This window comes from Vanessa tameamea, chromosome 30, assembly GCF_037043105.1.
Source record: "Vanessa tameamea isolate UH-Manoa-2023 chromosome 30, ilVanTame1 primary haplotype, whole genome shotgun sequence".
In the NCBI taxonomy this organism is placed as follows: Eukaryota; Metazoa; Arthropoda; class Insecta; order Lepidoptera; family Nymphalidae; genus Vanessa; species Vanessa tameamea.
Genome location: NC_087338.1, coordinates 5,177,661 through 5,292,965, shown reverse-complemented (window position 1 = coordinate 5,292,965; position 115,305 = coordinate 5,177,661). Strand labels below are relative to the sequence as shown.

General features: G+C 34.0%; 3 protein-coding genes across 6 annotated transcripts; 1 reads left to right on the top strand and 2 right to left on the bottom strand.

The window, feature by feature from the left end:
• The first annotated feature begins 972 nt into the window (after positions 1 to 972).
• On the top strand, positions 973 to 16,848 carry Patr-1 (Protein associated with topo II related - 1). Its single transcript, XM_026627699.2, has 17 exons — positions 973 to 1,107; positions 2,584 to 2,665; positions 5,852 to 5,950; positions 6,755 to 6,858; positions 7,101 to 7,199; positions 7,648 to 8,433; positions 9,270 to 9,691; positions 10,116 to 10,257; positions 10,528 to 10,618; positions 11,061 to 11,191; positions 11,357 to 11,470; positions 11,949 to 12,071; positions 12,608 to 12,763; positions 12,923 to 13,066; positions 13,326 to 13,468; positions 14,198 to 14,300; positions 14,587 to 16,848. The coding sequence occupies exons 1-17, from the start codon at positions 1,069 to 1,071 to the stop codon at positions 14,884 to 14,886; spliced, it is 3,078 nt and encodes a 1,025-aa protein (XP_026483484.1). The 5' UTR covers positions 973 to 1,068; the 3' UTR covers positions 14,887 to 16,848.
• A 9,971-nt stretch (positions 16,849 to 26,819) lies between these two features.
• Positions 26,820 to 79,191, bottom strand: LOC113391664 (P protein-like). 4 transcript variants are annotated; one of them, XM_026627703.2, is made up of 17 exons: positions 79,031 to 79,191; positions 63,890 to 64,188; positions 50,952 to 51,129; positions 49,648 to 49,681; positions 49,296 to 49,431; positions 41,391 to 41,563; positions 40,140 to 40,391; positions 34,072 to 34,275; positions 32,927 to 33,042; positions 32,104 to 32,242; positions 31,838 to 31,973; positions 30,857 to 31,059; positions 30,465 to 30,558; positions 29,862 to 30,004; positions 29,035 to 29,145; positions 28,129 to 28,276; positions 26,820 to 27,324 (listed from the first exon to the last, which is right to left on the bottom strand). In XM_026627703.2, the coding sequence occupies exons 2-17, from the start codon at positions 64,092 to 64,094 to the stop codon at positions 27,146 to 27,148; spliced, it is 2,451 nt and encodes an 816-aa protein (XP_026483488.2). In that variant the 5' UTR covers positions 64,095 to 64,188; positions 79,031 to 79,191; the 3' UTR covers positions 26,820 to 27,145. The 4 variants fall into 4 exon arrangements, with proteins under 4 accessions (XP_026483488.2, XP_064076036.1, XP_064076037.1 ...); XM_064219966.1 differs by having other exon boundaries at positions 63,890 to 64,179; XM_064219967.1 differs by having other exon boundaries at positions 79,085 to 79,185.
• Positions 79,192 to 92,544: 13,353 nt separating this feature from the next.
• On the bottom strand, positions 92,545 to 100,736 carry LOC113391674 (ets DNA-binding protein pokkuri). The gene is made up of 4 exons (XM_026627721.2): positions 100,569 to 100,736; positions 94,392 to 94,513; positions 93,604 to 93,758; positions 92,545 to 92,976 (listed from the first exon to the last, which is right to left on the bottom strand). Exons 2-4 carry the CDS (start codon positions 94,486 to 94,488, stop codon positions 92,908 to 92,910), a joined length of 321 nt encoding a protein of 106 aa, XP_026483506.1. The 5' UTR covers positions 94,489 to 94,513; positions 100,569 to 100,736; the 3' UTR covers positions 92,545 to 92,907.
• Between the last annotated feature and the right edge of the window lie 14,569 nt (positions 100,737 to 115,305).

Below are 115,305 nucleotides of genomic sequence, written 5' to 3'. Positions count from 1 at the left end.
CACTTCTGATCTGTTGACATCTGTCGAGCCTTTTTTATAGCAACTTGTCCTTTTGAGTTAATAGCACAACCGTATTATAAGATCGGAACTTGATTAAAAGTATTATCTCCCACATATATATAATTTGAATATACTCAGAAATTAATGGAATTTCTTTATGACTCATGTCCAAACTTTTTTTTACTTTTTGGCTTCATAATTCCACTTCGAACCAGTGGCGGGCCAAGACTAAAATTTTATGTGCGCGAGGTCTTTCATAGCTATTCCGTGGTCCTCTTTATTTACAACAATGCACTTAAAATACGAAATAAACATCTTTGATATTATTTTCGTACTCATTAAAACATTGTATTAAAATGTATTTGTCCAATTTGAGGTTAACATATTCGATACAGGTTCTTTTACTCTTGATTTTGGCAATGGTCCATGTGGGACGTGGGTACTTCAAAATTCCATCTTATAATTTATATTTATTTTAATTTTAATTAACAAAACTAATCAAAACCCAAGCAAGAAACAGTTAATTGTTATCGTTGAATGTGGAATTACCCACTAATATGTACCATACCATTCAATTATTTATATACATTTGTGGGAAGTTCAATTCAAAGACAAAAGAATAAATTGATTTATATTTTCATTTGAAGTAGAAATAACTGTAATTTTATTCCTTATATATATTTATCTTAGTCTTAAATAAATTGTATATAATAACATATTAAAAATTTATGACGGTAATACGCAATATCCATTGCTTTCATTATTTTGACTGTGATAATAATAAATGTATATAAAATTTAAGTAATACTATACAGTTTTATATTATAAAGTTATTTCATGTTATTTAATGCAATGCACTAAAAATATATGCAATAATATTAAGTGTAAATATAAAACAAGTTTTTTAGTATATATTTTTAACGTAAGTCTTATTAATTTGTTTTAACTTTAAAACATCCGTGTAACATGCGTGTAACCAAACTGCCAACCGACATGGCGCCAGCGCCGTTGCGACACAGTAGCGTGACAAGTCATGTCATTTCTGCCCATGATATATGAAAAAATCCAATGGCAGATTCTTTTTTCGGGTTCGATACTTCGGTATCGGTAAGTAACTAAAAGTTTCTATACATTACAACAAGTTAAACGGTATTTATTGAGTAGCTATTCGCTACTAAAAGTAGAGCGCCAGCGTGCCAATACAGTTCATCATTGTAGTCATTTCTGCTAGTTTTCTCATGTTTTAACTCAACAAATACTCAATATACACATATATTCAATCTAAAACTACATATTGATGTGTTTTTTTTAATTTAAATTTTCTTTTAAAGTGTAAATTAACGTAAAATTCAACCCTTTGCGATTCCAATATTTTAGGTTTTGCGTATACAATGTTGTCAATAGTGTACGAAGATTGTGTTTCTATATATGTCGTTTTTCACTGAATTACTCATTGTTGGTCTGATATCATCGTTTCCACGTAATTTCTTTCTGAATAATATCGAACTTATGTATCTTGTCAATGAATATGATTATTTAATGGCCACATTTTATTATTTCGTTAGTAAAAACACAAATAATTAAGAAATATGTACAGTGTAACAAATAATTTTTCAGGTCTAAATATAAATATGTTTTCAAAAAATATTACAATTTTTTCTCCAACAATATCAGAATAAAATGAAATTCTAAAAATATTATTAAAATTAATTAATTCAATCAAATTTTCTATGTACAGTGTTAAAGTGTGTTTAAACATGAATTAGAAACGATAAATACAATCGCAGTGACATTAAAATAACCTCACTTTTGGAATTAAATTATTTAGTTCATAACATGTCTACATAACCAACCCAATGAGTATGACAATTATTAATCAAGCTCGGCTTTGGCAAAATAATTGACACAGAAACGAAATACAAATAAGAACAGTAAACAAGATACATTCCTTTCTTGTATATTGACCTGTGTTTATGTTTACTTTCGCTTATTAAAATATATGTTTATATATACTCATGTATTAAAATCACCCCCTAATTAACATTTATAGATGAATCATTTCATTTATAAATGTTAATTAGGGGGTGATTTTAATAATGCTGTCTTCTTCTTTCAAATGTTAAATTAATGTTGTTGGAAAGAGAGAAATTCTTATTAACTTAACACCAACTGAAAGATGTTCATAAGACATAAATGCATCGCTAATATTGAAGATTTTTTATGACAGTAATTGTTAGTATGTTTGGTTAAACTTTATCACATACTGGTTTCCTCATTAATATAACCGCTGAGCACAATATATATTAAGACACTCAGTGTTACCTAGGATTGACATGTTTTTACCTTTGGGCATTAAATCATCATGTAGACGAAATCTAGCAATTGTATTTTAACCTACTTACTAAAGAGATTGAGCTGAAAGTACTCTGTGCAAGGGCACACATTGTTCGTGCTAGTGATATAATTATTTGTTTTGTATATGGAATATATTCAACTAAAAATTATTTATATGTGTGTTGCTATTGGATCAGAATAAACGTTGAAGTCAAATGTGACAGTGAGAGTGATACAAATATTTTTCAGAACTTAAATGACGACGAAGGTGGTGGAGAGCCATCAGAGGAAGAGTACGATGCTCTCAACAATGAGACCTTTGGTCAAGACTGTAAGTACTATTTTGATCTCTCAGATATAACCATGAAGAGAAAAGATAAATACATTTGTTAAGTTGAAATGAGGTGATATCATTTTGTGGATGAAATCAAATGACTTTACTTTTGTGCAAGCCCGTCTGGGTAGGTACCAACCACTCATTAGATATTCCACCGCCAAACAACAGTACTCAGTATTGTTGCATTTCGGTTTGAAGGGTGAGTGAGCCAGTGTAAGTACAGGCACAAGGGACATAACATCATAGTTCCCAAGGTTGTTGGAGCATTGGTAAGATAAGGAATGTTTAAATACTTCTTACAGCGTCTTTGTCTATGGGCTGTGGTGACCACTTACCATCAGGTGGCCTATATGCTCATCCGCCAACCTATGCCATTAAAAAAAAACCTTTATTCAGGTTCATAAAAGTACTTTTGTTACAATCGTCATGTTAGAGTATCGATTAAAATCGAAAGCTACCACTGGGTCAGAATGTAGATTCTACTGATAAGACCCGGGACGAATCAGAGTAATAACTCATTTCTACCATTTTAATCGCTTCTCGAACGTCGGCGAAGTTGTTATCGGACCTTTTGAAGTAAAATTAAAGTGGACATAAGTAGTTAAGTGGAATGGTATTGTGTTATAAATACAGATATATTAATGAAGAACTGTTTGTTGTGTAAGGTTTTACTATCTCTTCCCCTCTATTTATCTGAATAGGTTATATATATTTATCACATGTGAGATCCTATTAATACAATACTGTATTAATTTGAAAAATATAATTGCGTGCCTTGATTAAACATGTGCTAACTTCATTATCTAAATGAATGATTTATGTTGTGGCAATGTAATCTAATTTCATTGGTAACGTTGAGGTAACCTTCGTTCCCTGATTCTTCAGATGTAACAGTCCTAGTGGTTACAGGGAAGATAATATAACTTTAATTAATATATCAAATATAATTAATGCAAGAGTTTTTTATTCTGATAAGAATTGTTGTTATAGCTCGATATATTCCGTACAAAAGGAAACAATAAACTACGGTATTTTAAAGATATTTTTCATTTAGAATACCAAAAATTCATTTAAAATGAGAGATTACCATTGTAGACATTAATATAGTTTTAAGTGTTTCGGACTTAGTAAAATAATTAGTTAAAAACTTAGTGATTGCTGGTAATAGAGAGAAATATATATATATCTCATAAAAAAACAAACAATACAATAAGGTTACTTTGACTAAAACTTATTTTGTAGACATTTAATAAGACGTTTCTTCAATATAGAAATCTTCAACAATGTACGATTGAGTTGGCTTGGGTAAACTATAAATTATGTATGTGTGTAAATAACTTGTAGTTTTATAAAATAACAAGTTGAAGTCATATGTTTCTTAACATATGAATAGTTATATTTAATTGTCGACCACCGTGGTCGCGTAGTGTGCACACCGGTTTTCATGGATACGCCACTCCGAGGTCCCGGGTTCGATTAGTTTTCTATGTTGTCTTGGGTCTGGGTGTTTGTGGTACCGTTACTTCTGATTTTCCATAACACAATTGCTTTAGCTACTTACATTGGGATCAGAGTAATGTATGTGATGCTGCCTAATATTTATTTATTGAATTTAAGATTGCCGGAAGAGAGTAATTCTTGAGTTTCTTGCTACATCTTTTCGGTAATCTTTATTCCAAAGAAGTGCTTGCTTTAAATTTAATTTTAAATCTTTTAAAATGACGCTTCAAGTGTTCACATGGGCTTACTTACAAAAAGTACTTTTTATTTGGTTGATCAAATGCATGTCAGTTCTGATCGTATGTTAATATTTTTATAAATAGCAATAGGTCTTCATTTATTTAAAAAATAAGGTTATTTGTTTATTTTTAATTCGATTGGCTTCAAGTAAAATATTTTTATCAGCAGAGAGACAATAATAAAATATTATGTACGTTCTTTATGTAAACAGCTATTACTGGAGGGGGCAAAGTTCTATAGAGATACTGGCATTGTCATTTTAATATTGTCTGTTCACTGAATTTAAATATTATCTGTGTAAGCTAAGTTTGTATAAAGACATAAATAAAACATTGTATACATAAGCTGTTCATTTCCCACTAGGCTAGGCTAAGGCCATTTTTTGTTAGTACGTTGGGTACTTTTGCCAGGCTGTTCCAATGTGTTTTATTGGATATGAAAGTTTCCTTGCAATGTTTTCCTTCACTGAGCATGAGATGAATTATAAACACAAATTAAGCACATGAAAATTCATTGATGCTTGCTTGTGTTTTGTTACCTCAATCGTTTTGTTAAGATTCAGGTGTTTTAGCCACTGAGGCATCATTTATGTTATCACTGGACTCTTAATTTATTATAAAATATAAAAATCTAATACAAAGGATGGGTTCATGATATCTGATAGATTTCGACCAATCTCATCAAGTTAAAAAAAAGACAGGGACCAATAATGCTCCCTTGCGGCACACCATCAGTAATTGTGGCTTCAGCACCGACAATACCTGTTATAAAGTTTTTTAAGATATTATGTTTAATTTTATAATTAGTTGTATTGGAACGATTAATAAAACGTTGGGATTTCTTTTACTTTCCTTCCTTAATAAAATTTGTAACTCATTATCAAATGCTTTGGATTAATCTTCAAAATTTCTCAAGGCGCTAACGATTCTTCAAAAAGTCAGTTTAGAACGGAAAACGACAAAGGGAAATAATATCAAATCTTCAACACTTCTTAGTGTATAAGATTTTCGAGACAAGGCATTCGTTTCTAAAATAAAACTCTGCAGATAGAAGTATGGAAAAGATTGCTATTACTGGTTGATTTTCAGATAGGATATATTAATTGTATTTTACTGGCATAACTTTGTATTTCAAATGTTGGAACTAGTGAGTTTCTTGGAAGGAAGGAACCGGTCCTTTCGATAGAGTCTACATTCCGACCTGATGGTGCAGAGTACTCTTGGGTGGTGGGTTGTGTAACCACAGACACAAGGGACATAACATCTTAGATTCCAAGGCTGTTGGCGAATTGGCGATGTAAGGAATGGTTAATTTTTCTTACATCGCCAATGTCTATGGGCAGTGATGACCACTTAGCATCAGATATAGCCCATCTGCCCGCCTACAAATATCATAAAAAAGATCTTTTGATAATCTAATTTAATAATAATAATGTGACAGCGGAAGAATTCGATTGGGAAGTTGAACACGAACATCTGGCTGAGCAACTTGAAAGTAGTCGCCGGAACGCAGCACTCGACGAGGCCGATTCGCGACTCGGTAAGTATCATGAGTAATATATTTGTAAATTCGACGCTTGAGTCTCAAAAAACTCACCTATACTGAGCGATACTCTAAACCCAGTACTACAATAGTATTGATTTTATATGCCCTTTAATTTTGGGTATATATGAAATGACTAAATATACAAACTAACTGATATATTTGGAGAAAGTAGGTCAGACGTTATAAAGTAAAATGCGGGTATGTTTCACTTATAAATAGATCATCAAAGACTATCTAGAACCGCTCTATGACATAAACAATAAAAATGTAATTCATTTAATATATTAATACAACCAAACAGACTGGTGTTAGTAGGATTCATTTATGCTTTTTGAAGATAATTATATAGTATATTGTAGGATGCTTAGTGACGTCAGTGTATTTTTTTAAAGAAAATCTCCAATTTATAAAATATATGGTACCACATCATACATGGTGGTTGGAACTTACCCGAGCCCGTCTTGGTAGGTCTAGGTACCATGTCACTCTGCCACGAAATAAATGTACTTAGTACTCTCTCATAAAAACCTTGAAACCGGACCAAAAAAACCGGTTTTAGGGGTGAGAGAGTCACAGTCTTAGATCTTGAGATTAGTGGCGCTACAAGTTACAACGCAAAAGTTTAGATGGTGGTGACTAGCACAAGGGGCTCTATTCACCAGTCTGCTTACCTATGACAAACAATAAAAAAACATACGACGACAGCGCCCTTTATATTTTTCATATAACAATGCTGTGTGACAGATGAATTGATTTGTTTTTATCATTAAAGAAGGTGCCTGTATATCGATATTACAGAAGCATCGCTGTCTCAGCTAGTGTTGGACGAAACGGATGCGCCACAGACTAGAAGCCTCGGCTCGAGCGTGTGGCGTCACGATCTTTCTTTCCCTGCGCCAACGGTAAGTACTTTTAAGTCAATTTGAGTTCATAAAAAGTTATTAGTTATTTCGTTGAGATATTGTCAGTAATAACCGAACCTTAAAAAAGCTCATATAGCGTTTGGTCTTGATTCATCTTCTATTATTTTGGGTACATTTGTAAAGTGTCCTTTCCTATATTTTACAAAATTTCCAAATCTCGGATGTTACTGATGACTCGATGCCTAAATTAAAACTACTTATAATTATTAAAAAATCCACAGCCGGTACCTACACTTAAAAATGTCTGCACGGTGGAAGAGTTGGAGCGACAGCTGCGCCAAAATCAAGCGCCGCAAAACTACTCACAGAACTATTTTCAGGTTTGTTTGAACTTTTGACGACTAATCAGGGGTTAGACAGTACATTCGTCGTTGACAAAATGATTTTGAATTTAGCTTTCGTCTAAATTATCCAATAGAATATGCCCATTGTTAATCACGTGATGGATTGAATATAAATGCATGTTAATTACAAATATATTTAAGTAATTTTGGCCTTTTCTAAAAATGAATCGACAATCGCTATGTGATTTCATCTAGGCCTGCAGATCGTTTCTACAGTATGCATTAACAAACTCGGCTTATAACAAATATTTTGCTGTGTCCGTGTGAATAGGTATTTTATCATTACTTTACTTCTTTAAAGAAACTGTCTAAATTCGATCAATTTATTTCAATCAAATACTCTATGTATTTTTTGACTTAATGAGTGAATGAAGTTATCTTAAATCAGTATCTACTTATTTAAACTGTTATTTTATCTTTGTAGCCAAGATTTCCACCGGTTATCCTTCAAAGGCCGCCAGGACTTCAAGCACCAGTACCACTACCATTTGCCCCACAGCAATCAATGGCTCATAATATGAACCAAATGAACCAACCATTGAATAAGATAATCGGGCAAAATTCTCAAATGAATCAAAACCAAATGATGAATCACATGACTCCAAACATGAATCAAATGGGACAAAATATGAACCAAATGGGACACAATGTGAACCAGCTTGGTCAAAACATGAATCCTCTTGGACAAAATATGAATCAAATGGGACAAAATATGAACCAAATGGGGCATAGTGTGAACCAGTTCATGCAAAATTCAAATCAAATGAATCAGTTTCAAAATAATCAAATGGGCCAAGGTATGATGAATCAGATGCAAAACATGAATGTCCATCACCAAAACAATCAAATGATGCCGAACCAGATGGGCCCAGGCATGAACCAGATAGGTCAAAATATGAACCAGATGGTGCAAAATGTAAACCAGATGCCTCCCAATATGAATCAGATGGGGCAAAATATGAGTCAAATGGGTCAAAATATGAATCCAATGGGGCAAAATATGAATAAAATGGGACAGAACATGAATCAAATGGGACAAAATATGAGTCAGATGGGACAAAATCAGATGATACCAAACGGTAATCAGTTTGGTATGAATCAGTTTCCACATATGATGGGGCAACCTAGGATGATGGCGCCCCCGCCTGGTATCGGCATGCCAAGACAGAATTTTAGCCCTAGTATGAATCAATTCAATCCGAATTTTCGTGTAAGTAAGACATTTCGAATAAAACATTATATATCTCCAAATAGAGTAGTGTTATTCATGATTTAAAATTATCAATACTAGTATTTTTTGTTATTTTTACTTACAGGGTAGCGAATTTATAGAATATTATGATTATATTAAGAAAAAATCTGTTTTATTTTTGGCTCAGAATTATCGTAATTATTCTTTATTGATATAAGATACATAAGAATAGTCTGAGTGTTGGTTAAAAATGAAATAATGCTTACGTCTTTTTGTGTTAGGGTTCAACGGCCTTTATATAATAGGCTATTTGACAATGCGAAAAATAAAGTGTCAATTATTGTAATCAGTATATATTATGTGTTTAAAAATGGTTATTTATCAACGAAAGTTGAAAATAATAATTAATTTATTCAAAAATCCATAAATAAAAATGCATTTTTTTTAAACGTTTGTCACGTGACACAAAACGCTTCTGATTGGTCGGGCTTATGATGACGTCACTTGATTATGAACCTCGTTTGATTACTGTATGTGGATTTTATGTGCCACAGATTAAAATACAGGCAAGTGACGTTACCGACCCCATTGCAGCGCCATATTGTGAAAGTAGCGTTTTCGCGCGCTATTTAAATATGGAATTTTTATTTTGATATTTTTCAGCAAATATGTACTAGAATTAAATAAACCTTTTACTGGGTTCATTAACCTCTACTAAATAATATAAAATGAATTTTAAAAACCAGTCAAATAGCCTATTAAATATTTTTATATATTAGCATTTTTGGATGCGTCATTAATACAATAAAAATCATTAATATTTTTTTTTAATCTATTAAATAAACATGTTACAGGGACCATCAATTCCAAAAAACGACCAGACAATATCACAATCCAACATGGTTATGAACCAAATGAATAAACCGCAACAATTGAACCAACCGATCAAACCGCCAAATCAAATAACACAATCGCCGCAGAACAAAATACAGAAGCCGGTCCAAAATGTTCAGAACATGGGCCAGAATGTGGTTCAAAATGTTCAAAATCAACCAAAGTTGAAGAGTCGTGTGTACAACAACTCAAAGAACCTGACCTCACAGAATATGGTGCAAATAATACAGAATACTCATCCGATGCTACAATTTAACAATAGTTACCATAACGCGAGCCATCATCCGATGTTGAACAACCGGAATCTGTTCAACAACCAGGTTATGAATAATCATAATATGATGTTCAATCGACAAAATGGGACGTTTAGTAATGCTAATAGGTCAGTATCTTTTTCATATATATAATTCCTATGTGTGTATGTCATTCTTTGTGGGAGTGCGTTTGAGTGAGGTAGTGAGTCGGTTGCACGCAGTCGGTTGAGCAGTGTTTGTGGTTCTGGACTCTTTTCCATACATGAAATGTTATTTCATCCGTACGAAGGCTGGTCATGCAGCTAAAAAATGAATACTTATACTGATTGATTATCAATGTAAACCGAAAACAACTGACTCATTGAACTAAAATTTGGGAAATAAGTTTATTTTATTATGTTTGTTTCAAATCGGTAATCACCTGTAAGTTTTACAAATCACGACTTGTTGATAAACAAGTCCGATTTGCAAGTCACGTTAAATAACACATTTATTGAGAAAGGTATCCATCATGTACGAAGTAGCTAGGTAACGTGTATTTGTCTCTTTCAGACATTCAAATAGTGACGATAGTGCAAGCGACACGGATGACTACGCCGGCCTCATGACGCAGAGAGAGAAACAGTGGCTCATTAATATACAAATGTTGCAATTGAACACAGGAACACCCTATATACACGATTTTTATTATACGGTAAGTTTTTTTAAAGCATTGTGTTTGAATTCTATTTTGTGTTGAGCATGTTTTATATACCGGTCTTGCAACTTGGAATTCCAATATACTATTAAATTCAATTCAATTGTTGAAAGAAAATCCAAATGATCTTGCAATCGAGGGCTATTGAAAATTAAATAATATCAAATTGGCAAATTGGATGAATACTTGAACAGGTATCATAGATGTTGACAACCCAACGAGGAGTCCTAAGTTTCTATAATAACAAACATTTTTTTAATTTTTCAGGTCTTTTTAGAAAGGCAGGCTAACAAAGAAAAGGAAGGCGTCAAGGAAGCACACAAGGCCAATCAGCAGAACCATCCATTCTATAGTGGAGGTAAGCTTTTCTTTGTATTCCTTTTCATTTCCGTTTTAAGTCAACTCGTAATTTAATTCATATAGATTTTTTGTCATAAACTATCGAACTGTCAAAGGTCAACTTAGATTACCGTTTTACCAGTGGTAGGAGAATTAAAGATGAACAAATCTTAGATTTACATATGTGATACTTGAGTAGACGTGAGTAATTGGCTTTGACCTTGAATTGACGTAACGTCATTGGCTGAAATCAAAATAATGGGTGTGATTAGCAAACGATGACATTTGAATGAATGAATGAATCTTTGGAAGTAAAATGACAGAGGATATAAGTAGTACAGTTTTGTATAATCCATAGAAAATATTAATCAATAATTGCTCGCATTGCGGAGTCTATATCAAATCTCATGGGCTGTGAAAATCAAAGGTTATCTTCATTTCGATTTTGTGCGTGTCCGCAGCGGTGAAGCAGGAGAGCGAGGCGCTGCGGCCGCGCGAGCGCCACAACTCGCACCGCCACAACTCCACGGGCGACGACGCGCCGCGCGCCTACGTGCCCACGCAGTTCGAGAACTCGCTCGGGAAGCTGCAGGTAGCCGCCGCGCCCAGCGGAGCCCGTCGCGAGACTGACGAACGCATTTCCTTTTCCATTTGAGATTACCATTGCGACTTTTGCGATTCGGAGCGGTGAATTTAAAATGTTCGTCCTGTGATTGACCGAATGGTATATTTGAATGGCAACAATTTTATGTTTCAGTGTGGTAGCGTGACGGCGCCTAGGAAGATAATCGACGTGGAGGTGGTCGCGGAACCGGCCTCCGGGAGACAGTCCCGGGCTCCGAGTGTAGCCAGCACCACGAATCCCGCTGAGGTATATTTTTGTCACTTGTTTCGTACTCGAATAAGTTATGGCATATTCCAGGTAAAAGGTCTCTGCGGTGGAAGGTACAGAGCCTATTTATAACTCGAATCTAATATTGTTTGGTGGAAAAATATGTGATAGTATTTTATCTAACTAGTAAAGCTTGTGTAAACTTTAGGTGGGTACTCCCCACTTATTATTAACCAGTTGTCACTCAAAGGTTTTAGGTTTAAAGACCTCTGCCTCTTTTCTTAGGTTTCACACTTGCTTAATACCACATTTCATCAAATTCGGTTCAGTATTCGCCCGTGAAAACGTAACAGAAAAACAGAAAGCGCGTTTATAATATTGCTAAAGATTATCGTGAAATTTTTTTTTTTAATAATATTTATAATGGTATTAGTAGATTTTACATATATTATGTTAAAATAAATAAAATTTTTGTAATATATAGAATTTCCAAATGTCATAGTTACATTGGTTTCAGGTGCCACGCGAAGTCCGTAGAACGAAACAACTCTTACTGGATATAGAAGCGTTATATCTCATACTGCTAAGACTTGAAGAACTCAACGACCCACTGGCTATATCCAACGCGCTTATATTGAAAGTAAGTTAAAGTAACGGCCTGTAAATGCCCCACTGCTGGGCTAAGGCCTCTTATCGCTGAACGCTGCTGAGATGTTGGTTGGTGGATACACATGCGGCAGGATTTTATTGTAATTAGACACATGATGGTTTTCTTCATCGCCAAGTACTATACCGTACGAGATGAATTAAAAAAATAAATTAAGCACATGAAAATTCAGTGGTTTTTGCTGGAACCGGCAATCGTCGGTTAAGACGCACACGTTTTAACCGCTGGACAGTCTTGGCTCGAAATAAGTTATAGTATTTCAACAAAACAGAGAGTAGCCAACTGAACTCAAAAAAGCTACCATCTGCGTAGGTACCACCCACTCATCAAAACATCATACATTGTACAAACCAAATATCACCGTTGTATCACGGATCTGTAATATAAACGAATATACAAACGATTGCTAACTCGACCAATGATATTACGTCTCCAGCCATTGCTTTAGGCTATATTTGCGAAAGTCATACTATTAAATGTTCAAATATTAACATATAGAGATATTTCAGGAAAGAGAAGAGAAACAGAAACAGCTTGAACTGGCCCAGAAGGAAGCGGAGATTGAACAGGAGGAAGATTCTAATCTTTTCCTCAAGAACATAGAATCTGTACAAAGGAGACCCAAACAAGAGAGTCCCAAAAACGAGTGTATTGACAAGAGACAGGTAAGTGTAATCTCTTATCAGTTCTAGTGGTTTAAAAATAGAATGAACTGTAATATGTACAATACACTATATACTGTCAGGTTTAGGTAATAAAATAGGCCTATGTCCTTCCTCGGGTTTCCAGCTAAAGATGTTTATATAATAAATATATCGTTATAGGTAGTTAACCTGGCGCTATGTCAGAAACCAGCTCCGATCAAGAATCTCCTAGACGAGGACAAGGATGAACTGCTAAACAAGATGTTCTCCGGGCTTCTGCACAGCGATCGACTACCGCAGATGTTGACTGTCAGGAAAGGCCGGGTAAGTTTGAGGCTGAGATTTTCATCGGGGTTTTACTCCGAAGGGATCACAGCCAGCTGATGCTCCGCACTAGTGATGTGAGGCCGCATAACGTAACGCATTTGTAACCAACTATCCAATAGAATATCGTATATAGTACTATCGACTGAACACTTTCCCGGAAGTGTTAATGTACAGAGTCGCAGCACACCCAACGCCTAAGGAATAGTCGGCAATGAACCTTAGTCCAGTCCGAGTAGTGCAGCCGGTGTGTCCGCAGGCGCTGCTGGTGCGCTTCCTGCGGCGCGCGCCGGTGCCGCACGCGCGGCTGCGCCAGCTGTGGGCGCGCGTGCTGCGCGCGCTCGCGCCCGCCGCGCGCCGCGACGACGGCGGCCTGGCCGCGCTCGCGCACCACTACCGCCGGTACGCACGCACGCTCTACTCTGCCTCAATCTAACCATAGGAGGAAAAAGTTCACTGTGGATTTGCGAAAAAATGCCGTTTTGAGCGTCGACGAAACTGTTATCGGAATTTTGGTAGTAAAATTAAATGGGTTAAATGCATCAGTGTTGTATTATAAATGAAGACGTATTAATTATAAACTCTTTGTAGTGCACGACAAAGCTGAGTTATTAGCGAATCGCATGAAATACGTAAATCTAAAGTTTATTTATCTTTTTTCCTACTTCGATCGGAATAGGCTATAGATACCACCTCCTCATTTGATATTCTACTGCCAAACAGCAATACTTATATTTATTGTGTTCCTTTTTAAAGGTGAGTGACCCAGTGTAGACTACAAGCGAGCGAGCAAAATTTCTTGCGGCGGTTAATAATGGCTTTGGGCCCGTATCTATTCCATTAAAAAAATTATTAAGAGCCACGCTGATGGGTCTTACCGTAACGTCGACGCTATAACTACGAGCCTATTTTTTGTAGCTTTTCTAATTTTAATTTTATTTGATATAATTCGTCATTATTTACGTAAAATAAAGGATCCATAAAGAAATCATATTAAATAGACATCTGGTATGTTCGACAATCCAACAGTTGAAATAATATTTCTATAAATGTTTCGAATGATATTGACATAAAATATTGAGCGTTCGTTATTAATCTACCGTAAATTTAATATAAAATTATCCTTCACAGCTACATTCAAAGTACGTCAGGATGGTCTGCAGTTATAGAATCATGCAGCTTCCTCTCCGAAGCCTTGGACCCGGCGAGGACACCCCATGTGTTGACTACTTCTGTAAGTTTACCCTATAAATTAAACATTTCCTATATTATATTGTCAAGTTAAAAAGTATTATTCCGTCTTATTCTAATATCTTCGACAGTATTATGTTTAATTAATTTCCACCCACGACTCCATCACGATCATGTGTTAAATAAACCAATGCCTCTACAAATATTCCTAACGATGATGATATGTGTAGTTAAAACGTAAAAGCGTAACAAACAAACAAGTACACACATTAACTTCATCTTCACAAATTTAAATTATCTCGAATTAAATTTTAATTATTGACTTTCAGCTAACTCTAAGCTGCGTCTGCGCACTGGTGGAGCGCGCCATAGTCCTCGTGAACACGCCCGAAGCGACCGCCAACGAGAGACAGTGGTACAAATTCCTCAAGACCCTCGCGAGGGCGCTCAAAAACACGACCCTCATCGTGGCGAAACCGATTCAACCTCTCCCCGAAGCGAAGGTCTTGCACCACATCAAACAGCTGGAATCCAGGTCGACGATAGAGATCTTACAGCGAGGTAAGGCTGCCGACTTTGAATTGACGAAGACTGACGTGTCCGAGCAGTTGGTCAAACATTTGTGTTGATGTTTGCCAAAAATATGTTATGAATGTACGGGTCTGGTCGGTTTGGTCGAATGTCTGTTCAAGATTAGTTGAATTATCGATTAGCCTAGTGGAAATTAAATGCTTTCATTTTGTATTAAATTTTTTATAATTTATTTCTTATTCTATAGAAAATTACGTGTAGTTTTTAAGTATAGCGTTCTAAAGATGTTGACGATTTTACTAGTTCGACCCGTCCGACCGACCCGCTCGCGTCGACCGTCGTGTCGCGATCGTATTGCGGCCGTAAGGAAAATGAAGCGTTTCACGTTCGATTATAGTTATATATTTGTATAAATGAATTATTTTTGCGATGTTTTTCTTATGGTCTTGTAAAAATTGTAGATAGTAGGTATGTACTGATTTGTACTCTATGTGATTGATTTTAAAGTTTAATATCGGGTGACTATGATTATGGAATCAAAGATTATCTTTTTCTACGTTTGACTAGATTTCGCTTTTTGGTAAAGAAACGAGAAATTTCTACATAATTATTGAATATAAAAAAAAACGAAAAGTATAAATTTCTTGGAATGTAAAAAAAATTGTATTTGTTTTTTTTTTAAACCGATAAAGTAGGTAATTTCTATCAATTGTATATTGAATGTGTAATTACTAATTATATTAGGTGTATGTATGTTTTAGGAGTCGAAGTTAAGCAATTTTGTAAATGTAATGTATGTAATTAAACTTAATGTTTATATTTTGGTGAGATTGTTCAAAAATTGTAAATCTTTATATTAAAAGAAAAAAAAAAATTGCTTATTTTCCGCTCTGTTATTGATACGTCATTCTGATATTAGTTTAGCAAAGAATGGCAATACTGAAAAGCTTTTATTATTTTAAGATGGTAACACCGTCTATGTGTTGTCAGGTTTTGAATCTTCGACGGTGGATTTTTTGATAGGAAAAAAAATTAATGAAGATTTTTGTGTATTTATTGGGTTAAAAAATTTAAAAAAAAAATCCCAAATGCAAGTGATTTAGATTTATCTGATTATTAATAGGATATGTTGTATTCTTTTTCGATGAAACTTTGTGTAGTCTGTATGTCTGTACGTCGAGGATTATTCCAATTCGTCAAGTATTGATTCTGACGTAATAAAACCTGACATCACTGACCATGATGATACTATATGAATTTATATTTTAATCGTGCATCTGTAAATATTAAGAAATATAACACTAGAATTGAAGCTTTTTATTTAAAAAAAAAAGAGAGACAAATATTGCTTTTTTTTTAAATCGATAACGGGGTTGCTATACTAAAAAAAAAAAAAGAGATCCATTGAATTTTGTAATATGGAGAGAATATGTTTGTATTCCATAAAAATTCTTGGATAAAAATGATATAGGGCTGAATTTTTCGTTTCTTTTTTTTTTTCGTCTTAATTAATCTGTGATCGCCCATTGGTTAATTTTAAAATTCGTATTTCGTAGGAAAAAATCAGTCCTCAAAACAAAATCACATCTCAATATTTGTTTTATGTTATGTGAATTTGTATTTGTACATTAATAAAACTCATTGTCTCATTTAGGGTATATCGTTGTTTAATCTGTGGAACTTTAGGTGATTTTTTTTGAAAGGAATTCTGTATTTTCTATGTTTAAAATTAACCTGTTTTCTATCATAAATATAATATATTAATGTTCATCACAAATGTAACTAATTCCAACGTAATTTAAAATTTAATAACTGGATTGAACTGGATTAATCTCGCTTGGAAGATAGCGAACAGCTAAGGTGTTTGTATGTCTTTTACACATTTTTTATATTCCATAACATTATAAATCTTTTTTTTTTTTTAATTTAATTTCATTAAATATTTACAGCAGATCATAATTTATTTAATATCTTAACTAACCTAAATTAACTTTGTAATTTTTGAAGGACTTTTTTGCAATACAAGCACAAAATGTATCCTATGGTATTATAACTACGAAATGAACTGTTTCTGTTCGTATTTTATTAACTAATCCGGTTCCACTTATAATATTTATCGAAGATAATTTTTAGAAAGGCACCTGTCTCCTTTATGATCCAGGATTAGACTTTCAGCCGGCGATACTTTCGCGTTTAACATTGTCTTTCACGACACGACGTTGCAACGTTACACGATGTCGCAACGTGCCACGTCATGACGTCGAAACTTGTATGGTAGCCCTAAGTGAAACTGTACTGTACCGTCTAGTACATTACATACATACATTCGAAAGCGTGTGGCAATGATAGACAACATATTTGCTTGCTTTCTTGCATATAGATTACCTTTTCTATCAGAAGTGTTTGAAAAATAATCCAAATTAAACCGATTTTAACCGGTTACAATGATGGAAAGTTTTTTTATACCAAATCCGGTTTAAACCAGATTCGATATGTATAACGTGACGTCGCTAACAAATACAGCTGATCCTTCATATTGCACTGAATTTTTTTATGTGTTTTATTGATATGCCTCAATGGGATAATGATAATATATTGCTCGTCGTTATCTATCTCGGAACTCATTACTAACGTCGAATGGCAGAATTATTCGCTTAACGCACTTATTATTAATACGTAAGGCGGGAATTTCAAATGTATACATTTATTTTTTGTCGCCAGTCTTGTCGATGTTTATTTAAATCTATAATCTAAGAAAATATTCTCACAATTAATATAATTTATACTTCCATCTGAAGATGTCTCGGGAATTTTGACAAGGGTGTCAAATTTTAAAATAAGTGTCGATTTTTTTTTCGATTTCCACTTAAACCTAACCTTAAATATTATCTGTGATTGGGCGATCTCGCCCAACGAAACGTCGTAATAATATTAAAATTTGATTTAATTATCTTCTGTCCGAAGTATAAATTATATTAACAGTAAGAAAATAGTTTATACATACGCAAATTATTATATAATATTTTTTATATAATAATACCGAAATTCGTTTGCGTTTGTTTCGAATTCCCGTCTTAAAAAATCTTAAAATTTAATATATTATTGCAATTTATTGTCAAAAGATTTTTGCGCGCCAAAATGTATGTCAACATGACATTGCTAACTTAGTAAAAATTTCGAAGCGATTTGCGCGCGAAAATCTTAAATGTTGAAGTTTATAAAATCAACTGCCAATTCAGTTAGAGGCCAACAAACTTATCTGGATCGAATTTAGTGTTGCTATTAAAAAAATATATGCATAACATTTGAAATTGTTGCCAAAATTTACAAAAAATAATACTTAATATAATTTAATACAAATAATTTAAAATATAAACAAATGTCTGACGAAATGGCGTTTCAAGATGGCGTCTGAATTTCTATTTTCGCTACAGATAAGTTTTTGGTGTTGTAAATTGTTAGTTATACGATAATTTGTTATCACAACATTTATTTTTAAACCGTGTTTCGTTTAATCGCTGGTGGAGTTAATTTTTTTACTATCTATTGGTAGTTTTTAGTTTTTTTTTTATCAGTAAAATAATTAAAATGCAATTTGTTTATAGTAAAAATGTGTTTTATTGCGTTTGATATCCCGATCGAAGTGAATATTTTGAAAACCTATCAGATGAACATGATCATTTAGTTAGAACAAAGGGTATATTATGACTTATCAAAGCCTATAATTATATTTCTTTTGCGTATAATGTAATCGACACTTAGAAAACTTCGGTATAAGATGAGCTGGGTTTAATATTCTGACATCTTACCTGAGTAATCGAATTATATATAAATAAAATAATGTTAAATATCTGCGTTCGTTTGCAGACTAATTATTGCCATCCAAATGAAATATTAACAATTCGGGTCGACAATTCTCCGACTGTTATTTCTGGACAGTACTCTATTTAACTAACCGAAAATCTATTTCCAATATTTTTATACAAACTTTTTAAAATTCACGATATGCACAGATAATAAATTAATGCCAAGTAAAAATACAATGGCACATGAGTAAATGAAACGAGGAAACTATTAAATGGCCAATAGGGAAGCCGACTTTAAAGAAATGTAGGAATGTCAACTTGTAGCCGTGCTGTTCGGCGACTCCCGCGCAGACCACGTTTGCACTTGCGCCGATCAGGATACCGTTACCTATAAAAAAATGTATATTATATCTATAGTAATATAAATTTAAAAGTATCTCCGTCTGTCTGTTACACTTTCACAGCCAAACTAGTGAACCGAAATTGATGTTTTTTTTTACGCAGCAAGCTTCAACTTCAAGGAACGACAAAGGTTACTTTTGAATATCTAAAACCTGATCAACAACCCCTAAACGAAACTCAAAAATAGGTATGTGTACATACCAAAACTAACATAGGATTTGGACAGACTAAGTTACCCAAGCGTGTGAAGAGATGAGAAATCTTAGTAAAGATTCATACAGCTACAATTTGATATAAGATTAAAAGAAAATAAAAAACATTAAAATATTTTTTTTCGATTTCAAATGGCTTCTGATTATTTTTTAACTCTTTGATGCTATACTCACCCATAATACGAGCATAATGGCAACACCTAGCCTGGCACTTTCATCGACTTTCAATATAAACTGTTCCATTAAACCTCCGATGTATAATATTAGGCCAAGTTTCGACAAAGTCTAAAAATACATAATAACTTATACTTACATAACAATATGTTAAAAATTATTATAAAAGTCGTGTTAAAAAACAATAATTGATATTTGAAGTAAGAACATAATTTGTTAATTTTGTATCGAAAATGTATGAGTTGAAAAAATTGAAATAGTTTAATCAAAACTGTATATAAAAGGAAGAGAGAATGAGAGGGAAAGGTCGATGGAGGGAAATGGAGGGGGCGTAAAGATTTTTAGTCACGTGATATTTCTGCCAGCTCACTCTACTGTAAGCCGCGGAAATTGGTTCCAAAAAAAATCTATTAGCATTTTTAGCATTAGCAGCCTGTAAATTTCCCACTGCTGGGCTAAAGGCCTCCTCTCCCTTTGAGGAGAAGGTTTGGAGCATATTCCACCACGCTGCTCCAATGCGGGTTGGTGCAATGCACATGTGGCAGAATTTCGTTGAAATTAGACACATGCAGGTTTCCTCACGATGTTTTCCTCCACCGCCGAGCACGAGGTGAATTATAAACACATGAAAAAATTAAGCACATGAAAATTCAGTGGTGCGTGCCTGGGTTTGAACCCGAAACCAACCAATATAAATATATCTAAAATCTAATAAATCTAATAAATAAACCAAAATAATAATTCCGTGCAGGGGTACGGTAGTTAGTATATTTATATTTGTTTAGTTTTATTTATTTTACTATATAATATATAATGAAAGCAACTTCGTTCTAAACGGGTTTCTCTTTTTTTATTATTCCCCAGCGGTTTACAGACTATAGTACTGTTAAATTCGCCTCCACGAAGGTTGCATCCAAGGTATTCCAGCCAGCCTTTGGTTACGATGCTGAACAGTAGAGGTATTCTTTACAACAAGAACACGAGGGTTAAGTGTCAAAATGTGTTAAGCGACACTGATTATAATTGTTATTAGATAATAAGACACACGGATCAAAATGGCGTATCACCTAAACGGTTGTTAATACTTTCCGGGTGAGATACGATGTGAACTCGTACAATTTGCAGGATCAATAAGTCAATGTGTGTTTCTTGTCGTTTTAAACAAATGCCGAAATGAAATTATTGACATTTACATACAGAAATTTACAGACATTTGACAAAGAGGTAAAACTCTCAAAGATAAGATTTACTTATTTTATTGTTTTACGTTATTTTATTGTATTTCTTAATATACTTAGCTCATACGCGACATGACAACATTTCGTATCTATACAAGGATATTTGGTAACTTCACGAATCAAAATCAAAATATATTTTTTTCGAGTGGGCTCATAAAAGCACTTTTGAATCGTCATGTTAGTGTGGAATTAATGTAAAGCTACTTCCGGTTCAGAAAGTAGATAAGTTCTTTAACTTTATATCTTTATACAAATAATTCCTCTGTGCGTGTACGTCAGGTCCTAAACGATTAGACCGATTTATAGGTGGTTTATCTAGAACTACATATATATATATAATATACTTACTTTTAACTAACATGACTGTATTTTTAGATGTTTAAAAAGAGTAACTACTGAGTTTATTGCCGGTTTTTCTCGGTAGAATCTACATTCCGAACCGGTGGTAGCTTTACTTTAAATAGTTTGTTAAATGACGATTCAAAAGTGCTTGTAAAAGCCTACTTGAATAAAGTATATTTTGATTTGATTGATTGATTATTTTTACAGCGATCTCGAGTCACCCGATGTCGGAACGGGCAACTGGCTCTTAATATTAATACTCATTAATATTGAACCGCCAAGCAACAATACTTAGAATTGTTGTGTTCCGGTTCGAAGGTTGAATGAGACAGTGTAACTACTGGCGCAAGGTAACAAGTTCGTTCCTATGGTTACAAACATTTGGCATTTTTCCACGCTTTCTGATGCTCCAATGGCGAATGGTGCTACATATGGAGCAGAGCAGAGCATGTGAGTCTGTTCAGTCAGTTAAATTTCTATCTACATTATACTACGTCAGGGCCGGACCGTAAGTTTAGGGGGCCCTGGGCTAACACTACTTAGGGGCCCACCTAAGACATATCTGAACGTAGACTTGAAACCGTCCGACCTGTTTAATTTAATAAAGTTATGGATTCTTTCGCATTATCGTCTATTTTTGACTTTGACTCGACTTAGCTGGGGCCCCCTTGAATCCACGGGGCCCTGGGCTGAAGCCCAAAAAGCCATATGGTAGATCCGGCCCTGGACTACGTAACTTAAGAATTTTATACAATCTAGTATTGTCAACCGCGACTACGCATAAAAAGCTTATGTCCTTCAATGGAGGACAAGCTTGTATCATAAGAGCAATAAACAGACAGAGTTACTTTAACAACAAATACTAAAAAACAGGAGAAATGTATATTTATGAGGGCTCCCAAGATTTTTTTGCCGTTTTTATAGATAATGTCCGACTCTAACTTGGCCGGTTTTTTACAAGCTTTTACTTTACTTGCAATGTATATTTGGGTGAAATCTTGAAACTCAATTTTGATGCAGATATCTTTAACAGATTGAGCCGAAATTTTGTATATATATTTGGATGACAATACTGTGTGACGTAATTCTAAATCCTGAATGGTGGAACACCCAAGATGAAGTATAATTTTATTTAATTCATTCCTACAATATGGGTATCAAATGAGAAGACTTACAGAGAATTCGAATTTTTTAAAAAAAGATGCTGAATTCATTGCTCCAATCCGTCTGGAACTTTGGTATACTTTTGTTTACGTACCCAGCGATTACTAAAGAGTAAAAAAAGTGAAAAACCTTTTTATAAAAAAGTTTTTATTTAAATGCGCTTAAAAGAAAAAAATAACTTTTACACTTACATCTTTTACTGCTAACTTATAACGTCATTTCACACATTTGACACAATTTATATCATATAAAAGCTTGTCGCGAGATTTACTTCTAGATAAACAAGTAAAATAAATAATTGGATGTAAATAATTTTATCTACTAAAATTTTCAAACTAAGTAAATACGAGTACTTAATTCGATCGCCAGAAGATTGTTTGCACCTGAGAGCTTGTTATGCTTAACACGGGTACAGTAGATAAATTAAAAAAAAAACAATTTTGTTATGATACGATTTTATAAATTTTTTTATTAACTGTAACTCAAAATAAACCTAAGATACACTCAACGTCGTAGTTTTCTTTCTTTTTTAATTAATTTATTAATCAAGCTTAGTTTAACATTCATAAAATAATTATTATATCACTTATTTCTTATTAAATTAGCATCATTACATATTAATTAATAGTTGTTTAAATTTAAAACCGAACAAAGAACAGGAGCCGGACAAAAAAAAACATCTCAAAAATAGTATATTATAAATATATTTTATTTTGTTAATTATAGAATACTGCGTATAAAACTAATGTATATCATATTTTCATTGATATTATTTATTATTAAAAATTCATCTATCATTTTGTTCGATGCATTTATAAAAATTATATAATTATATTTATTTTATTTACAATAAAACTCACTTTTGTAAACAAAGTTCATTTAAAATTCATTTATAATGTGAAAATAAATGATTATATTTATGCAAATTTTGTATAATGGCATTAAATGTCAGCTGTTACTTGTAAGTACTGCCACCTTTCAAATATTACAACATCGTAATGAAATCAAGAAATTAACATTGTTCATATAATCGAAGTTGCCTCTAATTAGTATTTGTGTATAAAATTATACTTAATAATATTATTGGATATATTTAACCTTGTGTAAAAATAAATTTTAATAATAATCATTTTTTTTAATTTTTTGATTTCTTTATTCTGATGTTAATAGTCACACTGAGTAAAAATGTAAAACTTATTCGAATTAAAAGTTGGCGGTTAGAGTAAGCTGTCAAAAGTAAAGTTTAGTTTTGACGTTTATAAAAATATAGATAAAATCGATAAAATATATCAGATTTTTTATGAAAACAGGTTCTATATTTTTATATCATGTTAAATATGTAAAATATTATTGTTAAGCTTAATTATAAAATCGTCAATATTAAAATTTAATAAAAAAAATCATTACTAAAACTCTCTTAAAAGATTGCTAAAACAAATTCATTATTACATATATTATTCAAACCGCCGAGTTAAGAACATAATTATAGAAAAACTTACATTTTAAACATAACATATACTGCCTACACTAAATCAACGATTAATTAATTATAAATAACATACACTATTATGCTTATAATTATTACAAATAAAGCAATATATACATATTATGTAATTTTATATGTACATATTTTAAACAAGCATAAATTTCTTAATTTCACATTAAAATTAAAATTAATTATTTATATGTCTAAATTGAGTCTCGCACTACAAAATAACTAAAATAAACGGGCCAACTTTATCAGCTTAATGTACGTGACATTAATGTTTGACACTCACCAAATGTCACACTACTTTACTAGTGTGCGTTTACTTAGTGACGAATTGTTGGCAGCATTTTTTGTCGACATTCTCAATTTTGACAGTTTATCCAAACATATAAATATTTTAAGCGAGTCTAGTCCAACCACAAGAGGGGTAACCAATTAAGAAACATTTATATTATTAAAAAATTATACCATTATGTTAACTTAAAAAAAAATAAAAATTTAATTACATTTTTACAATTACAACTGACAGGTGACAAACATGAATGTCAACTGTCAACGGTCAGATTTAATTAGCACTAAACCCCGTGGATCGTAGCTGATTTTCTTTTTCTTTTTGATTGAAATCTCAATAGTAAAATGGGCTGAAACTTTATAAGTTAAGAGAAAAGTAAAAATCACAGATGTCATCTGTCATGACAAACAACATGGCGGATATCATCTGTCATAACGACCAATATGGTGGTTTTTACCGCCATTTTTTATTTAAACATAAAACGAAAAAATTATAAATACAGTTAAAACATATATATCACAATAATTTATAATTATTAATATATTTATACGGTTTATTTTATTTATGTTACAAATAAATTTAACCACCAATTTTAAAACATTTGTATGTATGTTTACTTATTTATATCGAATACATTCATCATTCGACAATCGCTATTTGACTTTTTCTAGCATCATGGATATTTTAAAATTAAAAAGGATGCTATCAAGGGAACTGCCACTTAGTAAAAGGGTTCAAATTTGCCTCCAAATATCGCTAAACAGCAAACTTTCGGCAACATTTTATACATATAATCTCGTAGTAAATGGGCATGGTTGGAGCACACTCTCGGAAGGGATATCAGGTATATAGCGAAACAAACAATGTATTTGAAAAGATAGTGTGCCATCCCAAGTAAGGCTGACGCGTAGTGTCGAGATAAAGACAATAGGGCTCTAACATGGTCTGAGATGAAATGCGTAGCCTTCTGATTTCGTATCTGAGCAATCGGATTCAGAGGGTTGATGTAAATGGAAAGAGATCTCCCGGGTCTCCAGTTACTATGGGGGTCCCTCAAGGATCAATTCTTGGACCATTTATCTTCCTTGTTTATATAAATGACCTGCCACATCTCCTAGGTGATAAACTCGAGATAGTATTGTTTGCTGATGATACTTCTTTAATTTTTAAAATAAAAAGACGTCTTTCAATATATGACGATGTGAACAACACTCTCTCTGAAATAGTAAATTGGTCTAGTGTTCATAATTTAATGTTAAATAGTAAAAAGACTAAATGTTTTAAATTCACTGCTCCCAATGTAAGATGTGTCAAAACGAGTGTACTTATAAACGGGGAAGCATTAGATGTTTCAGAATCAACAGAGTATCTTGGTATGACAATAGACTCTTAAGCTCCAATGGGGCCTCCATATAAATAAATTGGCGAATAGACTCAGCTCTGCAGCCTATGCGGTATGGCATCCTACTCTGGGGTAATCCAGCTGACATTAATACCATTTTTGTACTGCAGAAGAGGGCTATTCGTGCAATTTATAACCTGGGCCCAAAAGATTCGTTCAGAGGTAAATTTAAAGAAATTAAAATAATGACTGTCGCTTCTCAATTTGTTTTTGATAATGTTATGTATGTACGCAAAAACATAAATGATTTTCCCAGAAATTGTGACGTACATTCTATTAACACTAGGAACAAGAATAAACTTGTTACTCCGAGTACCCGATTACACAGGGTTAGTAACTCTTTTTTGGGGCAATGTATACGTTTTTACAACAGGATCCCAGAAAACGTTCAAAATTATTCAATTATAAAATTCAAAAGAATCGTTAAAGAGTGTTTGTGTGCTAAAGGATATTACAACACTAATGACTTTTTAGTTGACTGCACACCTTGGGAATGAAATGATCGCCTCCAGGCTGTTTCAAATAACTAAAATATAATTATTATTGAATCTTATTGAGTTTCTTTCGCCGGTTCTTCTCAGGTCCGAGGTGTTAAAATCCGAACCGGTGGTAGATTTTTAACTATCAATAAGCAAGTGTAAACACTTCTATATTGAATAAAGATTTTTGACTTTTGACAAAATCCCAATGACAACGCACTATAGACGCCTTCTGTTCCACGTAGAGGTCACAGAACATTAAGTGTGCTTGAAGGAATGAATGAAACCCCAATAACTTAAAATTGGCAAATCTAGACAGAGACAAAAAAATTGTTGCAACATCCCTCTCCTTTATGTCAAAAATGACAAGACAGACAAGTACTATCTATATCGAATTGTAAATACCTGAAATACGTCCTTAGCTATATTGGAAATCTCACCAAAGCCTAAGGCTTTCATATACGGTGTCGTTTTTGATGACTTTTGCATTTCAAATGCAATGAATCGTGATACCGCTAGAGGTAAAGTTGGGACCGTATCTAAACAGCCTAACACGCAACGTCCTCATTGGCAGGGACGAGGTTCTCATTAATTACGTGCAGATGCCAATGCGTTAGACGGTATAATTAATACCAAGGGTAGCGCTGTTAATGCTTGAAGTGTCAATTCTACAAATACACTCCGAACTCTGATTTAAATGACAGTTAGATAAGGTATGCTAAATACAATTTATTTGGGTATAGTTTCAACTGTACACCATATAAATTTATTTCAAACAGCAGTACTCAGTACTGTTGTGTTTCGGTTTGAAGGGTGAGTGAGCCAGTGTAACTGCAGGCACAAGGGACGTAACATCTTAGTTCCCAAGGTTGGTGGCGCATTGGTGATGTAAGGAATGGTTAATATTTCTTACAATGCCATTGTCTACGGGCGGTGGTGACCACTTACCATCAGGTGGTCCATTTGCTCGTCCGCCTACCAATATCATAAAAAAAAAGTTACGATCATAATTTCCAGATGTTAAGATCCAGCTGTTTGGTTGTGACGGTTTGGCAAACATTAAAACATACAAATGATGACGATGACAATTGTCTGTTGGGCTTGTACAATACTAATATTATAAATGCAAGAAATATCTGCATGTTCGTTAAACATAACATAAAAAATTAGTAACACCAAAAATTCTGAACGAATTCGTACGAAACTTGGTCTGTATTGAGTTTGTCCTGCATTAGGACGTATGGCAATTAATTTCTTAATATTTAACTATTAAATAAAAGGTACAACGCTTTTAATTTGGTCGGTTATACAATAATAATCAGTTTAATTATTTTTTTGTCTCAGTAGGTTAGAATTTTCAATGCCAAGCAAAGACGCAATGACAGAGAAGCAAATAACCGGACGCGACGATGAGATGTCCAATCATAACCGGGAAACCGATTTTGAAGAATTGCAAGAAGGTGAACCTGTAGCCGTGCTGTTCGGCGACTCCCGCGCAGACAACGTTCGCACTTGCGCCGATTAATGTGCCGTTACCTGGAAAAGGAACAATGAAAATAATCTTGGTGTTTTTTGGTTCGTAATTATAATAAAATCATGTCTTTGGAGTTTTTTTTATGAAGTAAAAACTAAAACAAGTGATCAATATCGGCAAATATTAATCATGAATTCCAAGGGTAGTAAGATGTTATGTCTATGCTGCCTGTAGTTACACTGTCTCACTCACCCTTCAAACTGGAACACAACAATACCGTGTAGGACACATAATGAGTGGGTGGTGCCGACTCAGACGACCTAGCAAAAGTCCTACCACCAAGAAAAGTCGATGTAGCAAAATGTCTCTGTTAATGTTGCTAACTTTTAGCTTAGTGTGTTCACACGGACACGGTCGCGTCATCATTCACATCATTTCCTGAAATAATGTTTAACATTATTTCAGGAAATGATTCTAACATACTTATCTTCTATATTCTGAATTGTGTGATATCAATTTGTCCCAAATTAAATCTACAAGATTATTCTCGCATCTTTAGGACGACCTCCGTGGTCGAGTAGTGTGTACACCGGTTTTCATGGGTACGTCACTCCGAGTCGATGTAGAAAAAGTTCATTAGTTTTCTATGTTGTCTCGGGTCTGGGTGTGTGTGGTACCGTCGTTACTTCTGATTTTCCATAACACAAGTGCTTTAGCTACTTATATTGGGATCAGAGTAATGTATGTGATGTTGTCCAATATTTATTTATTTATTTATTTATTATTTATCACGTTTATTGATAAATGTAACACTAATATATATAATATAATAAAAGTCCCAAGTGTACACCCTGCGGAACTCTTACCTCCTAGACAGGCCCCAAACGATAGTGACCAAATGAGTGGCATGATGGGTAAATTTAACGTCGGGTTGGATCCCAGCGCGATGACCACACGCACCATCATAGTCGTCAGCGGTATGTTGTCTACGAACGCCGAGGTAATACCTGATACCTGAAATTAATATTTTCTTTATTATTATATCTGGTGAGATTATCGGAAGGAACTATTAGAGACAAACAAATATACTATTACTAATGACATAAATATACTCGAAACCGATATGATCTCATGATAGGACAAGTGGACCTTGACTGAAGGTTATGGTAAAACTGGGCAAGCACTGCTTAATCTTTACGTGTTTATTTGTGTGTAAACGCAAGGGCGGTAATGGATGAACTTCAGCAACATGTCTCAAATCTTCTCTTCAAGATCAAGGCCCTATGCCTTTGTTCAACAATAGGACTTTTTTATTAAATTCCACATTAAATGCAATGTACAAAAAAAAAACGACTTCAAATAATATAATCTGACAGAATACACTAAAAATAAAATTCGAGTCCATGAAAAAAATTATCCATTATTACCCAGAAATACACGTCATTTTATTCAAATTTAAATGGTACCAAACTATAATAGAATAGAAAATCCCGCTCATCAGATATTCTACCGGCAAATAGCGGTAGGTACTCAGTATTGTTGTGTTCCGGTTCGAAGGGTGGGTGAGCCAGTGTTACCAACAACTATAATCTTAGTTTTCAAGGTTGGTGGCGCATTGGCGATGTAATCAGACAAAGAAAGACAGACTCCTTTTTTCTAGTTCACCCCCGGAGTGGGTAAAATGGGGGGATTATAAGGTACAATATTTAACAAATTTCGCGTGGGTAAAAACTCTGGTCCAGATAGTTATTAATACTGCGACAACAACTTACCCACAAAAGGAGAAGAATGGCAACGGCCAGTCTACCATTTTCGTCGACTTTCAATATGAGCGATTCGGTCAGATCTCCGATGAATGTGATGAGACCAAGTTTCGATAGAGCCTAAAATCGAACAAATAAAAAAAAATATACTTTTTATTTACGTAAGTCATTAGGCTTAATATAATAGTAAAGGCTTGTCTTCTTCCTTGGAAAACTCCTGACGACTTAAAATCAATATTTGTATCCACTAGACAGTATTGGAGCAGCGTCGTGTAATGAGATTCAAACCTCTCAAAAGAGAAGAGAATCTCCAGAGAATGCCTTAGAGTATAAGATAGGCAATTACAATGGCGCACTTAAATTTTTGTAGAAACAATATACTTTACTCAATTAGGCTTTTACAAGCACTTATGAATCATCATTTAACAACACTGTATTAAATAAACCACCGCTTTGGTATGTACATTCCACCGAGAAAAACCGGCAAGAGTCCCAATAGTTACCTTTTTCTAACATTTGAAATACAGAGCAACGTCTGTTAAATATAATTATATTATGGAATATATCCTACTTGAATGTCAACAAATATTAGTTTCAAGTTTTTTTATCATCTAAATAATCTTGTGATGAATAATATGCTTTATTTATTAATGTTTTTTTTTTAAGAAACGTTAACGGCAAAGTTAAAAATATGCGAAATTTTATTATAGAAACGAATAACTTGTCCCAAGAAGGATTTATTGACTTTGCGGAGTCGGAACCTTGGTGCTTATCTCAGACCGATTAAAAAAAATACGTTTGAAAGCTTTAACTTAATTATGAATGTATTTACTTACCTCCATAAGTACAAACAGTGACGCGAAGAACAGTAACGTGGACCATTCAACTCGATGCAATATCGGCTCCAGGTCTTCACGGTCGGCGAGCGTCAGGAGCAAAATGGCACCCAAAAGAGCTGTCCAGCCGAGAGACATTCGATCTAGTAATAATAAAAAAAAAAGTATCTTTTAAATCCTTAATTTCCAGAAGATTCTGAATGATGCTGATAAGCTTGATTTGAGTTTTGACAGGATCTATTCCAACTAAGCAAAACATCTTCGACTAGGTATTTCCTAGAAAAGCGGATTTCTGCCAAACTCCCAAACATCTAAATAAGCTCAAGCGTTTGACAAAATGTAACAAAGTTTTTGAGCACAATTAAAATTATTAAGTTACTGCACGGCGATTTATTAATAAAGAAAATTATTGTCAATTACGATATTGTTTATTCCATTAGAAAGGTATGCCGTCACGGCTTCAACAATTTCCCGATTTTCGACCTGCCCTGGATCACTTAGTCCATGCGGAACCTCTAGGCAGTCGCTTGCAAAGCCTATTGGATAATCTCTGCTGTCAAGTGTCATGTGTCGATCGATTCATGTGTCATGTGTCATACTCACTCAATTCCGGTATCGAATGCAGGAAGAACACGACAACGACGAAACTAATGGCGACTGTTGACTTCAGAAGTAACATCTTGTCGCGGATTTTGTACTGAAAGTTAATGATACGATTAAGTCTTTATACATAAGGAACAAAATCTTAATAACTTTATCTTAAAAATCAAAGAATAAAGGTCACATATGACGTTATTGAAAGTATTTGCCTAAAACCTAAAAAAAATTTAGGTAATGGTACCAAACAATTTGAACACAGGTAGTTGATATACAAATCCGGACTTAAAGTTGAAAATTTCTTTTGACAATATACTGAAGGGACTATTTTGCCTTTAAAGGTACGGAACCCATAACCATCTGTTCATTTATTAGTAAAGATGTTGTAATAGACATACTTTCTCTTTTAATTGTCCGAGGGTAGTTTGAAAGGTCTCCTTCGGGCAAACTCTTTTCGAACTCTCTTTGACCATCGTATCCAGCTGGACCGTCAGCTTCTTCATCTTCCTCTCCAGCCTTTCTCTCACCACCTGCTGGTCTTTGCTCAAGTGTGGGAGTGACTCTATCGCTCGACGCCATATCGATATTTGATGACGAAGGTCTGAAATTAGTTTAAAGGACTTTATTAAGTAAACGTCTATACTGAATTTGTGGGCAGGAGAAGGGCAAATGGGCTTCTGATGGTAATTGGTCATCAACGCTCACAGACTTTGGCTCTGTAAGCAATAATAATCATTTCTGACATCGCCAATGCCCCACCAACCTTTGTGGTTAACATGTCATGTCCCTTGTGCTTGCAGCTAGAAAAACAACAAGTAGGCTCCAATAAAAAAAAATAGTATCCATTCGAATGAATAAACCTCATAATAAAAAAATACATATTAACGAAAAGTTGATCTTAAAATTTTAAACGAGTGCAATTTATTAGTAAAGAAAATGATATGATATACATATCATCTATAGCCCCCCCATTTACAAAATTGGATCGTTAGTTCTGGAGCTCCTTAACTCAAAAACAAACATATTTTACCTCTTTATTATATTGGTATAGATATATTATTATTTAATTTTTTTTGGGTAAGTTAAGTAAGTTAGTGGTTACCAGACATTTGTGCTGTAAGAAATATTAAACATTCCTTACATCGCCAATGCGGCACCTTGGGAACTAAGATGTTATGTACCTTGTGCCTGTAGTTACACTGGCTCACTCAACCTTCAAACCGAAACACAACAATACTTGGTACTGCTGTTCGGCGGTAGAATATCTGATGATTGGGTGGCACCCAGATGGGCTTGCAAAAAAGCCCTACGACTAAGTATACTATTATTAATTACATTAAAAACACCGAACATACAAAACTATGATGTAAAATTGTCACCTTGAATTTCTCTCGGTACATTGAGACGCAGCTTGTTGGTATCCCTGTATATATATCTGAGCTGGAAGTATGTCTGTACGCACACCAGCAGTATACCTAACGTCATATGCATTGTGAAATTCGTGAAGTTTATCCCCTGTGAAGAAATATACATACATTAGAATGGAATTAAATTCAAATAGTCTCTGTATTAAAATCCAAACCATTTTCTAAAACAGAGGGCTTTTTTGAAATAAACCCTTAAACCATAGACAAAAATTACACACCGCTAGTACAACAGCCTTATTCGAAGCAATGATGACGTTCGGGGGATCACCGACGGGGGTAGCAGTACCCCCTATGTTACTGAAGAGTACCATCGACATTAATATTGGCACGGGATCCATGTCCATCACTTCGCACAACCTGGAAAAGGGAGCAAATGATATGTTTGATTGTGTGAAAATGTGTTGAGTATATAAAAGGAAACCGAGAGGGCCCTGAAGAAAGAACAGGCAAATCTCTAACAAGTTCATAGCTTTCTCCTCATGGCCTCCTTTAGGAAATTCCTCTGGTAATTTTTCTAATTTACCTACTAATGCAAACAGTGGCACAGATTCGATTCATTTTGATAATCTATTAACAAAATTTCACCAAAATATTCCATGAATAAAAAGAATCCCTAGGGGAGCGAGAATATATTTAGCTAGATCTTTATCCATTGTAGTTCTAAAATGCCTTTCTAGCAGTGATTCAGCATGGCCGAATCTTTTTACCTTTTTTATAAATTCTTTAATGTCAATGAAACCAAAAATGGCTCCTGATCGACCAAATTAAAACAAAATAGTATATTAGAGACCTAAATTTCAATTCCAAAATACATACCAACATTTTAACAGTTCATAGTAGAATAAATTCAATGAATGCCTTTATTTGATTCAACAATGAATCACCATTTTATATAACTAATAATAAATTTCGTAACAGGATAGGATCAGATATTTTATGTAATCTATATCTTGTTCTGTATTTACCCTTTCTTGTTGCTAATTGTATAATTTATTAGAGTTCATTGACCTCCAACCTACTAATAAAAAACAATAAAACTACCTTATAGTCACTGGTGTCATCAACAGGACTGTTGTGACGTTGTCCAAAAACGTCGACAACAACGCTGTGATGGCACACAGCAGGGTTATCAATGGCCACAGTTTTCCTTTGGTCACCTGAAAACATAAAATAAATCAAAATCAATATATTCTTCATTCAAGTAGGCTATTAAAAGCACTCATCACGTTACACTGTTGAATTAAATTTAAAGCTATCACCGGTAAAGTAGATTCTCATTACTCTTCTCCACCATTTCAATTGCAGGATATGTCAGTAAAATACAATTAAAATTATATACATCCCGTCCAGAAATCAACAAATAGTAAATTCACGCATAAACAATAATATTAGAAAAATGTTGCGGCTCAGTGCCAACTGCCCGCAAACTTCAGCGAGGCATCCAAGGGGACGTTTCGTTTAACAAACGTGATATGACTTCATCGGTCCAAATAAAATTCTTATAGCAGGAATCTCATGCATTTTTCTATCCTCATGCTTTACTAAATCTGAGGATTAGTAGCTTAGTAATGTCCCGTGGCATTACTTAAGTTAATTATGTAAGTCACAGACAAGCACCACGGAATTTTCACGTTCTTAATTTGTGTTTAAAGTTCAACGTGGTCGCTGGTGCTCGAAAACATTTTGCTGACACTTGCAAGAGTCATCCACTAACAGCGAGGTGAACAAACTACAAATCTTCTTCTCATAAAAGTGGAGCAGGCCTCAGTCCTGTAGTGGGACGTGTACAGGCCGTTACTTTACTTTATAATAAAGTAAATTTTTCAGCAGCTCACATTGTTTTTCTTATAAAATGTACTTTTATAACGAGACAAGCCGAGGAAATATAAAAACGGACTTCATTGACCGGAAACCGGTCTATTAAGATCCATTACTTGGCGGAAGCGCTTTGTGAGAGTCCGTCAGGGTAGGCACCACCCACTCATCATATATTCGACCGCCATAAGGTTTGAAGGGTGATTGAGCCAGTATATCTTAGCTCCTCAGATTGGCGGTGCATTGGCGATGTAAGGAATGGTTCATATTTCTTATGCCAATGTCTTTGTGACAATGGTGACCACTTACCATAAAAATATCCACTTTTTCAAAAACACTTATCTACTTTTAATTGGTTTAATTAAACTTACCTCAAAAGTGAATACGGCAAGGAAATCAAACATCCCAGTTTCGGCCATAATGGAAACCAGGATCATCATGCTGAACAGCAGCAGCAGAGTTTCCATATCCAACCAGGAGACTAGTTCAGGGAGGGAGGGTCTCTCACCCACGAGAGAGAGGACGGCCAGCGATGCCGTTGATATGAGAACGGCCGCCATTGTGCGGTTGATGATCTGAAATGCAATTTACCTTTGTTAGGATCATGAGAAGAAGTTTTCTGTTAATTGGCTAAATAGTTATCTGCCTCAGTCCTGCCTTAATCCAGAAAAAAGGTACTGATTGTAGTATACAAAGATCTATAACAATAATATATTAATTAGTATTAGATTTATGTTTTGTATGATTATATATTATCTGTGTATTAATGCATCTGTCATCTCGAGTGACACACATGGCGAAAGCGCGGGAAAATAATATATATAAAAATTGGCGCGCATTGCAGACGATGTGTGTGCACAGCGAACTGATATTTAAATACAATATCTATTTAATCTAATTGGTAAATCGACCTTACACGTGACCATTACTGATTATAGTCAAGTCTTGCATTATCAGAAAAGCTCTCTTAAAAACTTTTTTGGGGGCAGAGTGATCACCACAACACTCCTTGCACTCGGTCGCTTGTTGTGCCTAAGACGGGGCTGATTCTATCAACAATAATTAGAAAATCATGCGCTCTATTCCATACATCGACAAACAGATATAACCTAGGAAATAATTCGCCATTATTCAAACTGGCACGCAACTACAACCTGACCTTGAAGCTTGGCCTTGAGATTACTTGCAACAGTTATTATATTTTTAAATCTAAAAGTAATTAAATATATAAAAATATTAAAGCGAAATTATTATATTAACTGGTTTAAAATTATTAATATGTAATAATCACAGATTATAAAACAAAAGGCAGATTTTCTTGATTCAAATTTACTTGGTAGTAAGGCTTTATGTGAGCATGTCTGGGTAGGTACCACCTGCTCAACGTATATTCAACCGTTAAGCCATAATATCTATCATTGTTGTGTTCCGGTTTGACGGGTGAGTGAGTAATTTTAACCAGGTACAAGGATAGTATCTCAGTTCCCAAGATTGTATATAGGCGGTGGTAACCACTTACTATCAGATGGCATATTTACCAGTCTCCTATTTTTATTTTAACTTTGCCGATTCATAAATTCAAGTCATTTGTAAAAAATACATTGGTAAAGAAGGCATATTATTGGATACAAGGTTATACAGATGATAAAAAAGCGTGGAGTTAATACTTGTTGACTTCCAGACAGGATATATAACATACAATATATACATAGTTGTAATTAACTAACATGACTGTATTTTTAAATGTTGAAAAAGAGTAACTACAGAGTTTCTTGCCGGTTCTTCTCGGTAGAATCTACATTCCGAACCGGTGGTAGCTTCACTTAATATAGTTTGTTAAATGACGATTCAAAGGTGCTTATAAAAGCCTACTTGAATAAAGTATATTTTGATTTAAAAATATCCATATAAAAAATGAAAACATATATTATATTATATCTTAATAAGTAATTGAATACTTGTTACTCTGTCTAATGTGAAAATTCACGAACATAGAAACGCCCCTTAAATATAAAATATATTATATGTGTGTTTAAAACTTGTGACGTATATATGAGTTTGACCTACGAAGCTCCATATTTACCTAATGATAGCGACTACCGGGATTAGTGCTATGACCCCTAAACAATTAAAACGAAAGTTATCATTGAATTTATAAATCGTAAATCAATACTGACGCACTGACCGATATCGACCACGGCGAATAATCCCAAGAGAGCCAACAACACAGGCCATATTATAGTGGACACTTATGCACATACATTTGCACTCCCTATTCCCTCACTCAAATTACCTAAATAAATATCTGACCCAATTAAAAACCTCCGTTTTTTGAAGTCGCTTAATAACAAAACAAAGAAAAAAACTGGCCAGTGAGATTTTTTCCATTTCTCACGTTTTTCCGTACCGGCGTTGGTAATTTCACTTTAACGATCGATAAGTAACTAATTGCGCTTCTATAAATGAATAGTCTGCAAAATGTCCCCCCGTTGGGCTAAGGTCACACTCCTTTTGATGAGATGAAGAGATTGAAACGTTTTCATTGCTACGAGGTCGATATTTAATAGAGAAACATTAATATGAATAATTCCACTGCATAGTATCAGTAATACTTTTGTGAAAGACACAGACAAAAGTAAAGATTTTTATTGGATAAAAGTATTTTTTTATGCTCAATAAAATAAAATAAAACATGAAAAACTTTTTTTGGTACTTTCCCGTATCCAAAACATTCTTTGAATTCATTTACTTGGGGGTGGGTCTCCGTGCAAGCCCGTCTGGGTTGATTAGTCATCAGATATTATTCCGCCAAAAATTGTATACTTATTATTGCTGTGTTCCGGTTACATAACATCTTAATGATCATTGGTTGGAGCGTTTCGTCTATTTCTATGGGCGGTTCTGACCACTTAGCATCAGGCCTATTTGCTTGCCGCAACCTATAAGAGCCGAGATGGCCCAATGGTTAGAAAGCGTGCATCTTAACCGATGATTTCGGGTTCACACCCAGGCAGACACCACTGAATTTTCTTGTGCTTAATATGTGTTTATAATTCACCTCATGCTCGGCGGTGAAAGAAAACATCGTGAGGAAACCTGCATGTGTCTAATTTCAACGAAATTCTGCCACATGTGTATTCCTCCAACCCGCATTGGAGCAGCGTGGTGGAATATGCTCCAAACCTTCTCCTCAAAGGGAGAGGAGGCCTTAGCCCAGAAGTGGGAAATTTACAGGCTGCTAATGATGAATGATGATGACCTAAAACAAAAGTTCGTAATCATATACTTTATACTGAACCAGTGTGTCGTAGCGTGATGTTTTGTTATAATCTGTAACCTTCCTCAATTACTGGGCTATCTAACGCAAATTTATCAAATCGCAGATTCCTAGATTAGCGTATTCAAACAATCAAATTATTCAGCATTGTATATTAATATAGATAAGAATTATGACAGTACGTACAAAGTTCAATTTATAAATAATTAAAGTTCCTTGACAATTATTGTCACAGCCGAGATAGGAGACACTCTTGGACTTGACAGAGTAACCTAGTTATTATTTAAGTTGAAGAAGACCAGATTAAAATGACCTATCACAATTAGAAATAAAAGCAAGAAAATAATTATAGTATAGTATGTTCCAGAAGCGTTAAATGTTCGAATTTTAAACTATGATGACAAGAAAGGATTTTCATAGTACTGTTCTGGAGCGTTTATGTTAACGAAATTTAAACTCGGTGACAAAAAATGACTTTCTTAGTATTGTTTTCGAACGTTTTATGTTCGAAATATAAATTAGTTGAGAAAAATTATTATTATCGTACTACTCTTCTGGAACGTTAAATGTTCGAAATTTAAACGACAAAAAAGATTTTCATAGGACTTCACTGGAGCGCTTTAGGTTCGAAATTTAAACAACCACAATAAAATATTTTCATAGTAGTGTTCTAAAACGTTTACCGTTCGATATTCAAACTAGACGACAAGAAAGGATTTTCATAGTTATTTTCTCGAACGTTTTATGTTCGAAATTTAAAATGGGCGCCAAAAATATTTCCATATATTATTAACAGTTTTAATTTTTGTACAATTTCAGCGCTGCAATCATGACATCCTACGAACTGGCCTGGTTTTGGCCACGGCGGCCAATCACAAAAGAGATCATCCAACTAGAGAGGAAATATTATAAGTGTCTAATCTCTCACCCCCATAATTGATTATATTTCTGTGAATTCTAACTGATGATTTTAAATTCCAGCTCCGGGCAAGCACCAGTGAATTCATGTGCTCAATTTGTATTTATAATTCAGAAGGAAAAAATCGAGAGGATATACTCACGAGGACATTAAGGAGTCGTGCGCCCAGCAGTGGGATAGCAGGCTGTTACTGTTCTACAAAACAAGATATACGTAACCAAAGCAAACAAACATACACGTGTTGATTGTGATCTATTCAAATAGCAGCGAGATTATAAAAATTAATTTCTCATTATCAATAGATTTTAAACTCTATCTCCAACGATTAAGGTGTTTTTCTCTATGACAATAGACTTTATATCTTATCTTGAACGTGGTACAATTTATTACGATGATTATTCGTAAGTCATATGTCAACGATGGGACGCGGGTCGCAGACTCATGACCAGGAAAAGTGTTTTCTTCCACCGGATCATAACGACTGTTAAAACTTTCGTAAAATTCGTATCTATGGTAATAAGAAATACTTCTGTATCTATACATATAATAAAATTGGAGTGTCTGTTTGTAACATTAAAATAACCGCGTTTTACTAAATGCATATGTATGTATACAGTATACACGGTACATATACCTAAATAACATTTTTTACAATTTTTGTCTGTCTGTCTGTTTGTTCCGGCTAATCTCTGGAACGGCTCGACCGATTTTGACGGGACTTTCACTGGCAGATAGCTGATATAATAAGGAGTAACTTAGGCTACTTTTATTTTAGAATTATATGTAAAATAATAATAAAGTCACGCTTTTTTAATAAATTCAAACGCGCACGAAGTCGCGGGCACAGCTAGTCTTTTATATATATTTTGTCGAATTTCGTCATAAATATTCGTTTTATGATTCACTGACATCAGTTTTACCACTTTTGAAATTTTCTAATTTTTTTTCTAATTTTTTTTTCTAATGAATTTTAGCAATTATGGACACTCTTGTGCGGCATCAAGCTCCCCACGGCCTTTATATATCTTATCTAGTGTGAGGCGCGTTTTATATGTTATTATAATAAAAACTTTATTAATAAAATGATTATTAATTATACTCTATATTAAATTAATAGAGCCGAGATGGCCCAGTGGTTAGAACGCGTGCATCTTAACCGATGATTTCGGGTTCAAACCCAGGCAGGCACCACTGAATTTTCATGTGCTTAATTTGTGTTTATAATTCATCTCGTGCTCGGCGGTGAAGGAAAACAACGTGAGGAAACCTGCATGTGTCTAATTTCAACGAAATTCTGCCACATGTATATTCCACCAACCCGCATTGGAGCAGCGTGATGGAATATGCTCTATACCTTCTCCTCAACGGGAGAGGAGGCCTTAGCCCAGCAGTGGGAAATTTACAGGCTGATTATGTTATGTTTATGTATATGTTATTAAATTAATTATAAATTACTAGTTATCGCCCGCGGCTTCGCTTGCCTCTTAGAGGTTGGTCGTTATAAAATAAACTGCGACCGTTAGGTTAGGACACGACGCCTTCTGCTGAAAAGTTTATCACGGAGGTTTTTATACTATACTGATTGCTGTAATAAATTCGCCACAATATGGCACTGCAGCTCACTAACATTTATGTCGTTCAATCGATAGATACTGCTTTTTATTTCGGTTTATCGTCAGAAGTTAGACATAAAAAAGTATCCTATCCTGTCCATCCTTGGGATTTAAGCTTGCGTCATAGCAAATTTCATCAAATTCCGCTCTGTTGTTTTGGCCGTGAACGCACAACAAACATATAGTATATATTTTAATAACAAACAATTTCGATGCGCCACTTCACACGTGCCTGCTAAATTTTTGGAACGAAGTTCTTTTAACTGCCTTACAGTAGAGTGAACTGGCAGAAACCATCACGTAAGTATAAAGCGTTATATCGAGGTGATATTTGCCTCTCTTTCTCTTTCTCACCGTCTCTTTCTATTATATGTATGTAAATGGTTATATATTATTTACACATGTTTTCTGTAAATGTTTTAATTTACACGGTATTTTTAAGATTCTTTTTGTTAAAGTCATTTAATTTTATTATCAAACTTTGTTAATTTATTTAAATTCATCTGTTATTCAATACATAATATATAGGGCAAGTAACTTCGTTCCGACCTGTTATCCCACGACGTTATTTTCAATTTAAATAAAACAAAACACAATCGAATCAAATAAAGTATTCATAGTATTCCTTACCTCAAATATAATCAACACGTACAATCCAAAAAGCAGGATGCAAGAGTACAAGACTCCCGTGCTGGCATCTAGTGGATTTGTCTTGTAATTTATCGTGAACGGCACGCTCTCATTGGCTGACGTGCGCATGCGTAATGCGTAAACGCTGTGATTCGTCCGATTCGTTTCTATATTCAAGATTGTCGAACGGGACTCTCCCTGTTTGAAGTCTAAGTCGTTTTCCTGTAGCATTACTGTCCAGAGTTGTGACATCTGAAAGAGATACGATCAGTTTTTAAGTTAGAAAAAGACCCAACAGTGGGTGCTGGGCTTAGAGCAACACTGTGTACTTAGCTGTAAACTATATATATATTTTTTATAATAATGAACTAGAATTATAAAGTAATTCACATTGAAATAGTTTATTGCTGCGGCTTCGCCCGCTTGTCAGAGCGTATATACCCATTTGAACATTTTATAGCAAATTCGAAAAAATTGCATATCAACCTTTAACTCCCAACTTTACCCCTTGGAATTGTAAATTTGGGATTCATTTTAAGGGTTGGGACCTTGCTCAGTACCAAATTAAATCCGTCAAAATTTGTTCAATGGCTGAGCCGTAAAAGCGGGTGCACGAGCAGACAGAGTCACTGTCACATTCAATATAATAATATAGACTAGTCGCCGCCCGCAGTTTCACGTACGGTGAGTTGTTAGTTTGGTAAGGCGGTTGGTCGTTGTCCATAAAGTCAATATAAGAAAGTGTTCTATCAGAACGAGTTACGGCGCGAGTGAACTGCGACGTTAAGTATTAAAGGGATAATTTCTAAAAAACTTACAAAGTTTAATTCTTTTTAGTACGTTTATTGGTGATAAAACAAGAATAAAATCAAGTTCCATCATTGGCCACCTGATGGTAAGTGGTCACCACCGCCTAGACAATAACGCTGTAAGATATTAACTATCCCTTAGATCACCACCAGACCCGGAAACTGAGACGTTAGCTTGTGGTAAGTGGTCACCACTGTCTATAGGCATTGACGTCGTAATAAAATTAACCATTCCTCACGCGGCCAATGCGCCAACCTTGGGAACTGAGATGTTATGTCCCTTGTATCTGTAGTTACACTGGCTCATTCACCCAAACCGGAACACAACAACACGCTCGGCGGCAGAATACCTGATAATTGGGTGGCACCGACCAAGACTACCAAGGTAATAACTTAAACAATGAACTTATCCACAAGTATTAATAGAAGGATAACAATATACCTCTTTACCGACGCTTTTCATGTCCGTCGACCAAGTCTCGAGCCAAACGTCCATTTTCCTGTAGTCGTCCTGTTCCGATGTATTCATCCTACCTTCCGCTTGCTCAGTCAGAAACGGTCCGGATAGTTTAACAAATAGAGTAAGTTGACTCTCGGATACGTTTATCATGTAATCTAAAACAAGCACGTATTTATATATTACGATTGTTTCGTTTGTTTGAAATATAACGCGACAAAATTCTGCGTTGCAATCAAATCAAAATACACTCTATTCAAGTAGGCTTTTACAAGCATTTTTGAATCGTCATTTTACAAACTATACTAAGCGAAGCTACCGCCGTTTCGGAACGTAGATTCTACCGAGAAAAATCAACAAGAATGCTCAGTTTATTTACTCTTTTTTAACATTTGAAATACAAATATGTTAGTTAAATACAATTATATATGTATAATTACGTATACTCGATTCTAACCATAAGAGGAGAAAAGCCAAATAAACAACATTTGACAGCAAATTGACGCGATATCATTGGTCGAGAGCTTGTTTAATCTGTGATGTTAACTATGGATTTCGGAAAACATGGCGTCTTTAACGTCAACGAAACTTTTATCGGAATTTCGGAAGTAAATTAATGTAGCAATAAAGTGGTTAATTGTAATAGTGTTGTGTTGTATTATAAATAAAGATATATTAATCATAAACTCGCTGCCCAAGCTGAGTTATTAGCAAATCGCATGAAATACGTAATCTAAGGTTTGTTTATCTTTATTCCTACTTGCATTGGAATAGGCTATACGTCGAGATGACCGCCTAAATAAGTCAATCAGATAAGCTTTTTAAATAATGGACCGATTTTGAATAACCACGTGACTGACGCAAGACATATCTACATATAAAAATAAATATATTCGCTGTGATATATTTTATAGTTCATTGGTGAACACGTAAATCAACTATTGTGGGTTCTGCAGTACTGTGTTTTCGTGTGGTTTAATTTTGTTGTGAATATAATTCATATAGTAGATACATTAAAACATCAAACACCAAACCGGGTCGGAGCATTGTGGTCGTAAAATCCCTTCTTAAAAGGACTGGCTGTTATTTAACTTTTTTTACACACTTGAAGGCAAAAATCCTAAATGTTACCATACACACACACACACACACACATCAGCCCGCATTCGTCCACTGCTGGACATAGGCCTCTCCAAATGCACGCCACTGTGGTCTTTCTTCGGCAACTCGCATCCAGCTCCTGCCAGCCGTCTTGCGCAAATCATCACTCCACCGTGCCTGAGGACGTCCTACACTACGTTTGCCAAGACGCGGTCTCCACTCTAGAACACGTTTTCCCCAACGGTTATCGGTTCTACGACAAATATGGCCAGCCCACTGCCACTTCAGCTTACTAATCCGGTGGGCTATGTCGATGACTTTGGTTCTCTGACGGATCACCTCATTTCTGATGCGATCCCTCAGAGATACTCCGAGCATAGCCCTTTCCATAGCACGCTGAGCGACTTTAACCCGGTGGACCAGCTTTGTCGTGAGTGTCCACGTTTCGGCTCCGTATGTCATGACGGGTAGGACGCACTGGTTGAAGACTTTCGTCTTAAGGCACTGTGGGATCGACGATGTGAAGATTCGTCGTAACTTCCCAAATGCTGCCCAACCTAGCTGAATTCTTCTATTCAACTCATCCTCAAAGTTGTTTCTACCTAATCGCAATGTCTGCCCGAGGTAGACATATTTTTGAACAACTTCGAGGACGGTACCGTGTATCGCAATCGGTTCCGGTAGAACATGTTCATTGAACATGACCTTGGTTTTATCCAAGTTCAACCGTAGGCCGATGCGCATAGAAGAATCAGCCAGCTCATTCAGCATCTGTTGTAGGTCCTGCAGCGTTTCTGCCATGATGACGATGTCGTCTGCGAATCTCAAGTGAGAGATGTACTCGCCATTGATGTTGATGCCACGCCCTTTCCAGTTCAGCATCTTGAACATGTCCTCCATTGCATTAGTGAACAATTTGGGGGAAATAACGTCCCCTTGTCTCACTCCTCGATGCAATGGTATGGGATTCGTTTGCCGACTCTGTACTTGGACGGACATGGTGGCGGCCTTGTAGAGACATCTCATCACTTGGATGTATCGCCAATCAACTTGGCAACGCTGCAGGGACTCCAGAACAGCCCAGATTTCAACCGAGTCAAAGGCCTTCTCATAGTCCACGAATGCAAGACACAGGGGCCGATTATACTCATGGGACTTCTGTATAATCTGCCGCACTGTGTGGATGTGGTCTATGGTGCCGTATCCGCTCCGAAATCCAGCCTGTTCCGGGGGTTGGAATTCGTCGAATCTTCGCGCAAGACGGTTCGTGATCACTCTTGAAAACAGCTTATAGATGTGGCTCATTAGGGATATGGGTCGATAGTTCTTCAGCAGGGTCTTGTCTCCCTTTTTGAAGAACAGGACGACCACATTCCTACTCCACGCCTCCGGAGTTCTCCCTTCGAAGAGGACAGAGTTATAAAGCTTCTGGAGCTCCCTCAGTACGGGTTTACCTCCTGCTTTCAATAGCTCTGTTGTAACGCCGTCCTCTCCAGGGGCTTTTCCATTTTTAAGCTGTTTAAGAGCAATCTCGATTTCGCCAATACTGACTTCTGGCAGGTCTTCGGTGAAATGGCGTGTTAATGTAGCTCTAGGATCCTCATTTTCGGGATCAGGTCGAGATGCATGCGATGCGTATAACCGGCCGTAGAAGTCCTCTACTTCCGAAAGAACTGCCGGCTTGGAAGAAACGACTTCTCCACTTGCTGTGGTCAACTTCGTCAGGTGGCTTCTTCCAAGAGATTGTACGAACACCTTAGACCCCCGATTCTGCTCGATGGCTCGTTCAATTGTAAGAGTATTGGAGCACCGGAGGTCGTGTCGTACGCGCTTGCTGATCTCTTGGTTTAGTTGCCGTTTCTCGGACGAAGTGACAGGTGGGTTTTCACGTCGTTTCTTCATTAGCCCTAAAGTCTCTTCCGAAAGTTTGGACTTTCTGCCCTTACGCTGCATGCTACAAAATCTCGTGCCTTCTTCCCTGAGAATTCTCACTACATTTTTGAGGTTCTGGTTTACGTCTGTTGTGGTTTTCATGGCAGCGAATCGGTTCTCCAGGTTTGACTGGAACGTTTCAGATCCCGCAGTGGTTTGGAGCAGAGATGGTCGGAGTGTAGACTTCATCAGACGGACGCGCTCGGCCTTAAAATTGATATTCAGAGAGCCTCGGACAAGTCGGTGATCACTACCGGTATTGAACCTGTTGATCACTGAGACGTCTCTGAATATGTGCCTTTTGTCCGTCATGACGAAATCGATCTCATTTTTGGTCATAGTGTCGGGGCTTTGCCACGTCCACTTCCTTTGGGGCTGCTTCTTGAAGAAGGAGTTCATCAAGAAGAGCCCCTCCCGTTCGAGGAAGTTGACAAGCATTTGCCCCCTATGATTTCTGCTTCCAAATCCATGGGGTCCTACTACCGATTCGCTACAATTCTGTACTCCCACTTTAGCGTTGAAGTCCCCCATGACAACGTTGTAGTGGGTTTTCGTGGTGGAGTGGAGGGTCCTCGATATATCATCGAACATTTCCTCCACTTCATCGTCCGAGTGTGTCGAGGTCGGTGCGTACGCTTGCACCACCTTGAGGCTGTACCTCTCGGTGAGCTTTATAATGAGGTACGCTACCCTGTTCGACACACTGGAGATTTCCGTAACGTTGTCAGCTAGGGACTTATTAACCAGAAACCCAACGCCTCCTTGGGATTGTTGGTCTCCCTCTCGGAAGTACATTAGGTGGCCCGATTCGAGGGTTACGGTGTCCTCTCCCTCTCTACGGACTTCACATAACCCTAATATGTGCCACCTAATTTTCCCAAGTTCCACCTCGAGTTGCGTTAGATGCGAGTCAAGCCGTAGCGTGCGTCCGTTGTACGTCGCCAGGGTCAGTCGGTTGTGGTGGCCTCCCGTAGCCCGGTGATTCTTAGCACCCCCCGTTATGTATTGTAATGTTACCATAAATAATAAATAATCAAAACATAACGAAATCATGTTACTGAAACCAGAATAACTAAAAATACCTCGTATTAAATATAATCGTTAAAAGATTACGTACTTATTTAAACGTTGTGTAATTTATGTAGTCAGGTAACACTTTAAAGGTCGTTCACCGAAGACCGTGTAGTTCCTAGGCTAAGTCTAGCGACTCTAACGAAAGATTATGTCTTGATGGGTTTCATTAAACTACTTTATACTTTATACTGATTTAAACTGGTTTTAGATGTTATCCACGGCGTTTGTTCTGGAAAATGAATACAATTCTAATCTATGAATATATATATCAACCATAAACTCATTAATTATATAATATTTCACAAACAAGCGTTCATTAACAATTTTAAATTTGATAACAGAGTAATAATTTGTATACAGTGAGTCTAAACAGTTAAACAAGATTCAAAAACTAAATACAGCAAAGTGAACATGAAATTCAGAATAACGTCATAATCATAACATAATCAGCCTGTAAATTTCCCACTGCTGGGCTAAGGCCTCCTCTCCCGTTGAGGAGAAGGTATGGAGCATATTCCACCACGCTGCTCCAACGCGGGTTAGTGGAATACACATGTGGCAGAATTTCGTTAAAATTAGACACATGCAGGTTTCCTCACGATGTTTTCCTTCACCGCCGAGCACGAGATGAATTATAAACAAATTAAGCACATGTAAATTCAGTGGTGCCTGCCTGGGTTTGAACCCGAAATCATCGGTTAAGATGCACGCGTTCTAACCACTGGGCCATCTCGGCTCGAATAACGTCAATAGTAATAAATTAAAAAGCAGTTACTCACATAATAATATTATATACCAAAACCTCCTTAACCTTAACGTGTAGCGTAATCAGTTACGAGTTTTACGTACATTGGTTCAGTAGCTTTTTTAATTTACCATAACCTTTGATCGAAGGCCATTACGAATGTTACGTCTTATTGGTTATTTCTATAGACTTTGATGTTTACGTAACCATGTTAAATACCTTCAAACGACTCAAGTTACACCTCACCTTTAATTTGTTGGTCTAAACAGTAGTCACTAAGTTCACGCACACTAGTAAAATACTATGACGTTTGGTGTCAAAAGTAACTGTCACGCACACGAAGATAATAAAATTGGCTAGTTTGTTTTAGTTCATTTGCAGAGCTACACTCAGTCTAGATCTGTGTTAATAATATCGTGTAGCTATACGATAGACCGTATCGAAACCAATCCACATTTATAGAACGTTAAAAAAATAATGATTTCTTAGTCGACAGCATACATATATCCAAAAAATTCTTATAATCTAGACATTTCCATATTAAATCCATAAAATTCAATGGCTCGAAGTTCAACGGGCTGCCATGTTTGAATAATTTCGTGGAGGGGTACGGTAAACTCAATGGAAACTTATCCGCAATGAATTATTAATAAATGGTAGCAATAAAACTAAACCGTATTTGTTTAGTTTTATTTATTCTACCTAAGCGAAGTCGGGTTTTCATCTAGTATATAAACAGTGGCGTAGCTAGGGCAAGGGCCTCGGTGCATCGTAAAACAATCGGGCCCTCGTCCCCTCTTTCAACGCCCTCTTTAACTTATATTGCTCTTTAAAATTATAGATAGGAAAAAAAATCTTGTGAAATAGGGTCGAGGCTTTCTAGCTTCAGGAGCTCGCGAGTTGGCTCACCCGCTCTTTTCAAAGCTTATGTTAGAGGGACCCCTGAGCTCCGGGGCCCTGCACCACCTGGCCCTAGGATAGCTACGCCACTGTATATAAAAATAATCTAAGCACGTCTCATTGATATTCTATATTACAGTTAAAATTTAAAGGAAAAATAAGTGTTAATTCTACAATTGAATATTCCATACCATGTTATCAGAAATCGATGAATTTACTGATGGTCGCGAGTTCAAATCTGCATGGACATAATTTTTTTTCAAGTAATTAATCTTAATCTTTTAAACTCACACAATTAGGAGCGATGAAAAAAAACATCGCAAGGAAATCAATCAGAATATATTTGGAACAACATATTATACTATGGATTTGGAACAACATATATAGGCTTTAACACTACGCCTTCAGCATGGTTAGTTTTCCTTGCCCAGTAGCGTGAAAATTATTGACATAATTTTTGTTATCAAGCACAATAACACATATATGAGAAATATTAAAAAATTCAAGGTAAACGACGAATTGGAACCTTTTAAATGTGTGACATTTAGAACCCTTTATATGGACTACGATGACGAAGATCATACAATGATCTAATTGTGTTCCAGTATAATATCAACAGAGCCAATTTTGACAAGGTCTTGAAATGTCCATGACATCCGCGAGGTTTCATGATGCTGAACACGATATCGGTTTTAAATAAAAATCATTATTTTTACTAATTTTATAACGTTTTATTTCATAAATTAACTCTTTTTAGAATATCTGCAAAAAAGTAGGCAATTACCCAATTATTCATGATGACTTTTGGTATTATTGTGTGTGTTTTTACTGTAGGTACTTCTTGTTGGTGGAAAATACTAAAGCAAACTAGAGATGAGAATAGCCAGTGGCTAAAACGCGTGCATCTTAGCCGATAATTGCCTTGCGCTTAATTTGTGTTTATAATCCATCTCGTGCTCGTTGAAGTAAAACGTTCCTAGGAAACCTGCACGTGTCTAATTCCAATGAAATTCTGCCAAATGTGTATATACCAACCCAAAAATAAGTTCCATCCAAACGTCCTCAAAGGGAGCGGAGGTTAAAACCGGTTAAAGCCGCTTAAGACCGGTTAAGTTTGGACTAAGGCCCAAGAGTGCATTTACAGGCTGTTATTTGCACATACTTTTACTAAACTTATGGTCATTCTTGGAAATGCTTAATTACTATTAACCAGTTTAAATGAACCCCCTCCCTTAAAAGTTGGCACTCAAGATCGGACACTACTAACAACGAAGTAATATATTAATTTATTAATTCCTGTACCAATAATCATAATTATTATATTAATAATTACTTATGTGTATATTAGAGTAGCTTGTGTAATGGGGCAATGTGGACATTATATATACGTGAGAAAAACTATAATATAGATATATACTCGTATATTCGAGTTCTTGTATGTGCTCGTCTATGTGAGAAAAACCTACTTCTGGTAAGCGCGGTCCCTTTTTCTCGGAAGTTCATGCTGTCGGCTCTATTGCCTATACTCAAGTCAGGAATTGAAAGCCCACAACAAAGGGCCCACACTAAAGGCTCAAATTACGCGTGTCGTAAGGGTGCCTCCTATAAAGCCTAACCACGGACGCCCTCACCGTCAGCACTCGCCTGCAATGTAACAGTCTAATTCTCGATTGAACATTTTTTTCCAGTGGAGTCAGTTACAAATTGTATCATTGCAAGATGGGTACTGTAATGCTCAGTTCTCCTTACTCACTTATGTAAAGCTCGAATCTGCGAACCGAACCTGTTACAGAACAAGCGAATGCACCTTGTAAGGGACCGTTAGAATATTGCGTTGTTGTTGCCAAAAATCTTTCCACGGGGATAGATAGTCTCCTGGATAGGTCCAATGGAATGTCTGTTATCACTTTTGGAAGTTAGAAACAAAAACCGAGACGTGAATGTTAGGAATGTTAGGTGAAAATCTTCGACTTGTGTATCTATTAACTCGCATCGAGATAGCCTGCTGGGTAACCTCCAAAACTTCTCCGTATAAAGGACTTTTTTGTCTGTCATTTTAGATAATTTTATCATAAATATTATTAAACGTATCATTGGTATATTAAGTAATTAAATAACCAAAAAAAGTTATGACTTACTTTTAATTTCCCCTGGGTTGACCGAAGAGTTCCTGGTGATTTCCTCTTTCTCGTTGTACATCATGAATATCAGCGTGAAGAAAACCCAGCCGGACAGCAATAGTGTCATTTTCACGTAATGTCCTGCCTTTGCTAACTTTAGCATGAAAAAAAAATTAAGACTTAGCTTAAAAATATAAAAATCTAGGAATTAAGTTGAACAATTACTGTAACGATGTTTAATCTGTATCAAACAAAAAGTACTGGCAATTTAATCCAAAATGTCAACCGTCAACGATTTACGATTATTTTCATTGATTAACAGCTTAAATTAAACAAATCTAAGATAAATCTATTTCAAAGAAATAATTACCTTCGGATATCTTGGTGTTGAGTTATTTTCGATGCTGCAACAAAAGAAATACAAATTTCAAAGCTGAGAACGCGTCAAAAGTACGCTTAGTTACTAGTGAAGTAGTACGATGTTTGGCGAGTGTCAAGTGTTGAAGTCACGCACACCGATTTAATAAAGTCGTCTCTGTTGTTTTAGATCTTTTGTAGTCCGACACTCAATGTAGATATCTAAATAATCTAAGTGGCTATAAATATTCCCTAAGATGACATTTATAAGGAATGGCGGGAAAGTCGACATAAAAAAAAAATATATCAAACGACTAAAAGATTAGGAATATTCCTGAACATTTTATGGAGAATAAATGTTAACTTCTTTTTTTTGAAAAACGACAATCGATTTTATATTTCGTCATAGATCTTTTTAAAGGGAGAATTTTCGCTTTTAGCCTCCTCCTTTGTTATAAGCTCTGGGCTCTTCAATAGAAGTTTTGGAATCCATTACATACTTTTTCGACATGTGATCATAACGAATACATTTAGGATTCCTTCGAACATTTGTATTGAACGAAAATCAAAAGAAAGTTTATTTTTATTTTGGTAAAAGTTATCACAAAATTAAATTTTATGCATGATAGAATTGTCTACGAGGCGTTATTCAAGCAACCCTACAAAAAATATAGTATTAGTGAGTTTAACGACTTTAATATCTTCGTAAATCAAAAACGATACGTAATTGATAAACAATAACGCTTCGTTAAATATAGGAAGCGAGTATTAATTAATCTATACTCTATTCCAACCACTAGAGGAGAAAAGCCAAATCAACAACATTTGACAGCAAATTGACGCGATAGCCTTGGTCGAGGGCTTGATTAATCTATGATATTCACTATGAATTTGCGAAAAAATAGCGTTTTTATGCGTTTTATTTATATGCGTATTGTTAGCGTTAATAGAAGGAGGAGGAATCTTTTTTCCTACTTCCATTGGAATATGCTAAATATGTTTTATGTTTTGTTGGACTGTCTCGTTGGTCTAGACAGTTAGACTGGTTGATAAGACATAAACGTCTTTAACGACGACTTCTAGCACCTTCTAAGAATAAATCTAACTCTAATTACACTTCCGTGCCTCGGAGAGCATGTATTTCGGGTCACGATATTCTGTCTGTATTGTCAAACAAATAATTTTGAAGCTTTGAATGCATTTATTTAGTCATTACTGTTTACCAAAATCGAAATATCGTCATATTCAAAGCTACTACCTACCTAAGGTTTGTTTAACTTTTTTCCTACTTCGATTGGATTAAGGCAATGTATTTACCTTGCATCGTGTTTACCCGGAGTGTGTATTTCAACCCCATCTAATTTCCCATCAGCGCTCGGCGATTCGTCTATCCTATTGTTGTTCAAATGCGGCGCAGATTTGACGAGTGGTAGCCGCTTCGTTTCCGGCGTCGAGCCATTCTTCAGCTTCAGTGGAATATTTTCTTGTTGACTTGCTGGAAATAAGGTGGTTATCGAAATTAATCCGTTGCTTGTATCTTAACAATAGTTCTATAGTATAATTTGCGTGGTATTATTTACATGGACAACAAAATCAAACACTACTTTACTTGGTGGCAGGGCTTTGCTTCAAGCCCGTCTGGGTAGATACGACCCACATCCAGGATTGCAGAACTATCGATAGTTTGACTATCGATAGTATCGCTAGCTCTCTGTAAGCAATACTATTGGTAGCAGCGATACTATTGATACTGTCGATCGTATCGATAATTTTAGCCTATATCGATAGTTTAGGTTAAAAGTAATACTATCGATATTATCTCTAACACCTTAACTATCAATAGTCTATCGATAGTCTATCGATAGTCCACTATCGATATGCAACACATCAGATATTCTTCCACAAAACAGCAATACTTTGTATCGTTGCCACTGATGACACAGTGAGTAGCCATTATGTGGTCCCGTTTGAGGGGTTTGTTAAACATAAATACTAACACAAGGGTCATAACAACATAGTCCCCAAAATTTGATCGTGCATTGGCGATGAAAGGAATGCTTAATATTTCTTGCAGCCCTAAATGACATATTTGCCAAATTATAACATTAAAAAAAAAAGATTCACGTGACTACGTATGAACCAGTGGGTCGTAGCGTGATTAACGTTATGTATTATAATAAGTGGATATTTAATGTATTTATTTATTAATACATTTTATGTAATTATTATGTCACTTTGTCACGGCTCGTCACAGCCACAAAGTGTACCTTTGAAAATCAGCATTGGGTTCTAACCCAACATGAAAGCTAAATGGTACACCTTTTCGGTACACATCACGGTTGCAGACATCATAAGATAAAGATTTTCAATGAATATGGTTATTTTTATTACTACAAGTATTTAAAATGGGATATTCACCATGTTTTTCATTTTTATTTGGTGGAACTCGATGTTTCGACATTATCTACGAATGTCTTGTTCACGAGACTGAAGTTTGCGGGTAGATGTTGACGGCATTGGAAGTGTCCAAACATTATTTTTTGTTAATAACTAATTTTGTACTAAACAAAAAAGGTTGAAATTTTAATACAAGGTAAGTTATAATTAATTACACCTTCTGTCCAATTTTCAACCATCTAACAATTCTTTTTACAAAGTTATAAGCAAAAACGCCTTTCACCCTCTTAACCCCCTAGCGTTCACCGCAGAGAGTTGAAAAATTTAATTTATTATTATTTTAACGTCCCAAACCACATATCAAAAAATCATAATGATACTAATTACTTGACCTTCACGGGCTTTATTGACTGGCCTAAATGTTTCTTTTTATTAATGAGGAAATAAAAATGTATTCATATAAATTAAATTGTGAGTGTGTTTCTATGACTTATCACTGAAAATAACTACCTCTTCTTAAGTTAATAAGGCTATTTGCGAAATACCACGATCCAAATCAAAACTAACGACCTAATTTTTATTTAAGGCATCCTTTCCTGCAAATTATATAAAATTTATTTAAAAAATTACGTAAAACCAATAAAATATATCGTTGCTTAGCATTCTCTACCCATTCACTCAATAATTTTCTCCTCACTAGTGTAACTAAAATGTCATGTCAATTCAAGGTCAAAGTTGTTTATTTATCTTTTCTCCTATTCCCATTGGAATAGAGTATTATATGATTATTAAATGAATATTACTGATCCATATCACGTGTAAAATTAGGTTTAGGTTTAAAGAAGTTTATTTCCAAAAAGAACAAAGTTCGCTTACAAAGGAAATTTTAAAATTATAACTACAATTAAGATATTACAAATAATAAACAGTAGTGATATCGAACAAGATCAGTGAAATCCTCTAATATATGTGTTCTTAATCGTTTTTTAAATATATTTAGAGATTTTGAATTTACAACACTTAGAGGCAAAGAGTTATACAGCTGTGCTCCTTCAAATGAAATAGTTTTAATGCCGTACTTGGTTCGAGTTTTAGGTGTTTCTAGTTTATATCTGTTCCTTGTGTGGTAAGAATGGGTTTTGGTTTTAAAGGTAATTTGAGAATGAGTAAGTTTTGTTAATATTTTTCGAATAAGTATAAAAAATTAAGAGTTTAATTCATCAAAAAATCAAAATATTCCCTATTCAAGTAGTTTTATATCGTCATGTTACACCAACTGTTCGGAAAGTAGATTCTACCGAGAAGAACCGCCAAGAAACTCAGTAGTTCCTCCTTCCCAACATCCTTATCATATAGCATGTCAATAAAGTACAATTAAATTTACATATATCCTAGAAATCAACGAATACTAAGTCTTCTAATTATATCTTTAATATAATATTGTATTGAGTAATATGCCTTATTTATCAATGCATTTTTGATATGCGATTTAAATTGTTTACTTGGCCAAGTTAAAAATAACTGTGGAATCTTATTAAAGAAACGAATACAGTGCTCCAGGAAGGATGTAACTTTACGAAGTCGGAACCGAGGTGTTATTAGTTTACCTTTCCTCATCGTGTTCATACAATGTTTGTCACCGTTTCATTCAAAAAGATCTAAATTATTGTGAGTATCCATGATATTGTTGTAAACACACCGTGAAATTTCCCGAAGGGAGTCTCGAGGGCCAAGATTATAAATAACATATAAACATAATCAGCCTGTAAATTTCCCACTGCTGGGCTAAGGCCTCCTCTCCCGTTGAGGAGAAGGTATGGAGCATATTCCACCACGCTGCTCCAATGCGGATTGGTGGAATACACATGTGGCAGAATTTCGTTGAAATTAGACACATGCAGGTTTCCTCACGATGTTTTCCTTCACCGCCGAGCACGAGATGAATTATAAACAAATTAAGCACATGTAAATTCAGTGGTGCGTGCCTGGGTTTGAACCCGAAATCATCGGTTAAGATGCACGCGTTCTAACCACTGGGCCATCTCGGTTTATAAATACAAAAAAATAATATTTCAATTTTAATTTAATTTATATGGAACTACTCCTGAGTTTACCCCCTTAATAACAAATTAGAAGGAAAAAATAAGACCATTGTCATAATCAGTCATAAGGTACACGATACCAAAATTATCGCTGAACACATAAAAATGACAGAAGTCTTCCATTTGTTATCAAAGAAAGGATTCCATTGTTGAACAAGAACTGGGCCGAGCGTATTTGTAAATGATAATTAGTGAATAATATACCAAGAGAAAGTTAGATAAGGGAAAAGGGCATAGTTGTAGTGATGTCTGCAGGCCCTGGGCCAACAGAGAAATCCCCCACTTCACACCTAGATATTTTTTTATAAATTAATTTCAATAAATTCATTTCTGTCAGTAATGTTTGTTTATTATTTATTTACTCTTTGTATAAGTAACTTTTAAAACAGCAATACTCGTATATTAATATAATTTAACTATATCTGGATATATAAACATATATTACATTAAAATTCTTAACTAATCGAAACCTTTCATGTGGAGGCCCCAGGGCAGTTGCCCGGGTAACCCTCCCCTAAATCCGGCCCTGAATGACGAAGAATAAAGGAGAATGGATGGACACATGCTGCGCCCCCCCCCCCAAATAGCTCGAGACAACAGGCAAGAAGAAGAAGAAGACTTATCGAAAGAATAAATATCACAAGTAATACTTCGTAGTTTTCGTCCTTCGCTAATTACTAAAAACAGCTAACATACATGTACATTTCACATCCTAAGTCGTCAAAGGCTAATTTATATATGTAAGGATGAAATTCGAAAGTATTTAACTTTATAGATTTTATGCTATATTTAGACGGACGGGCAAATCCGCCACCTGATGTTAAGCGATCAGCGCAGCCTACAAACATTGGCGCTATAAGAAATAATAACCATTCTTTACATTCACCATTGCATCAGCAACCTTGGGAACTAGATATTGTGTCTCCTGTGACTATAGTTAAACTGGCTCATGCACCCTTCAAACAGGATCACTATACTAAGAATGCTAGACACTGACGAGCTGGTTGGTAATTACCCAGGCGAGCAAATACCTACTGCAAAGAAATAACTTTAAAGGTAGTATCTCAGTTTCAAGTAAGAGTTTTTACTGACTCACCACTACCTGTACGTCCTATACTAAACTCAAGTTTACCTAAAGAGTGGAACCTTACAGGTAAATCTGCAGCCCCGTCTTAAGCACTACAAGCGCATGTGCAAGCCGAGTTTTGAAGATCTACCCCCAAGAAAGGATTTTTAAGAGACCTTTCGGAGCGCCTCAATAGTTAAAGACTTGACCATTATCAGTGAGCCCCAACACCTGGCGCCCGGGTTTATTGCACCCTGATTTAAAACGGACATACCTATCAGATACATCCTAGCGAGTACGTTCACCGTTAACGCGCGTAAAGTACACGCGCCAGAATGATTAATTAACTCAGAAAACAAATGCAATGAAATAAGTCAACTTATGTATATATTTTATGAAGTCATTAACATAACAAATTACAATGCGGCTATAACTGGATCGAACCGGTTTAAAGCAGCACTGTTACAACTGCATTGTATTAAATTAAACGTAAAAACGTTAAACGCCATCTGAGCGTTCAGAAATCATTCGAATACGTTACTCGATTGAAAATGGTAGATTAGGGAAAAAAGGGGTGATCATTATACCATCCCTATCTTGAACTAGCTGCTCGATAATGCACGAGTACTAAGTTATCTTTGATAATTAACAATTTAAAGGTACTTAAATTGTATCGTATGAATTTACAAATCATATTTTTTACACACAAACATACCCATATGTACAAATGTATACAAACACTATACACACAATCATATTCTCTAAAGTTGTGAATATTTATTTTTATAGCTAATAGTAATTGTCCTATTTTAATTATATTTCTCCGTTAAACATTATCATTTATATTATATTATTATTGTAATCCGATGTGGCCTTCTGAGCTAAGTTAAAACAAACTCTACATTAAATTTCTGTAACGCTGTTGACTACAAATACATCATCTCTACTTAGTATAAAACAAAATCGCTCCCGCCGTCTCTACGCTGAGATCTTTTAAGCTACGAAACGGATTTTAATACGGTTTTTATCAATAAACCGAGTGAGAGAGTTTGTATGTATAACATATATATTATCATATCAGATCCGAAATAACATCACTGGTTTCCACTTGCATCCGGAACACAGAATACATAATCTTATCTCTTCACAGTATTACCAAGTCGTAGATCAGTTAAGTTATTACAAAACAAATAATACGATTAAACTGGTTTGAACTGGTTCGAACTAGCGTTTACGAGTATAGAAACAAGACATGCTTCTGTTCGTTTTAAGAATTATAACTAGATAAACGTTTTCATAAAATTAACAGACATTTATAGCTGTGTGCTTAACTTTGAACACAGAATCAAATTAATAAATTTCCTTTATTTTAATTAAACTTGAAGTAATTTTGATTCATCGTGTATCCTTAGAATGCCGAGTCTACCGAAACGAGTCGACAAGAAATTCCGTAGTTACGTATAAATAAAATTATTCTGTATAGAACCGATTTTATCATCTACTAGCAACCTGCCCGGCTTCGCAAGTATATTAATAAAGAGAATTATTCTATATTAATATAATGAATACCCTATACCACTCTCACTCTCACTATAATCTAGCTTTTTACCAGTTTTTTTTCGAATTCATTTCCGCCTTCTCCCCACACAAACAAATATTACCTCCTTATAATATTAGTATAGATATATTATTGTATTTTATAGTCGTTTTCTATTCTCTTTTATGTGACATAAAAAAAGTGATCTAAATGACTGTAGCTTGAAATCTGTCATTGTCTACCAAACTATGATATACTAAGCAGATATATATGTATATGTACAGTAAAATACTTATTTTTCTCTATTTTGTCACAGTTCCAAGCAGATGCGAGATGCTATTTTAAAACCAGTTTGATCCAGCTCGGCGCTTGCTCGTGCGCAATGTGCTTGCGTTCTATTTTATAGTTTTTAGTACTTCGTCGTACGCATAGAAATAGGGCTAATTTTCTCTCAATACAATGATTGCAATTATATGGTTTATTAAATAAAAATAGTTAGTAAAAGTTCCAGTAAAATTACCTAACTTACATCTTATAACTTTAAAAGTCAGTCAAGGAGAAAAAACATGAACTCCAGATGACTCCAATTTTTTTTAATAATGATATACTTAAAAAAATAACTTAAGACAACTATAGCGCGATTTAAAGAACTACTAACGCCATCTTTTGATTGAAATTAAAGTACAACAAACAATGTCCGAGATCACTAAACTTTCATTACGCGTTATTTCGAAACCTCGCAAGCTTTCAAACCGTCCGCCATTAAAGACGCGAAAATATATGCATATCGAAATCATAAAACAAATTTGGCGTATTCGAAAATAACAGTAATATTGTTGTTTTTTTTAATCATAATCTCTGCACAAAATTTACTTCATTCAAAAGATCTATTTCACAAGATTATATTAAACGTAAAACTACCAGGACTGGATTTAGAGGTCTGGCGGCTTCGGTGCAACAAATCCAATTCAATTGAACATCTTTTAAGTCTATCTTTTTAATAATTAAAACTTATTTATTTTATCTCTTCAATATTATTATTTATAACACAATCTATTAACAGTTTCATACGTAAAATCAATGTTTAGTCATCAAATTTAGATGTTTTTTTTTATTTTAGAAATTTGTTTTTGGGCGTTCCGAGCTAAAGCCCCCGATGTCCCAAGATCCGTAAATTCAGCTTTAAAAGCTGCCATTGGTTCGGAATGCAGGTTTAACGGATAGGATTTTGCAGTCGTTACTCTTTAGGTATAATAATTAATACAATTAAATTGGTCATACTTTATCCTACACGTGCAGGTTTCCTCTCATTCGACTTTCTCATTTCACATTCAGATCACATTTAATAATGTCTAAAATAAGATTATAAAGTATACAGTAGCTTATTTTAAAATTATATTTTTAATTAGTATGTATGTATATATCACCGTAAAATTATAAATACCGTTAGATTGTAATCTATCTCGCGAGATTGTAAACTGCCGAAATATTGTGAACGATGATTTAAGTCAAAATAAAACGTCAGAAAATTCGAGTTTATGATATTTCGGTTAGGTTAGTTTGGTGTTTTTATAATTCGGTTGATTATAATCTAACGACAAGTAAGCAGGATATTAGGGATCACAATCTATCGATTATAATCTATCTCGCGAGATAGATTATAATCTAACGGTATTTACAATTTTACGGTGACATATAAAAACGAACCACCACCGACGGACTCATCACGTGATCTCCGAAAACACAGTACCGATTGATATTAAATTTAACATACTCCTTTCACAACGTGGGCGGTCAAAAGCGCTGAAAAGATTTTTTTGTAAATTTTAACTTTACGTCGGGAAATTAGAAGGGGTAGGCTACGTATTAATGTTAAACGTAATAAATCGGGACGGACATAAAAATATAAATAAATAGCTTAATCAGAATCGGATAAAAGTATTTTACGATGTTAGTCTAAAGTTAATCAAAATATTTTTTATTCAATAATGCTCATAAAAAAACTTTTGAATAGTCAAGCTACAGAGTTGAACTAAATGTAATGTTTTCCACCGATTCCGAAAGTAGATTCTAACGAGAAAAACCGGCAAGAAACTCAGTATTAACTCTCTTCCACCATTTTAATTACAGATTATGTGAGTAAACAATATTTATTTATTTATATATCTTGCCCAGAAGTCAATAAACACAAGTCTTATCATTAATATAATTTCGCATTGAGTAATATGCCTTACTTTTTTGTTATGAACTTTAAATTGTTTAATAGGCCAAGTTAAAAATAGCTGTGGAATCTAACTTATCGAAATTTAATGGTTTTGCACTGAATTTTCTCACAACTTGTAGTTACTTCACGGTGCAGCAATTTTACGAGGACCATTCGTTTTGAGTCCATTATATATTAACAGTATAGTTTAAAGAAAAATCGCTTAGGCACGTGACAACTGTTTATACAGCCGACGAAACAATTGTCTTGTTATATATAATATTTCTGATCGACATAACATTGCAATGACGAACATATTATTTTCTTAAATTAATGATTTTAAAAATTGTAAAAATATTTTAGAAAAATACATATAATACAAAAGTTCCTGAAGATTCAAGCGTTATCCGAAAATTTTAAGACTTTTTCTATAATATATAATTGCTTCAAAGTAAAATTTAAATAGGAATACTGAAAATAATAGACGCTTGTACAATGTTACATCGGTCAACTGCTACAAATATCTATTACAAAAATCCTTATTAAAGATCATTGTTAAGTTATTGTTACGAACGGCGGTCCTGTTGGTTGGGGTCTCTTTGGCTAGTGGTTGGGGTCTCTTTAGCTGGTATAACTCTTTTTAGAAAAATATGTTAAAAAAAAATTGAATTCTAACTTGAATTACGCATTCCATCGTTCCATCGACTGTTATATATGTTATATGTTCTGTTTCTCATCACTAGCCCGTCTGTCAAAAAGATCAAGCTAACTTGAACAGGGTATAAGCTCGCTAATCCGGCTCGAAGGACCAAAAAAGGGATGTACGGTCCGTACAACCTTTTAGTGATAGTTGATTGTTGGTAACTGATAGTTGATAGAATATTGATTGATATAAGTAACTAAGAACTATATGATATAATGTTATCAGCACGCGCGGTATGTTTGCTAGCCGTACACGAACTGATGAAATAATGTGAAAATACTTATGCGACGATACATAGCACTGTACGCGCTGCCTGGCTCGTACAAGCACATTAAATACTCCGGGCTTTTCTGTCGAAGAAGAAAATTCTTAGTCCTACACTCTCGTACCTCGGAAACCACAGATCTTTTGATCCTGCGAATATGAATGAGATAATAGAGTGTACATTTGTATTTGCACACAATTGTGCACTTTAATTAATATTTTAGATGCACAGACGACATTAAATTACAATTAACAATTACTAATTCAAAATTGGAAATTTTTAAAAAGGCATAAGTACAGAACAATGAGATGAGACGCTGTAGATTTAAAAAAAATTTAGTATCAATGTCTCTTTTTAAGGAATTACTAATTTTCATATTTACCCCTTAAATTAAGCTTAAAGCTTGTGCTGGAAGTAGGCACGACTATAACCCAAAGGTTCAAGATCGTATCTGCGATTTTTTACATCTCTGTTGACCAGTACATTGACGAAAGTCACCATGGAATCATACGTCATGACTGAAATAAGTATTGCACTTCCAACGTCTACTTGTTGTTCGTTGACAAGATATCCAAACATTGTACTCTCCTTGGCCAATCGCCAATTTGAAGTCTTGAAGATGCAATCACAGACGCTGACTCAGTGAAATATTCCAGGGTTAATTTTATTTGTAAACATTTAATTTGTTTAGTATTCATTTTAAAATCTTACGACAATTACCCTAAAAGGTAGTTTGCTCGGGTAAACGTTTGCGTACAGATTAGCAAACTCTCCGTTTGTAGTTTAGAAAGTAGTACAGTTACATTCCGTAGAATTGATTTGAAAGAAGACTTGTAGCTTATCCCTAACTCTGGTTCAGTGTGACTTGTGGATATCTACGTGAGAGATTTACTTTAAAGAGATATAGCATTAGCATTCTATAAGGCATATATTTCCGTTTATCGATAAGGATGTATATGTATCCATCAACAATAATGTGTGTTATTATTATTTTAAGTAACACCTAGCACTTTTAACATGCGGATGACGTCACATCCTGGTAAAATCTAAATCTATACTAATATTATAAATGAGAAAATAACTCTGTCTGTCTGTCGCTCTTTCACTGCCAAACCAATGAACCGAATTCGATGAAATTTTGTATGAAGCAAACTTGAACTAGGAAGGACATTTATGTGCCTAAAGCATGACAACCACCTCCTAAAACGCGAGCGAAGCCGCGGGCGAAAACGACTTCAAGATAAAACATTTTAATTTTAAAGAAGGTCACTCACGGATTATGCGTGCGCATAACTCTTCATGAGCGGACGAACGTGTGCGACGTAAATATACTAGTGTTGCATATCGATAGTCAACTATCGATAGACTATCGATAGTTAAGGTGTAAGAGATACTATCGATAGTATCAATAGTATCGCTGCTACCAATAGTATTGCTTACAGAGAGCTAGCGGTACTATCGATAGTATTTATATCGATAGTATTTATCGATAGTATCGATAGTATTTATCGATAGTATCGATAGTATTTATCGATAGTAGTAGCTCACGATATCCTGAATAGTTTTCGAGGTCAACTATCGATAGTCAAACTATCGATATAAACCATAAAATAATAAATATAAAACAATGATTGTCATTTGTCTTTCGCTGAATGACTTGTCCCAACGTGCCACGTGTGGTGTGGACGCTAATAAAAGTTTCAAATTAATTCTTCCATAGAATTTATAAGTTATATCGTCATTGATTAATATATTTTTATATTTGTGTTGTTAAAGATTAACAAGAAAATACCTACTATCTTAGTTTTTAAAATGTATTTGATTTTGTTTATCAAACTTTTTCGTGTTTTTATCCTACTTGACATTGGCGAAATTATTGGTGCTGTGGACAGAATTAAAAGCCGTTACGCTAAGAATTTAATTAATTGAAGTCATTCGCAAATATGTTTTACAATTTATTGATCATTAGTACTGTCAAAATAGACGTGCATAATTTCCAAAGAAACTCAAAATTTACACGACCGTTAGGGATACCATTATATTAATTCAAAAATCCCCATCGATATTATGCGTGCAGAAAAATTAATATATGATCAAACTTCGCCAAAAAATTTGGACTATTTAGCGAAACGGTTAGTTTAATTATAAAAATACATAATTCGGTAACACGAAAATTATACATCATACATCCATAAAAAAAACCATACACTTTTTCAAATAAGATTCAATATTTCTGAGATAAAGATATTTTAAAATTTAAATTCAAAATATACTTTATTCAAATAGGCTTTACGAGCACTTTTGAATCACACACACGACTATATTAAACGTAAAAATACCACTGGGTCGGAACGTAGATTCTACCGAGATGAACCGGCAAGAAACTCAGCAGTTAGTTTTAGTAGTTATATTACCCGGAATATGTCTATAAAAACTGTGACGTACATACTATCAGCAATAGGAACAACTCTAAGCTAGTTACGAATGTCAACCGACTACACAGACTGAATAATCATTTTGTTGGGCAAAGTATACGCTTTCACAAAAGGATCCCAGAAAACGATCAAAATTCTTCCATTGTAGTATTAATAAACTAAAGGATATTTTAAAACTAATTACTTCTGACGTCAGACAGAGAAGTACGGAAGAAGGCAGGCTGCGTCGACCCCAAGTGAAATTGGGATAAGGGCAGGAGAATGATGACACTATGGGAATGAAATGATTGCCTCCAAGCCGGTTTAAAAATAAGAAAATGACATTGTAAAATCAAATGTTTTGAAAAAAATATATCTATACTAATATTATAAATTAAAAAATATCTCTCTCCACTGAACTGATTTATATGAAATTTGGCATTAAGATAGTTTGAGTCGCGGAGATGGCCAAAGACTACCTTTTTAGGGGGGGGGGCGTTGTGTCTTGACGGTTTGTGTGCTATATCGCGGGTGAAGCCGCAGGTTCTACTATAATACTTTAAGTATCTCTCTTCCAAGTTTATAATTCGATTGACTTTTTATTCGTGTTAACTTAGAACTCCATCATTTATAAGCCAATTTGAATATATAAATATATATTTTTAAACTGTATTTTCCTAAATTGGTTCCATAGTTTTCGAAATTCAGTTCTGATAATGACATTTACAAGGAACTGTCGGTACTCATCGAATATTATAGGCATACATAGTACGTAACGATGTAACGTATATTCATAAAAAAATCAAGCATTTGCATCCAGAAAGTATAATCATTTTTCCTATATATGGTGCTATAAAGTATTCGTGAAAACAAAATTCTTATTTTTTTTAATAAGTAGCTTCGCTCGGGTAACGTTTTCGACATGATCTCATGTACACATTATATACATACATAAAGACATTTTTATTAGAAGGTTGTAGGCAAATTTGCAAATGTAACCTTATGAGTTTTTTATTATACCTTTATGAGCTTTTTAATTAGCCATTTGTAGACACGACCGCCTTTTGGTATTCGCAGTGTAAAAAATATCGACTAGGAATTAAGATACCCCTTGTGCCTTACGCACACTAAGACATTTTCTAAGCACGCGGATAATTGTTTAAAGGGGAGGGGAGGGGCGCGTCTTCGCGAGAGAATGGATCATTTATTCGACGCCATAGATACACAAAAACACAGACGGAATTTATTAAAAAAATAAGTCCAATATCATGAACATTGCAATGTCTTGAAGCTGTACTGAACCTGATGCAAAAATAACCATCCGAAAAGGTTCGTACACAAATAATTTATATGCAAACACACATAAAAAAATATTTAAAAACATAGCGTTTTTTTGGCGAATTTGAACTTGACATGGACTGCGGTTATTAGCGCCGTAAACAGTTTTAACAATTTCTTACATGGGACGCAACTTGGTACTGCTTGGTACTTACTCAGACGGGTTTACAAAGCTCTACCACCGAACAAAAACTATACATAAATATTATATTTTTAATTTATAAACTTACCAATTTCTTTGTCATAACACTTCTGGAATGATTCCAATTCGGGGTCGTATTTGATCTTCCGCGGTAGCTTCAGCCAGACTTGAAGAGCTTCCGCCGTCAGCTCCCCAGTCGACACCAGTGAATACTGGCTCCTGCTCAACTCTGGAGTCGATGGTTTTCTAGACACACCACTCCACACTTTGACTCTCTTTACTAATTTATCCATTTTTAAACTCAAAAACTTAAAACACAATTTTCATCACAAAAACATTTAGAAATATCGTTTATACGGTGAATTTTTTGACAGTTTCCTAAAAATTCTATCAGTTTTTATGTCATATTAGAATTCATCAAATATAAATACTCTTTGGTTATTTTTTGTTATTTATATAGCGATCTGTTTTTTAAACTCTCACAAGCTGACCGTCCATCGCGAAGTCTTAAGTTTAACTGAGACTTACAGTAACTTAGACTTGGTTCTTAAGTATGTGACCCTATTCTTAATACTTATAAATAATATTTTACATCTCAGCGCTCATATTGAGTTATTTATCAACATACGCATTTATAATCTATAAAACAACATTGACGTATTTTTATAATCCATTACTGAAAAAAAAACTTAACCAATATACATGAAATCTCTTGAATGTTTTAGAGTATTTCATAATTGTTAGACAACGTCTGCCGACGGTTTAGCTTGTCTATCATAAAATAACAGATAAAATATGTGATCTGTCAAATTAAGGGAAAATAATTTGGCGCCAATTTTAATGACAAGGCATAATATTATCTGTGACATACAATTTATCTTGAAAACAATTATTAAAAAAACGATATATTAACAGCTCAGTAATAATAATTATTATTATTCGTTTATTACTTGATAATACTCATTTATTATTACTAGAGTAGGTTTAGGTTAGGTAGGGAGGGTTCTGCCTTTTTAAATTTTTCTGACTAAGGGAACAAGGCTGACGAAAAAAAATTTAAATTATGAAAACTATTGATATATTGTAATTTTAACAAATTAATTTGTTTATTTCGTATTAAAATAAACGTAAGAAGTGATATATTAGTATCTTTTTTTTGTATGGCATCGGTCGGACGGTCAAATGGGACACCGGGTGGTAAGGGGTCAACATTAGCCATATACATTGGCGCCGTTGGAAATTTTAACTATTTCTTACATAACCAATGCACCACCAACATTGGAACTGAGGTTTTATGTCCCTTGTACTCAGTCAGGCTAGAACAAAATCTTACCACCAAATATAACAAAGCATCTTAACTCAGCCTGTATTTTAAAGGCAGTTATTGTTGTATCAAAATTGTTTGTTCAAATATGACGTAGGAAAAGTCGTTGAAGCGTTTTAATAATGTTTACAAATGGACTTTACGAATTGCACATGTCAAATTATTATTTACGCTTCGAGATGTTTAAAGACGATTAACAGCGATTTGTGCATTTATAACACAATAGGATTTATTACATTTTAAACGTGGTTTAGGAAATCGCTTGACAGATTTCCCAGAACAGACAACTACGCAGAAAATGTTACTGTACACAATTATGTGCTTATGCACTTAATTCCCAATATTATATTCAGGTTCAGGACTGTAGTGAGTAAAGGCTGCTACGTATTACAGCTTTCGGTAACATGTATAATGGTACCTACACAGACAGGCTTGCACAAAGCCCTAGTATCAAGTAAAAAATCAAAATATACTTTATTCAAATAGTCTTTTACGAGCACTTTTGAATCGTCATTTAACAAACTATATTAAGTGAAGCTACCAAAGGTGGACCTTATAAGGTCTTTATGAACTGGTTAAGAAGAATAACTCCTGAGTTAACTGGTAGTTTTAAACCGGTTGTAGCTTTGAATATGATGATATTTCGATATTGATAAACAGTAATAACTAAATAAATGCATTCAAAGCTTCAAAATTATTTGTTTGACAATACAGACAGAATATCGTGACCCGAAATACATGCTCTCCGAGGTATGGGAGTGTGTAATTAGAGTTAGATTTATTCTTAGAAGGTGCTAGAAGTCGTCTTTAAAGACGGCCATATCTCACCAACCAGTCTAAGTATCTAGACCAACGAGATAGTCCAACGAAAATTAGAATATATATATATATATATATAATGTTTTGTTTTTGAGTTAAAATATATATAGGTGAGGACTAGGAAAGCATATATTGTGAGTCACGATATTCTGTCTGTATTTTTAAACAAATCATTTTGAATCTTTAAATGCATTTATTCAGTCATTACTGTTTAGGTAACACAGGAGTTATTGTTTTTATTTTACATTAGCACCCTGAAAATTTCCCACTGCTGGGCTAAGGCCTCCTCTCCCTTTGAGGAGAAAATATGGAGCATATTCCACCACGCTGCTCCAATGCGGCAGAATTTCGTTGAAATTAGACACATGCAGGTTTCCTCACGATGTTTTCCTTCACCGCCGAGCACGAGATGAATTATAAACACTAATTAAGCACATGAAAATTCAGTGGTGCTTGCCTGGGTTTGAACCCGAAATCATCGGTTAAGACGCACGCGTTCTGACCACTGGGCCATCTCGGCTTTATATATTGTTTTTATATATATCAGATTTTATGTCAAAGCTTGACTGACAAATATTGCACCTGATTGTAACTGGTGACCAATGTCAATAGACACTGGTACTGAAGGAAATATTTGCATAGAAAATCATTCCTCGTATCTCTAATGCGCCATTAACCTTGGAAACTAGAACGTTATGTCCCTTGTGCCTGATACTCTATAAAATATGTTCCATGTAAAATATAATTCTGACATAATTATAATCATATTATTGCGATCAATTTATGTAATTAGTTAATTATGATTAGTAATTTTAATGACGAACATTATAATCATGACGTAGAATTTAATTATAGTTTATAAGGGGAAATTCTGCCACATGTGTATTCCACCAGCCCGCAATGGAGCAGCGTGGTGGAATATGCTCCAAAAACCTTCTCAAATTAAATGAAATTTACAGGCTGTTAATGTAAAAAAAAAATGTCATATTCTGACATACGAATGTCTGCCTTCTGACGATATTTTGAATCAATACAGCCGTAACTCTAGGAAAAGTGACACCTTATTAATGTTCTCCCACGACTTATCCGAGTCTGATTCAGATTTTGAAGAAGATATTCAATTATGGGATCATTTTAACAAAAGAAAGAAAGAGAAGAAGATATTGGATCCATGCAGTCAATAGGAAAAGAGAAATTTATGGCGAGTGTCACTAAAGAGCTTGAAAACGATGATGAATTTCGTCAGAATATGTAATTTCTCCGCCATTAGGGTTTCGTAAGGGATCCCTTGCTACCGTGACGCCCAGACGAAACATAATACAAATTCTCTTTTATCTTACATCGTATCTTACATCGAATCTTACATCGTCGTTAAGAATTTATAATTACTGAGTGGACCTGTCATTTTCGTTATTTTGAGGAAATATCAGAATTATAATAATAGTTGTATCAGTTCATTATTTAACTTGAAGTAAAGATGTCGTTTATTAAGTACTAGCTAAACGTTCCGACTTCGTACGGACAAAATAAAGAGTTTATCCAGCAATACTTTTTAAGAAATATTACGGAGTTCTATTGATGGACAATTTTCTATAACAAAAATCTGCAGATATTTTTTAACTTTTCCGATTCGTTAAGTCAAATTATTTGTGAAAAATACATTAATAAAATAAGCGTGGAGCTAATACTAATTGACTTTCAGGCAGGATAAGTAATATGCATACATAATTGTATTTAACTAACATAACTTTGTATTTTAAATCTTGGAAAAGAGTAACTAATGAGTTTCTTGTTGATTTTTCTCGGTAGAATCTACATTCCGAACCGGTGGTAGTTTCACTTAATATAGTTCTGTAAAATGACATTACCAAAGCCTACGTGAATATAGAATGTTTTGATTTAGACTTAGAGTAATACCTTGCTCCAAGAAGGTTTTATGGACTTTGTGGAGTCAAGAATTTGACGTTATAAGCTTGTGCTTTCTTGTTTTGAAACATGAACAATTGTCTCTGATTCTAACTCTCTAACTCATCACGAGATATCCAAAGCTATAGGTCCGATTTACTTGAAATTGGACAGCAAATATATAATAAAAATAATATTTTAAATGCATTGTGATGCAACTGTAAGAATTATTTAAAAACTTATTAATTCGAATGGGTAATAACTCAGTATACAAATTAATATAGCACAAACAATATACAAGTTTTAATAATACGCGTTCGTGATCAACATCAGCAATTAAAATTTTTCATCCATCCAATCACGTGGACGTTGACTGCATCACTTAAATCCAGAAAAACAGAATAAATTATAAAATATAGATATTTTTGAATTAAACAGTGACTATCATTAAAAAAATCATTTTAAAGGAAGTACAAAAAGACAAGAAACAAATATCATATTGGATAAGGCTGTGATCACACATGTATCGTAATTTTGGACCATGGTTATTCCCATGGTTTTGTCGTTTTACCAAAAAAAAACTTCTAAGTCAACGTTTTTTTATCTTTAATATAATCTTGTATTGAGTAATATGCCTTATTTATCAATATTTTTTTGACATAACCTTCATGAGCGTGGAATCTTACAGAAATAGCGTGCACCGAGATGGATGTATAGACTTTGTGAAGTCGGAAACCAGGTGTTAGTAGTTTACCTTTCCTCCTCGTGTCTATACAATGATTGTCACTGTTTCTTTGAAAAATATTCATATTTTTGTGAATGATATGTACATAATATTGATGTAAATACTTTATCAAAATCATCTCGAAGGTTGTCTCAAGCTCCAAGATTATAAATAGACCGGACAGCTCTTTTTTTCAGAGTGAAAACAGTTTCAATATCGGCTTCTATGAAAACCACGATCGGATCAGTTTTCACATCTGAACTCACTTCGGCTATCGCGACCCCAAAGCAAAATGCCGTAAGACCTTTACTTACTTAGACTAAAGAGAGAGTTTACCAGTGCCTGCGACTACACTTCACAATAAAATCTTCTGGGACTCTAGCTAGTCTATAAGAATAGACCATTAACCGTAATTCTGATTATTTTTCTTTATCATTTAATGACCTTTAAGTTTTTTTTATTCATTTGATAAAATATTGTACATGCAGGACGAATTTGATGAAAAACTTAACTTTATAGTTCTCTCTCTTTTTCTCCCTTCATCATATCTTTCTTCTCTCTCATGTAACGGAAAGTTCCTAATTTTGACGCGTTTTTAAAATCATCCTAAAAAAATATTCGTTGAGAGTTATAATCGTTCCGTGTATGTGAAAAACTCCGGTTAAATATACAAGGGATACTTCAGATAGGATAAGACAGTGTCTATCATCACAACACAGTGTGATACCGCCTTAAGGATAAAACAAACCGGTTTAAACCAGTTCAACGAATACTCCATCACGAAGCATGTGTGAGGATAGATACGTAGATGATTCTTGGAGTGTATCTTCTTTTTATCTAGAAGGTAATGAGACAAATGAACCATGAAATGGTACAACCCAAGGATAAGACTACCCGAATTTTATACGGGTTAAATGACCTCTAGGCCTATGAGACCCTGACCATCTAGGTCAAAACAAAATGACCGAATAGCCGATGATACCTGTAAAGATACGCCCAGATAGGGAGGGTAACCTCGTTGCCGCTCTCTGACTTAGGTCAGACAAAAATACCCCCACAAAAAATAAACTGCAAAATTGGTCAAGTCGCTTAGGTCGAAAATAATAAAATATATGAATATCATAAATACATAAATAAAAACATACTCTATGTTGAATATGATATATTATACGACAATACTTTATGAATTCGCTACGAATGGTCATTGTATGCAATTCCATATTTATCATTATAATACGTAAGCTGCGTTGAAATGCGCTTGCGCATGTTTTATTCAACTATCGGACTGTTTATATATAAAATATATATACAAGTCATCTACATTCCGTTGAGCGAGGTGTGAACTCTTAAGATTTAATATCTTAAGATATTTGCAAATTTTGGAATTTGAAAAAATTTTTTTACAGTAAAACCTCGATTATCCGAACGCTGACTTAGTTTATCCGAAAGTTAGCTCGTTGCAGACGTTCGTCAATTAAGAACTGACGACTTTATAAAAAAAAATAGCATTTTACTTTTAGGAGTTTAATATTACAACGTTTTAAGATTTACATATTTCGACTATCCGAACTAGTCTCGGTCCCAATTAGTTCGGATAATCGAGGTTCTATTGCATTTCGCTTTCAAGCAACAAGCAAGCAAGCAGCAAGGTCCAGTTTCAGTCCTGGACATTATCGTTTGTGTAACTCTTTATTTCAATCGTCATGTCTGTCTTCGCTTCTAGTTTAATATACAAATATTATAGTTTAGTATTAACTATCATGTATTGCTGTTGCGTAGCTACAGCTTCCTTTCTGCACGTCGCACTACTGCGGCGGTTCATCTTGGTACATTTCGAACCAGTGGTAGCTTTATATTGAATATCATCCTGTGAAATGTAGATTCAAAGGTGCTTGAAAAACTACCATGAACTTTAACTAACATGACTTTGTATTTGAAATATTCGAAAAGAATAACTACTTAGTTTCTTGCGTGTTCTTCCCGGTAGAATCTATAGGTATCCGATTGATTGTGATACTAGTAAGATGGAAATTATGGAAAGCGAATATCCCCGCCCATATACATCTGCAAGACCGGCTTTTAAGAAAAATGTATGCTGATTTCTTGAAGTATCGATTCGGAAAAACCGGAGGCGAAATCCTATTCCACAGAATGCAAGGCAGAAAATGGCTTTAAAATCGCACTGTTGTGGTAGTAGAGGTCTTCAATAGTTAATAATAATGATATCTGGCTAATATATTCGACCGCGATTTTCTTGTACGATACTATGTATGTCCTTGATTAAGTTTAATGAGCACTTCAAGTTGAAGGTTATTATTCTAATTAACCGTGTTAATAATACTTTATAGTATTTTCTATTCTATAGCTATATAAAGAAAAAATGACCATAGAGTTTCATATTTTAGAAATGACACGTGTACGATTGATGTAATTTTAAATTTCAATTAATATAAACATTGAATTAATGTTTCTTTATGGATATGGACTTGATTAAAATAATACCTAATGGTAAGTATTGAAGCAGTATAAGATGAAACACATTTGCCTAGAATTTATTGTTGCAGATACACGGACTATAATTCTTAGGAAATACAGACACTGCCAAGACATTATACTTGTATATTGCATGAGAAATTATAAAGCAAAACGATTCGCGCAAATGTCAGAGGTATGATGTATGTATCTCTCATACCTAGCAGTAGCTTTCTGGTTGTAAAAGGGCGGAGGATGTATTAGGTCCTCTAATTAAAGGCTTAACCTTACATCTTAGTTCTCATGATTGGTGGCGCTTTGACGATGTAAGGAATGATTGATATTTCTCAAAGCGTTACTGATATTGGCAGCAGTGATCACTTACCATCAGGTAGTTCATTACCATTATAACGACCGCCATATTTAATAAAATGTAACTATGCACACTCTCAACGAATAACCTACATACGATCGACTGACAAGGTACTTCTCATCATGTTACAAACGGTAGAACGAAGTAGTAGTACTCTCTAGTAAGCCGAGACGGCCCAGTGGGTAGAACGCGTGCACCTTAACCGATGATTTCGGGTTCAAACCCAGGCAGGCACAACTGAATTTGCATGTACTTAATTTGTGTTTATAATTCATCTCATGCTCGGCGGTAAAGGAAAACATCTAGAGGAATCCTACATGTTTCCAATTTTAACGAAATTCTGCCACATGTGTATTCCAGCAACCCGCATTGGAGCAGCGTGGTGGAACATTCTCCAAACCTTCTCCTCAAAGGGAGAGGAGGCCTTAGCCCAGCAGTGGGAAATTTACAGGCTGCTAATGTAATGTATTGAGAAAATTCCCTATCGAATATTTCGGAAATGACTTATATGTTTTATTATTATTATTGACCCGACGCGATCCCGGGATTTGCGTTACATATTACTCCGTTTATAGCGTTGTTACGGGCCGCTATGCGATGTAAAAAGTCGCATGTTCGTTCCTGACCCCTTGGGCTATTTTTATCCCCACTCTTAACACAAGTATTAAGCTTAAATGGAGGGGTAAATAGAAATATTAGTAATTCCTATGAGGCATTGCGACTATTATTTTTTACGATGACATTTCTAAGTGTTCTTAGCTCTGTAAGTTTCATCTACAATTGTTTTATAGAACGCCGTTATGTATTATTAATGCTTATGTTATGGTAATTGTGATGTCATTTGGTACATATTAACGGAAATCCGTTAAATATTCTATTGTTGAACGATTTCGTACAAATCTTATACAACATATCCAATTGGTTGGTGAAATCGTCGTCAAGTATCAAGATTTCAAATCCCCTATTGCATTTTCAGGCTTTTACAAGCACTTTTGAATCATCATTTAACAAACTATTTAAAGTAAAGCTACCACCGGTTCGGAATGTAGATCCTACCGAAAAGAACCGGCAAGAAACTCAGTAGTTACTCTTTTTGAACGTTTAAAAATAGTCATGTTAGTTAAATACGATTACATATGTATGTTATATATCCTGCCTGGAAGTCAACAAGCATTAACTCCGCGCTTTTTTATCATCAATATAATCTTGTATCGAATAATATGCCCTGTTTACCAATGTATTTTTTACAAATGTCTTGAATCTATGAAACGGCAAAGTTAAAAATTATAATCAACTCATTATCCTTTGTTTAATAACCAGTTTGAACTCATTATTTGTTTTTATAAAACGTATAATTACTCATTTAGTAATCAAGTCAGTTGATGTAGTGTTATTGTACAATTACGTAAAAAATTATAACGTATTTTGGTACAAAATAAACTGCGACTGTTATACCGACGCGACATCTTATGCGTGAAGTTTATCACGGAGGAGGTTTTTATGCTATACCATTGTTGTAATAAACTCGCCACAAGATGGCGCTGCACACTAAGGTTAATACCCTACAATCGATAGATATTCTTTTTTATTCGATTCGAAAGCATCAATTTTTTTAAATTAATTAACTTTGCGCATTTTTTTGATCTTATGTAAGAACTATCGACACTCCCTTGTAAAAAAACATAAGACATGGTCGACCCCCCCCCCCCCCTAAATCGTCTTACGTAATAAATGTGTGACCGTCTTACGTAATAAACAGTGATTTAGGGGGGGGGGGGGGGTTGAGGTCGAAAATAAACAGTAAAATTCATAACACAGGTGCTTTACATTGGGATCAGAGTAATGTATGTGATGTTGTTCAATATTTACAATTTACAAAAATAAACCAAACGTGTAATCATTTTCTCCTTTACATAATAAATATTAAACAGCGGGTCGGCCCGTTCTTATTTTTTCTTATATTAGGGGGGGAGTTGGTCAAAAACTAGCGAAAATAGTCTTACGTAATAAATGAACGATCCCTAAGCCACGTCAAAGAACTTCATTCCAATAGTGAAATACATATTATTGTATGTGTCAAACTTTTGTGACACTCAAAGTTATATATTTATCACAAATAGATATACTAAAATACAAGTATTATATCAATTATAATAATTAATAAAATAAATATGTAATAAAATATAAAATATTTCGTTAAATAATTTAGTAATGGCGCCTAAAATTTCCAACTGTCATTATGTTTCATTTTTTATCTATTAGACAAAGCTAATCGCGTATCTGCAGTGATTGTGACAATGATGTTAATTTGAATGCCAATCCATGCCAAGTATTACGAAACGTATATAGTTTATATATATTATTCGTTGAATATAATATAGTCGTATTATAGTTACGTAGTTAGTCACAATTATCTTTGTTTAATGTAATCTATTTTATAGCCACGATAAGATTAATAGCTTCTGAATACATAGGAAATTTTCAACTTTGCATTAAAGTAATATTAGAATCGTTGGCTGTATGGATGTGAATCTTTGTTTAAGATGTAGAAACTGGCCTCTTCTAAATTTCGTGTAATAAAATTCCACTAATTTTTTTAACTTTTTTGATTCATAAATTCAAATAATTTGTTAAAAATACATTAGTAAAAAAGCATATTATGCAATACAAGATTATATAGATGAAAAAGAAGCGTGGAACTAATATTTAATGACTTCCAGGCAGGATACATACATATATAATTGTATTGAACTAACATAACTTTGTATTATAAATGTGAGTTTCTGCCCGGTTCTTCTCGGTAAAATTTACATTCCGAACCGGTATTAAGTTCACTTATAAACAAATTTCAAAAAATTTAACTTGTTTCATTGTACGAGGAGTCATAGTGACGTCATATCGACAATTTAGGGGTGGTGGACACCCCATACGCAACATGATTTTCGTCGGACAATTTGACCACAAATTTTAAATTAATTTTATTGAAAATTTTCAAAAAATCAAAGTTGTATATAAGGAGAGTCATAGTGACGTCATATCGGCAATTCCAGGAATCGAGCATTCGAAAACGCAGCAGCGCCGAAACTTTTCGCACTAGAAGTTTGTCGGACTCATCGCCAAAAAGGCATACGTGTCAAAACAGTTGGTCCTTCTACTGGGGCCTATTAACATAGTTTTGTAAAATGACAATTCAAAAGTGCTTATAAAATTCAACTTACAATAAGTATATTTTGATTTTGATTCGAATTGTTCGTTTTGATAAGGGTCTACAAGTTACTTACGAAAGGTTAAAGTTACATATTTTTCTATTTTATTTTCCTAGGAAATAATATATATATATATCTATATATATTTTGGCGGATGCGTTATTGGGCATACTAATTCTAAGTGGTTATTACATCGCCAATGCACTACCAACCTTGCAAGCTAGATGTTATGTCCCTTGTGCGTGTAGGTACACTGGGTCACTCACCCTTCAAACCGGAACACAACAATACTAAGTATTGCTGCTTGGCGGTAGAATATATGAGTGTATGCTACCTACACAGATGGGCTTGCACAGAGCCCTACCAAGGAATAATTGCCGTTTACACTTTGATGTGTAATATTTGGGGGTGAGACCGACATTTATGGCGGAACGGCCAATGAAAAACGTCGTTGAAACAATCGTCGTAAAGCAAAATATCCTGATCATGTTTTACTGGGAAATTCGGAAACCACAACTTATGGAATTAATGGGAAATGTAAGCCTCATTTAAAAGGAATATCATTAGTGGGGACAAATTGTAGTGACCCATAAAAAAAATAACCATCGTTTTTGGAAAAAGTGCTCAAAAAGGATTATCACTTATAATTATTAATTAATTATTACTGTATTCATTAATGTTATCAATATTTCGATTGATTAAAGTAATGAAAAAACGCAGTATCCTTTGATTTCGTTTATATTCGTTTTTTTTTCCAAACTATCTATATAAAGTATTATTTTTTTACATCGAAATATTAAATAACACAATCCTAAGGGAACTTTCGGCTTAATTTTGCAAAATATCCATCAATATATTCAAATCACATAATTGAATTATTTATATTTTTCCGAAATTTCCTAGAATTATAAAGGTGAAAATATCAAAATATACTTTATAAATGTATCATCATACTCATCTTTACTTACTTGGTAGATAGAGCTTTGAACAAACCCGTAGGTACCATCTTATACATTTAACCGCCAAATAGCATTTTTTTATGTTTTTCATATGAATAAACTTATATGCACATTAAAATAGATCACAACCTTTTTTATATACACGCTTATGTGTGTTAATATAATAAAGTCATAGTAGGAATTAAATATATCCAAGTTTTACTATCGGTATTCAATAGTGAGTGACGTTCCTGCTTACAATATAAGATATTGTGGTGTGCGTGCTTATGACTTGACTTGCCTTAGTGTGCGTAAGACTGAGTAGAGACAGCAAAAAAAAAAGACAAATTATTTTATGTTTTTGTGATTTTTATTTTATTAAAGATGTAATTATTTAAGTGGTTCGCTTTCGTGAGCGAATAGATCTAAAACAATATTGTAAACTGTATCGTAAAATATGAATACAGAATAGTGTTCATGTTAATATTTCTATTGTAAAAAAAAAACAAGAATACGTTAATAACTTACAATGAACGAATTCGTTTTTTAAACAAGGTTAAAGTACAGAATACGCTCATTTCGATAGGCGTTTATTGTCAAACAAATACGATAAAATGGCGCGTGTTAAAACATAAGTCGACACATCGTTAAACTAAGAATAGTTCTATTGTGCCACACAATGCGTTCCAGCAGATCTTGTGGCTCAAAATAACCATACCCTTTATACAAGAATAAGTCAGTAAATAACGATAGTCTCTAACAGATATCAGAAAAATTTAATCAAGTCTCAAATGATTCCAAAGACTGACACTTGCAATCTGCATATGCTAGACTAGTTGTCGACCGAGACTTCGCACGCGTTGTAGGGTTTGGTCGTCTGGTTTTTGTATGAAGTAAGGACTTACTCGAGGTTCCAACTTGCTTCATATCAAATTCCAAGAATTATGGTTCAGCGATTTGAGACAGAGTTAATTTCGTATTTAGAACATTAGTAGACATGATAAAAATGCAAAGTTGAATTTAGAATATGCCAAAATTGGACGGTTTAGGTGCTAATTAGTTGCCAGCTTAAAAAACTGCTCTAAAATTGTCATCGCAACTGTTCAAATTTGCGTTGGTAATAAAACGATTTATTAATTTATTACTAGCTCAGCGTGGACAATAGGAAATATACAATAAATATCCTTAGCAAGCAATTAAATATAACTTATGGAAGTATAGAAACAAAACAAAACAAAACAGCCCTATACAAAATAAAGTCGTTATTCAAAACAGAGCTAATGCAGAAATCAGTTAATAGAAACATAAAAATTTATCTTAGCGACGTAGTTTACCGTAAACTCTAATCCTTTATAATGTTTCCGACGGGAATAATGAATGGTTAATATTACTTACAGCGCCATTGTCTATAGTATAGTACTGCTGTTTGGCGGTAGATTATCTGAGTGGGTGGTATCTACCCTTTACGTGCTTTCCGAGAAACGTATACAGACTTCCAACACCGGGCTGTTGCTGAGAATTTTGAGAAAAACCTAATCCATTTTTGTCGGCCCGATTTGTGATGTCTATGACCTTGGGTTCTGCGGCCTTATATCTAGCGACTAGACCAACGAGACATTGTGAAAATCATAAATTGTATAAGGATCCCGAAGTACATTATTACTGATTAATAGTTAATTATCATTTGTAATGAGACACGTACTATTAAAATAATTAATGATATATTTTATTATGATATATTGCAATTAGTTGTCGTATAATATGAATTTATATAAAGTATAATATTTAAATATATGAATAAAGATTTGAGAAATAAAATAATATTTTAATATGAGTGGGTTGTACGTAGAATTCCTCGTACAAAAGCCTTACCAAGATATGTTGATACAACCTGAGCCCGCGACTCCGTGCGCGTTTGAATTTAACAAAAAAGTTATCATTTTAGACTAAGTTACTCCTCCTTGCATCAGCTTTCGGCCAGTGAAAGTCCCGTCAAAATCGGTCCAGAGATTAGCCGGAACAAACAGACAGACAGATTTTTTTTTTAATTTTTAAAAAAATGTTATTTTGGTATCTGTACCGTGTATACTGTATACATACATATGCATTTAGTAAAAAGCGGTTATTTTAATGTTACAAACAGACACTCCGATTTTATTATATTTACGTATTGATTACTTCTCACTCGTGTCGCTGTCTAATAGTAATATATCAAAAAATTAAATACTCGGAAAATTGTCTTTGTCTTAATCTCTTTGTCTTTGATTAGTTCTATCTAGTATCTATTATATTTTTCAGTACGGTATGACGAAGTTCCGATGCCTTGAGCTTAATGCGTGAGGTGGGGGTCTTATGTCCAATTTAAGACCACAGGAGGACCGCCTTTAATAATTTTAAAATAAGTATTAAATACTTAAGTATATTTTCTATTTTGTTTTTTTTTTTAATTGAATCCCATTTGTGAAATACTCTGTCTGTGATCATATATACCAATTGTATTATGGTTTATCATTATTTACTGGCAACATTTTGTATTACCATGTAAAATGTAGTCAGACAAATTACATTAAGTACTTTATTGACAGCCTTTACATGTTTTTAGTAAATGGAAAAAGTATTGTTATATTTTCTTGTTTTTAAATAATAATAATTACCACTGCTACAGTGTCTCATTAAATAACAGTTTAAATAATCATTTATATTATCAATTATAAGTATTATCAATTTCATACAATTTGAATTATGCCAATATTGGTCCAAACAATTTTTAGTTGTAACTTTATTAAATGTATAACACCTCGCCTTACTGTCTCCACTGAGGGAGGGCTGGTTCATTTTTTGCCCAGAAGATCGGAATTCGAATCTTGACATAATTTCACGCGATCATGATGAGTACAATAATTATTTTTAATTTTTATCTGTATATAAATGAGGCCTTAATATAAATAATTCTTAAATAAATATCTTCACTTAATTCTTATACTATATACTACAAACTATTACTAGACATATAAATATATGTTAATACGGATTTTTTTACAGATGTTTTTAAACTAACATACATATATATATTTTTATAAAGGTATAGCTTTTGTATATCTCTTAACGTTTCTACTTCTAGAGTTCTCAAAAACGCATTCGCTCAACTGTGTCTTTTATGACTTATTTCAAAATTGTTCTCAACGAAAACCCCCTTTATTTTAACGGGATTATATATAGGTAGTATGTGTCCACTGAGAACGTTAAATGTTGCTGTGTTTTATAAATCGCATAATTAGTTTCTAAGATTACTTTCTACATCCAAACCGTATTTCTTTACAATATAGGTTCCTTAGTTTGTTTACTCAAATGTGAAAAAAATGGTTAAAAATCAAATATAGTTGTATAAATTAATGTATCATCATAATAAATTAAAGCGTAATTAATAATAGAACCAAAGAGTATTTATAAATTAAATTATTTAAATACCAGACTGAAAACATTAACACGTTAATCACGTAACACAAAGAAAAAAAAACAAACTTGTCACTATCACACAACAAAGCGGTTGTTTTCCCGCCCGTTTATTGTCAAATGTCAAATATTTATGAAGTTTGCGATGTCGGAACGCACGTACGTTCCCTGAGATGAGTGTCGCGCAACTGGCTGTTTGTGTTTAGTTATAAATAAATATTGTGTCGCATTTTTATCAAACCGTTATCAATGACTTAGGAAATGTGTGAATTGTAATGCATTATTCGTTGATATAATTATAAGCAATGTTTTTGAGTGATTTCTAACTAGATCAAAATAAAAACAAAATATTCTTTATTCAAGTAGTAGTCGTAAAAGCGCTTTTGAATCGACATGTTAGTGTTGAATTAATGCAATGCTACCACCGGTTCGGTAAGTAGATTCTACCGTGAAGAACTGGCAAGAAACTCAGTAGTTACTTTTTTACATCATTTTAAATACAGAGTATGTCAATAATATTTTTAAAGTTTTTTTTTTAGATAGCTTTAGGTTAAGGACGAACATAGACATTTAAGTTTTGTATTACTAAAAAATGAGTCGATGAAACTTGAAATAAATAAAATATTATTATATTAAAAGTGCGATTGAATATATATATATATATATATATATATTGTTTTATATGTTAAGGAGAAACTCATTTGGTTGGTTAACGAATATTTATGTGATAAAAATATATTGTTTTCTGTGTTTTATTAAAATATCTAATAACGTTGTGAAGACTACGAGTTTTAACCAAGCGTGGTAAGGTTCATTCATATGCTTCGTGTGTTAAACACAAATAATTATTTCGTGCTCGTAAGTTGGGGGTAAATATCTACTTGTGTCGGATGAAAATATGACACACGTGTATTTCTTCATCTCATATGGTTTGGTGGATTGGCAAATTTGACACAACTGCCCTGAGACATTGGCTGTTTAAGAAATACTAACCATCCCTTACATCGCCTACGTGCGACCAATCTCAGGAACTTTGTTATCTCCCTTGCCTGTATTTACACTGGCTCACTCTTCAGACGGGAACATTCCTGCTTGACCGTAGAATATCTGATGATAGCTACCCAAACGGCATTTTGAATTTGATCTTTATCATTTATAACAATGAATAAAGTAAACATTTACCTATGTTTAGTATAAATTGAATATTTTAATTACTAATTTAACACGGAGCATAAACTTTGTTCAAATATTGATACTTCAAATTACACGTCACAATATGTTCAAATAAAATTCCAGTAGTATAATATTATTATCTCGCGCCGTTGCTTGGACTTTATCTATTTCCCTCGAATCATTATTTATAATTTGAATGAACATGTATCGAACCCTGTTGGATTCAGAAAAGCATATTAGTTAAATGTATTATGTTGATTGTTTACTCCGTAAAGATTCATCGAAGACACACGTCTTTCATTGACGAGAAACCAACCTAGGAAATTAAACCCTATTACTTTGAACAAACCCTTTGAAGTGATAATTTATAGGAGGGTAAACCGCTTCGTTACGTAACGCGTTACGGCGCCAATTTGTCTGGCTTCCCGTTCTCTTACGCGCACGGCAGCGGTAGGCAGGCAATAATGATACTAATAATGTAGTTAAAATTCAAGAATATTAACTAAGAATAAAGTACATTTTATAATCAATAAACTTTATTAATAAATAATCTTTCCTTACATTATCATATTAATAAACATGAAATTTGAGTAATAACCTAAGCTTTTCTCAAGTTACACAATTTCAATAGATTAGTTTAATAGAATAGATTAGTTTAAGTTATCACTTCTGTCGGGCGTCACGAGACGCGCGTTTAGTTTTTTTATAATCATTCCTATTTTTTTTATTGGTAACACTAAACGTCAATATTTACTAACCAAAAAAGAAAGTCCATTGACAAATAGAGGAGATGAAGGTACTAAACTGTTTTGTCTTTTCTTAACTATATCTTGTACAAGATCCATATTCCTATATATTCACACTAGCTGTTGCCGCGGCTTTGCTCGCGTGGAAATTGATTATATTACAGAAGAATTTAAAATATTACGTTAATTTAAGAGCTCATTTGTGATTCGACTTTCGTGGGCTAGATACACCAGACTGCTTACTCTCGAACAGGCTATAGAGCTCATTTGTGATTCGACTTTCGTGGGCTAGATACCCCAGAGCTCACTCTCGAACAGGCTATTTAGAGCTGTCCATACGACAAACAGTCTTTTCTTATATCTATTCCGGCCATTTTAGAAATTTGACCTTGTACTTTATTAATTGTCATGGTGAAGCGTACTTTAAGTGCGAACTGTACTCTCTTGAAATTAAAGGTATCATAAATATTTCTCCTTTAGTACAGTGATAACTGTAACCACATTGACATTACGATAGAGAACCCTTAATATTAGTCTGGTGCCGTTGCATAATTTTTGAGGTTTAAATTCCTCAGTAACATTATTGGCGCGCCAATCTCCTAACATAAAAAATCAGGAGCTTTAAGACTAACCTATATACGAAATTTCAATCCTTAGGGGTAGAATATCCAGAAACGCTTAAATACATGTCTACTCATTTCTCATCAGTAACCCAAAAATAAAGATGAATGCTTATAACTTCAAAAATTACAGTTTTCAGACTAATCTATATACGAAATTGTAACCCCTATTTCAACCCTTACCGGTAGAATACCCAGAAACGCTTAAATACGTATCTACTCATTTCTAATTAGTAACCCAAAAATTAAGATTCATGTTTCTAATTTAAAAATGACCGACTTCCACACAAATTGTCAACCCTTATTTCACCCTCTTAATGGTAGAATATGCAGAAACGCTTACGCCGTCTGTGCGCATAGATCTTTTAAACTACGCAACGGATATTAATGCGGTTTTCGTCAATAAACGGAGTGATTCTAGAGGAAGGTTTATATGTATTATAATTATGTTCGTCGCTTTATTCGAAGATGTTGTATCTTTTGTTAACTTTGAATATACAAGCGTATCAATTCGAGGTTGGTATAAGACATTGAAATTTGATTATGTTCGCCCTTACAAAAGTTTTACTTCGAAAATATTCCATAAACAGACACAGCCTCGGTAGATTCGTTACATACTAGCAACTGTCCACGGTTTTGCCTGTTAGTTTAGATATAATAGCTAGCATAAATCGTAAGCACAGATGGATTACAGTGTAAGTTCTTACGTTTACACTATCGGTCAAATTACAGTAGCTAAATGACAAGTGAAAGGCCAATCAACGACGAGCATCACGTAACGGACCAATCGCGAGCAGCCTCGGCACCCCCGGTTCGTTTATAGGTCTTTTTGGAGTTACAAACTTACAACTGCTATTTACAACTGCGCAGGTCAAGGTTGTGCTCACGACTCATATTGTTTAAAGCCACGTTTTCACGAAGTGTACGTGTCCCGCGACATTCACGGGTTGCGGGACTTGTCGCTAGTCGATACTCTGCGAGCGTCGACAAAATCATATGAACAAGTCATATGTCGAGGGACAAAGTTGCAGAGACAAACACGTGATTTCGGACGACTTGTCTCCGCGACATGTCCCCTGGTGAAAACGTGGCTTATACAGCCTCGATAGTTTACGTACTAGCAAACGCCCGCCATGTCGCCCGTGACTTTAGATAGTATCTATATTGTAACCCCTTACGAAACAATTTTCCATGACGATCGGTCGATTAGTGAAGACGTCACGTAACAAACAGACTCTCGAATTAATAATAATATTAGTTTGGAAACGTCAAGCTTAAGGTTTTAATAATGTTTATATAACATTAAAGTTTTGTTATTTTAACATATTCCTTGTAAAAATATTTACTTCTATATAATAGCATCAAAGTCAATTGAATTTAATGATATGTTGCTCATTTGCCCTCGTTTTGCTTGTGCGTATTAATAAACGAGGAAAGTTTTCTTTATGGCATCGCCTGTCGGACGAGCATGTGGGCTTCCTGATGGTAAGTGGTCACCACCGCCCAAGATAATGGCGCTGTACGAAATATTAACCATTCCTTACGGATCTTGTGTACACTGGCTCACTCGCCCTTCAAACGGGAACACAACAATACAGGGTACTGTTGTTTGGCGGTAGAATATCTGATGAGTGGGTGGTACCTACCCGAGCTTGCACAAAGCCCTACCACCACAAAAACTAATGTTACGGAGAAGCTTTTAGTTGTCAAAAAAATATGCCCATTTCTTTCGTTGGAGTTTCAACTTGCTTCAAAGCAAATTTCGTCTAATTCAATTCTGCGGCTTAGTCGTTAAATAGCAACGGACAGACAGACAGAGTTACTTTCGCGTTTATAATATTAGTATATGTACTCAGGAATAATATAGCTTTCAGTGTTTTTTTTTTAGATTTGGATCATAAGTGCTACAGTTTATCCTACATAAAATCAAAACAGTACGTATACATATACTGTACGCTATATTTCAATAGTGATAGGATTTCAATATGTACGTACTTTTATGGTCACAAACTAATTTCAAAGCGGGCGAAGTTGCACATCTAGCATTTGATAAGTTTACAATTTACTACAAGTTACTAACTACCTGCAAATCTCTAATGAAGGGGCTTGGTTCGGTTGCGTTTTCGTATTATATAAATCGTATCGGTGAATATGACAGATTTTCACCTGCAGATGTTATTCTTCACTGCTGATGATGAGATAAAATATAGAATTTAAGCACATCAGAATTTGGCGGTACTTTCCCGGGCCCGCACTCTCTATTTTCGTTGAATATTCACGACTATACCATCACGGCTTTAGTACAATAATAATTAATGACAGCTGTTTAAGGCTTGTGTCAAGTCGTGAGCATAGATTATTCGATAGCGTTTGATAAAATTTAACACGACCAAATTAATATATTAATTGAAATCGGTATACTGGATAATCTCGTGTAATATAACTTTTTATCTTTCAGTCGAGGATTTGCTGCTGTAGATTACATATCGGTGGAGGAATTATCTTATCACCTTAATTCGGTTGTCAGTCGAGTGACATACGAAGTGATTTCATACAGAATCGTACTGCTGCTCTGTTTAAGTATCAGGCGTTCCTTAAGGTTCTCATCTCGGTCCTCTTTTATTAATACGTCATGTTATTAACATTTAACAGTTTAATTAAAACTTCCGAATAATAAAATAATACTAATTACTCTAACTAGTTAGTTATCGCAGTAAAGTTAACATAACAATAAATATTTATTTTTGACGATGTCTCTGTTATTTATATTAATTCTTATCTCAAAAATATGATGGTGAATAGGATTACCGAGCTGACAGTAATTGTTATATAATTTTTACACTGGCTTTAATGTGACATGCTGTATTATATTGACTTTAATTTGAAGCGCTTTAAATGCCCTTAAACTCATAAATAAATACGACAACGCACAACGTACGAAGGCGACAGATTCTAAGTGTGTTTCTGTAACCCTGATAATTTGTTTGCAAAAATCGATCGGATCGGACCGATTGTGTAGTTATCCCCTTTCCTTCATAAGCCTACACGTGTTAACCCTTGATGTCGCCGCCTAACTGACGTCTCTTTTCTTTGTCTCACCGCTAAAAATGCAATTCTCTACCAGCACTCGTCTCCTCCTCTTATAACTTCTTCTATTATCTTTATTATGTAACAAATATTAACATAACATGTCATTTAAATATACCATAAAACGTTATTTGACTTAAAATTGTGACTATGTCAGAGATTTATTTGTAATATTTTATAGATTAAATTCAAATGTTTAAATTATTTAAAAAAGATTGAGATTGAAAATAATATTGTTGTAGCCTAAGTTACTCCTTATTACGTCATCTTTCTGCCAGTGAAAGTCCCGTCAAAATCGGTCCAACCGTTCCAGAGATTAATCAGAACAGACAGACAGACATACAAAAAATTGAAAAAAAAAAGTTATTTTGGTATATGTACCTACATACATACATATGCATTTAGTAAAAAGCGATTATTATTAATATTACAAACAGACACTCCAATTTTATTATTTGTAATGTAAAGATAAAAAAGGGTGGATTTAGTATTTAGTGACTTCTAGACAGGATATATAAAAAATTAATTGTTCTTTACTGACATACTTTATGATAAAATGGTGGAAAAAAGTAACTACTGAGTTTCTTGCCGGTTATTCTCGTTGAAATCTAATTTCCGAATCGACTGTAGCCTTACATTTAATCCAACATTGTGACGTGACGATTCAAAAGTGCTTTAACGAGACTACTTGAATAAAGTATATTTTGATTTTGATTTAGTTGAAGCCCGGAGTTGAAAAGGTAATAAAGTTTTTGGTCATTTCGATACCGATGAGTGTTTCGAAATAATAATGGCACTAGCAAAACAGAAAACCAATGGCCATTGAAATATAAATATAATGTTTCTCTACCCTGATATACATATCGGTATATACATACTTGGTGGTAGGGCTTTTTGCAAGCCCGTCTAAGTAGGTACCACCCACTCATCAAATATTCTAGCGCCAAACAACAGTAATCAGTATTGTGTGTTCCGATTTGAAGGGTAAGTGAGCCAGTGTAACTACAGGCACAAGGGACGTGACATCTTAGTTCCCGAGGTTGGTGGCGCATTGGTGATGTAAGGAACAGTTAATATTTCTTACAGCGCCATTGTCAATGAGCGGTAGTGACCAGTGACCATCAGGTGACCTATTTGCTCGTCCGCCTACCGATATCATAAAAAAATATAGGAATTGAGTTCGTCTTGATGCAAGTGGCATTCACTACCAACAGGTGGCTTACTAATCCTGCCTGACTGAAATAAATTTAACATCCCAAGAGATATTATTATTGTAAGTGCTTAAATTGACCATGTCCCAGGAATATCTGTAAGAAATTCTTGTACTTCAGTATAGAAATCGATCTTTAATCGTCAAAATAATTAGTTTTGTGAACTACTAGCTGAATCTGCGGCTTAACCGGCGCGAAATTTTTAAAACTAGCTGAATAACACACGAACCCATATTTTACTCCTTCGAGGGGTGAATTTAAAAAATGGCCAATGTCCTTTCCGGGACTCAAATTTCATACGATTTGTTCAGCGGTTTAAGCGTGAAGAGGTGACATACAGAGTTACTTACGCATTTATAATATTAGTATCGATTCATGGCACGGATGAGCCAAGATGGCCCAGTGGTTAGACGCATGCATCTCAACCGATGATTTCGGGTACAAACCCAGGCAGGCACCATTGAATTTTGTGTTTATAATTCATCTCGTGCTCGGCGGTGAAGGAAAACATCGTGAGGAATCCTGCGTGTGTCTAAATTCAACGAAATTCTGCCACATGTGTATTCCACCAACCCGCATTGGAGCAGCGTGGTGGAATATGCTCAAACCTTCTCCTCAAAGGGAGAGCCTTAGCCCAGCAGTAGGAAATTTACAGTATGCTAATGTATGTAAAAGTTATTTAAAGCATATAACATCAAAATAGTATATAATTGATAGTAAATATAGAAGTCGAAAGAAAACTCCGCTGATATCTTTTCTGCTTTGAAAAACAAAACTCACAGTTGTATCTGACGGTGACGTAACGATTTTCTTAATCTGTGATCCCAGAGACTGACACTTCGTCTAATCGAACGCTTCTTACGCATCTTCTTCGAATCTCGTGCTAGGTCTGAAGACAATGAACATTTACTTGGTGGTAGAGCTTTTTGCAAGCCAATCTGGGTACCAACTATTCATCAGATATATTTCCGCCAAATAGCAGTATTTAGTATTTTGGTTTTCCAGTTTTAAGTGAGTGAGCCAGTGTATCAGACACAGGGGACATAACATATCAGTTTTCAAGGGTGGTAGGTATGGCGCATTGGTGTTCTATGGAAAGGTTAATATTTCTTACGGCGCCAATGTCTATGGACAATGGTGACCACTTACCATCAGTTGGCCTATTTGTTCCCCTACCTGTATAACAGAAGTAAAAGAAATTCAAAAATATACAGGTTGTCCCAGAAATCAACTTCAAGCAAAAAAAAATCAAAACATGGTCAAGATATATTCACAAAGCTTGAAAGACTGTCACAGGATGTTAATTACAGGATTTTTTTTAAAAAGCCAATATTTTTTTAAATTATTTATTTATTTATTTAATATTTGGGAAACAAACAGATATAAAATATAATCTGATAACATAATACAATTTAAATATCACATTATCCAGCGAAGTTTCCACCGATTGATAAAACATAAAATGCACTCAAATATTTTAACACAATAAGAGAAAAATTATTGGACTATATTAAAAGTATATAATTAAGTTAATTTAAGATTGTTACAAATATTATCTTTAAATTTAATCAAAGATAAATGAAATATATCAATGTTCCCAAAATGCTTATTATATTCGCGATAAGCTCTGATTAGAAAACAGTTAGCATTATGTGATGAATGACAAGTGGGAGTATAAAAACATAAATATAACATAAATATATATAAATATTTTTTTTCTTATTTTTCTGATAACCCCCATCAATTGGCCTATCGCCCATTGCCGGCTTGACGTTGATTTCTGGGACAATCTGTATATTATTGAAGATATCTATTATATTGAAAAAATCTCAGATGTATCGTCCAAAAAATTAACTAATATCCAAGTTCAAATACTCACTATAAATGATCAAGAACGCAAACACCAGTATAATAGTTTTATAATTAAAACAGATTTAAACGAAGGAGATGGTCACCGGTGCGATTAAAACGCTACAAGAATTGTGAATGACTTGATTCAGTTACATACCTAAATATTATTGTGCGACACAATGACGGATTATGTATTGTTAGCGATGTGTATTTAATTGTCTGTCTGTCGAGTTGCATGCAATTGTTTTTTTTTTTTTCAATATAAGGAAGTCATATGGGCGGATAACTATGGAACTTAGACAAGACCTAAATTTAAGTGATCACTGCCCATAGACATAGGAACTGTCTAAATATTAAAATATTCCCAACATCCGCAATGTCAAATTGACTACCAAACTTGGGACTAATGACGTTATGTCCCTTGTACCTGTAGTTATACTGGCTCATTCATCCTTCAAACCGGAATACATCAAGACGAAGTATTTGCATTTGGTAGTGGAATTTGAAAAACGGTGAACCCTGACGGGATTGTTCAAAGTTCTACCGACAATTAAATTAAGGTAGTGTATGATATAAATACCCTTATGACATGTGTCATGAATTCATCGATCCACATTGGAGCAGCTTGGTGGGATTATCTCCAAATGTTTCCCTTACAATAATAGTAAGTCGAATTAAATATACCAATATTCAAATTCAATCGCTTAAAATGTCTAAATAGTCCGAATATACGTATATTGTCTAAAGTAACAAAATGAATAACATGTCTATTTTTATTTATTTTTTATTTTTACTTTATTAGGGAAACAAACAGTACAAGTCATTCTTAAAGCTAAAGCATAGAAATTAGCACATATACCAGTAAAGTCTCCACTTATAACTAAAAACATAATAAGAGCAGAACAAAATTAACTATAATATCTAATATAATGATAATAAGAAAAAACAAACCTATGAAAAAAGGGCAAATTTGAGAAAAAACAAATAAAAGAACTAGGCTTTATGGTTCTAGCACAAATTTCCTGAAGTTAGCAACTGATTCTGTAAATATATCATTATGTCCTTGTAAATTTCTTATCGTTTTATGTTTTCACATTGTAATATTGCACGCACTCGAATAGATATGTATACAGACTTGTATTGTATATTATAATAATTCATAAAGACGTTAAGCAAAATGAGAGCTAGAACAGAACCCTGCGGCACACATTTTTCAAATGTTTTTTGCTAATGCATTCGATTAAATTAAAAAGGGCTTTTAATTGAAAGTCTGGCGGTCTGTATTCCTTACTTTTCGTCTGTAGATACCTATATTGTATTAAACTAAACTAGACTAGTAGGTTTAGAGACAGGTAATAATTATAAACAAAGTTTTAAAAAAACACTAGCTAGTGATAGTATTCTCTATGGGAGGAAAACCCCCCATTCATAAATTTAAACATAAATATGACACTCATATCCAGATCGATAAAAACCAATAATATTGTTACATCAACATCAGTCATACATCGTTAAACACCTGGCTTGTTGTCATGGAGGCTGTTTTAATTCAAAGTCAAGAGTCAAAATCTTTATTCAATATGGAAGTATTACATTTGCTTATTGAAAGTCAAAAATCTACCACCGTTACGGAAATTACCACGTCGGACCTGAGAATTAAATATTTTTAAAAAATAATTTGACATAAGTCACGAATATTTGGATCCGCATCGGCACCAGCTCTTAATATTATTTCTCGGATATGAGCGTGTCCAAGTCCCACACAACGGTCCACCTCATTCCCAGGGAAACAATAACAGTCCAAATTCAAAGATTGTAATTTAAATGATATAATTAGTATTTAACAGAAATCTAAAAGAGAATTTTTATTTATCGTGATTCTAAAGACAACTTATTACTTGTAATAAATATATTGTGTCGTTGTCGACAATCGACTGACAACGTGTCTGCAAGATCCCAAGGTATTCGGTTGATAAGTTCAGTCAACCGCAACAAACAAATAAACGAATTCACGTTATTATAAAACATTTTATAATTATAAATTTGATTATTAAAAAATTTGAAGCTCATATCAAAAATATATTGATAAATAAGGCATATTACTCAATACAAGATTATATTAAAGATAGAAAAGCGTGGACTAAGTATTTATTGCTTTCTAGGCGGGATATGTAAAAAAAAATATCCTTTAGTGACATACTCTGTAATTAAAATGGTGAAAAATAGTAACTACTGAGCTTCTTGCCGGTTTTTCTCGTTAGAATCTACTTTCCGAACCGGTGATATGACGTACAAAAATGCTTTTATGAGCCTACTTGAATAAAGAATATTTTGATTCTGATTTTTGATCAGTCTTCACCTCCAATCTTGCTCACTTCCATCTCATCTCTGATCTTCCTTTCCCTTTCCAACCTTCACTAGTCATATTTAACACGATTAGTTACATACGCCCCAACAACGATAATAAATTTTCATTCAAATTTCTAAATCCCATTTTGTTCATTCATGGAGAATTACCATCACTAATAATAATGTCTGAATAAATTAAAACGAATGTCTGTTAGTCTATGCCTTGCTAAACCATTCAAATAAAAAAAAAAATGTTTTTCAATTCGTCCTGTAGCGTAGAAGTTCAATGTATTTATGTGAGAAATAAAACAATTGTTTACATCATATATAGTATATTTAAATCCTGACCTGACTAGAAATTATAACAAAACATACAATTATAGTAACATATAATTCCGACTAAAGGAACGGTTATTAAAATTTACACGAACATTTTTACAAACTATATTCAAGAATCTGTTACTATATTCAAAAAAACAATTCGTTATTTTTTTTATTTAATTCATCCATCAAGGCCAGTACTTTTCAAATTGTCAAAGTGACGTTTGCAATTTTGTTATATTGCAACACTAGTATCTGTCATTTTTATACCTTTCTATCGCTCTTTCAATAGCAGCTGATTAACGCTTCGTAAGAAAAACGAATCGTTTCTTAAATATAGTAACCAGACATTATATATTTGAAGTACTTACACAACATTACAACAATCAATAATGTTCGTACTAATAAAGGTATTTCGAAAAGGCGACGCTTTTACGACTGTTTGTTTTTTCTGTTACAACCTTTACGTTTTGATAAAAGGTCACTTTTTATTTGATTTGCTTATATTTTAAAGCAGACGATGCAATGTCAATAAATAGAACGAGTGCATATTATTTAAATATCATAAGTTCGAATCTTGATTACGATTTTCTGTTGTATTTCTTAACAGTACTTGGGACAGTGAACACCTATTTACGTCCTTACAATGAAGCTTCTGCAACGGTATACGGCCCCCGAAAGTTTTAATGGGTTGTCAAGAACAAATAAAATTAATTCCTACAAAATACTTTTCCGTAAGCGGGACTTATACATAATACGAACAACATCGTGATTATCACGGAGCGTCAGCATAAAAAATTTATAAGATTTCGAAATAATTAAATATTGAAAATACTAGATGAATTTCTATGACAATTATAAATGTTTATAAAAAATTAATTGTCTTTGAATACATTTAAAATATTACAAAAATAACTTTATTTTGTTTTTTATGCACATAACTTTATTAACCAATCAAATATCAAATGTTGTGTCAACTACTCGAACCTCTGTACCTTTGCTATAAACCTAAGTGTTAAAATTAACATACATTAGTAATATAACATCAATTATACAAGAATTAGTCTATTATAATACTGAAATTATACAATATATTAAAAAATAATAGGTCATGGGTAACCGATATATACAAATATCTGTACTAATTTAATAGGAACAGTCTAGAAATTTCCATTGAATAATTACTAAATAAAAATGAAGGAAATGAGGTTTATAATTGTCGCCAGAGGGCGTTATTTAAAAAACTAAGTAACAATTACGTAAATAATTCTAATTTATACACATACATCAGTTTTTGCTTGTTCAAAGTAATATGACAATGAACGAACAGAGATCAATGTCTTGAACGAATGACGTAAATAGTCGCCAAATAAAAAATACATTTATCTAAATTCGAAATTGTGAATTAAAAACATTTAAACCTTTATATATTGCAAGTGCAAAAATGTATGTGAATTTTTTTTTTTTTTGTAATAACGAAAGAATGAATATGACGAAGGCTAAAATCTGATTAAATCATTATGTCGATGAATACAGTACTAAAAAAAATTATAGATGATTATATAAGGAAAGAATATCTTCTAGATATTTAGAATATTCTTTAACAACCTAGAACTTAAGTTTATTTTCAGCTCATTAATCGATTCTATTTTTTGGCTGTTTATGTTTTTTCAATTTGTACTCAGAATATTATAAAGATAAAGTAAGGTTGACTTTGAGAACAAAAACTGGCGTATGTCTAAAATATTTCGTTACAAATACGTATAATATTTACAAAAAACTAATTGCCCTCTAGCTGTAAACGAACTCCACTGCCTTAAATATTATAAATTTGATATGTACCGCCACTAATAACTAATTATCTATAAGACGGGCATTACTCGATTTGACTGAAACATTAATGTTGCTGGAACTACAAAAATAAAAATTCTTCTTCATTTAAATATCTTTACGACGTCAGGCCTTTGCCATATTAATTTACAATTATTTTATAAATTATATGCAATTAAAAAACCTATCGAGTTAAAACTTGACATGTGTCAATTACAACAGATAATACAAATATCTCATAAAGTTTGACATCTGTCATGTTACGTTTAAAAAAGATGATCTAGAAACATCTGGAAGCAGTCATCACCTTCGTATTAAACGATTTACTTTTTACATTAGAAAGAGGTTTTCACAACAAGATACACGTGTCGGAAAGATTGTTAATATTAGATGACAGTTTTGAACGAAAAACTAATGTGATTCGAAGCGCTTCGGTGATCCCCAAAGAGCTAGATTTCGTGTCACGCAATTTGAGAACATTATTTTGCGAAAAAAAAATTGTCGTGTAAAACTGTCACTTTCGACTATACTTCTTTTACAATCCATATTGACAGCTAGATATATAGACAACGAAGGCGATTCTATCTCCACACATATATTTTATCATTATAATACGTTACAGGATATTTAATGTCTAGAATTACAACATTCAGTTAGTGTGACGTCAAATGAGAGCCGCCTGTGTTATTTCAAATTGATATTATTCATTTTGATGATAACTTTTCAATGAGTTCTTGAAGAGCTAAAGCTTTCGCGAGTCTTCGTCTAAAATCCTGAAAAGAAAAAAAAATAAGATTAACCGTCTGAATAAGAGCCGAGATGGCCCAGTGGTTAGAACGCGTGCATCTTAACCGATGATTTCGGGTTCAAACCCAGGCAGGCACCACTGAATTTTCATGTGCTTAATTTGTGTTTATAATTCATCTCGTGCTCGGCGGTGAAGGAAAACATCGTGAGGAAACCTGCATGTGTCTAATTTCAACGAAATTCTGCCACATGTGTATTCCACCAACCCGCATTAGAGCAGCGTGGTGGAATATGCTCCATACCTTCTCCTCAACGGGAGAGGAGGCCTTAGCCCAGCAGTGGGAAATTTACAGGCTGATTATGTTATTTATGTTATGTCTGAATAATTTGACTATACGATGCTTTTTCTTCGATCTTTGAATTTCCATCACCCATTTAATGGGCAATTGTAGAACGTTATGGTAGGGAAAATATTTTGAGGAAACCGATATTAGTAGAATGAAAATCTACCAAGTGTGTATCCACGACCTGCATTAGAAGAGCGTGAATAAATTACTATCCTCAAAAATATAGGCCCTTGCTCAGAAGTGCAGGTCGATTCACATTTTAGTATTTAAAACAAAAGGATTATAAGTGGAGCAGAATAGCCTTACCTGGTGCAAGGCATGTCCAAGTCGAGGGACTCGCGCGGCGAACATATCCCTTGACATGAGACAAAGGGCTTTTCCGTTCATTGGGAATCGTTCAGGTAGACCGCCACGACGTGACACCCACGCACCGACTTGCGCACGACACCATTCTCTCGGATCTGTAGAAAAACAATGTTAGGAGTGAATTAACAGCTCGTGTTAGTCCCAGTACTGGGCATAGCAACTTCTGATCAAGAGTTGGCTTCTCAGCTTATTCCATTATGGTCTATCTAAAGTACTTTACTTGGTGGTAGGGCTTTGTGCAAGCCCGTCAGGGTAGGTACCACCCACTCATCAGATATTCTACCAAACAACAGCAATTGCAGGCACAAGGGACATAACATCTTAGTTCCCAAGGTTGGTGGCGCATTGGCAATGTAAGATTTGGTTAATATTTCTTACAGTGCTATTGTCTATATCAGGTGGCCCATATGCAATATAGATTTTTGGTTTAGACTTTACACGATGAAAACATCATGAACTTCATGAGTAGGAATAAATTCCATAAGTCAAAGCAGCAGTATGAATATCCCATTTAATGAGGTTTCTAGATTATTCCAGTCGCAGTAGCAGCAGTTCCAGTAGTGTCAATTTTGAACTTTCGAATTGAAACAGTGATGCTCGTCTGGATTTGAACAGGCATTCAATTGAAATTCGGTTTAAGGACTCCCTGGATTACATCAGCGGAAAGACTTATTAAATGACAAATATAAGATTAATGATCTCAGCATTAGGAACTAGAGTATGCTTACCAAGGGGCAAGTCATCTTCTTGCAACACCCGCAAATCAAGGGCACCCCATGCTCCATCCGCTGGCGGGACGCGGTCGCACCGAGCTTGTGTTGGCATCTCGCTCACACAACGACTATTGCTTCTGTGAAACAAAGAAAACGACTATTTAATACCACTTCTTTTAAAAAAAAAGAACATAAAATATTTGACTTATAAAAATAAAACAATGCCTCAGACGTAAGGGCTTTGGGTCCAACGATTGAAGTCTTTTTTTTTTTTCATTGGATTAAACGTGCCATCGGAGTGAAATAATAGAGGCTAGATCTGTGTTTGCGCAGACATTTATGTGTTAATATGTCCTGCGTAGTTAGCTGGTTTTCTTTGGACACAGTGACCGAAATCAGTCAAAACGATATCATTTTCAGTAAGAATTCTCACCATATCCCAACCATTGAACTTTGTTTAGACATTTAAAAATTATAGTGGAATAAATAAATAAACTAACACAATATACACGAACCCCGAAACCGGCAACTCGTTTTGGGGAGTCGTGTTGTAACGGTTAAATCATATCAAAAACACTCCAGGTTAGAATACCTATTGCCACATCCTGTCACATTGAAAAAAAACTGAAAGAAAACATCCGAATAATTACATAATAGACGCCATTTTAATCCGTCATTAGTACGGACGCGTGACCCACATCCGGTTTCCGGCGACATTATGGCGGATTTGAATCAGTCGGTTTCCGTATCGGCCATGTTTTGTATGATTTCCCGATTTTTGTGTGGGGCGGATATCCGATGTAGTTGGTACCAGAGGGCGAGGACATTGTTAGATGATAATCGTTAATTTTATAGATAACTTGAAGAATGGCTCGGTGGATTAAACACAGAAAGGAACAGGGTTCAAACAAACACGACCGATTTTTCATGCCCATGCCATTTGTTATATAATTTATCGTTCACGGAGTTAAAGAAATCCGAATCTATCAGTAAGTTTTGGCAAAATCTTCTAAATAGTGGCTTTTGTCCAACAACGTGTCGTTAACGAGATACATAACAGTCTTTGATTATAAATAAGCAATATATATAATTGATCTGATTCAACTGAATAGAATACTTAAAAACATAATATTTTATTTTGCTTTAGGCAGTATAATACTTGCATTAGCCCCACCAACCAACCACTACTGGACGGAATTAAAAAAAAAAGCACTACTATAAACATTCGAAACCTATTGAGAATAAAAAATACATTTATTACTATAGTTTCAAACTATTTATGACATTATTGGTTTATTAGTAAGACAAATACTTTGATTGCTTGATATCAGTGCAACCTCTGTCGCGGTTTCTAATAAACTAGCGACCCGCCCCGGCTTCGCTCGGGTGCAATATGGGTTATCCCTAAGAGATAGACATATACTAACGCGGACTTTTTTGAATATCTTTTTAAGGTGTACAATTCTGTAGTACATTATTTTGATCTATCTCGTAGGATTCAGTCCACGTTTGCAATGTAAGCTCAAAATATGTGTTTATTTACGACGTCACATTTGAAACAAAAATTATCAATAAATCTCAATTATATAATGCATGTGTTAAACATATAAACCTTCCCCTCGAATCACTCTATCAATAAAAAAAAACCGCATCAAAATCCGTTGAGTAATTTTTAAGATCTAATCATATTTAGGGACAGAAAGCGGGAAGCGACTTTGTTTTATACTATGTAGTGAGACTTACAAATAAAGAAAAAAATGTGTAGGCTTTTACACAATACATACTTCATTTATATATTACCTTTAAATGTGTTTACTTATTTTATAAAAAATCCAAAAACAAAAAACATGATCGTGACAGCGTTCTATGGACCATTTTCCAACTAGCAGAAAAACACCCATATATTCAATATTCTATTAGAACAAATTCGAAACTCAACGTTGAAAACGATCAGAAAATAACAACAAAGATTATCAATTATGATTATAACATTTAAAGGACACACGCGTCAAAATATCGTATCCATTCAAGTGAGTTATTATAGACTTTTACGACCGCGCGGAATTGTGTCAAGAATGCTGACATCATTTAACGATTTCATAAGAAGCAAGCATCTCTGTTTTACGAGTAAGTGCGATTCTTTGAGAATAATAATGAACGAAAACTGGAAATCTTATTAACTAATATTTTAAATAGGAATGAGTTTGTTTGTTTGTTTGTACGTCTCAACTAAAACAAACATTATTAAATATTTCCTATACGTTGTCAAAGCCATACGGTACCTAAAATCTGCTCCCCAGTATACGTAAGCGAAGTCGCGGACGGAATCTAGTGTATACTACTATTATAAATGCAAAAGCAATAGTCGCTCTTGTCTGTTGGTTACTTATTGATGGCTAAATCACTAAACCGAAATTGATAATTCTAGTATGAAGCAAGAAGAAGAACATAGACTGTATGCCTAACTCATGACAACCAATGCATAAAACACAAGCGAAGCCGCCGGCGACAACTAGTACTATATAAATGTGGAGTCAATAATACGACTGTTATGTTTTTTAACTGTTTTTCTTTTCCTATTAGTCCAAAGCTCAAGAGTTTTGGACACAACGTTATCTATCTGTAACGTAACACTAAAATTTGATATTTAATTTACTTATTTCTTTGCAATTATATATATCCTAGATACCTAACTGGAGGGATAAATTGAATTATAATTAATATAAAAATAATACTAAAAACTTTGAACATGAATTGAAAGTAGTATTAAGGCCAAACGTATTAATTCAAATTCGAATTAAACATATTTATCAGTTAAATCTTATCATCTGCCTAATACACCAGCAGGACCCTTAGCATTTACATTTAACAGACGGAAGCGCGTCACGCCGACGTACCATAGTCGAAATCGACACTTCCGGTAAGTGTAAGGAGCCGTTTTTTAATCATTGTTCGGATGTTTGTGGCAGATGTTAATGAGACGACTTCTTGCATCCGTATTAAATTAATTTGTGCAGATGCAATTTAATTTACAGGCATAATATACACAGTGTTTAAGTGTGAGAATCAAATCAGAAACTATACGAATAGCGAAGTCAAGAGTTTTACTTTTATTGGTATATACAGTTTTGACACTCATTTTATATATGTAAATTACTGAATATATACGTACAAATAAAACCGTCATGTGTTATATACTAAAACCTCCGCGTCGCGACTTTAAGGTTCAGTATAATCTTAATATTTTTATATAAGTAAAGCGCTTCGTTTTACGCTAGATTTAGACAATTGTCAAAAACAATTGAGTATTTACAGAATACATTATATTATCGAACAAAACGACGTGACGCCAATCCGCACTCGTGTGATTCAGACTTTCACTATCGTCAGTGATTCATTCGTGAAACGGCCTTACAATACACTTCCTATTTAAAGTAGGGTAGGACATACTTGGAATGATCCGTTTGTTTAATTAAAACTTTATGACAGGCGCCAGTAAATTTCCCACTGCTGGGCTAAGGCCTCCTCTCCGTTTGAGGAGAAGGTTTGCAGCATATTCCACCACGCTGCTCCAATGCGGTTTCGTGGAATACACATGTGGCGGAATTTCGTTGAAATTAGTCAGATGCAGGTTTCCTCACGATGTTTTCCTTCACCGCCGAGCACGAGATGAATTATAAACACAAATTAAGCACATGAAAATTCAGTGGTGCCAGCCTGGGTCTGAACCCCAAATCATTGGTTAAGATGCACGCGTTCTAACCACAGGGCCATCTCGGCCAATGTCTATCGGCAATGTTGACTTTCTACCAGGAAGGCCATTCACACGTCCTACCAACATAATAAAATACTACACCAGAAACCATTATTACTAGCGTTACAAGCATTCTTCAGCTTTAAAACTATTATGCAGTACGCGTTGAAATAAATCATTTGATTAATGTAGTTTTGTATGTATTTTAATAAATATTTATATAGAAAACTTTATTGATGTAGAAGTATGTGTCTGCTGGGTCATGGTTTCTTTAGGAAAAATTTTAGAACTCACTTCTGTTTAGATTTTTATCAGACATATGAAAGTATGGTGAACCCAGATGGACCGATTAGAACGCGTGCACCTTAAACGATGATTGTGAGTGCAAACCCAGACAAGACCAGACATTCACCTCGTGGTCGTGGTGAAGGAACATCATGAGGAAAGTCATCGTGAGGAAACCTGCATTTATCTAATTTCAATGAAATACAGCCTAATGTCTACACGAATTAGTACGATATGAATTAGTAAAAACCTTATCCTCAAAGGGAGAGGAGACCTTTGCCGATCAATGAAACATGTAACTTTACTTTTGTACTCAAGATGTTTTCCTTCACCGTTAAACACGAGATGAGAGAATCACAAAAACAAACGAGTGCGGCGTGAACAGCAAATGGTGCTTGTTTGTTTACGCCGAATTCGAACCAATAAGTAAGTTTCACGCGATCTGATCTGAACTGAACTTGTCTTACTTATAAGTAAATCTATACGGTTTCCCGTTAAAAAAGACATCAGATACACTATAGATCTAGGGCCCTAGGGGATATGATATATTTTGAATTTATCATATCCCCTAGGGCCCTCAAACTCAAACTCAAATTCCTTTATTCAATATAGAAGCATTACACTTAAACCTTATCACCGATTCGGAAAAGGAAACACCCTGACCTGAGAAGAACCGGCGAAAGAAACTCAGCGAGTCTAACGGTCTAACTCAGCGGTCCTCGGTAGCAAGCTTGTAAACTAGACAGAGACAAACTAATAACATTTTAATAAACACAAGATTCATTCTTTAAATATTAAAAAAAAACAACTGCTCTTCTGTATTGAATATTTAAAAAAAAAATAACAGCCAATGTCACACGGGATGTAATGCTTCTAACGATACCCTCGATGTCAAAATCTGTTTAGGTAATTAAAAGTTACGATGAATTGAAAAAACTAACATAACTTTATAGGTAGTAGTGTAAAAATAAATCTAGAATTATTGTTCTAATATTATTAAAAAAAAAACAATAATAAATACAATACAAAAGACGCAAGTAACAATAATAACGTTACAATACAACAACGTACAAAGAAATTCCCTCAATTATGGCGTCAGCGGAAACGCGCGAAAGTCGTTAAACGATTAGTAAGATGGCGGGAAACGTAAAACAATCGACCGCCATTACCGCTTCCTACAGACTACACATTACACAGACGGAAACACATTTATTATCAAACAAGTCCGGCCCGTGGCTTCGTTCGTCTGCATTTTTAATTATAAACATTTTCAATGTTAAACTTTTATCATATAAATATACACACATAATTCACGTGTACATAGTTACACACGCGTTTCTTTTTAATTATAATGCTAAAATCCTACTGACATTTTGACATTCGTCAATTAATATAATTCATAAAAAAAAAACAGAATAAAGAAAGATACTACAAAAAATATATTTATAAATTACTAATACAGATATATTGGTACAAATTAAGAAAAAATGCAGAGATTTCTTGCCGGTATTTCTTGGAAATATCTATTAATTAGTACACATTGGAAACCGGTATTCGTTTCACGTTTAATCAACTTATAAAATAACAATACAACAGCTGTTAAAGTTATGCGTTTAACGATAACGAATTCGAAATTCAAAAATTGTTTTTTTCTTTACGAACAGACATGTATGCTCGCTCTTATAGTGCATGGATACGCATATTAAGGAATGCCGCGTGTATTAAGTATATTACAATTCACAAGACGATAAAATCTCTCCATATTTGCATTTCTGAATACACTAAATTTAAATTAATCTGCTATTGTTGTTCTGGCTCTATTATTTGGATATTTGCGTTAATTTCAATTAAAAAATATATATAGTACTTTTTATTCCAGATTAAAGGCATAAGTAAAAAAATATAGATTCAATAAATCATCCAAATCATTCTTTATATTTTATCTGTCTTTTGACCTTAAATATAATGTGGATTAATATTTAATACCTAAATGTATATTAAAATTAAAATATAATACAAAATAATCAATACGTAGGTACTTTAATTGTACCTAATGTACAATAATAAATATTTGTACCATTTAAATATTTTTAGTGACGAAGACGAATGTATTTTTTAATATTATTTTCATTTACATAAAAAAGTATACTTACATAAAAAAATAAATCTCGAAAAATCCTTTTCCTTGCTTAAATTAACTTCACTGTAACCACTCGCCTAAATAATCAATCAATTAAACAAACCGATTATATTATATAGTAAATTCTCGAAGCACGTAACTACGACTGTGAAACCGAAACACGTCTACACACGACGACTGCTTAAACTCGATTGAATGACGTACAACGAAAACATCAATGAATGCAAGATGCCAACGCGAATCGAAACAAAAAAAACGTCCGAAGTGAAATTAAATGCAAGCGAAATTAAGCCTTATTACTACGTTAAGTAAGTTTAAAATGTTTTGTCTTATTTATATAAAGTAGGTAATATTATTTGAAGCCGGATGCGGGTGCGGTGTATTACTCTTTCGCATATTTAGAATGACAATGAGTAGAGCGAGATGGAAGATTGTTTTTGAGAATCAATAATGAATTCACGCATCCTGTCAGCATGTGGCTCTGAAACTAATCGTTTCCGTAACATTATTTAAAACGTTGTAACTACGGTACGCGTGCTATTGTCATTTTGGGCCGTATTTAAAAGCCGGAAGGTGTATTTTGTAATGTGTTTTCAGTAATATCGGTCCTCCGGTTTCGCCAGTCGATAATTAAGGGCGGTTTCCGCTATTTCGGTTTCCCGCCAAATTTATTTTCGGATAAGGCGGACGACAGATTTAGAATGTTTTTTTTTTCAAGTGATTTATTTAATTGACGTAAATAACATACGATGTTGTGTTACGTTTTAAAACCAACTTTTATGGCTATTAAATTAACCTTTTTTAAAATAGAATGAATTTATGTGTAGAGTTTATTTTTAATAAACTCCTGATCGCTATCCACCAAACTGTTCCTTATAGCTTATTCCAATGGAAGTAGGAAATAATATTAAAAAACCTTAGATTTACGTGTTTCATAAGATTTGCTAATAACCCAGCTATTTCGTGCACTGCTAAGAGTTTATGATTAATATATATTTATTTATAAGACAACACTATTACACTTAACTACTTATATGCAGTTTAAATTTACTTTCAAATCAGATCACAGTTTCGTCAACATTCAAAACACATTTTTTTCTCAAATCCATAGCGAATATCATAGATTAATCGAGCTCTCGACCAATAATATCGCGTCAATTTGCTGTCAAATGTTGTTTATTTGGCTTTTTTCCTGTTTTGGTTGGAGTAGAGTATAGAGAGATTAGCCAATTACATGGCAAACATTGTCGTAAAGGAACTAAGTCAATATCAAATCAATTATTTGAAATTGCTAATTTTGCAACAATACTGTTCATTAATTCTAGATCGTTTTACTTTAAAAAATCATAATTATTTTGACACAACAATGTAATACAAATTTTCCTTTGTAATTTTTGTTTTCTATTTAATTTAAAACTTGGTGGTAGGGGTTTGTGCAAGCCCGTCTGGGTAGATATCATATCATCACTCATCAGATATTCTACCGTCAAACAGCAGTACTCAGTATTCTTGTGTTCCGGTGATGAACACTTACCATCAGGTGGCCCATTCGCTAGTCCGCCTACCGATATCATAAAAAAAAATAATTGCGTAGTATTTATCATCGTGATGATATTATGTATCTTTTGTTATCATCCTACTCGTAGTATAAAACAAAGTCGCTTCACGCTGTTTTTCTGTCCCTATGTATGCTCAGATCTCTAAAAGTACGCAATGGATTTTCATGCGTTTCTTTTAATAGATAGACTGATTCAAGAGGAAGGTTTATTATAATACGTACATAATATAGTACATTCGCAATGATTATTTTAAATGTTTCTAATGTGATGTTAAAAAGGTCAATAAAAATCCACAATGGTAAACGAACAATAAACATTTTATATCCTTTACTTTTTACGAGAAATAACGACTTATTTACGAAGCAATTTTAAACATAAGGTATTCTGTAGTATACTTAGCATCAGCATTGCCCCCGTGCGAAGCCGGGGCGAGTCACTAGTAAATAATCATTTATAAACAAAACAAGTGTACTCTATTCCTTCGCCCTCGTAATACGACGTGCGTATTTCCAGACTCCTGTATGCTACTGTAAAATTCTTGAAAACCCCTAGACCTAACAACAGACGGCCCGAGATGGCCCAGTGGTTAGAACGCGTGCATCTTAAACGATGATTTCGGGTTCAAGCCCAGGCAGGCACCACTGAATTTACATGTGCTTAATTTGTTTATAATTCATCTCGTGCTCGGCGATGAAGGAAAACATCGTGAGGAAACCTGCATGTGTCTAATTTCAACGAAATTCTACCACATGTGTATTCCACCAAACCGCATTGGAGCAGCGTGGTGGAATATACTCCATACCTTCTCCTCAACGGGAGAAGAGGCCTTAGCCCAGCAGTGGGAAATTTACAGGCTGATTATGTTAACAACAGACGTAACAGACCCAGAGCTTAAAATAGTTCGCCGCGTCTACCTCGATACGGTTTTCACTAATGGACGAACTGATTCAAGAGGAAGGTTTATATATGTGTGTAAGATTTTGTATTAATATAACGGAATATTAGTAAGATACCACTGTAAAATATTTGTCACCAGACCCTTCTCAACCAGGGTTTAAAAACCTCCGGACGACTCCTTGATGATGCGAAGGTCTCGGAAAATCGGAATTGGACTATTGACATATTTTTGGGAGGGATTGCCAAAACACTGCTTGACCAGGAATTGCGTATTATCATAAGCCGACCTTCCGGATATGATAACTCTGATATAACTACGGTAACTCGGACTTTACTTACTTGACTAAATCCCAGAAAATCGTCTTCAAAATCTGTTACTTAGTGTTTTGTTTTTTAGTTAAACAAATATTAGCAACAATAATTACAATTAAATCAAAAGTCCAAGGCATATTAAAATAGTTTTTTTTTTTTTTTATAAATAACAAATGTGTCGAAATTATTCAGCCGTAAATTTTAATTTAAAAAGATAATATATATTCTATTTATTTTTTAGGTAATAAATTTTACGCGACGTATATTCTTTAATAATTTACTTAAATTAACGATTAATTAGTGATGACATTCGTTTTTTTTTTTTCGTAGCATGTTTAATCTTTTGAAAAGGCAAAGGTATTTCATGTAACATTTCCCACGAGAATATTCCCGTTTATGAATATAGACAATAGATGATTTCACAGCGTTAAATAGGTTTACAACCAAGAAATAAGCAAAGAGTTTCTACACATTTAACAACAATTTTACAACAGAAAACCGGAAGATTATTGTTCATTTATATGACACCTTCAAATAGAATTTAGAATGATGTATATCAATTGAATTTGTGCATGAACGTGACCGAAACGTTTTAAGTTCAGTATCAAAGAAAACATTATTGGAAATAAAACGAAAATCAAAAAATATAACTAAAAATAACCTGCGAACAGTGTATAACAAAAACAGTACCCATGTACGATTTTGCGTCAGAAACGTTGCACAAACACGTTACACGTAAAAACGTTGCACTCAAAACTTGACCTTGACGTAACTCTCATCGCGTCCGAAAAATGTAAATTAAAAACAAGTACCTTTGTATTTTTCAGTAAATCCAAAATGTCATATTGAAATGGGGAGGGGGTGTTATGTTGACATTGACAGCTTAGGTTTAGTACAAAAATCTATGGAAGTGAACTATTAGGATGTCTCTTGTGAGCTTCGTATGCACAAAGCGCATTGTATCAACAGGATGTTGGACAAGATCGAAAGGAGATCGGTATATGGGTTCTGTATATTTATTTTATCTTTAATTACCTTAGTACTAGTTTTAGGGGCTGGACATATATCATTATTATATAACATTAGTATATAATATAATAGTATTATTTACTTATATAATAATATTATGTACTGAAACCTACAATACGTTCTATGTATATGGTTTAGTCGTTTTTCTGTTACATGCAAATGAAAGCAAATTTCTTTAGTAAAATGGATAATTTAATTTATTAGTATCAATATTGTATATTAGACCTAGTTTTAAAATTTTACGAAAAATAACCCGCAAGAAATTCTTTTTTGTTCTAAAGACCCTAAAATAAATTTAAAAAATTAAAATATATTTTCAAAGCTGTCTTTTTTTTATTAATATCCATTTAGTTTAAGTTAAAATGTATATTAATTAATAATAATTTCGTATTTTTTAAATATAAGGATATTATTTTTGAAATTCAACTTTACGAAAATAACCCGCAAGAAAACTCCTTTTTACTATATAAAAACTAGCTGAACCTGTGGCTTCATCCGCGTAAAAATTCAAATATTTACTTCATTACCTATAGCACAAATACCATCATCCACAAATTTTCCCCTAGAGGTGTCAATTTAAAAAAAGTATGTGTCATTCCCGGGACTTAAACTATCTATCACAACAAATGTCATCTAAATCTGTACAGCAGTTTAATTGTGAAGAGGTGACAGACATAGCAACTCTCGCATTTATAATATAGATATATATTAATATATATATATTAACATACATTTTGTACATCATGTTGAAAATTACCAGATCATTTACTCGATCAATGAGAGTATGATTTAGGGAACCCTAAAAGTCAAAGACGAACAGACAGACGGACGCCGGCCATTATATAAAGGATCCTCCGGAAACGGAAGTGGACATTAAACAGGAGATGAATATTCACCTTTTTTTTTAATTTACAACTTCCTACTCTTAGTGTGGTCTAAGCTTTAAAATTTCGCTTGGATCTATTTATATGACTAGCTTCTCGTCCCGACTTCGTGCAGGTTATTATATATTATTGAATCAATAATCCAATCGGGGCTGCCGGGTTCAAAATAAAACACACATAAAAATATCATCAAAATCGTCCCAGCTGTTTAGGTGTTCAGTGACATATAGTTACAGAAGAATTACACACTTCACTTAATGTCTTAGATCTCATTATGTAAAGAGCAGTTTCATTAGATAAAACATTTGTTCAGCCTAAGGAAAAAAAAAAATTACAAATTACAAAAATATATTTATACCAAAACACTTTTTTTTTAATGTCCATTTAGTTTAACTAAGAATATAAGTATATTCTTTAATAATACTTTTTTAAAATCATGAAATTAATTATAAAATAAAAAAAAAATAAACAAAACAACTGAAATCCTTTGACATCCCAACAAAACAATTTATGTCGTCGGGACGACATAAGAATGAAAATAAAAACTACTTTATTTACACACGTAAAGAGATTAGAGTCTGACCATTCATATAAAACCTCCTTCCGGTCCTAAATCTCGTAGGACCTGCGCCGGCGCACGTCCGGATAAAAACACCCGATAACATAAAAAAAAAACTTTTGTGAAGCAAAGAATCGTCTCTCTTTAATAAAAGTAAGTGTAAAATGTCGGTCTGTGTGTTACTTCTTTGTTAGATAATTAAACTTTAAATTGAATAATAAAATTCTATTATTTATAAATTTAATAAAAATAATAAAAAATTAGGCTGTAAATATCGACTTCATAGGCTGTACCACTAATAATATACCAACAAAAAAAAATATGACGGCCGAATACTTGATACCTATGATATGATTACGTTTGACCTTCTAATTTCGAAATTAAAATCAATTGTGTGTAAAATAAATTCACGATATATTATTTTAATAAAATAATCATTAATTTTCTTCCAGAATGACGAAAACCAAAACTGCAGGCTAAAGCATGTTTTAATCTTGCGTGACAGGGCAGGCGTGTCCGGGGAACAGCTTATTTTGGGACAAAACAAGAAATTAGTAACATCCGTTTAGGTTAGCTGTCAAATTTTGGCGGGCGAGTCGCCATTGCAAAAAAAAAGCAGATGTTGTAAACGTAATTCACAACATTTTGTTTTATTTTTTATATAAGTAGCCGTTATTTATTGAATACTAGCGACTCGCCCGGCTTCGCACGGGTTTAACTATTTATATTATTTTTATTTATTCCTTATTAGAAAACCCGTGTTAACTGCTAATACGGTATAAACTTTATTTTTCTGTATATTTCCAATTTTCTATGCATTTTTGTTTCCTTAAGAACTTAGTATCAGAAAAGTTAAAATAAGAAAAACTAGAGCGTTTCGTGAATTAGAGAAATATGAACCATTCCTTACATCGCCAATGCTCCAGCTACTATGGGAACTGGGTATTGCTGTTTGGCGGTAGAATCTCTTGATTGAGTGCTATCTACTCAGACGGGCTACCAAGAGGCAGGTATTGTGCTATTACTTCCTTACGTGACGATTCAAGGCGCTCACAAGATTCTATTTGAATAGAATAATTAATTTAATTGTGTAAGCATAGATACTTTATGGAGAAACCTCATTTTCGTGTACGCGTGCCGCTCTAAGCGCTATTATAATAAGTCTCTTTACACTTTTTATTTTAAAAAGTAAAATGATTAATATAATACAAATTACCTTTATTTTTAATTCATTATAAGACCCCAAAAAAAATAAAAATTGATGGAGAAAAGGTTGAACGCACCTGCATTTTTTATTTTCAAATCGGCACAGACCTTCCGTTGCACGTGGCGAGACATCTTTTAAAACGGATTCATCTTTTGTTAGAAAAAAAACTTGTCCAATACTTACGACTGTATTTAATTTTAGCCTCTATTACAGTCAGCAATAAAGTTCATTTTCAAATAAATATACTTTATAATAGATACAAAATTGAATCGTAAACGTCCCAACTATCGACGATGTTTATTTTAACATTTACATCGAAGAATTTGTATGAGTATACGAAATTGTATTTCATTAAAGTCAAGCAACGTACGTCATAGTAAGAAATATCACAAAGTATTATAAATTTATTTTTTAAATTAGTATCTAATTATGAATGAATTTCTTTTCAAATGGTTTAGGGTGACGTTTTTTTTTCGAAACATTTCGTTAGTGTCACTTATTTCCTGTTGAAGATTAGTTGAAAAATGCCGCCATTATAAAAAAATTGACGATACGTACCGGACGGAAGGAACATGTTTAAATTTTATATTTGCTGTATACGTTCAAATGTAGCGTCCAGGGGATCATTCTACTAACTTATAACGGTAATATTATTTCAACCCCACTATATAAATCCACCTCAGCTTAATCGTAGGACTAATTCTAGACTCTTCAACCGCAGCCCTGAGATATCTCTTTTTAGCAGCCTGTAAATTTCCCACTGCTGAGCTAAGGCCTCCTCTCCCTTTGAGGAGAAGGTTTGGAGCATATTCCACCACGCTGCTCCAATACGGTTTGGTGGAATACACCTGTGGCAGAATTTCGTTGAAATTACATGCAGGTTTCCTCACGATGTTTTCCTTCACCGTCGAGCACGAGATGAATTATAAACACAAATTAAGCACACGAATATTCAGAGGTGCTTGCCTGGTTTGAACCCGAAATGATCGGTTAAGATGCACGCGTTCTCACCACTGGGCCATCTCGGCTCTATCATATAGATATCCAAGATAGACGTTATTAGTAGAATGTCTGACCAGAGCTGGAGCTGCTAGGAGTAACTGGGGCAACTGCCCTGTGGCCCCCACAATAAAGATTCCAATGTTATTGTTGTAATACAGTCAAATTAATAATATTATTAATTACTGTTCTAAAAGTTACTGACTCAGGGAGTTAATCCATTTTTGACAAATCTTATACATTTGAGAGATTAAATATTTCAAATTCATTTGTTAAATTATAATCAGGGGTCTCCCTTCTGACTCCTCCGAGCCTTAAATCCCCTAATCGCCCTGATTGCTCGGATATTAAGGGAGACGTGTATCACATATTAACGGAGTGTATCCATAGTGAGGTGCCGGACAGGACGTTGGGACTTGAAAACATCATTTTGATAATTCTGACATCCGTAGCAGCAAAAAGGATGTAGAGGTGCATAATAATATTCAACATAGAATTAATTAGTTTTAAAGTTATTCATAGTTTTATTTTCGTATTATTTAAGGTTTACGTGAACAACATAGTTATCTTATTTCCTCAGTTCTACAGCAGAAATTGGATCAAAAGTAGAGGATTAATTCTACTCATTTATAAGTATAGCCCATTCCAATGGAAGTAGGAGAAAGATAAACAAACCTTAGATTTACGTGCGATTCGCTAATAACTCAGCTATATTGTGCACTACTAAGAGTTCGTGATTAATATATCTTTATTTATAATACAACACTATTACACTTAACTACTTATGTCTACTTTAATTGTACTTCCAAAATTCCGATTTTCGTTTCGTCAACGTTCAAAACGCAATATTTTCGCAAATCACAGTGAACATCACAGATTAATCGAGCTCTCGACCAATGATATCGCGTCAATTTGCTGTCAAATGTTGTTTATTTGGCTTTTTTCCTGTTATGATTGGAATAGAGTATACGTATATCGGTTACGATACGATTCCTATACTACCATCGACGATAACATTTCGGTTCGATTACGATAAACTGTCAATTATAATTGGGACCCAGGGAGGGACAAATTAAAGACCTAAGGTCAATAAGGAAAACGAGATTTTTATTTATTTATAATACGTAAGCGGACTATCTCATGGACTTATAATATTAAAAATAAATGGAAAAATGGAAAATTATAATAATAAAAATAAAAACAAAAACATATAAAAATATTTGTCGTACAACGGGCGGAAATATGGCTAATAAGCTGTAACTAAACTTGGGAACTAAGATGTTACTCACGCTTCAAACCGGAACACAACCTGTTGCTTGTTGATAGATTATATGATGGTACATACATTCTGCACAGGACTTGCTGATCCACAGGGCCCGCACAAAGGTCTATCTGGTCCAACTATCATAAAATGTAATTCATGAATAGAACATTCATTTAGGACTCCAGTTTGCGTCACGGTAGCATACGAAAGAGATCCCGTGACGCCTTAAGTTCACCGTTAAGAATTATCAAGAAGTAATTAGTATAATTGTTTGACTATTTAAATTACATAAATATTGTAGTTAATTGTAAACAAGTTTAATATACCATATTTTTTTATTAACATTAGAATTGATAACATTACGTGCTGAAATATTTATTTACATACCAACATATTATAATATATACCAATAATAATATTCTTTTAGGAATTTCCAAACCTTGACAGGTTTTGTTTTCATTATATTTAATTGTAAACTGCAAATCGATTGTCTAAATTTGGCGCCAAAATGAAGAAACCTTTTTTTTTTAAATGATTATTTTAATGTCAAATAGTATACATTATTGGACACAATTGGAGTTTATTGATAACAATTTACTTTAATTTTATTCGAAATAAACTTTAACAATTTACAACTAGAATATTGTTATTTGAATGTAATTTTAATAATAATTTGTTTAATATGGTCAACGCAATGAACTGTGAATTAGTGAATGGTCCTTCCCATTTATGACACCATGCTGATAGTTGTTGTCAGTTTGTATCTTGAATGAATTTTTAGAACCGGCGGAGCTCGGCAAATAAAGGCTGACTTTGTCCAAAGTTTGTCCTTATAATAAATAAATAATAAATATTGGCCAACATCACATACATTACTCTGAATCCCAATGTAAGTAGCTAAAGCACTTGTGTTATGGAAAATCATAACTAACGACGGTACCACAAACACCCAGACCCAAGACAACATAGAAAACAAATGAACTTTTTCTACATCGACTCGGCCGGAATCGAACCCGGGACCTCAGAGTGGCGTACCCATGAATATTGTTATTGTTAATTATTTGACGTCGTGGCTCTTGTTAATCGACATAACAAATGCCAACTTGACTGGAAGACGCTTCAGAAGGTCCACGTTCTAGTTCAATTGTAAGTTACGAGGTGCAATTCCTGACACGTTGAGGCTGTTCAAAAATTCAATTAGCGTGACAACACTGACGATTTCGCAGGGAGCCCTATAAGGCTCGAACTTCAACGCAGACTCTAGTACTCGCCCCACGCCCGGTGACGCTGTGAAGGGCAGTAAGCAGCAAAACTCAGTAACATTAAAAAGCACTGGGTCACTCTCCTGGTTCGTCGTGAAATACGCTTAGGTTAACAATATTAGTGTAACACGAATAGTTTATTTCTCCGTAAACGTCCTTCACCACCTGGAAAACTGTTCATAGTTTCAATATTTTTACTTTTATAATTGGAATTTCAACTAATATTATACATGCAAACTGAATAATTTTGCTCGTTTGTCAAGCCTTAACTACTTAACGGCTACACAGACGTTACTTACACGTGGACGAAGCCGGGACGGAAATTAGTGCAATAAAGTACGAACGAAAAAGGTTAAACCCTGCCAGACGGAAAGACACTGTAATAAAAGTGCTTCCGTTTATAAAATTAACATTTTCTTCTGGTCACGTTGTAAACGTAGTGTGAATACTCCGAGTGAGAACTGCTGCTCAAACAACGCCATCTTCTTCTACCAAAGGTCAAATTAATGATGTTAGAAAGAGAGGTTTAATTGTTTAACTAAATGTTTTTAAGTACGGTCGACAGTTTAAGTTATAATGATTAGTCTTATTCGTACCATTAGCAAACAGGGTTGCGTAGTTTTATTGGTGGCAACCAGTCTGTTTCCTTGGGTTTTTTTTGGTAGAGAGATATAATGAGGCTGCTGTTAGTGGAATGGTAACGTTGGATAGATTATGTTTTTAATCCTCCCGGTGACGCTGTAATGGGCAGTACTGGTCTCGCCGCCGAAGCGACTAGTTCTAATTTAAGTACTTCAATTATTTTTTATATAGGGTGTTCATAACATGGTTAATGTTTGCTTGCATTATATAGTTGTATATCATGCTACTTGGAGGGAGATAGTAAACTTATACAGTTACATGATAGCTGTAAGTCCTTTCAGTGTGAGATGTGATAAGATAGATCACATAATTGTTATATTTGAAGATAAACGTACACAAATAATGTAATTTAATTATATGAATAAATCTTTAGATTTATAACTGGAGTTCATTTTTATTTCGTTCAACAAAAAATAATGTTTCGGACATATATCCTTCTAATTCCTTGGGATTCAGTGTAGCCGTTAAATCGTAACAGACAGACAGTTACTATCGTATTCGAAATATTAGTATAGAATTAAGAATATTCATGAGACTGTCTTGTTATGTATTTTATTTCAAATTAATTTATTCGTTTTCTTTACTTTTTTTTTTATAATAACCATTAATTTGATGTTTCATTGTCAAGTAATTCGTAATGGCAACATTTTTTTTTTATTCAATAAATAATTAAACAATTAGATAACAAAAATAATTGACTTACAATTTTTTTCTAATTTAATTAGGACAAAATGGGAAAGTATACACTCCAAACAAAAAAGAGATCCGGTTTGAATCGAGGAACAAGGGATCTAATAACTTAGATATATGTACTAACTTACTACTTACTTAACGCCAATATTTATGGGCGGCGACCACATACTATCAGCTGGCCTATTTAATAATTAATTAATTAATATATATATATATATTGGACAACATCACATACATTACTCTGATCCCAATGTAAGTAGCTAAAGCACTTATGTTATGGAAAATCAGAAGTAACGACGGTACCACATACACCCAGACCCAAGACAACATAGAAAACTAATGAACTTTTTCTACATCGACTCGGCCAGGAATCGAACCCGGAACCTCGGAGTGGCGTACCCATGAAGACCGGCGTACACACTACTCGACCACGGAGGTTATCGCCTTTTTTTTAATAAATTTGCCAATTTATTAAAAAAAAATCCCTGTCATTTGAAGACGGTTTAAAAATCAATTACACCTGTAATATTTAAAAGGGTTTGCACAAATAAAACACAAGATTTTACACAAAATATCGTATTACATCTTCCTACGCACTCGACGACTACTGCACGTATATTCTTGAAAAACTATATTCTATGTAATTATAACATATATCATAATGAGACTACCGGCGCGATATATTTAACATAATATGTACAAATACTTAATAATAGAAAAAAATAAAATAACCAATTTGACATAATTTATACATTAATAGTCATAAATATTTAAAAAAGGTTTATTATTAATAATTTTTTCCAAGTTAACCGTTAAGGATATCCCATAGAACCGATCAGCTGATGCTAACCATAAACATAAATAATAATAAAACCCGAGATCAACAATAAATCGTCGTAAGGTAACCTGCATGAGTCTAAATATAATGAAATTCTGACACATTTGTATCCTTTGAAACAGCGTTCAAAATCAGCCAAACATTCTAAAAGGGAGTTAGCCCAGCTGTGGGATATGTACAGACTGTTATTTTAGTTCTTGTTTTTAAAACGGATTTCAATCAATCAATTTAAATAATTTAATTATTATTTAGTTATTAAAATAACCTAAAAGGTTATTTATTTTAAATTCCATCCAGTTTCCAATTGCTGTAAATATTATGTTAATTAAATAAAATATCTTAAATGCATACTTCATAGTGCGAAATTGGTTATTTTATTTGTTTCATAATAAAAAAAAATATATTTACAAAATCAATCTTAAAATAGATTATCATTCAAATCATTAAAAAAAATATATTATAACATGATCTTAACTAAATGATTAGAAGGAAATTGTTCAAAACATAATACTGATTCATAAACGAATTGTAACAAAAATACTTAACAATAGTTTCTAGTTAAAAAATATAGTCTATGATCATAGATTTATTTATACTTTTTTATCTAGATCTTGTAAAATGCAATTATAAGTCTGTTTATTAATTATAAAATGAATACAATTTTAAAAACAGCCCAACTGTGGTCTGAATTTAAAGCCATAAATAGTTAAACATTATTGTGACTGCGTTAAATTATTTAAATCGTACCCAGACCTCCGCTAGTAGTATTTTAATTCTACATTTCAATCAGAACGGTATTAATATCTATCCGGTTTAGTAGGGTTTTGTGCCCGTCTTGGTGGATGCATTAATTAGATTGCAATTGTTAAACTTGTTCGCTTCCAGTTTTGATAAGACAGTTTCATACCAGGCTCAAGAGAACATTGATTTTTATTGACAAAAAGCCTTTATATTATAAATAAAAAAGGGGCAAAACTTCGATCTTTTACAGGTAATGTTGAAGTGTGCCAATAGTTGGAGCGTCACGGTAGCGTACTAGCGATACCGTGATGACACTCTGAAGAGACGGAGTGGGTACCGCTTTTTAGTAGGAATTCCAGTGAACTGGGGCGCTACAGGTAATCGCACATACCCCTACTTCACCAGAACTAAGAAATTATTGCACAAGCGGGTTTCAACAAACAAATTTCACTCAAATATAAAAGGTGACAAACGACTTAATATGATACGTGTATCCTTTAAACGCTATCATTATAAGAGTCAATATCGATAATGGTACTTTGCGGAGAATTTCGACTTTGTTCTAACGGTACCATTAGTTAGATGTAGCGTTAGAAAAAAAAAATGAGATACGAAAATCACCCTAAGTACTACCATAAGCTTTGTAAAAATAAAAATACTTATTTGTTTTGTAGAAAACTATTACTATTAGTAAGTTAATAAAATATAGTTGCCTCCATGAAGCGTATTCGAATTAAATTAACATTCTGTCTCGCTCACATATATTAGTCTACACATAAGCTAGAAAGGGAGGTAATGCTTCTACTTTTAATTACCATAATATCACATAATTCCTAAAACTGTACGCAAAATTATGGAAAGATTCATCAAAATCGGTTCAATAGCCATGGTGGTATTACATACATACATACAGATATATCTCATAAAAGATTTCACATACTAATCTAACGATATATGATACAGACGTCATATAAATCTATTTATTGTTATCGAGAACAGCCCGAACAGATAGACGGACACGCTAAGATACACTACCGCTGTAGAAGGCTAATCTTAAAGGCAATACTTTGACATATCAATAAAATCTAATATTACACACAAAGCATGCGTCCTATATGTGTGCGAACGAGACAAAACTACGAATCGTATTTACAGATGAGATTCCATATTTACATTTCTTTCATTGAATACAATTATTAGTGATCGGTCACATCTACGCGGCCGGGCGAGATGACTATAAAAAAAACTGATATTTCTGATAGAATTTTCCAGAAAAATCTAGATCTATTTAGTCAATAGTCGAGACTTAAAACTAGTTTGCGATCGAAAATCGACATCTTAAACAATGATGATGAAATTACATAATGTTGAAGATTTACGTAACTTGAGTGTTTATTTAGAAAATTATGTTTTTTTTTTTTTTTTTGTAGACCAACATATATTTTAATTCTAAACCCTGTAGGGTTGTAAAAGTACAGTATTTTTTAATAAATTGCCTATATTGTATAGGCAAATCCCCAAAAAGAAATAACAGATAATTATTTTTTATGAGAACAAATTTTAAGCCTTTATAAACGTTTTTGGTCAAATTAGTTGTCTATTAAGATTGAATACAATATAGCATCTATTGACTAAAGAACCGGTAACCTTTCATTAAATGTTTTAATTTTCATTAAAATTAGCGTAACAAATATAAACTTTTTATGCTGTCCTTACTCTTAAGCTTCTCACGCACACTAAGGCATATTATGACACGATATGTAAGAACACCGTCTAACTAACGTCTATTCGTGATTCCATGAGGATATAGAGTTATAAGAAAAATATATTTTACTAGACACCACAAACTTGACCAATAATAAGA

What these genes read in the sequence shown, in the direction of transcription:
- Patr-1 (XM_026627699.2), top strand. Translation starts at nt 1,069, where the DNA reads ATGGCAGATTCTTTTTTCGGGTTCGATACTTCGGTATCG. An exon ending in CCAACGCGCTTATATTGAAA is followed by an intron (nt 12,072 to 12,607) that starts GTAAGTTAAAGT and finishes GAGATATTTCAG; the next exon opens with GAAAGAGAAGAGAAACAGAA. An exon ending in CCCATGTGTTGACTACTTCT is followed by an intron (nt 14,301 to 14,586) that starts GTAAGTTTACCC and finishes ATTGACTTTCAG; the next exon opens with CTAACTCTAAGCTGCGTCTG.
- LOC113391664 (XM_026627703.2), bottom strand. Translation starts at nt 64,094, where the DNA reads ATGGATAAATTAGTAAAGAGAGTCAAAGTGTGGAGTGGTGTGTCTAGA. An exon ending in CCGGGTAAACACGATGCAAG is followed by an intron (nt 49,682 to 50,951) that starts GTAAATACATTG and finishes CTTTTGTTGCAG; the next exon opens with CATCGAAAATAACTCAACAC. An exon ending in ATGACACCAGTGACTATAAG is followed by an intron (nt 32,243 to 32,926) that starts GTAGTTTTATTG and finishes TCCCTTTTCCAG; the next exon opens with GTTGTGCGAAGTGATGGACA.
- LOC113391674 (XM_026627721.2), bottom strand. Translation starts at nt 94,488, where the DNA reads ATGCCAACACAAGCTCGGTGCGACCGCGTCCCGCCAGCGGATGGAGCA. An exon ending in AGAAGATGACTTGCCCCTTG is followed by an intron (nt 93,759 to 94,391) that starts GTAAGCATACTC and finishes GTTTTTCTACAG; the next exon opens with ATCCGAGAGAATGGTGTCGT. An exon ending in TTGGACATGCCTTGCACCAG is followed by an intron (nt 92,977 to 93,603) that starts GTAAGGCTATTC and finishes TTTTCTTTTCAG; the next exon opens with GATTTTAGACGAAGACTCGC.